At 40.2% G+C, this 119,486-nt stretch overlaps 1 protein-coding gene across 7 annotated transcripts; it reads left to right on the top strand.

Annotated features, from left to right (window-relative positions):
* Positions 1-43,411: 43,411 nt before the first annotated feature.
* On the top strand, positions 43,412-105,979 carry ctif (CBP80/20-dependent translation initiation factor). 7 transcript variants are annotated; one of them, XM_031317425.2, is made up of 17 exons: positions 43,429-43,627; positions 48,339-48,388; positions 58,062-58,296; positions 59,387-59,458; positions 61,426-61,548; positions 62,454-62,524; positions 65,873-65,977; positions 66,137-66,215; positions 80,840-80,860; positions 82,633-82,709; positions 88,566-88,646; positions 93,973-94,370; positions 94,467-94,561; positions 95,848-96,147; positions 98,521-98,676; positions 102,476-102,529; positions 103,123-105,979. In XM_031317425.2, the coding sequence occupies exons 2-17, from the start codon at positions 48,375-48,377 to the stop codon at positions 103,342-103,344; spliced, it is 2,103 nt and encodes a 700-aa protein (XP_031173285.1). In that variant the 5' UTR covers positions 43,429-43,627; positions 48,339-48,374; the 3' UTR covers positions 103,345-105,979. The 7 variants fall into 7 exon arrangements, with proteins under 7 accessions (XP_031173283.1, XP_031173285.1, XP_031173281.1 ...); XM_031317421.2 differs by having other exon boundaries at positions 43,430-43,627; positions 93,973-94,561; XM_031317423.2 differs by lacking the exon at positions 48,339-48,388 and having other exon boundaries at positions 43,412-43,627; positions 93,973-94,561.
* Positions 105,980-119,486: the final 13,507 nt, after the last annotated feature.

Here is a 119,486-nt window from a genome sequence, read left to right as displayed (position 1 = left end):
TTTAGAACAATGCATCAAATGGCAATGTGACAAAGGTAGAAAAGAAAAAGTAACCGCCGTAATTTCGTAGGATATCATACAAATTGTTGTGCATACGTATATATATGAATGAATATGTGTTGCATTTCTCAAAACATTGAAGTTTTTTTCACAATTTCACGTATTTCTTTAGATGACAGCTGTACATTGTAAACTGAGTACCCCAGTAATAATAATTTATAAAATAAGAACGTATACAGGCCTATAGGCCTTAGCACCGGAGGTTTTAATCAGTATAAAGTTCCCACAAACTCCAATCATAAATCTTTGAGATTCTCCTTAACTTCTTCTCATACTGTACCTGCTTAGAACAACATGATGTGGTGGTTCACGGTCATTAGTATAAATCCGTTGGCAAGGTTTACCACCCTGTTAATTACTGGGGCTTCTCAGAAACATAAGCAAGAGGAGACACATCAAGGGCAGTGCAGCTAAACAGAGGCAGACTTTTGAGAATTTTGAATTTCTCGCCAAATTAAAAGTTGATAATCTTGTGCAAATTCTGATTTTGTATAAACAAGTTTTCTCTATGGCAAGCATTAATATTAACTCCAACACTGATTTGACTCATGGTTTTTAATTATGTCTGAGTGTGTTTGCAAACCTAGTGTTTTTGGTTTTTTTACATGACGCTGGACCCCAGCGTCATGTAAAATACCCCCTTTGAATAAAAGATAATAATAAAGAAAAAGGCTTACAGTACACAGAGCAACAACTCTAAGTTACACCCACATGCTTCTGTTGCTTTCATCCTGCCACCTGTGGAGTGGGTGTGACCATCCAATCCACTAAATCTGTCAGATAGACCTGTTTTTGCTTGCGGGCAATGCTTTGGGTGATGGAATCTATTTTATGAATAGCTTTTGTTGTGTTGCATGATTTTGTGTTATGCTGTTATGCTTCTCCTCTCCCCACACAATGATAAAAAAACAGTAAATATAGTTATATGAACAATCATTAAGTGGTGGTCATTTGCTGTGCTCTGACAGAAACATGTTAAAGGTAAGTTCATAATGCTTATAGATTAAAAGCAGATAAAAGCATGTTTTATATGTTATTTTGACTAAGATCGGTGAAGTTCTGTCCTGGTCTTTTTTTATTTCTTAGAATAAAATAGTTCATTCTTCTGGCATCCAACCAAAGGGTTATCATGTTAAATAGCATACATCACAGTTGCTCAGATATCATGAAGAAAAATGTCACAAATAAACGTATAAATATGATGCTAAATATGTCACCAGGAAGTATAGAAACCTTGACCTTGAAATATAAAGTAATTTTAAAACATGTAACACACCAACCACTGTGTCATTGTGTTACTGTTTTTAAACCATATAAATTGCTATAAAGCTGTAAAGCCACTGCTTTTATTTAGGGCTGCAACGAACGATTATTTTGATTATCGATTAATCTGTAGATTCTTTTCTTGATTAATCAGTTCAGTTGTTTTATCTATAAAGGTACAAACAAAGCAACAAATCAACAGAGACATCCTGAACCCCATTACCACAAAACATGATCAATTTGGAATTATGTTTTTTAATTTTATTTATTTTAAAGGTCCCATGGAATGAAATAGTCTATTGTTCTATCTGCTACATGTTAAATATACAGTATGTCCACCCTCCTCCTGTTAGAAGTGAAAATTGATCCATCAAGCTAACTAGAACTAGAGGCAATAGCGTGGGTCAGAGGTGTGTAGGTGTGTGTGTGTGTGTGGGAGATGTCAGTTTGCAACATCTCCAACGTTATCGGCAGCTCTCTTTGCTTTTAAAGGTTCAAACATATGTGGCCTGACGCCTGAGATACAAACATCTACCACCTTTTTGACCTCTTACACCTCCTCTGTGAGTGGGGGTGTACAAAATCAATGATCCAATAGTTGTCAGTGTCCAGTTTTCAGCCTTTGTCTTGCCTGGCGTTACAGTCCGCCATGGCAATGTATTCCATGCAGAAACTTCACCAGACATTTAAGTGACCTACATGGTCATTCCAGGGTCGCCCGTTACCTTCTGGGGGACCCAAGCAAAAAAAATGATTTGGAGTTGCTCTTTCTCTTCATGCGGTTCTCAGATTACCTGGATTTACTTTATTTGGATATTAGATAGGTGTAGGCTTTGGTTGCCCCTTTTGAAGGTGTGCTAAATATCCAAACTAACAATTTGTGGTATCAGCAGATGGTAAACACCCAGGGGTGTGAGTGTTTGGGACGAGGTGGGATTATTTAGGACAGGTATATACGTTGGTTTAGGGGCTAACACACCATTACTCATCACCTATTCAAAACATCTCACCAAGAAACCTTCCTATAGATGCAACCATAAATCGGCCACTATGATAATCATAGAACCAGTTTAACATGCCTTACCGAAACAGAAATGGGGAGGAAGCCAGCATTACTCAAAAGAAAGAGATGAAGACAGAGAAAGGGAAAGGCGAAGATAAAAGAGAGATTTAAAGAGCTCAACTGATAAACACAGTCTACACTGGACTGACTTACTGTGACGAACAGAAAGTTGCAGAAGGTTGCACAGATTCTTCATCTTACATTTTGCCAAAGGAAAAGATCATGGCACATAATTGTGGCAACACAAACAAAAGAAAAAGTGAACATTATGTTTCCAGAGCATAACCAGGCACTCGTCAAATACTGCTTTGTTTTCTATGGTAATATTTACTACTTGCTACTTTGCACTTAAAGCGTAACTCTCGCCAAAATGCAACCTAGGGTCTTTTTGTGAATGTACCCGAGTCAAACTTTCGTTTAAAAGCATATTTAGGACGGAATCGCCACTTTTAAGATTTACCGTATTTTCGTTTTTCGGTCAAATGGCCTTTTGAATGGGAGTGCTAGGAGCACTTTTATGCTAGCCTCAAAATAGCTATTTTTAAAACACTAAGAAGGCTCGACACAACATGAAACTTTGCTTGAAGTATCGCCAGGGGCTCTACACCTTAACGAAAGCATTGACAACATTGTTTGTGTACCCAGAGTTTACTAAAAAGAAAGGTTTTGAGCAACTCACGTTAGCAGTTGTTGTTTACGCTATCCGCCATTTTCCCAGTCAAAAATAGGCGCTCTCCGAATGCGAATGAACGGACTCCATAGGTGGAAATGTCATTCTTATATGAGGCTCCTTTTTCAACTACAAGGTCAATATTGTGTTTCACTAACGACAAAACAACGAATTATCCGTGCATTTATATGGAACTGCCATCTTTACTCTCCTCCCTGTTATGTTGCATTCGGAGATCGACTATTTTTGACTGGCTCGATAGACAGCGACCAGAAGAACAACAGCTACAGTGAGCTGCTCAAAACCTTTCTTTTTAGTAAACTCTGTGTACACAAACAATGTTGTCAATGCTTTCGTTAAGGTGTAGAGACCCTGGTCATACTTCGAGCGAAGTTTCATGTTATGTCGAGCCTTCTTAGTGTTTTAAAAATAGCTATTTTGAGGCTAGCATAAAAGTGCTCCTAGCACTCCCATTCAAAAGGCCATTTGACCGAAAAATTAAAATACGGTAAATCTTAAAAGTGGCGATTCCATCCTAAATATGCTTTTAAACGAAAGTTTGACTCTGGTACATTCACAAAAAGACCCTAGGTTGCATTTTGGCGAGAGTTACGCTTTAATAGTACGGAACACTTCAAAACTTTGAATTTCAAGCCTTCGAATTCCCTGACCTCGAAAGGGGAAAGAAATCCAGCTTTAAAGGTAGTATAGTATTGGAACCTTTTGCTGAATAGGTGGGCTGCTGACTCAACCTCTCGGTGGCCATGGTCACCATGGAGACTGCCTGGACAAGGTATCTGTATTACAATTGGAACAATGTTTGTATCTGATACTAAATCAGATGAGAAGATTGTTACCACTCTCACTATTGAGTGGCATCAGTCTTCTAATCTAACTCTCAACAAGAAAGCGAATAAGTGTATTTCTGAAAAAGGTCAAACTATTATGTTATCAAGTAATCAACAGTACATCAGGCTGTTGTATGTTCTTGTGCTTCTGCCACTAATTATACCCGCTGGCTACATCCAGTGTGGATGACCACTTGGCTCCTGGCAAAGCATTCCTTTATCTGGGACAAGGGTTAGGTATATTTGCATTTGTTGGCATTAAACAGTTTGCATTAAACCTGTTTTATACAGTCTATGCATATAACACACATTCATAGCCAGCTGTAAAGGAGCTGCTACAGATCTCCCATATGATGACTTGGGTATTTAAAAACTGGCTAATATGAAATTGTATAATCAGTCACAACTGGAATGTGTCGTTTATTTAAAGGTGTACACTCCATGTTTTTGTCCCCATTGTCAAAGTATTGCCAAATCGGACTCAGACTACCCTCAGCAAAAGTCAGAGAGGATGTTACTGTCCTTGGGAATTCAGCTCATGGTTGAATATGAACTGGGGTCTCTTCATCAGTATGCACTGGCTGAAAGTAGACAACTTTATTGAACACATCAACTACTGGAACATAGCCTTCCACATTTCCTGCTTTTAATCAATGCCGTTAAGACTAAGTGACGGAGGGAGGTAATGTGCAACCTGATCTTGTTCCAACAAGACTGTGAGTTGCAATTACCTTTTAAACCAGTTGGATAACATTGGAGCCAGCATGAATAAATGGTCAGAACAGGTGCTTCTTCATTTCAATGTTTCGATATGATGATATCTATGATATATCAGGGATTCTCTCTGTCCTGGTTTAACTTGTGCAACAGGAAGAGAAGTATCTTTATGATGTCTAGGTACTACTGTAGCTTTTTTTGTCTCTACATCATTGTCGAGCTAGGTGGAAAATTAGGGCATTTCCATCCATCAGGCTATAATTTTATCAACCCTGGCTAAAGATACTGTTCATGTTCATCTTACAGGGACTGTATCTGCTCTCTTAACATTTATATTCTATATACAGCCCTTATAACAGAGACAAGTCTACAATAAATTAACACAACAAAATAATGGCGGTAAAATGCTGGATTTGTGGCTTCTTTATCCTTCAGCTCATGGACTGAGAGTGGTAGGCTTCCTCTATCTTCGGTGCGGATTACCATTTGCTGTACCAAAGCCTTCATATAAAATCTGACACTGCACTGGCAACTCTCCACACAATGACTGCATATACCCTGCCAAGCACACCAAATGTAGCAAATGCAGATATATTTCACAACAAAATACAGCAGTATTTACTGCAGGCTTACTTTAATAAAGAAGCTTAGACATTTTGTTATGGAAGAATTTGTATCCATTCTCATCTCAGGCAGGATTTATCTCATTTTAGGAATGTCTTTCCCGCTTAATCAAAATATTAGTAGAATATAAACAAGAATAAGGGCCAGATGTACGTACATTTACGAAAGTAGCGTTATTAGCTCCATGGCCAACCCGCAGAAAGCACATGCTGTGATACATCAGCTTACGTCGTATTTACCAAACCTGCAGTTCATCTGGTAATCAGTGCCTTTCTCCGGCCACTATACCATAAATTGTGCGCATTTAAAAGCGCAATTGAATGAGCGATGTCAAAGAAATCCTGCTTGATGCGTGTTATTTCGGCATTAGTGGTGGGGAAATGTATGTATTGACTAGGGCGCTGTAGCAAAGCGTTAAGTACTGGTGCTATGATACGGCTGAGTGGAGACTGCGATATTCCCACTGCTGATGCTATGACTGTTTGAAATGATCCTGATGCCAATATTTGTAATGTAGCGAGGAGTTTAACAACTGCTGGAATGGAATGTGAACACTGAGTCAGAGATTCGATGTCATCTTTGATTTCTTCCAGTAACTGTAATATTGCATGGCTGCTTAATCTGTAACGCTTAATGATTTTGTGTTCCTCAACTGAAAAAGTGTGATCCTTGTGGCAAAATCTTTTCAGCTCGCCTCCTTGGCCTATGTCTCCGTCTTGCTCGGAATACTGCTGCCATTTCACCAGAAGGCATATGCGAGGAAACCCGCTTGCGCCTGGTTTACACCTGCTTTTAAGAGGCAGAGAATTTTCACTGCAAAATAGAGGCGCGCTTTCACGGGCGTTTTTTGTACACATACGCGGAATACATAATTAGGCGCACTTCCCCTCCCATCTCTTATGGGAAACTCCCACTTTCCCCTTCACCCTCCCATGAATGCATATGCATGACACGGAAAAGCGCAATTTGCCATTTTCAGCTCCCGCAACAGGCAGACTGCGCTTTTATCTCAATGCGGCCTGTTTGTACATACCTCGCCATGCTTTTACGCACACGTTGCGAAACAAATACGCCTGAAGAGGGTGCAAAAGCGTTAGTACATCTGGCCCTAAGAGTCTATAGCCATGCTAGCAGCTCTGTGAGGCTGTACACTAAATGCTAACAACAGCATGTTTACATTGTAGGGGTGTAATGATACACAAAAGTCATGGATCGGTTCATACCCCGGTTTAGGAGACATGATAGCCTAAAAATCTAGACGCACCCTAGTGGCAGAAAATGTAATTTGCAGCCAGGGTCGTCTAGCAATTCTCCGTTGGTTTGCGAGCTGGAAAAACCAAACTCTAGTCAGGCCAATCACATCGTGCATAGAGTCGGTGGGCAGGCTTACCATAATGACCGCAGAGTTGCGACGGTTCCGCATGAATTCCCTGCTACTTGAAAACAAAGAAGATGGCTGCTGCTGCTGGCGAACAGCGGTCTTTCGAATCGGTTTTGGCCGCGACTCTGGAAGACTTGGAGTTAAGCTTTTCTTTGAGAAAAGAACAAAGAATTCTTAAAAAAGGAAGATGTGTTCGGAGTTTTGCCAACCGGATACGGCAAAAGTTTAATCTATCAACTAGCATTGCTCTGGCTGGTTGTAGCGCTATTCTGTTGCGTGCAGAGGGAATTTGAAAGACAACCGTTTATTCCACCCCTCGGGTTGAGCCCTGCCAATGGTGAGTTCCCAGACCCAACATCTTGATGTGGGTCTGGCTTGTCAGGCTAGAGTCATGGTTCTCTGTGCGTTTAGTACAACTAAATTCATAAGGATACGTTTCTTTTAATTTATTATTGAACAGACAGTAGTGCAAGTGTCAAAGGGACAAAATCATCTTGCTGAGGGACTGAGGGAGCATTTTGTTCACTGGGAACTTTGGTAAACTATTTTCATTATAAAAAAAAACAGGGAACATTTCAAACACTTCTGTAGTACACTGTTCGAACACAAAAAAAACACTTTCCCAAAAGGCAAAAGTTTCCAGGTGGAACTCAAGCTTTATTTGTGTACTTTGGTTCCACATGTGCATAAATCTACATACTGTGTATTCTGGGTTTAGCTGCGTGCACCTGACCGTGATTGTTTAATACACAAACCATTACAGCCCTATTACATTGTCACTGTGAGCATGAATTTAGCAGGTAATATTTAACAGGTTGATCATCTTAGTTTAGCGTGTTAGCATGCTAACATTTGCGATTTTGCTCTAAACACAAAGTATATCTGAGGCTGATAGGAATATCATTAGTAATACTGGGCTGGATGGTAATCCATATAATAGTTGTCGTAACAATTCACTTAAAACTGCCAATGTTAACCTAATGGTGCTGAATGAAATGAATGTCAGGGGATCACCAGATTTCATTGTATTGTCAGATTTTTCTATCAGTCGAAAATTATCCGACTTATGTTAACTATGAACTATGAAAAACATCAGCATCTAATTAGTGAACAAGTGAGAGAAAGCAAGAGAAAGAGAATGACACAAAGGAAGTTCAAAAAGGCAGAGAAGAGCTCGTGTGAACCAGTCTTGCCACTTAAGGGGCGTAGCGCTGGTGCTGCTTTTGTGTGAACCGTCGGCACTGCCCATCTCTCAACCCCCTCCACCCGTCTTTCACCATATCCATTCCTACTTCCCCCACCTCTCTTCCTTTCCCTCTCTCTTTCTCTCTCCGTCCCTCCATCCCCTCCCTCTCTTCCAGCCAGCTCACCACAAAGCCCCACCCACAGCATGAGAAGACAGGGAGAGGAATATGATCTAACCACACTCCCAGAGATATTACCTCAGCAGCCACCCCCTACACACAAACATACACTCCTACCTTCCCCTCTGTCATACCCATACACTCCACCCCCCCCACCCCCACCTCCCCCACCCCCCTCACCCACCCAGCCTTCCCTTCCCTTGCCTTGCTCCCCCTGATTTCCTCCTCGTCTTCCACTCCCTACAACACTGCTGCCAGGCCGTAATGTTTTTCTTAGCCTCTCCTACACAGTTTTCACACAGCGTCCCTCTCCCTCAACATACAGCAACATCCCACACACCCTGGGCCCAGCTGACCCACTGAGAGAGGAGGTGGGAGAACTTTAGGTGGGCAATAACGCCATCATTGAGGGACAGGCAGTGTGGCTTTTTCACTAAATAGACTACTGACGAAGATTTTTAATCGGCAGGAAATGTGAACAAGATTCCATGCTTGTTCACTTTGCTTTCAATGAATGACAAAAAAAAGTGTCTCTAAGCGTCTTTTCCAGGTTTCGATCCCTCTGGTTGTTTTTGCTCTGCTTATTGCGTGCTGTTTTTGCAGCAGTCTCGTCGAGGCCATGCTGATGTGGAGTTGACAGGATGTGGTGTATTCATTCCTCTCCACAGAGAGACAGACAGCTTTAAAGGTTAAGGTGTCTGTTTTCAGCAGGTCTCGATATCTGCCATCCGTCTGTTGTGGTTTTCTCAGTAGGGTCCTTTAATCGAAACAGCATCCACCCCCCCCCACCTGGTATAGATGTGACAACAACTCTTGAGAATCAGAAGGAAAGCTGATTGCCACAACTCTGCTCTCTTCCCATTATCTCATATAATATAATTAAGTTAGTTAGTTAGTTAATTTGTTAGGATTTTTGGTGTCATGCTAAACATTTCGCTTACCCCACATGTGAGTACGAGACACCATTAGGCTATATTAAATATCAAATATAACAAAACATTTTCTGGTAGCACAGCCATGTTCTACAGCCATGCTAGCAGCTCTGTGGTGCTTTAAGCAAAATGCTTCAATTGCAAACATGTTCACATAGTTAACATGCTGATGTTTAGCAGGTGTGGTGTTTACCAAAATCACCATCTTTTTGCTAATTTGCTAAATTTGCTAATTAGCACAAACACAAAGTACAGCTGAGTCAGTGGACAAAGTGAAACTTTGACCTGATGATTGCGCTATATGAAGTTAAGAGATTACCACAGTTATTACAATATATCAGAACATGAATGTTTTCACCATTTTTCCTGACAATCTATCCAATATTTGTCAAACTACAAAACACCAAATGTGAAAAACACCAAATGTGAACCTCATGGTGCTGCTACAATACATCGTCTGGGAACTCTGAATGTCTGTTTAACAATTGTGCCAATCCATCTAGTTGATGTAGAGATATTTCACAGGAGAAGTAAAAATGTTGACCTACTGGTGGCGCTAAAGTAATAGTCACAATGGATATCTTCTACAAATGTTATGCCTGTCACATTCTGCCTCTCTGTCCCGTTCCTTGCCATTCTCTACCTGTCCACCTGCCCTCAGACTTTTCCACCTGCTCCAGTCTCCTAACTCTCTCACCCACCTGCTCACCTGTTTCTGCTTTTCCTCATCACCCCTGCAGAATATAAAAGACCCAGTTCCACCCTTGCAAGATTGTCATGTTGCGTTCTTGCTTCCTTGTGTTTTTTGCTTTTGAGCTTCTGTTACCTGAACCTTAACCTTCACTTGTCTGCCTGCCTGTAAGTCTATATAACTCAACTTTGGCATTAAATCACTGAACTGATCTTGTCCGCCTGCTTTGTAAATGTACTGCATTTACATAGTGTCTTTCTACCTTACTGGACAAAACGCGTTACAATTTGCTTCTCATTCGCCCCTTTACACAGACATTCATGCAGCTGTCATTCAAAGCAGAGCATCAGGAGCAACGGGGTTCAGTGTCTTGCTTAAGGACACTTCGATATGCTGAGCCGGAGATCGATCCGCCAACCTTTGTCTGTGTTTGGGTCTAATCCTGCATTCCCTGAGTCATGACACTGACAATTCATCCAATTATTGTTGAGATAACTCAGTCTGGACCACCAGGTAGACAAACCAATCAACAAACAGATGGACTTCCATCCATAGCCCCACACTTTAAAAATTGTGCTGGTTCATCAGAGGTCAGCATCCAACTCAGCCGTCTAATTAACCACTGGCCAAAAACTACAGCCAGGAGTGATGTATTAAAATTATTTTTATTCAGACTCCAAAAAATGTGATGTTTGGCTCTCCAAACAAAAGTGCATGGTGTTGACCTTGGATCCACGCAGCAGCCCATTTGAGAGGCTGATTTTATCAACTTAGTATTCTAAAGTGAGAGCATACCCAACAAAAACAAGAGTCATTATTTTTATTTGTTTCAATGTTTTGTCATTATAAATCACCTTTTTTCCTGAATTATATATTCCCCCATTATTTCAATTTGGTTTTGCACGTATATGGTGTTTGTGATAGGTGAGTCACTATAGCCACACATTCTTTACCTAAAATACTCGTGTACTGTAATGTACTGTACATACTGTAGGTAGGGCAACCTCAGGCCCCAGGGGAATGTAACAAAAAGAGAGAGAGAGAGAGAGAAAAAGAGAAGGATACAGCACTCCTTCATGATACCTGTTTACTTTTTTCAAGATTGAGCCAGACATGTGGGACAATATAAAAGTATATACAGTGAATGATAATAATCCCCCTGGTCTATCAATATCCACATAATCATTATAGTCAGCAGAGAGGAGAGGGCGCTGGTCAGTAGAGGATTGTGGGTTTTGCAGTTCAGAGCAGCTAAAATAGCCTTGCGTCTGGTGGAGCATCTGACTACAGGGACCAGGGGAGCTCGAGAAGCGTCCTGGCAGAGATGATGAAACCACACGCTGACACAAATGACTGGCCTCTATGCCTTTCATCTCAACAGGGAATCAGAGGCCCTGGTCAGAAACAAACAGGCCGTTAGAGGCCACAAAAGCACAAGTTACGGGTGTCAAGCCATGCTAGTGAGAAAGAAAAACACACACTGCTGAAAGGACAGGAAATGTTTTATTTAAACATCTTCATGGTAGTTTTATTGGGGAAGATACTTGACTTTTATTGGGCGATACGTTGCCTCGGTTGTCCTCAGTTCATCAAATGGGAGTCCACAAATGAAAATGATTTCATTGTGCATTTCAAATTTTGATTATCTGAATAAGATATGCTAAGAATGAAGGCCGTTATACAAGACATAGTTCAACATTTACACACGTATTTGTTTTCTTGCTCAGTGTTGATGAGAAGATTGATTTGTCTCTAGAATTAAGGTTGAAAACAAAAGTACTCGATGCTGAAACATTGCCACAGTTAGTATAATTTTTTTAAGTTTTAAAGTTATCCCCTTTAAATTTTCCCTGACAGAGTGTGGTTACTGTCACCAACTATGGAAGCCAGTGTTTATTGTATGACTGGTTTAAGCGCAGAGTTAAACAGGACTAACAACTGATAAAGAGGCGATTGTGTGTGTGTGTGTGTGTGTGTGTGTGTGTGTGTGTGTGTGTATGTGTGTATGTATGTATGTGTGTATGTGTGTGTGTGTGTGTGTGTGTGTGTGTGTGTGTGTGTGTGTGTGTGTGTGCAACATGGGAACGGTGTTTGACTTGTGTGCACACCTGCAGGTGTTTGTGCTTCTGGTATGAGCATGTGCTTTTGCATGTGCACGCTGCCTTGTGCTGGAGCCCCCTCACTGGGCAGCAACAGGGCTGAGGTAACATCACACGCTTCTTTCTTTCTTTTTTTCCCTTTTTTTCTGATAAAATATATATAGCTGGAAGTAAAAAGCTCTCATAACTACTGTGGTTTTTAATGTTGCCAGGTCAACGTGCCCACTCTACACTCAACAGCACTGGGATGGGATGGGTTGAGCAGGGGAAGAGGTGAGAGAGGAGAAGTGGTAATGATAAAAACAATATGGGGGAAATGATGGCAGGCAGGTGGTCTAAGGGAAAGGGAGGGAGGGAGTGGGATAGTAAGAGGGAGGAAAGATTGGGGGGAAGAGGGAAGATGTGATGGGTGTGACAACCCCTTATGAAGAGGAGAAATAAAAGGGGGAAAGACACTCAAACAGAGGAAGAGAATCAAAAGAGGAGACAATTGATGCATAGAGGAGAATTATGTTGATGAAGAAGAGACAGAGGATGATAAAGGTTGAGGGGAGATGGATGACGATTAGCTCATTTTGCTCTGTAACCCTAGCACTTCACTCTGCACTGTAACTGTCAGACAGCGCTGTCCTGGCATACCCTCTATCCACTTATTTTACATGAGATAAAATGTGTGTCACTGTGTGTGTGTGTGTGTGTGTGTGTGTGTGTGTGTGTGTGTGTGTCTGTGTGTCTGTGTGTGTGTAGTTGCCCTGGCCTGCCAGCTGCCAGTGTGTAGCACTCAATCCAGCAAAGGCGAAGCCTAATTACAGACGCATGGCTACAGATTTAGCCGGCATGCTAACCATAACGGAGGAGGCAGCAGGGAGGGGATCGCTTGGAAAAGTCACGGCTGGACGGGAGCTTCACAAGAGCGGACCACAGGAACAAGGGAGGGGGGGTACTCTATTTCAGGATCTGCAGCTCTCATTATTTATCATAGTACAAGTCTCTGCAAAAAGGAAGCAACCTACAATTGACTGCACACATCGGCGCAAATGGCAGAAGCTGAGCTAACCCCCAACCCTCCCACACCCTCGTACCCGAGTCATGTATGTTGCTATCTACAAACTGTTCAAAACATCCAGCATTTCCATCATTTTCATGCTCCAACATTGCCATAACTGTAACGCACTTGTCTCCACCAATGTAACAGCTAGTTTGGGCAGGGTGACACAGAAAGCATAATAGGCTACTCATTACAGGGATGGATTCCTCTCGTGTCTAGCATATACTAAGCGAGATGGAAAGTTTTCCAGGTTGTCAAGCTAAAACTCTCCATGCGTGTGTAGTATGTGTGTGTATGTATGTGCAAGTAAGCATGTATGTATGTATGTGACTGACTGTGTGTGTGTGTGTGTGTGTGTGTGTGTGTGTGTGTGTGTGTGTGTGTGTGTGTGTGTGTGTCTGTGTGTGTTTGTGTGACGGACAGTTTGTGAAACCAGGGAGGGTTGGCAGTTAAACTCTGAGCTCACCCACGACTCTACCACTTCCACCCACAGTGTCCTCTATACAGCTGCTCTCACTGAGCCAAACTCACACTTCATCCTCATCCCTCTCTCTTTTTCTCTTTGTGCTTCTCTCTATTGCTCTCTACCTCCCCTCATCCATTTATCCATCCATCAATTCATCCATCTCTTTTTTTTCATTTTACTCCCTTCCCTACATCTAAACTTTCCTTCTCCTTCCCTCCATCTGTCTCTATTTTTCTCCGTTGCTACCCTCTACCCACCTCTTTCAGCATGTTCCTTTTTATGCAATCTCTTACCATTGGCAAGTACTTTGCTTACTATTTCAAACTTTTGGACTTTTGACACAGCCTATCCCTGTACACGGTCTCAGTGTAGGAAGAATTATTTTTTCATATACATCCATTTGAGGGTCTACATGCAGTATGTCTACTTAAACATGCCAGCTTTTACTGAGATGATGTGAAGACTGAGGGGGGGGCTAAAGGGGTAAAGGTTTGGCAGGTGCACATGTGTCTGCAGAGGCACAGTCGCAGTTACATTCAGTCTTAATTAGTGTACAAAGTTACTGTATTTTGAAGACAAGAACTCCATAAAAATCCACTTCAATTACCGTATCAATAGTCCATCAGCCATTTGTACGAAAAGATGATTCAGCGATGAAAAAGTAATCCACAAGAACAGAGGAGTTGACTCACAAACAGCTCATACAGTACTCAAAACCAGCTTGGTGTTTGTGCTCTGTTTATCAGGGATAAGTTAACCAGAAGTCACACAGTGTTACACATTCAGTCTTTCATTGACGAAAAGAGGAACTTGCTCTTAGAGTTGCAAACATTTTCTCTGAGACTCCCCTGAACTCGAACTGCTGACGCAGCTTCAACACTTCCCATCAGCATTATATTAAATTAAGTAACAGCTTGTCCTCCTGAAGCTGCTCAACAAAATTGGCAAAATTGGCTCTTTTTTAGATATGGCAAGGACAATTGTGGTGATAGTGGTGGGTGCCAATTTTGTTGTGTGCCCTTAAAGCAATTTTCGTCATTTAAAAATAGGCTTAGCTCCCCTTCAACCGGCACACACATAAACACATGCAGACACACTGAGGCCGCTTAAAGGTTTACATGGTGTCTAATGGTTTTGTGCTTTGCAGCTAGCAAACTGGAAAATGTTGTCTTACCAAAGTGCAGAAGATTTTGGCACAAGGACAGAACTGCATTAGACTGATAGTTGTTTATTAATAAACAGGATGCAGGTGTGCATCTTATATACTGTAACAACTTCAATGTCAAAGTATGCTTTGTGTTGCATACTCTGTTGTACTACATCACACAGATACTGTAAGATACAGGTTGTTTACTTTACAGTGGTGGAAGTGGTACTCAGATCTTTTAAGTAAAAGTCCAGTAAAGCAATATAAAAAAAATACTCCATTACAAGTTAAAGCACTGCATTCAATAGATTGTTATTATGAATGCAACAATGTGTAAACTCTGCAGAGATGCATATTGGATTTATACTTGAAACACAGTTGAGCCCTTTGGCCTAAACGAAGAGCTGAATTTGTCATGTTACCTTCAAGATAAAAGTGATGGATGCAGTACTTGTACTTTTTGTACTTTTATCATTGTAACTTTAAGAGGTATCCGTGTACTTTCGTTCCTGATGTGATTGTGGTGCATCGGGTGTGGCACTAAGACACGGACTATGGCCACGCCCACCTTTGGATCCACTATCCAATAGATTTGAAATGCTGTTCAACCAATTATCCAATGAGAGTGTACACCTGTTCTAGGTTTTTGTCTTTGTCAATTTTAACTCTGATGAAGACACTGTGGTGTTGAAATTTTCGTCTGTTTGTACAATTACGTAAAGGCTGCAAATCAATCTGTGTGCTGCAGTCTCTTCTTTTCCCTTAGAAATGTCTTTGAGCTGAGAGGCGCCTGATTCTGCTGCATGCTGCAGGAAGATGCACGGAGAACCCTGTTTCAATGTGTAAGCAGCATTTTACTTTTAGCTGGATAAGGTGGAGTAAGTTTTAACTACTTTAATATACAGGTAATTTAGCTAGTAGTTAGTATAGTCCAGTGATCCCAACCTAGGGCTCGGGCCCCTTTAAAGGGTCACAAGACAAATCTAATGTGACGATGATTAGTGTGGTTAGAATGAAGAAAAAAATAATTAAATTAAATTAAAAAAAAAATAAATTTAAAAAATCTTATTCTGAAAAGTAACTACTAACTAATGCTGTCAGATGAATGTAGTGGAGTAAAAACTGCAATATTTCCCTGAAATGTAGTGGAGTAAAAATATAAAGTAGCATGCAGTGGAAATGCTCAAGTGCGTCAACATTTAACATAAGTATAGTACTTTTTTTTAAATCAACTTACTGTAGTTACATTCCACAACTGGTAGAGTACTCCACCTACAAGTGAAGATAGCATGGCAAAAATTGTAATTTTAGGCAAATGAACAATTTAAAACTTTTTTCTCATCACTGTGTATATTTTTATATTCATCAAAGGGCAATACATTCATGTGATGATACTCAGTGGCTCATTCACTGTTTGTCATGTATGCTTTGAAGTAACTTGTAGACCTGACTGTTACTGTACATTGCATGTGTTGATCTCACATTAATTCAGTGAAAGAAACAAGTAAGAGGAACTGCAAGGAGTTGTATGCAACATTTAAATGAGGGGTTTTATTTTTAAATGTATTAGTCCACAAACACACAGCCATATTAGATTTGTCTGCTTTATCTACTTTCTTAGATCACAGGTGGTGCAAATATGAAGCACAGCAACAGCAAAAATATAGTTTAGATATAAAACTGAAACCAATAAGTTGCAGATAATGAAGATAAGTCTTAACCCCAAATCTCACCTTGAAAAGCAACGCCCACCACTGGTTTGAGTTCTACCATGTCAGCAGTGCAGTATGGGAAATGAGGAGTGGGTGGGTGTGTGTGACCCAGCGACCTATCAACAACTCGCTTAGGGCCCAGCCGCACACCATCAACAGCTCCCTGCGCTCAGCTCCAGCTCAATCGATCGCCCTCATTTTCACATATACAGAAGGAAGTTGCAAGACGTGTGTGAACTGGGGGAGGTGGAAAGGAAACTGCATCGCAGATGGTTGTTGTGTTTCTTGAACGCTCAACAGTTTACTCACCTTCTGGGCTTGTTATCAGTTTTACACAATGATTTTATGAGAGAGGACATGTGGTTATGACTCGTTACAGTACATCATATTAAACCTTATGGTTTACATGGTTGATGGTGTCTGAAAAGCACATTTCTGCATTTAAATCATGCAGTGCTTTGTTTTTTTACCTAGTGGTCTTCACATTAGAATTCAGTTTGAACATTCAGCAGCGTATTACTAGAAACATGTTGCCCACACATCTAAATTGGTTTTGATCTAAAAAGGATAGTAATGATAGTCTAGTTTTATAACTATCTGACATCATCAGGTCTTGGTTATCAGGGAGCTCCATCAACACTTCAGAGAACAAGGTAATTACATGAATCCTTTGCTGAAATACGCTGTATCTTCATGTGAAACTTGTACTTACAAACCACAACGTTATAGTTTGCACTGTGATCATATATGATAGATATTACTATGCTGTTTTCTCCGCGGTGTGCAAGTGTCAGCCCAGTTTTACATTTATTAATTCGCTGTTCTTTATTTTTATTTATAGCGGAACATAATAATAATTAGGGCTGTCAAACGATTACATTTTCTTAATCGTTGAATTTCTATAGTTAATCGCGATTAATCGCATGTTTTATCACATGATTCAAATTCTATTATTTTGCATTTCAGAACTGTTTTTAAGTACATATTAACAATGGAAAGCAATTCTTACCAGTGTATCTTGATTGGGAATCAAATGAATGCAAAGAAAATGACTTTATGAACTTGATTTTAAGATTTGTATTTGTTTATTATATATTTAATCTAGTCACACATTTTAATCTAGAGTCAATATTAGGGTTGGGTATTGTTTGGTTTGAATACCGGTGCTAAAGCGGTACTTTTAAAACGGTACCGGTGCCTTAACGGTGCCTGAACCGATACTTGTTAAGAAAGTAAAAAAAAAAAGAAGGGTACTAAACAGTTGGCGACATTAAAGAATGGCTTGTTTATTGCTAAGGCCATATCATCAAAATTAAATGTTTAATAATAATGTAATCACTATAAAAATAACTTATTTCACTAGTAAATAGCTGTTGAATGACAAAAACAACCACCAGATGGGAAAGGGGCATTTAACAACAACTTTGAATGCACCACGAGGCTGTAAATTACCAGTTTCATTGAACACACCGTCTGTGTTTTTCCGACAACGGCAGCTGCAGATTGTTACATCCCGGTGTCGGAATCCTCTACAGGAAAACACAGTCAAACTTTACACCGTTTAGCATTAGCTGTCAGCATTGTAACCGTGTTTAATCCAGCTACTAGCTAGCGGTAGGCTAACGTTAGCTGCTGTCGAGTATAGTGTTAACTAGCGTCGCGTGCAGCAATGTTTCTGTTGCCTGTAACGTCTGTTTCAGAACATCAGAGGGAAGCGCAGGCATATCAGTGGCACCAGAATGAGGCACATAATATACTGTACATAATAACAGGGAATAAATACAGTGAAAAGTAATGCTTGTGCTACGCTAAAGCAGAGTGACGTGAAATCTCAACTGTGCATCACGGTTATGCTGAAACTCCTAAGATGTTTGCAAAATGATCATCTTTCCCTGTTTAAGGTCATGAGGAGCCAGATCCACACCCAGCATGCACTGGACAGGTCAACAGTCCATCGCAGGTCTCAAACAAGCGTGTAATCATCGACTGAGATGCCTGAAGACATGCTGACAGTCAGATGTCTTGGAAGTTCTCACTATCACAAAACTGGCACTCAGCAAGGAGGCTCTGTGTTTCCAGAGATGATCCTTCAACCAGAGCAGCAGAGTTCAAGAAGCCTTTTGTCACTGAGCCTGACCTTTTGATTATACCTGGCTGGAGCAGAGTAAAAAAGCTTCAATACAGTACAGTTAATTACATTGAATTGACTATGCATGAGCTGTACATGTTTGATTTCTGCAAGTTGCGTGATGTTTGACCCAGAGGTGGGTGGGTTCTTGGGCTTGACGCACGTAGATAAGAAATGCTCAGAAATGTCACCCATGAGTCATGAGGGACTGATCAGGCACACACAGGTGCACCTTCTCTCAAGCTTGGGCTCAAGAAATTACTAATTATTTTCCACTTTAGTGTCCATTTTATCAAACAGGAAAGCAGTCTTGTTCTAAAAAGTGTTATTCAATTGCATACAATTAACTGTATTGTTAGAAAATTTATAAAAAACTGAACCATGATCTGTGAACATCTTCACACTTCGTAGAAAATGTAGAATACGTATTTCCCCTATAGAAACTGAGGTTGGACTCACTCATATCAGGTGTCAGCATCTTGAATAACAAACTGAAAGAGAGAGTCGATGCTCTTTTCGTGACTGTGACCTCGGACGACTCTGATAATGTCATTATCACAGCGGGCAGAACATAACGCACTTACAATACATGAGATTGGCGAAGGGTGAATCACTGATCTGTTTTCCTGATGCACTATTTACTGTGATTAGGGTGCAAGATAGAATACTACTGTGACATAGTTTTTTCTTGTGCTCTCTGGTATCAAAATCTTTTTCATTGTACATTTGGCGTATTAGACTGCAATGTTAGTGTTTTGCAAGATGTAGCTAATAAATTGGCAAGTCGGTGTATCATTTCCATAGGAATATTAATATTAATGCACATTTGCACACATAAGTTAAGCACCAGTGAAATGTTTTTTATTAAGAAAATATCTAACATGTAATATCTAACACAAAGGTTTGAGTACGTAACTTTGTGCAATTTCCACATATCGTCCAGTATCTGCAGTGGTAGTGGATTTTCCTACCATTCCTAACAACATTCAGCGTTGGTCTCTTTTATCCATGATCGTTCATGACCTAAACCATGTGTTTATTATTGTAATCATGTCGACGAAGGTCCCCTAGCCTTCACTAGGTATTTGTTTGAACCCAAACCATCCTCTTTCCCTAACCAAGTCGTGTTTCTTCCTAAAAATAACCAAACCTTAACCAGAGTGTTATCAGATCATAAAATCCAATTTCTGTTTTCCAACAGTGATTTGAAGCAGTTTTGGAAGGAACACAGACAAATGATGTTGTTGTCCTATCAGCAGAACAACAGCATAATTTCTCTGTGTTCCTTTCCTTCAGAAAGGGCTTAAATGTGTCATTCTGTAGGGCAGTAATACATGACGTTTAAATTTGAGGACTTGCTAGATCTGGCTATAGGGGCTCGGGTACAATACCGAGAATAGAGATCCTGGTATTTCCCGGCAATTCTTGCAAAAATCCGTCTTGTTTCCGGACACAAACTCCTGCAGGATTGTTAGCTGTGTGTGCTTGTGTGTTCACATACTGAAGAATATCATATGTAATGAAACAAAGACGCCTTCTCTGAACATTACCCCTTGTACACAACTGTCATAACTATTGTCCAACCTAAAACTGACATTACTACAGCAATTTAACCTTTCATCTTCCAATTACTTTCCATGCTAAAATTTGCCATTTACAGTTTAGATGTGTGTCAAAGTTACTTTTTAGATAAAGTGAAAAATGCAAAACCTGAAAACCTAATCTACGCAGATGCAAAACAATTCTCCAACTCCTTAAACTGCTCAAATAACACATCAAAATGGCTGCGATGGATAACACTTCCCTGCCTCTGTACTATAAATGATTACCGCATACTGTAATCAAGCAAATTTAAAAGAATAACATCTGAAAGTTAGTTATTTTATGTTTAATTATCGGAAGTTCTATTTTTAAAATCAAACTTCATTTATGGTGAGAAATCCTGGGAAGCTTGTTAAAACAAATAAATATTATAAATATAGCCATTATTCTCAGGAAGTTATTTAAAAATCACATGAAATCCTTCGGCGAGTGGAAAATAAGCGACAAAAATGGCAGAAATGCAACAAACTAAAAAATAAGCAGGGTGCATAATGTCTTGAGATTGCCTGTAATGGATAGAGATGATGATTGAAGCATAACCTTTGAAAAGCAGTGGTGTATATGGAGGAGTTGGGACTGGATCTGTGTGTGTGTGTGTGTGTGTGTGTGTGTGTGTGTGTGTGTGTGTGTGTGTGTGTGTGTGTGTGTGTGTGTGTGTGTGTGTGCTTGTATGAGAAGAATGAAGAACAGGAAGACAAAGGAAGATAGGAATGGGCATCATGGGAAAGAGCAGTGGCCAGTGTACACAGCTGATGTGCTGCACTTTGTATCTTGGGGTGTAAGGCCAGTGGTGAAAAATTAACTGGAGACAAAGAAAAAAAAATACAAGGGAAAACTGAGGCTGGCATGTACACCTCTGCCATAGTAAAGATGAAAAAAGTGCAGTATTTAAGAGGACAACAGAGGCTGGTTATTTACTGTTGCTACTAGGAAGTGTTGTGGTTTGAATGAGTTGAAATAAGTGGAGGCACCCAAAGGACATTTGCCATGTTTGACAGATAGTTGAGCATGGGAGACAACGAGAAATGCAGCCTGGAGATGGAGTGGTAGTGAGGGCATTAACTACCACACCTGTTTCCAGGTAAGAAGTCACAAGATTAAACATATAATTTGTAAAGTATTACCTTGAAACAAAAGGGAAATGTTTGGAACATAAAGGGAGATGAATTTCAGCATTGTAATATAGTAATTACCAATTTTAAATTCCAAGAAGTTTTATCTAATTTAGAAGGTATTACGCTGATAGTAGCCTATAATACTGTGAAAACATCAACATATATTACCCCATTATTACCATGTTATTACAATATTAATATAACTATATAACTACATTACCATTACCCAGATATACATATGGTTATCATCGAACCCTTTCCTACTTATTACGTTGGTAATTGCATGTTATTACATGTGTTACCTTCTTATCACCTTATTACCCCAGTATTACATCTTATTACTGTGATGTATTACCCAGTTATTACTTTGGTAATTACATGTTATTACCTATATATTACCTCTTTATTATCACACTGTTACCCCACTATTACCATCTTATTACCGTGCCGTAATGTAAAGTGCTACCCAATTGTGAATGCAGAACTTTCATTTCTTTGATATTTATTTATTGACGTTGCTTTTAGAAGTCTTATGTGGAACTGCATATACATTACAAATGGTACATACCATGCATATGTTACTGATACATGTCACTGCTTTCTCTGACAGATGTCACACAATCAGTACAGTTGCTTTAAGAAAAGATTACATTCTCATTCAGCCAGATATATGAGTGGCGAGTGAGAGAGTTTTTCCTCAGCTGGTCTGAAATTAACTTGAAATCAAACAGAACAATGGTGGCATACTGTAAGTCTGTTCTCCTGTGAGTGCCAGATCCTGCTGAGAAACAGAATTTAAAAGAGCGTTGCCTAAAAATAAACATTAGTTTAAGGTAAAAATGATCTACCAGCATTAATGTGTATTTTACATGCTGTATACCAGTTAGTCCATACATTTTTCTGGTACACACATTTCCCCTGTGCCTGCACTGGTCATAGCTGCTGTATTGTGTGGTGCGAAGAAGCTCTAATCAGCTTTTACTTCCTTGGGCATCAGCCTCTGGCCGACGGCACAAAAGGCCACACTGGGACCACCAAAATCCTTCCTGGGCCATTAAATACCACAATACACACACAAACACATGCTCGCACACACTTACAAACACCTTCATACAAACACCTTCATACACACACACACACACACACACACACACATACACACACTTTTTGGGATTGCATACTACTGGATCTAGAGTTTGATGGGTCGGTCATACTATTTGTTAAATACTTAAAATGGAGGGTATAAAGAAACAAAGCTTTATACTTTCATTTTAACCACCAATTTTTATAATTGTTTCTTTACCTCGTAATCATTTGATAAAACATTTTTTTATTTTACTCCTCTGTTCATCTTCCACTGCCTCAATTCATTTTTTTCAGATCCTTGGTTTTCTCTTTTCTTGAGTTTGCTAATTGGTGAGGTTTACTAATGTTTCAGATTATTATTTATTTTAAAAAGTGTATTTTTTAAAGGGATCTAATTTATATTATTTGGGTATTTTATTTTTTTGTAATTTTTTAAATTATATGGGGACAATTTGTTTTTGTATGTTATATCCTGCACAAGCTGATAAAGCTTTCATCAGGAAGTCCAAAAACCACCTGCAGATTTTGATGTTTTCATAAAACTGAGATAGCGTTTCTTCTTTTTCCGAGAAGATCAGTAGAATACCCAATGTGAGTTTTGCTATCTGTTGCGTTTTTGCAGATGGATGTGAAAGGGCTAAAGTTTCTGGGTCAGTACTGCCGATTGGTTGTGTCAGGCCATCATGAGGTGGGCCTTTCCACTTTGTGTCTGAGTCACACACGGATGGCAAAGATGAGAAGAATGTGTATATGATGACCCCTTTAGATAAGAAAAGATGGAGTGTGCATTGTGTGTATGTAAGTGTACTTTCCTTATGCTTTTTTGTGTGTTTTACAATCAAACTGAAGTTCATTTTTGCTGAGAAATCATGGTATGCCATTTATCCTTGTTTTTGACTGTTTGAAAATTGTAATTTCCATAAAATTGGAAAATTTCTTATTTTATACTTTTTTTGTTGCATTGATATGCACAATTTTTGGTTCCAACAAGTGTTGCAATATCTGCTACACAGACAGCATGTCCTACCAACTCTCAACCACTCTGAATAGCATTACAAAGGCCCACTACTTTATTAAGATTTGTCTGATTTGTCAGTAGGACATTTCACTGGTTGCCATGGTGCACATGGAACTAAAATCTGATCGGGGTTATCACCATGGTGACACATGGCGCTTCCCCTTGGTGTACTGTAGGATAAAGCCTCACAGTAGGCAACTGATACGTATGTTTGTGTGTGTGTGTGTGTGTGTGTGTGTGTGTGTGTGTGTGTGTGTGTGTGTGTGTGTGTGTGTGTGTGTGCGCGCGCAGGTGTAGCAGCAACCAGCACTCTCACACAGTCTCACCAGTTTCCCTTTACTCTTTCCATGTCCTCATCCCTCCACCCCTCCCCTTGCGATGCCTTTCCTGCCCGCCTGAGAAGCAGAGACATGGCCTGGTGGCGTTGACCTCACCCTCAGAACCCCAGGAGACACTGACCATTACTGCGCTTCCGGCTGTCTCACAGTCCAGCCAGTTATCCCTGCTCAGACTAAAATAGCATCTGACCCCCACATCCTCTGCCTATTAGCAGTCACATATGCCCTTACCACTGTCTCTGTCATTGTTTTATAGGAAGACTGGTTGTAGAGTGTTAATGGCGCAGCACAGGCTATACAAAAAGTATTCAGTAAAATCAAACAGGAACAGGAAAGACAGATGTGTGATGGCACTGAATTTTGCCATCACACAGCAACAACAAAAAAACAACATTCTCAAACATAAAGCTGTATTTTATTTTATTTATTCTCTAAGCTTTTTTGTAAAATTTTGAATAATTTAATTGTATCTAACTTTTAATCTTTAAATGTTAATATTTAACAGTGTGTTGTATTTTATAAGGTAATACGTTTTTTTATGTAAAATCTGAAAAGTAGCTTTAGCCATGAGATAAATGTGGTTGAGTAGAAGTATAAATTAGCAAAAAATGGAAAGTATATAGTATGACCTAAAAAAATGTACTTCAGTTCAGTACAGTACTCATGTAAATGTACTTAGTTACTTTCCAACACAGTGTTTAAATGATGCACACTGAAATTATTTTTAGCACTGACACAGTGAACACCTCTGTGTTCAGCTGATCTGTTGCCGCTGGACTCTGTTTGACAAATAGAGAGGAGGATGATGTTATGAAGTAATATGGGAAACAAACAGGGAGGCACCAGAAGCAAGTCTGGACAAAATTATTTTATAAAGTGTCTATCAGTGTTGTAGTCGGGACCACCTAAACCAAGACCAGAGTGTATCGAGACCGACAGCCAGAGCTTCTTCTCCTGTCTCCCGCATTCACTTTCACTGTGAGTGTGTGTAAAGGGGGCAGGGAGAGGGGGGTTTACGGTAACACATTTCAAATTAGATATAAGTCAAGTTATTGGTTGCATTTGCAAATTTTAACACATAGGCATAAATCAGACAATGCACAGGAAATTTAGCAAAATCCCTGCAGTCGTGTCCTCTTTATTCGAGATCGAGACAAGACCGAGTAAAAATGTGGTTGATTCCGAGACGAGACCGAAAGGGTACGTTTGTGATCTGCAACAACAATTTTAGCTGGTTATCTCTATATTCTAAGCACAAAGTGACAGAATCCTGTCTGGCTCCGTGAGACTATAGTGTCTGTGAAGAGCTGGTTGTTGTATGGAAGCCACAGGTGGTAAAGATACAACAATATGAGGCTGGCAGGAAGGAGGGGTGTCCAAATTTTCATTATCAAGTCACCTTACAGGGCAGGAGTTATCAGCATATAGGTTCACTTTATAGATGCACCAGAAACTGCTGTGAGAGTTTATTGTGCAAAAAGTTGAATTCTGGCAACCCATTTGCTCTATCACATACTGAGTTATGTTTTCCCTACACATGGAATATATGCAGGAAATGACAGTATTATAAAAACATTTCTAGAGTAACAGCGACTACCACAATAAGTGGTATTTGAAATCATTACATTTTAGGACTGAAAATTAATTAGTAAATTAGTTTTTCTAACCTCTCACTGTTTTGTGATTTTTATGCTTTCAGTAGCAAGACAGCAGTTTATTTTAGAGCAAACAAAATACGAACCTAGTAGTTAGACTGAGCAGAGAGAGAGCACACAAAACAAAGAAAAAACTACAGAAACTTCATTAAAGGAAATTATTGTATCAAAAGTGTCCTCTCACGTTTGCATTTACTTTTACTTGAATAGCTGATGAACTTTTTATTAGCACCTTTAGACATACAAAACAAATTCCACAATGTGTAACAGGTAATATCAGATGGTGCACAGAACAGAGAAACACAAATTGAACAAGAGCAAAAACCCTCTCCCACCCTCTGCGGTCTCGAGGAAAACAAAACAAACAAACAGAAACCACACCTTGCCTAATCACTCTCCTCTAATTCTTAACTTAACTTTTGTTAAACATAATTTTTGCGCGCCACCCCAAAAATGAATTGAACCAAATCTGTTTATGCATTCACTTCATATAGTCTGTGGCACATTATATTCTGCATTGCAAATGGGGGTGCAAGTAATAAAGCTTATGCAGTGTGAAAAGGCCAATTACTCTAGTGTGTGGTGGCTTGGACTAGAGTGAGCTTGGGCTCCCTCCAGGCTAGAGACAGAGCCTAGTAAACACCTCATCAGCTGATGAGACACACACACACTCACACACACACACACACACACACACACACACACACACACACACACACACACAGTGCTGAAGATTCTCATAGTATGATGATTGTGAAACACACAAAAACAGCTCCAATTAACGGTGTACATGTGTGTATAGGCATGCAGAAATGTATAGCCTACGTGTGTATGTAAACATAAATGCACATGAGAGGTATTAAAAACATGCATAGATTAGCAATGAAACACTGTGTATACAAATTATCCAACTATCTGCATATTCACAACAGTAGCTTTGCCAGTGGATGAGTTGGGAGGAGAGGAAAGAAGAGTCGGAGAAAGACATAAGCCGTGTATGCCTCCTTTGTGTTTTCTAATACTTTACATTGTTGCTGCCCGCTTGTCATATCCTGAATAAGGACTTGTTGTGTCTTGTTTCATGTATGCACTCGCTAGAGTAAAGTTTTTTTCATTTTATTCACCAGGGAAATTATGAAATCTGTAGCTGAGAAAAGCAAATAATGTCGGAGATGCGAAAAAAATTGAGGAGACATGAATAGGAGGGCAGACGGGAAAGGAGAAGAACAGGACAGACGTGCAGCAGGAGGCCACTTGTGTCACCAGTTGCAGAGGGTCATGGTGGGGGAGGTGAAAATTAAAGCACACGGGCGGCGTCTTGCACCTTGGTCCAGACTGAACCCCCACCCTTGCCCTTGGTTGTGTGTGTGTGTGTGTGTGTGTGTGTGTGTGTGTGTGTGTGTGTGTGTGGTGGAGGGGTTTCGGGGTGGGAGTAATCTCCGGGGCGTGGACATGCACAGGTGAGTCACTGGTGTAGCTACTGTCAAACACGCTGCATATTTCAGGAGTATCATCATGGGGCGGTGGGGCACTTGAGCATGGGGCACGCCAAGAACCCTGTTCGTCGGACAAATTATTCTGATGTCTCTTTGTGTAGAGCAGGGAGTGTGGACTGCAATTATAGCATAGAAGTGAGACCTGTTGGTTGTGTTCAGAGACAAGTGTGCGAAATAAATTAGTTGTAATCATGCTTGTAAAAATGCTTTAAAAGACAAAAGAGGGCCGGCCTATTTTTCAGCAGCCACGTTCATTTACACAACAAAATTATGCCACCTTTGGAGCTAGGAGGAAACACATTTAAAATGACATACAGTGTGTTTCAGGATGTTGAAGATACTGTACGTGATGCATGCAGGTTTTGTAGATGGATATGCATTAACAAAATTGAGAGTCTATAGCCGTGCTAGCCGCTCTGAGGCTGTACTACTGCGCTAAATGCTAACATCATCACGCTAAGATGCTGTTCGTCACGTTCAATATTTAAGTTTAGCGTGTTAGCATGCCAACATTTGCTAATTAGCACTTAACACAAAGCACAGCTGAGGCTGATGGGATTGTCATTAGTTTTGCAGGTACTTGGTCTTAAACCAAATATTGATATTGGACAAATTGAACATTTTGACCTGATGATAGCGCTAGATGAAAACTCAGGGGATCACACAATTTATTACAAATCATCCTGTGGGAAACATGAATGTCAGTACAACATGTCATGGTAATCCATCCAATTCTACATACATAGTACATGTCATACAAAAAAAACAAACATATACAGTAGTATATTATATGTAGTATAATGTTGAATTATAAGGGGTACGAAGAGGCCCATAATAATGCGTATTTTAGTGAGCAAGTTTCAATTTGTGATAAGCATTTTACAGACAAAAAGAAAAATGTAAATATAATAAATAAATATTTAGCAATAAGGCTAAAGTGTGTGTGTATGTGTGTGTGTGTGTGTGTGTGTGTGTGTGTGTGTGTGTGTGTGTGTGTGTGTGTGTGTGTGTGTGTGTGTGTGTGCGTGTGTGTGTGTGTGTGTGTGTGTGTGTGTGTTTTTGTGTGTGTTTGTTTCACATCCTATCTTGACCTATGTGACTCAGCATGGGTTTTTGTGGTCATTTAATCGGGATGCCCTAGCACATAAACCATAATCATCTCCCTTTCCATGTCTCAACATTAAAGGCCACTCATTTTTTCTACCATGTAATAATAGGGAACTTCCAATTCATGCCTTACAACGGCTTGTAACTTTGTACAAATCACATGCCCATCAAAAAGCTGGCGTTTCTCCGCTGGTGTTTATTTCACTTGCTTTGGAGGCTGCAAAAACTTAAAAAATAAAAAAACAGAATTCTAAAAGATTGTCTATACATTTGGTTTATTTGGTTTGTTAAGTCAGTGAGTTGGCATGGATATCAAAAGGAAGTACAATTGAAATCGAGAGGGAGAAAGGGACAGATAAAAACAGAGACGATGAAGGTCAGTGTTGTAGACAGGAGTGACAGGACACGAATCTCTGAGAAACACTCCAAATAAAGCAGCAGGAGGAGAGGGAGGAGGGAGTAATCTCTCTGCCTCACCAGAGGAGAGGAGGGTGGGGAGAGCTTGGTCCTTACAGCACAAACACACACACGCACGCACACACACATGCACACAGACGCGTTTCCATGCAAACAACTTGGCCATGCCGGGCGGTTAGGTGGGAGGATGTAAGGGAGAGGGCTACACCCTTGGGCGAAGCTTTGTTGTGTGACACATAGACAGCCCACCCTAGCTTTCCCACCCCTATATTTGGCCTTGAATACAATTGCAGGTTTGAGAGTGACAAATCGGATTGCAGGCAGGCAGACTCAGACGCGGACAAGGGCAAAATTACATGAGTGGAAGGGAAATCACTGTAGTGGGGTGGCTGTTTTGCAACAATATTATAGATAAGAAAGTTATTGTTCAGCACACAGTGAAAACTATTTTTAGGTAATTAATTAAGTTTTACAATTATAAGCACTGTGTGTAGTTCGAGGGAACTGGTCACTGTAATCAATAGTGTGTTCATCCAGTGATGGGTTGTTTTTCTGTCCATTCTGTTAAGCTGCTATCCAACCAGTGCATGTTGGGATAGGCTACAGATGCCTGAGACATTAAGAAATATGAATAAACACATTTAGGTTAATGTCATTTATCTCTGTGGTTCCAATACAAATCAGCTTGTTTTATATTTCTTTGTTCATTTCTGGGTCCTTGGTACCCCAGATGTTCATGTTTAAATTTCATTTTGGTGTCTAAATTTGACAAATCCACTATGAGCCACTTGATTATTAGACTTGATTTGCATTTTTAGATTTTGTAGTGGCTTATGAACTCTCCAGAGCCACTTATAATCACATGAATATGATTTCAATGCACAAACAATAAGTTCAGAAAAAAAATCCATTTCTAAAGCAAACTCCGTCCCTACTAGCAGACTAATAGCCAATAGTAAAAATCTTGTGGGTGTCAACAAAAATAACCAGGGGAGTAAACAACTAATGTATATGTAAATAACAATACAATACATAATGTAGGTAGGCCATCTCATACTAATAAAACAAACACATGGTAAACAGAAATGTAAAGAAAACATAAGAAACTCAGTGAGTGGTTCCTACAGATCTGAAAACAATTGATTCAGAGAAACGTTTTATTTTTTTTTGTTTTTATTAATTTATGAAACCGTAAAAAAAAATCAAATAGAATCAAGTTTTTGAAAATGCACAGCTTGAAACAAAAATTTTTAAATAGAATAAAATAAAATAAAACTATATTTCAGTCAGGAACACTCTCGTCATAGATTTAACCATTTATTGCAACAAACGGAAATAGAGTTATGCTTGGCGCTGATGGCTCCGCTCTTGATAATGTTCCCTGGACCAGCCAAGCAGCATGCTAAGCTGAAACAGGGAGCGCTATGCAGAAACCACATTGGGTATAAAAGAGTAAGCTAAAAGAAATACATTGAAAACCATTTCAAACTTTAAGTCTTGTTAGGAACTAGAAAGGTGGAGGCTGGGGTGGTGGAGGCAAAGCGTTGCCAGCAGCAGCAGTGAAAGCAGTGTCAGTTTAGCAGGGACCAGTGAGGAGGGAGTCATATTTAAAAGGGCTGCCTTAAAGTGAGAATGGTTGTGATTGGTGTGTGTCTGCAAGGGATGATAATTCAATCAGCGAGTGTATGACTTCCATGTCCTGCATGAACTAATGCTAAGCTTAATGAATTCAGATAGATGGTTTTCAAAATGAGATATTTCAATGCCATACTTGAATTTGAGGTGGCTACATGTCACAGTTAGTATCCAGCTGCTCTTAAGATTCAGATCCTTACAGCCTTTCTTTGCTTCCATCTTCGATAAGTTATCTCATCCTATTTCCATTTTTCTTTTATTTAAAGGAAAAAAATAGTTTGCATTCTGAATATGAAACTAAATTCCATGTTATTGATTTGTTTTTGCAGCATAGACAGACATACAAAAACATTTTTTCTCTCTAACCAGATTTGAAAATATAAAAGGGCTATAAAAAGCAACAATGATTAAACCCTGTATACAAAATTAGAACAGAAAAAACAACAACACACACACACCAAGGATTTCTGTCCTGCAGCCATGTTTGTCCATGCATTGTTTTTTGCTTATTTATCTAGCCTTGTGTTAAACATATGAAGTGTGTGCTTGTGCTGTGTGACTGTGTGTGTAATTCTGTGTGTGTGTGTGTGTGTGTGTGTGTGTGTGTGTGTGTGTGTGTGTGTGTGTGTGTGTGTGTGTGTTAGGGTAATTATACAGTAGTGGACTGGTGGTGGGACAGTAAATCAACTGTAGGATGACTTGGATTGGTCTGCTTCACCGGCAGCACTCCTTGCCCTAACCGGTCATCAGGGAGGGATACACTCTTAGAATAAATACATTGTGTGTGTGTGTGTGTGTGTGTGTGTGTGTGTGTGTGTGTGTGTGTGTGTGTGTGTGTGTGTGTGTGTGTGTGTGTGTGTGTGTGCACATTTAGTATGGGCGTGTCTGTGCATGAATGTATTCGTATGTTGGTTGTGTGTCAGCAGAGTTCCTCACCCAAACAGGTCATGAAAAAGGGACTCTTGACTGCTGCCTCTCCACCGCAGCGGCCACTCAGCCTGCAGCCGCACAGCTAGCTGCAATTAAAAACACTCGACAAACCCAGAGTAAAAGAAATATTTCAGTGCGTCACTCACAATCTAAAAGCATTTCTCAAATTTTATAAGACGGCCCTACCTACAGAAGTGTAATTTGTTACAGCATTTATTTATTTTTTTAAAGAAGCAATACCACAATGTTAAAATACTCCATTACAAGTAAAACTCCTGCATTTATAATCATACATAAGTAATATCAGAAGTATAACATAAGTATCTGTCAAGTCATTTGAACTACTGTATTTTATACAGTTTGGAGGTTTATTTTATAAAGTGACATATTTTATGGTAAAATCGATTTGTATATACATAATATACATAGTAGTAACAAAAGCTTTGAAATATACTATATGTAGTGGAGAAAAAAGTTTCATATTTCTCTCTGAAATGTAGTGAAGTAGAAGAATAATATATTTGTTTAGTGTTCTGTACATTGAGAAGTATACAGTATATGTGGCCTTATTTATAGCCGATGAATGTGTTTGTATGTGTGTGTATTCGTGAGGATGATGAAACTGCCACTTCTGCCAACACACAAAACGTGACTGACTACAAAACTAAAAAATCTGAAACACAGGCATGTTCCAGCATGAGTCACACACATACACATACACACGCATTCATGCACACACGCAGGCACACACACACACACACACACACACACACACACACTTACACACAGACTGTCGAAATAATTGGAACCAGCGATTATTGGCATTAAACACTAATCAGCTTGCACATTGTGTCAGTGTGTGTTGTTTACCTCTTCCTTTACAAAGAATAAATGTGAAACTTGGATGCATAATGCATATTGCAACATTGTGGGTCTCTTTGTACCATTTGTTCACAATGAAAAGAAACCCACACCCTGTCCCTGCTGCACACACAGCCCATAAAGCACCATGCCTTTCTATATGGGGGTGGTTGACTGAAGCCACCACACACACACTCACACACACACACACACACATACACACACGTATATTAGCACACAAAAACATTGTGATGTGCTCTTGCTCACATCTTTAGCCACAGCTACAGTGCAGCCCCCTCGCCATGACGACCACAGGCCAACCGCAGAAGCACACGTACATGCACACACTTCTTTTTTCTCTCCAGGGCTGTCATTAGGGATCTAATGACTCCTCACAGGTGCTTCAATACTTCAAGCTTTGTCCAGACTTCGATAATAGCAGCCATGTCTCTTGTATGGAACCCCAAAGTGTCAATATGAAATAAATTAATAACAAATGATTACATAAATGTTTGAATACATTGTGTCAAATGTTTTTTGTTAATCAAGTTATATAGGAGTTCATTTTTATTTCGAAATACCCTTTTTTTAAAGTCATAATGGCATAACACTTTTATTTCATGTCACTTTTTATTTCATAATCTAAGCAAGCTTGACAGCTGCTAACAGATTTAATCAGTTCGTGATAGCTAGAGCAACAAAAAATGTTAAAGTGATTCTGAATCAATTATCTAGCTGCTGCTGTAAATAATCTCACGGTTGACAGAAACAAACATGCCCTTGTATTTACTTAGCTTATCAAGGCTGGCAAGGTTGTGTGCTTGGTTATTACTCTGCAGTGTTAACGTCAGCAGCTAACATTAGCTGGTTATTCTGTGAGGTAGCCTACTTCTGTTATATTTTGAATTTGAAGATGACCCTCAGAGAAAGACATAATTATGTGAAGCTCAAAAAGACCTGTGGTCACTCTAGCCAACAGGAGCTAGCTAACACTGCTAACACTGGCTCATGGTGGATTTAACATTGAACACTCCAACTCTTAGGTGTATTTATTTGTTTTTGATAAACCCAGCATACAGTGCTAAGTGTGAAGGATTCCAGGTTGTGTTATTGCACCACTGCGACACAACAGAAATCAGTGCATATAAAAAATAGAAAATAAATTCAATTCTCCTCATTTGTTTTTGTTGAAGAGACATCAAAGCTTGTATTTCTTACATTGACGCAGGGGCAGTTTTAAAAATAACTCTTTAAAAAGAGATATGCAAGTGAATACCATAGCAACTCTCAGTTTTAAGAGCTCACCTGAGTGAGCCATCTGATGATGATGCTTTATCTACAACTTTTATTTGCTTTAGTTAAAAAATTCAGCCCACATTAAACAGTTGATCTACTCTTAAAAATGACAGAGTGAATAAGATAGATTGCAGCATTGTTTAAAGATAAAGTGATGTGCTGTTTCAGCGTTGGCTGACAGGATCCACTGAATTTTGAAAATACAAAATAAATAAAATCTTTTATTGTACATTTAATTTGAGCTTTTCAGCTTTATGTTCAGTTCTGCTAATTGCATGAATTAACTTGGCTATTATGACCACAATAACTGCTGATCAAATAAACACAAAAAAAAAAAAATGTATTATTAAAAATGAAAAGATTTAACTTCATTAGCTACAATACAAATAACATGCATATGTTTGAGAAGTCTAGAAAATAAATGTTTCATCATTTGTGAGAACTACATTAAAATGATTGCAGCCATGACACACACACACACACACACACACACACACACACACACACACACACACACATATACAGAAAAAGTGAGGATTTTTAATAAAAAAAAAGGTCCAAAGGAGCCCACAGTCTCTAAGCCTTGTGTGGGATGTAGTTTGGCTGGGCATGAACGCAGCATAACCAGACACACTCCTTTCATTTTCCCCTCCCGGACACACAGACACACACACACACACACACACACACACACACACACACACACACACACACACACACACACACACATACACACACACAAACAGATGTTATGTTGGATAATTTTAACAATCTGCTCTGACCTGAAGGCACCTCATGCTATCACAGTACAGTTCAGACAAGGTCAGTTAGTGGGATGAGATTTCTGTTTTAACACCCCTAGTTGGAGTCCTCCTGCTCAACACACACACACACACACACACACACACACACACACACAGACAGGGAAAGGAGTCGATGTGAAACCATGTAGCCACATCATGCAAGGTAATATGCATGGGAAAGCAAGTTTCTCACTGTTGTTAAAAGCTACTTTTTATCAAAACAGAAGACAGCATACCAGACCTCATTCATATCAGCAAACAGGGAGCAGGCTACCCAGAAAACGAGCAAACAGTGTATGAGACGTATTTATATCGACTTGACATTTGTAAGATAGACATAGTTTACAAGCTATTGCTGATCAGTTTATACAATGTGAAATTGTGTTAGGTTTTAATTTAAATTTAGGTTTTAGCAAAATGAACAAATATAGCGTGCTTCACAAAGGAGGTCAAATACAAATTTAAATTGGAGCATTGTTACATGGAGCTATAAATAAAAAAAAAAAACTTTCCTTTTGTCTCCAAATGGCTGAAATTACTCTAGCGCTTACTCATGTCCAGACAGCAATAATGCCACTACTACATAGCTCATAAATGAGAAAGACTAGACCAGATTAAACTGCCAAGCCCATTGACACTGGGGAGATGGTATAATGTAAAATCCCTGAAGGCTGACTTAAAATAACAGGAAACATGTCATCGACATCTGTCACGAATGTTCATACCAAAAAGTTAGTGCAATAAATTTAAACAAACACATTACATCGTTTTGGGTCGTGTCTGTTTTTGAAAAGTGGTTACATGAAAATACAGATCTGGAAGGTTTTTATGGTTAAGTACACACTTTTAGTCTTCTTGACATGGAGCATGTAGCAGGGTCACATACTATAAGACGCAAGTTAGCATGTTTTTGTGTGCTTATGTTTATATTATATTAATTATCAATAAGTATCTTATTTGCTAGATATAGTTATAGTGCAAAATGACTTTAGGCTTGTAGTGACCCTGATAGAACATTTATATGACTGAAATGGTCTGTTTCTCTGTGTTGGTTTTCAGTTGCAGCTTTTGTTGTGACATAAACTAACTTAATCCTTTCTCTCCACTGTACAATATTTGGAGGCTCTGGCTTTTTATAATATAGACTTTGATATTTTTTTGTTATTAAAAACAAAATGAACAGATAACTTAAATGATCATTTAGAATGTTAGGTAGGATATCAAGAATAAAAACTGTTAGGTTCAAAGTCAAATTAATCTCTTTTTGAACAGTTTGACAATACTGTACAGTAGGAGTTTTGGGCAGCCTCAAATCAGTAAAGTCCCTACCAAGCCAGAAGCCCTCCAACATAAGTCAGATTAATCATTATATTTTGACATAAGACGAGGACTACAAATAACATCTTTCTTTTGTCTCACATTCAACTATCAAACTATTGTTGAAGGTCACAAAAGTCCCTCCCTCCCGTCCTTCCACCATCCACTCATCCCAGTACCCTCCTGCACCTGATATCATTATCACCCCCCCCTACCTGTCACCCTCCCTCCTACCCCTGCTGCTCATCACTTCTCCCTCTGGTACCTGACACATCTTTCACCTCTCCATCCTTTACTCACCCTCATCCTCTTTACTACCCGCCATCCTCTCTCTGCATATCTGTCCCCTCATTCTCTCAGTTTTGCCTCCTCTACCTATCACTGTCCCTGTGGCTCTCTGTGAACCCCTCCCTCTCCGTCCCTCTCTACTTTCTGACACTCTATGTGTCGCTGTTGAACTTCCTTCTGTGTTCCATCTGCCCTTTTCCCACCTCTCCCACTCCCTTCCAGCAGACCCACCTACTCAACGGGTGCTCACCATACAGGCAGGCGGGCACACACACGGCCCGGAGCTGTCAACGCACTCCTCAGACGGTCCACGCTCTACTGCAGTTCAACAGCAGGGGGAGTGTCAGGCTGCAGGGGAGAGGACAGAGGGGGGTTGAGAGCAGAGCGGCCCTTGGTGCCTGGCGAGGAAAGCTGAAGGACGAAGTAAGTTAAGTTTGATCTGTTTGTTTTGTCTAAGTTATTAGAAATGCACCCCCTCTTTTCTGCACAAACAAGCATGTAAATGACTCCAAATACCCAAAATAGAACGGTTACAGTTCTTGAATCGTTTTTGATTACATTTATGTAAAGCTGCAACAATTAGTTGACTAATTGATCAGAAGAAAAGGAATCTGATAACTTTGATAATCAATTAAACATTTAAATCATTATTCAAGCAAAAATGCCAAACATTTGATGGTTGCATGTTCACAATTGTGAGAATGTACTGCTTTTCTTGATAAACACTTACAACAAATTCATATAATTGGCTTTTGGACTGTTGGTCAGACAAAACAAGACTGTGTTCTAGAATATTATTGCCTTTTTATCTTTTTCCTGACATTTTAGAGGCCGATCAATCATTGATAAATCCCAAAATCACAGATAGACTTGTGAGGCTTTGTGCTTTCATATGATGCATAGTTTGACACGGTTGAGTAAGGATTCATCACAAAGGTAACAAACTCCCCCTCCCAGTATTCAGGCTCCTGGTTGTTGATAAAGTTTGTGGGGGAAATGTGAAATTAACAGACATCTATTTTAATGTTTTATTGTTTTTTACCACAAAATTTAATAAATGTCTGACAGTCTCAACAAAATTATCATATTGTTTTATCACACTACTTGCAGGGATATTGTGTTACAGTAGATTGCATTAGTTGAGTATTTTGTGATTTTCTTTCCACCCCCTGTACTGTATATGTTATATTAGATCTTACAGCACAGTATAATGGCACTGCTTAGTGTACAACAATCCTATGATCTGTCTACTGCCCCCACCTGCTGGTTAGAAATAATGTTTTTGTTACTTAACAATTGAACCTTGGCCAATCTCAGTGTATTTATTTGTCTGGGCGTTACGTGTGTGTGTGTGTGTGTGTGTGTGTGTGTGTGTGTGTGTGTGTGTGTGTGCGTGCGTGCGTGCGTGCGTGCGTGCGTGCGTGCGTGTGTGTGTTTTACACAAAGAGATGTTCAGTCACTTCCGCCCACTTAGTTTCTCTCTATCTAGTTCACAGTGATCTTTCTCCCACATCCCACATGCACCCATTTGACCTAACAATAAAGGAGCAGAACTACTGGGGCCACTGGCCTAATGAACTTCACATACTGAAAAGCACAAATAATCAGCCGCCCTGTTATAAAACCCGCAAGTACAGTAATGACAGTTAGCTGGCCAGTGTTGTTTATATCACACCGTTGCTCTCACAAGCCACAGGAGGGGAGAGTCTGTGACCTTAAGAGCTGTGGGTCCTGCACTGTCTAATTCCATGTTTATGGTTTTGCCTTTTATAACACACACAGACGGTGCTGCCCTGGCCACAAGCACATGGAAATATCATCATGCTCCCTCTCCACTGCTAATTGGTGCCTTGGTACCATCCCTGTGCTGAGGATTCAGCTTTGTGCAGGGCGACCTGAGGAGCAATTTCAGCCTTCGCTTCTCTTCCTCTTTCTTTTGCGCCGCAGAATTTACTTTACTGCCGTCAAACCAACATTGAAATGGATATTAATAAGAGCAAAGTTCACTTTGACAAAACTGACAAAGTTACTTATGTTCATATGTAAGTTCATATAAATCATGTAAATCATCTCCTCTGTGGGTGTCATTAATATCATTAAATACACATGAAGTAAAAATAATGTTCATGGAATAGTTTTTGTGAATAACTTTTCAAAGTATTGTGTGCACTGCAACATTTTTAGAACATTGAATGGTTTCCTTGGTAACAGTGCAAAGTACTTTGACTCTTACCAACTTGTACACCTTAGCTTCACACAAGCCTCAAATCTGCAGTTCAGTACTCTTTAATTTAAAAGACATAACATTTAGAAGACAGAGAGCAAATTGTTTTACTGTATTACTGTATAATTTCTAGTTTTTGGACATTTTTCCTCAGCTCACAAACGGTGAGTGCAAATTTCAGAATTGCTTTTTTTCTTTTGACTCAAAAGAAAAAAAGCTATAGGTGAGCTCGTATGAGAAGAGATGACAGGGAATGGAGCATCTGCACAGAGAAAACGCACAGCAGTATGGGAGGGAAACGGAGGGATGAATGGCTTGCGGTGCTGAGGGTGATGTGGAGAGGACAACAAAGTAATTATGGGACGACTATGGATGGATATAGAACTGGGCGAGGGAGGGAGGAGGAAAGGCAGACTGAGAAAAAGAAGAAGAAGAAGAAGAAGGGGGTGGGGGGTGTAGTAACCTGCTCTCCATCACGCCATGATAGTTAATTAGCCTCTGACTGTGCTGGCAAACATATTTTGTAGCCATCTGGAGAAGGGGGGGGAGGGGTTGTCTACCTTTTCACTTTCAGACGTATCTGCCTGTCTTTACTTCATCTGTCTATATTGTGTGTCATTCTATTTATCTGTTTTCTGTGTGTGTCATGTTTACATGCAGGTCTATCTGTCACTCAATCTGTCTGAGCTTCATCTTCCAGCTTTCTACCATATTGACTAAGGACCCTGCCCTGTGGTATTAAATATGTTCACATCCACAGACTCACACACAAACACTCGAAAACCAAGACAGTGGAGCAGTCTATTCTATAACTGCACTTTTCTCACCATCCACAAGGGGTCATGATTACATTGAAAAGATTCTTCAGCAGGTTTCAACTGTGAGCTGCAGTCATTTGTCATTCATTTCACTTCGTTTGTTGATTCATTTGTTTTTACAATTCTGTGAGAGGCATTAGGCCATGATTTTAGGGTTGAGAAATATGAATGAAACAATTCTATTAACATGTTTCAATATGAACTATTCCCAACATGATTTTTAAAGTGCTTATTTTAAGAAAAGTCAGATGCACATGAAAAGTGCTCAAATTTACATTCACTCTAATATTCTAAAAAAAATCTAAAAAAATAAATCTCTAATATTAGGAACATTAAAACAGCTAACCTTTGAAAGAACCTGAACCAGCAAGCAGTTTACTGTCACATCCGGGACTGCCATCTTGCATATTCTGTTGTTTTATTTGCTTCAATATTTGGGTTGGTCGCGGGTCATACGTATGAATACAGTTTGCATTGTTTTTTGACTTGAATTTCTCTTTTTGGTTTATATTTCATTATTTTCTTATTTTTATTTTATATAGGCCTACTATCATTTTTATTTTTACCTTTCTCTATTTATCTGTACTTATTTCTGTCCTTGTGCTGCTGCAACACCTGAATTTCCCCTCCGTGGATTAATAAAGGCATATCTTATTTTTTTCTCATAATTTCTAATTTTAGAACGTAGACAAATGTTTGCCAAAATATCTATTTTGTTATTTTGTTGGTGTTGATACTCTTGTAATTTATTTCTATTAAAAGTGGTTAGATGTTTGGGTCAACACTTTAGGAGTCTGTGTTCAGTATTGTCAATCTGTCATTTTTTATAACCTCACCATAAATAAGAGGGTCATATCTTTTTGTAACTTACATCACTGTAATAAATAGATTTTTTGGGCTATCCAGTGGTGGAAGAAGTACTCAGAGCTTGTACTTGAGTAAAAGTAGCAAATACAAAGTGTAGATATATTTCATCAATAATATTAAATCATTACTTATTTGTTGATTATATATTATATATTTGTATTAATAATCTGAATCTACAAAGTAACTGAAAACTTAAGTTACCAAATAAATGTAGTGAAATAAAAAGTACACTATTTGCCTGGGTAATGTACAGAGATGGCAAAAGTACTCACTTCCCGTACTCAAGTAGAAGTAATAATAATAATAATAATAATAATAATAATAATAATAATACATTTTATTTAAAGGTGCCTTTCTCGGCACTGAAGGACACCGTACAGGGATACATAAGACATTTAAAAGCAGCAAAAAAAAAAATAAATAAAAATAAAAAAATAAAACAACAATAGAAACAACAGAAAGAGGCAGAGCAATTGACATCAAGTGGAACAGGTAGTTTTAAACATGTGTTTTGAGTTGCAATTTGAAATGGGAGAATGAATCGATGTTTCTGAGTTGGGGTGGTAATGAATTCCAGAGACGAGGAGCAGAGCGGCTGAATGCTCTGCTCCCCATGGTGGTGGAGGGTTCAAAATTAACTTTTTGGTCCACCAGCCGAATGGCTAGTGAATGTTCACATTTGACAGCCACTCAATAGATTACCATTGCTTTTTTTGGCTGGTGAGTGAATCAAATCTACCAGCCACTTGCATACTTTACCAGCATTTGGCTGGTAGATGGTGCTAATTCTGAACCCTGGTGGTGAGACGGGCGGAGGGGACAGACAGGTGTATGGAGGAAGAGGATCTGAGGGAGCGGGAGGGAGTGGGAACCTGGAGGAGATCAGACAAGCATGGGGGGGCGAGGTTGTGGATGGCTTTGAATGTAAACAGGAGGACTTTGAACTGGATACGGAACTGGACTGGGAGCCAGTGGAGCTGTTGGAGGACAGGAGTGATGTAGGGGGTTAGGGTTATGATGCGGGCAGCTGAATTCTGGACCAGTTGAAGTTTATGGAGGGATTTGTGAGGGAGGCCGAAGAGGAGAGAGTTGCAGTAATCCAGACGGGAAGTGACGAGACTGTGGACAAGGATGGCGGCAGTGTGGGGGGTAAGGGAGGGGCGGAGGCGATTGATATTTCGTAGGTGGAAGTAGGTAGACCGGGTAATGTTATTGATGTGGGGTTGAACATGAAGTTGAAGTACAGATACTTGTGTTAAAAAATGTTCTGGAGAAGAACTGATTTCACTTCAAAGTACAGGCTTGGAAATTTACTTAAAGTAGGCTATAAAAGTAAAAGTAGCCTTGTGAATGACAACCATTTTTTATGCAAAGCTACCTGGACCACACAAATGTTACTAGAATGCAAGCTGAGAGACTTCAGTGGACATGGAAAAAGGCTCTTTATATGCCATTGCCTACATTTTAAATGGATGTCTGCCAATAGGCCTAAAACATCACATATATGATTATTGTGAAAGAGACTGGGACTCCAGGTTAATTATTAAGATTCTGACTGAGTAGTAAGATATAAATTCAATTGTGATTCTGTGAGAATTCAAACATGAGTCCTCTAACTTACGTCTGAGAGGTTTGAGACATTAACGTTAACATTAGCCCAAAATAAATTTGAGACAAGACCAAGTAACGTTAACGTTAACTTAAGTGGTCTCGAAAACAAGAACGGCCTTGAGTAGCCTAACGTTAACGTTACTACAGCACTGTTACACTTAATCAAGTTACTGAATTTGTTTTTAATATAAAGCTATACATGCAGATATTGTATCAGCTAGTAGCCTGTTAGATTACTTTCAAATAAACTGAATCCTCGCTAGTCGCTAACCTTAACGTTACTTGGGTTACTAAATGCTATAGCAAGGCATTGTCATTGTTAGCAGGAGAACAAATGTAACTGACCATTAACGTAAACTTAATAAAGTTACTGAGACAATTTTTATTCGTTACAGCAAGGTGGTCTTTCTGCTGGGCTTTAGGCCTGTCGCACCTCCAATGGTGCCTGTGGTGGACTATGCATGGCAGGGGCGTCCTCTTGTTGTCTTGTTGTCTCGATTCGTCGTTTCAGCCAGAGCCAGTGGCATGCTTTCTCAGCTTCCTCAGAGAGCTCTTTGGTGGATCTGCTCAGTGTGGCTCCACGTAGTCCCAGGTCCTTGAGCAGACGCGATGTTGATCTGCCCACAAATCCTCTGGCTCCCACCTCCACCGGGTACAGCCTCACACTCCATCCACTTTCTCTGCAATCCGTGACCAGATCTGTATACTTCTGCCTTCTTTCTCTCGTAGGCGGCTTCCAGTCCCTCCTCCCATGGCACTGTCAGCTCAATCACTATTGCTGACTTCACAGCTGCGGACCACAGCACCACGTCTGGTCTTAAGGTGGTGCTGCATATCTCCTGTGGGAACTGGAGCTGCTTAACCAGGTCCACTTCCATCTTCCACACCGCCCCTGGTGTTAATAGCTGGCGGGTGGTCTCTTGCTGGTATGCCTTGCGGGTTCCGACCTGCCTGAGGAAGTGGATCCTGCATCAGCTCTCTGATGGACTCTGGTTATTTGTTTCCTGCCGACTTTTCTCCAGCACCTCTGCCAGCTTCCTGAGCACTTGGTTGTGCCGCCATCTGAGCCGACCCTGTGTCAGTGCTGTTTTGCAGCCTGACAGAACATGCTGGAGTGAGGCATTGATGGTTCCGCAGAGGTCACGGGATTGCTCAGTTCCAAGCCATTGACGGAGGTTTTTAGGGCTCGGGAGGGTGTCGTATGTTGCCCTAATGAGGAAACTGAGCCGAGCCTGTGGCAGTTTCCAGAACTCTGCCCAGCTGATTGCTCAGCTCGCGACATCCTCCCAAGTTGTCCACCGCCCCTGTACCACAGACCTCACTCTGAGCTCCTCCTGCTCAATCCTGGTGACCTCTGCAACAACAAGGTCCTTCCTCTCCTTCCTGCTTGCCTTGGACCATAGGATTGGTGGGTCGTTCCATCCGAGGCCCGCCCGCCCTGTCTGGACCATGCCCACGACTTGTTGATGTTGCAGTCTTCCTATCAACTTCTGCACCTCCTCCTTGGCCCATTTCCTTCCAGTCTCAACTCTGGCGTTTGCATCAGCCACTGCCCTGTCGGAGGAGTCCCTTAACTCCATCACCAGCCTTGCCTTCTCCTGTCTGTAGCTCAAGGTGATGGATTTCAGGGGTAGCTGGAGTGAGTTCCATCCATACAGGCCAGCAGCTGTGAAGCACCGTGGTAGGCCGAGCCATTTGCGGATGAAGGAGTTGGCTTTTGCCTCCATCCGTATAACACCACACCTTATACTTTCCAGGTAGCTGGCTTGCGTCGATCTCGGACAGGCCTTCTGACAGCTGCCGAAGGATGATTTTCCCCATGTCCTTGTCTGAGAGACCAGATGTATAAAGTCTTCCCAGGCTTCGGATGGGCTGGTCCACGATGCGGGGGCTGTCTTCCCCACTGATGGTAAAGGTGACTCTGTCATTTCTCTCCCCTTTTCGCAATGAGAGGCTCCTTAAACAACAAATAGCTTTTCATAACAACAAAAAGATGCATTTACCTTTATGTGTTTTTCAAATTCGATGGTGAATTCTTGAAAACCAGCAGTTTGTGGTGTTTTGGTTGGCACAATTTGCAGCACATTATAACAACGTATAGCTATATTCCAATTAGATTGAATTCGGTATTGATGACGCGAAAAATAGTAACGGTAATTCCACTGAAATTATTTGAAACTTAAGTAACGAGCCAATTTTGTAAAATGTAAGGAGTAGAAAGTACTGATATTCGTGTTAAAATGTAAGGAGTAAAAGTAAAAAGTCGGCACAAAAATGAATAGTAAAGTAAAAATATCTGAAAAATGTAGGCTACTTGAGTACAGTAACGTACGTTAAGTATTTGTACTTCGTTACTTCCCATCTCTGGTAATTTCACATCCAAATATAGCTTGTACTGTACAAGTAAAGTAGCATAAAATGGAACTAAACTGTAATACCCCATAATCCACCGCTGGGACTACCATCATGGATTTTCATCACAATCATGTGAAGTTTACGTAGGCTATAGTCTTTTTTCTAAATAAAAAGGTGGATTAAGAATGTTGTGGTCATTTTTTATTTAATTTTAGTTTAGTTTTTCACCTGGTGCTGTATCAAAACTGTCACACTGTCTGCCAGGCAGGTAGGGAGAGGGTAGTGTGACACGGTTAAACCAGTTATTAATCAGGTAGCTTCTCAAGCGATACTTAATACTGAACTCCTTTTCCCACAATGCTTCACTCTTGAGTGCACGTGTCAACGCTGCCAGCAAACCGGACTGAGCGTCACATTCCTGCATTCCCTTTTTCCTCAGACGTCGGAGATCTAGCTACCACTAGATAGCTAATCCTCTTCCCCACTTTTCTTTGTGATAAAACACACCCATGACACGGCGGATTTGATCTCAGGAGGTGATCCCGGGTTCACCAGGAGTCAAAATCTCTCTTCGGGTGAGGATTTATCTCATCTTAAGCCGTTGAAGGTGTCTGTGGGTCGGAGTGCTATTATGTTAACCGTTAACAGTTTTATAAGATGCGCTGGATTTGATGCGAGTTGTCGCTGTGAGTGACGTGGTTGTGGTTTGACCTCCACTGGCATACCTGTTGCTATAGCTAGCTCAGTTGGCGGAGGGTGGTTTAAATTCGCAACGTGTTGCCTGTTGTTTACTGTTGTACTTAATAGCTAGCTAATGTTAGCCCCGGCTGGTTAGCCGCAAAGCTTGCGTCACCATTGTTACCAGTGATACGCGGGCAGACACCAGGGCGTGGAGGCGCTTCCAGATGTGTCTGTTACTTTGACAGGGACATTACGGTGCAGTGAGTTGGATAACGTTGTCAATAACGTCCTGTCAAAGTACAGCACTTAGCTAGCTAACGGGTACAAACAGTGTTAGCATCCCACCAAGCATGGGCGTGGTTATAGGAGTACAAAATAGAAGAAAAAACTGTATGTAATGTAATGATGGAATCGTTATGGTCAGTTGTTAAGATCACCTTCATAATCACTTTGGTTTCAGTAACGTTATACTTACAGGAGGACATGATTGTCCATTCAAAATGTTAGATGTCAGTGTGCCCTGCAAATGAGCAGAGCGTGCTGCAGATCAGCAGCCTGTCTCAGCTGTTGACTCTAACAACAAAGAGTGGATCGCAGCTACTGCTGGACTGTGGCAGGACAGAGGGAAATCACTGATATACCTTGAACTTAAATGTAACGTAGGATCTGTCATTTCTTGTGAAAACTGAAGGGGTTAGGAAGATACAAACCGATGTTTAGGTAGTTGGTTTGCATACTGTTTAATTAATAATTAATACTGTTTAATTAATAAGAACCGGATGGGACAAACCATGTTGAATGTGTGCTGTCATTATCTTGTCCTTGCCACCTAACAATCAATACAAATATTTGTCATACTACGTTGTAACTGAAACTAAGTGGTCGTCTATCCTATAGGAATCCTGACTGTTACATGTATATACCTCAGTTTGCTCTTAACATTCCTGAGATTCCTGCGGTTCAGAGACTGAATGGATCAGAGTGACTTTAGTGAGCTAAAGAAATGTTTGCGTGTTTCTACAAGTCACACAATGGAGACCTTACTGACTTTAATGTGACAGGGTTTGACACACTTTGATGCTAAAATTTATCTTTAAACAGAAAGCTTTTTCAGTAGAGAATGGGTTAGGGAATTGCTAATCAAATTTATCCAATCCTGCCCAAGATGCCCACATTACTCTGGTGCCTCAGCTAGAGAGGCATGTGCTAATAAATAAGTCTGCCAAGTTGTAAGTCCGGTTCACCCAGTGTCTGTAGTCATTGTCAAGAGATATTAAACTTGGATTAGTGCTGTCATCCAAAGTCTACCCAGAGTCCCAGACTGTCATTTGTCAAGTTTTTTCTTTTTACCTTTTGTGAACATTGTATAGTCACGTGTAGATGGTTTAAAATATATTTTATGAATTGATTATCATTAGATAGAATGTAATCATAGCCCTATTTAGATCTTCACCAAAGTTCCAATATGGAGACTAATGTTTGTGACTTAAAAAAAACTACCAGTGCTTGAATATAAACCTATGCTTGCAGGACATTTTAGGGTGTGTCTGTGTATGGATATAAGCGCCTCACGGCTGCACAATATATAGAACTTATCCACGTGTGAATTAATCATAGGTTTTATTCTAACTTTGTAATTTCATGTTGGTGGCAGAAATGGCATGTGAAATGGAAGTAGCATTTTGATTAGGGTACTCCTTCCCCCATTAATATAATGATAATCTGTTATCTTAGGCTTTGAAATAGCTGGTGGTTGAATGATAGCTATGCCCTTCCTTTATCATATAGCCTTTTCATTTTTTAGGACGTTATATCGCAGCAACGGTCCAATTTAGCCTACTCTTGATAGTTTACTATTGAACATTGAAATACAAAGACTATGATCGTGCTGACCTAGTGATAGAAAAAATAAATGTATTTATTATTAGTATTGTTGATGTTTAAAGGTGAACTATTATGCTTTTCTTTATTTTTTTGTCATATGTTTAATGTTACAATGTCGGATGTTCATGTTAAACTTGGCCAAAGCTTCAAATAATGAGGTAAATGTAGTTGAAAGAAATCCCTGTGAGCAAAACTTCAGATTCCCACAGTTCTGAATGCTCTGGTTTCAACAGTTTTTTTCTACTCAGCTGGGTTTCTATGATTGGTCATCTGCTCCAGGCAGGTTACTTTTTGTTTTGTTTTACGGCTAACGTTACTGCAGTGTTTACATTGTCAGATGAAGCTACAGGCTGTTTTATGCTTCTGCGTCAACTCCACGTCGTGACTAGAGGGTGGATGGCCGGGTTCGGACAGATATTTAGAAATGATGTTCGGGTTGGGCTCGGTCACATCAGCGCGATAAGGCATTGAACATTTTAAATTTAAAAAAGTTTATTATGTAGGTGCGCTCCTGTGTTAATGTGCGCTTGTTGACCCGTGTGCGCTGATGCGCTCATCTGTTGACATTTCCGAATGCCGAAACTACAGTTGCTTAATAAAAGCGGGCTTTCCACACAAACAAAAAAAAAAAGATTTTATAAGAGATTTTAACTGTGTCGGGCTCCTGTCGGGCTCGGACATAAATATCTTAATGCCTGTCAGGCTCAGGCCGGATTCGGTTACTGCTCTGTCGGACGCGGGCCGGGCTCGGACAGAAAAATGCGGGCCAATCCGCACTCTAGTCGTGACCGTTTCGGAGTTCTGCGTCGGGGTTGCTTTGCATCGCGGTGCATTTCACTGTCTGCCAGCCAGTTTATGTTATGTTAGCAAGCAATCTTTAGCACAACTGCCCACAAAGTACTGGTTGCTGGCGAAGTGCTAATTTCAAAACGACTTACTGACATATAGACACTTTACAAATGGATAACCTCGTGATTGTAACCAAAATATGTCTGAGTTTATTTGCAAAGCTTATGTCAGTGAACTAGCATGTTGCTACTCCCCACATTAGGCTGCTTGAAACACCGACTAGCAACACACAGGACGAGTTGACCAATCACAGTCCTTGCGGTCTGCGTCGCCTCAACGCAAAGTTACAAATTTTTGGAGTTGCGCGTCGAGCTACGGCGGAGGTTTCGATTCGACGCAGAAACATAAAACAGCCTTAAGTCAGGCAAACGCTGTAATCTTGGCTGCCAATGTTGTTAATTTCTCCCCAATTTCGGGTCACATTACTACTGAAACATGTCCGATTGGGTAGTATTTGGTTTAAAAGCCTTTATCTGCAATTTATGATGGTAGAAAGTACTGCTATCTTCTATTACAATCCATTGCTAACTACAAGTAGCTGCTTGCTAACGCCAGGGAAAGCTGTAATCTTAGCTGGAAATGTTAATTTCTCCCCAATTTCAGGTCACATTACTGTCCGGTTGTGTAGTATTTTGTTTAGAAGCCTTTATTGGTGTTTTTACACAGTCAAAAATTGTGCTATATACTCCGTTGCACTGTACAGAGACAGCAACAGCGAAGCATTGATACGGAGACTCGGAGATGCGGAAACGCTGACCAATCAGAGCAGACTGGGCCTTTTCGGGAGGGGGGCTCAAAGAGAAAGAAGCTCCAACAGAGCGTCTCAGACGGAGGGTGAATACAGGTGCAGCAGCTATGGGCAGTATGAAAAAAAATTAAGTGTTTTTTGAACATTAAAGCATGTAAACATGTTCTAGTAGAAACCCAAAATACAAATATAAACATGAAAATGTTATATAATAGGTCTCCATTTAGAGATGGTCCGATACCATTTTTTCTTACGTAGTATCGGATCAGTGCATGAACTCCAGTACTTCCCGATACCAGCGTTTTAGGCAGTATCGGAGACAATACCGATACTGGTATCGGTATCGGAACATCGCTATCTCCTTTAAACTTGGCCTGAAATACAGCTTCATTTAGACCATCTAAGCAGAGTCAGTGCAGTGTCATCACCCCAATGATCTGCAGTCCCAGCACATACAACTGTGATGTGGTGAGTGATTGAGGTGGTGAACTTCCGCCTTCAGAGGTCAAACAGTGTTAGAAAAGGAAAAAAACAAAGTAACAGTAACACATAATGATGCCTGGGCTTCATGTGAGTAGCACCATGCACCTGTATGCATAATGTTAAAGCTAATGCTAAGAAATGGGGTAGTGTTTTAAAATATGTGGAGGAGTAGCACGCACACAGCTGCATGTTATGGAGAGAGTAAGAGTAGCCTGCAGTAAACTGGAACACCCTGACTCAGCCTGCGTAGCTCAAATGTAGCCTCATTTCAGTGGGAGCTGCTGCTTATTACATTCCCTGAAATGTATGGATGAGTGAGTGGGAAAAGACAATGAAGAGAGGGAGATCACGTGGGTCATGATTAAGGGGACTGTAAGAGAGAGATATCAGGTGGTGGCTTAAAGATAAGAGCAGCAGGCCTTTAGCTTAATGCAGGAATGAAGAGTAGTTCTCTAGCAAATTACATAGCCTCTATTTTTTGGAAACAGGACTATTGTCAAAGTCTTTCTACGGCCAACCTTTTTTTTTCTCAGAGTTGCTGGTTTTGTCATTATCTCGTGTTTAACCCTGACCAATAATGGCTGCAGCTCTGTTGCCGACTAACCTTTGTTGCCTCTCTTTTCGCTTTTGTTGTTGTTCAGCTTTGAGGCCTCAGAACTTCTACTTACACTCCATACATGTTGTCAAGCCTGTGAGCTGAATTACACACCCACAGTTGTTTGCCAGGACTCTGTATTTGTGTGTGTGGATCCGGACAGAATAGCATTGTTGGCCTACAGTCCCACAGTACTGCACATCCCTAATGCTCTCCCATTAGGTCACTACAGGGGCATAGGGGGACAATGGGGCTATTGTTTTAGGTGTACACACACATACCCTTAGACCCCCCTCTGTAGCATGTGCAGGCTATCTTCTACTGGTTTGTTCTTCTAGATTCAGGTCATTCAGCTCAAACTGTATGAGTAAACACATTTACTCACAGCAACTTGTTACAGTGAATGGGAGGCAACTGACTCATTTTGAAGGCTACTATTGCTCTCCTAGCTGAGTTTTGCATGTATTATACTGTATGTGTACCGCCTACTCTTGGAGCTGTGCTAAAAAGGCTGGTATTGTGAAAGAGGAGTAAACACCATGGAAAATTGGGCATCTGCTAGGGCTAAACGATTTTTGAAAATAATCTAATTGCGATTTTTTTCAAAAATATTGCGATTGCTATTTAATATGCAATTATTTTTTAAGCTCTTTGTCTTCTGTATTATTCAACAAAGACGAGCAATAAATCATTGTATAGTTTGAACGACACAAGATTAGATAGATTAAACAGACTGTTCTTTCCTGAAGGTCAGACCTGTATGTGATGATGAAATTAGGTGATGCATTAATTTATATGAATGACATCTTTTATTTAACTACTTCAGTCACAGTAGTATATTGAGCACTGACCAAGCCTGGTGTAAACATTCATATGAAAGTCAGAAACAAATCACACAAACTAAAGTGCAGATTGCAGAAATATAAAAACAAATATGTGGCTTTACCACACTTAGTATTTACATTATTTAATTATTATTTACTGTAATAAACATGTGGCACATTGCACTTTTTAAACACTGTCTTTGAACTTTACTAGACAGTTAAATAAGTAAAAATATAGTATATACAATGGTGTATTTCTTTTACAGCGCACACAGAGGAGCCACCTCCAGCCCCTCCCTCCCCTCATGAAGTTGCGTGCCGCGTGCATGACAGCGTCAACGTTGCACTCAGAGACAGAGAGGCTATCGTTACATTAGTAGTAGCATGCTGCTGCTGGTCTTGTTGTGGAATTAACTGTACTAATAAAACCGTTGAAACAACGTGGACACGCTGCTGTGAAAGCACCCCGAACGTCATTTATCAGTCTGGTTGTTAAGCAAGAATTGTACTAGACGCATCCAAGGTGGCGCGCGCCATCGTGACATCAAAATGACGTAATATCCTGTATTATTATATTATATATTATATATAATATTTATGGCGCGCAAGCAGAAGTCTTTTTTTTTTTTCCAGCGGTGCACAACAAAGCGGAAACGGGAGACCTGAACGAGTTCGCCGACAACTGGATGCCAGGACTCTCACAGTGATTGCAAGTGTCTCTTGTAAACTTAATAGGTTAAGATGAGTTATTTTATGGTGAATGAAAGGCTTGATCCGATGAAGTAGATCATCGAATCAAATCGAAGCATTGACGGCAATGCTGCAGCCAGTTCTGCCGTTGTTTACTTTTTTCTTCTTCTTCTAGTCCGTAGAAAGAGCAACGTCTGTAGCCTTTGCTCATTAGCGCCACCTCTGTTCAGGAGAAGACTGCAACTAGTGTCGCGAGCACCAGCGCTGGTATAACGTGCGATCCCATGATGTCACATTTGTACGCGCCAGCTGGGCTGCGTCTAGTGTATAAGACTCTTTACCCCTCTCCACGGCAGTCTCCTCCACTCCATATCTAACCGCTAATCAGAGCTAATTGTTGCTAACCGAGCCTTCAGTTCTGCGTGCCTGTATCCATTAACTGCATGAATGGACTCAAGCCCGAATAAAACCCTTCATTTTATTAAAATGGCTGTAAAAGTTTTAAACTACAACTCAGAATTGTTTGAATGCCAGAAATCTGCTCAAGGTACGGCGTAGCGTTAACGTGCTAAGTTGATGCTTTCTCTGCGGAGTGCAGACTGATTTGCTCTCGTGAGTCACATGACCAAATCGCAGCCTTTGCGATTAGGAAATCACGTTTTAACATATCGCGATATTATTGCAAATGCAATCAATTGTTCAGTCCTAGCATCTGCAGTCACACACCTGCTGAAATTTAAACGAAACTTTGGAAAGGTTCTTTTTTCCACAGTGGCACTTAATTTCTCATACAGCCAACTTTCATGCATCCATATGCACATTATATAAACAAAGTCACAGCAGCTCTTTTTTCTCTCACTTTTTGCAAATGATCACAATCGTGCAGCAAAATCTCTTTGTTTCTCCATCTAACCTCTCAAAAATAGACTATGCGAAATTATATTTAAACCCAAGTGTGAGTTTAAGCCAGCTAGTCGGTAGTAGACTAGATTAGGCGAATTAGCAGCTCTCGCTGCATGTGGTGAGAACATTGACTTGGACTCCCGCTGGGGAGACGTCTCATGTTCCGCTCTGTTTGGGTTGTGTGGATTATGGTTCTTGCTATTTGGTAGTTGTGTAACCATATCAAAGGCTTCAATTCACTGGTAGCTCAGTGCTTGTTTTACTATGCCGTGATACAACCAGTATTATTTGTCAGGAGACTACTGTGGACCCCAGGTGATAATGGTTTACATAATTGTTATGCTTTATGTTGCAGTTTCATGCGGATTAGGTATAAAATTCGGGAATATTCTTCTAATATCGTACTGAAATCAGTACATTTTGAGAAATAAGTGTGACCCCAATTAGGGTTGTGCTTGTTTCAGTGACTCAAAATCCATGAAGAAACACTAGAAGAGAAAGAGGGAAGCATATCCTTTATGGAGCAAAAAGCCAATAATCAGTTAAGTCCAAGAAAAGTACTGGACATTGCTGTACCACTTGGTGATACGTATTCAACACCTCTCATTCAGTGGTCATGGGAATATGTAAATTCACCACCTTACCATGCCTTCTGAACTACACTGTTTAGTTTTAAAAGTAAAGATAACTTCATAATTCCCTTTTACATACATGTATCAGACAAGACAAGATCAGTTGAGCAGGGTGGGAAATTGCACAATATATCATGATCATAATTGTTTCTCTTTGCATGTAATCAATCTACTATCGGTGGTGATTTATCCTATCACCAAGTGTGGATGGTGTAGATTGGCATTTGTCTCTTCCTCTCAAACAAAGAAACAGTGTGCTGTCCAGTGCCATGCTGTGTCTGTCTGGCCAATTCAGTATCAGTTTGGATGGCGCTGGGTTCCGAGCAGTGTTCAGCTTGGTTTTACTGTAGTAGTACATGCTGCTTTGCATTTTACTGTCTGGATCTTTCTCTGCTGGTGTTCTGTAGTGTCACTGGCTGTGACAGGTATCCTAGTTTAGTCCACCATTCATTTGACTCAATTACCTTCTCTGTATTTCCTTTGCCCGGTTTTCTGACCTCTGAGTCCCTGTTCACATCTCTGAATAGTTCAGCAGCTCAAATACACACAGCTGCCAGTTTCTTAAGTACACAGATCTGAAACTAATGCACCAGCCTTGCAATAAATCCTGTCATGAAGTAGGGCTGGGCGATACGGAGACAATCAAATATCACTATATTTTTGACCCAATACCTCGATGTCTACATTGTAGGGTTGACAATTGGTGCTTTCACAAAATATTTTTCCAATTAGATTTTTGATATATAATCATCAGTAATGTGGATTTAATGACTATGTGGGTAAAGGCAAATAATAGAACAGCTAGTACAGTCTGGTAAGTTCACAAAATGACATCATTTTACTGTAATGCAGCTTGTAAAACCAGGAAGAAACAACACTTGTGTCATATTACAATATCCAAAATCTAAGACGATATCTAGTCTCATATCACGATATCGATATAATATGATAATATGATATATTGCTCAGCCCTATCATGAAGTTTATAATGTTTAGTAGTCTTTGTTGAAACAGTTATAGAGAGCTGATGACTCAAATGTATGGTCATTGTGGCTGCTACAATTATAGCACTGTTTAATTATACTGTGTTCAACTTACTAGAACATACATAAGGTTTTTACACAAACAAACTACTCCATTTAATAAGCATGGAGAAGATGACATGGTGTTGCCTGAACAAGAAATTTTAGAAGAATAGAAGTAAACCTTGATGAAGTGTGTTGGATACTGAGATGCCAGTTCTTTTAGCCACAGCAGCACAACAGTGAAGCTAAAAGTGTGGCAGGCAGTTTGTTGGAACAGCTGGTAGAATTGAGGGAGGGAGAGCGAAAGGGTGGAGACAGGAAGGAGCAGGGGGAAGTCAGGATATGTGGGACTGAAAGATGTAGTTTGAGAAGGGGAAGGAGCAGCAATAGAAAGAGGGGGAGGGGTCTACTCTCCCATGTTACTACAAACAGGCCAATGCTACAACCCACAGACAACCCATATTAATTTTTTTCTGTGCAATCAATCAATGCCCACTGCAACAAACTGCTTCATCAGACGCGACCATTGTCAGTCTGACCGACTCTCTTTCTTGGTCAGCACTAAATATTTTTGAGGTTTGGACTGATGATTGGACTAAACAAGGAATTGGGCAATGGGAAATTGTGATGGGCTTTTATCTATTCTCGGACATTTAATTGGCCAAACAATTAATTGATGAATATCACCGATTTAGCATTGCACTTTAAAAAAAAAAAAAGGTATCAAAATCGATGCAGTAGAACCAGGAATGTCACACTCATCCTCCTTGTTAAAAAACCTGGCATCCAAAATACCCACAATGCAACTTGACTGCTGACAGTATGGTCAGAGATTCGGGTGTTTTGCTAGTAGCTACATTATGCATTAAACTGCTAGACTCCAGCAGAGATGAGGAGCGGGCCACAGAGGTCTGGTAACCTCACTTCTTTCTAGCTCCTCACTCCCAGATTGTTTTCATTTTCAAACTTCTGTGCCAATGACGCTGACTTAAGTTATGCAACTTAAAGGTCCCATGACATGGTGCTCTTTGGATGCTTTTATATAGACCTTAGTGGTCCCCTAATACTGTATCTGAAGTCTCTTTCCTGAAATTCAGCCTTGGTGCAGAATTACAGCCACTAGAGCCAGTCCTACAATGAGCTTTCCTTAGGATGGGCCATTTCTGTGTCTGTAGCTATTGAGGAGGAGAGAGGGGGGGGGCAAGGTGGAGGGTGGGGGTGTGTCCTTGACCAACTGCCACATTGCTCGTTTGAAAGCCAGGATGTCTCTCTCTCATGGGCGGGTCAAATTCTCTGGGCGGGCAAAGCAGAGAAAGGGGAGGTAACCTTCCTCCTTATGACGTCATAAGGAGCAAGATTCCAGATCGGCCCATCTGAGCTTTCATTTTCTCAAAGGCAGAGCAGGATACCGAGGGCTCGGTTTACACCTATCGTCATTTCTAGCCACTGGGGGACCATAGGCAGGCTGGGGGAACACATATTAATGTTAAAAAAACCTCATAAAGTGAAATTGTCATGCCATGGGACATTTAAAGGGCTTTATACATATTTTTTCTAGACATGCTGAAGTACCACCAAGACCTGTAAAAAGGCTTTGGTGTGTAAAATTGGCACACAATAATCAAGAGATCAATCAATAATGAAAATAATTGTTTATTTGCAGCCCTAACTCATTCTGTGTGTGAGTATGGAGGGCTAGGCTCAGAATTAATTTGGGCCTACTGCTAAGTTAAAATGCAAACCGTTTTTATGAATGCTTATGCTTCCCATCATCATTTGCATCAGTGCCTTTTGTAATGTGAGAGCCCATATCATTGCTTTGTCTTAAAGTCTTGTGTATGTGAGATGCCATGCGATGCTATTTGTGCTCCTGACCTTGCAGAGCCAGTTTCTCTGTTCAGTCAAAGATCAGTCAAGTCCACCAGCCTGCTATCTTTATGCTATTTTTCTATGCCTGGGTGAGATGAAATCTTTGCTTTAGTCACAACCACAACCTCTGCCTCTCTCTTGCACCCTACAGGGATTAGGTTAGTTTGTGTTGTTGACTCTCAAATGAGCAGATTTGTGCCACCTTAGGAATGTTATAATGTAAAGGCAAAACCTGTTTCTCTTCCACCTGAAGAACATTTATATTATTGTTGTTAAGCTGAAAGATAACCCCACTGTGGAAGCAAAGCAAATGTAACCACCACTTCTTTAAAAGCAGATTTGGAGTGGTGTGTAATAAAACACAGCAGGATAGAGAGAGATTTGAGGCATGTCCAAGATAAAGACACAGAACCAGTGTTTACTTTGGATATTAACACTGATGTTATTCAGGGGTGACTATAATGTTACAGGCCTTGTGATTTGTTGGTCTTGCTACACAGTAAGCACATGAACTACTATGAAAGTAATCACACAGATGCAGAAATACAAATAAATCATAGCTACAAAAAGAAGGAGAACTCGATGAGTTGTATTAACGGATGGGTCAATAGCTATTGGCAGCCGCTTCCCCTCAGGCAGTAATTCTATACTGCATGTCAAGGACAAGAGTAGGACATCTGACTGAGCTGCAACCACTACCAAAATGCATCAAACCTAGTGTTGCAGACACCCAGACTACAATTACTGAATGCCATTCATTTAAACTGTGTAGTAATTAATGGAGCTCTGCTATATTCACAACAGAACAGTTGAAATTATGAACTGAGATGAAAATCCAAGGCCATGCTATCGTAGGAACGTCACACGCGTGTAAATAAAAAAAAAAAAAAAAAAAGGTTGGGTTTAGGGAAAGAACATTGGGAAAGGCTTTAGTAACACTAAATAACGACAAAACCACGACGGTGACCAACGTCACACCCTTAGGAAAACAAACGGTTGGGTTTAGGAAAAGAACATTGGGGAAGGCTTTATTAAAAAAAAAAAAACGGTTGATAAACGCAAAACTAGCTCCCAGCTATCCTGGGTGAAAGTCCTGTGTTTTACCCATTCGCCACCCCAACCAACCTCCCTCCGCGGACCTCCGTCCTGTCGTACTACTCGCTATGGCGATAATTCACATGTAATGTAGGTCAATGGATAACACGCCAAAATGGCATACGAATTGGCGCGTCATACATACGCCACTTAGTGAGATCAGTCTGATTATATCGATATATGAGGCAACAGTAGGAATAAGTAAGTAGTGCAAATGTAAGTGATTATACTTGTATGTGTGTGCCTATACATGTACAGCATGTGCAAGCGCATATACAGTAGCCTATGAGGGTTATGCATCACATGTGCTGTACGGTGTTGTAATTTCCTGGTAAGAAATGTCTGCAAGGCAGCTGGTCCGAGCACTGATGCCTCTTTAGCCTTCTGGCTGCAAATAAATTTCAACTGAAACATCCATGAAGACTCAACTCATTCTCAACATCCTGCTGGAAACTGACGAAGGCACAGAAGTCATCCAGCTCGACGTCCGAAGTCTGCACACTGGCTAGCAGGATGCCCAGCAGAGAAGTCGCATTCGGTGTTCAATTCCTCCATGCTTGCCTCGGTGCCCCCTCTGATGTAGAGATGGAAATGGACGTAGAGATGGTCTTTCTAGTCCACGTAGTCGGGATCATAACCATAGGTCGTAGCTGATAGCCAGCTTCACTTTTTCTTCTGTGTTAACTCTGATGTTTACATTTGAAAACCTTGACAGACCAGGCCAGCAGAGTTAACAGGCGACTGGTGAGTCCCCTTCCCTAATGAGGAACTCGTAGTCATGAGATGGCCGCAGAGATGGTCTCGCTAGCTTAAACTCATCTTCTCCACCTTTTCTTCGTGTTTACATTTGAAAACTTGACCGGCCAGCTGGATAGCTAGCCCAGGTTAGCAGAGTCGGCAGAAGACGCAATTTGATCTCCTGATACTGATGAGTGACTCATAGCCAAATGCCATCACAGTTCAACGTCAACCACATAAAGCACAACTAATGTTTGTAAAAAAATCACCAGGCTAATAAAAGCCTCGGTATCAATGTACGGATGGATCACACTACTGACGTGAGGATTATACTACTGATACTACAGTAGGTCAGATTAGGACATGTTGACACTGCTACATAGTATGCAGAGATTAAAGCATTAGTCCTAATTGTACATAAACAAAAGCAGCAGGTAGTGACGAGTACAGAGGCTCACCACCCTTAAACAAGAGGTTCAGTTTCCAGTTCCAGTCTCTTGCTCAACAGGGGTGCTGTCCTATAGTTGGACCTGAGGTCTAATCCTCTAATTGGGCATTTCCCTCTTGGTAATACTTGTCAATACTAACTCAGTAGCTGTTATTGGTATTCAAAAAAGGTGGAAAAAGATGAATTATTTTGTATGTTGAAATAGTTGGTGTGATCTCAGTCTTTACTTTGTTGTTGTGGTTGTTGTTTGATAAGTTACTACACAGTGCAGCAGCAGGTGAGTTGAGATGTGATGTAAAATAGACTAAAGAGAGTATTTAGGATAAAGCACTCCTCATGGAATTAGATAGCCCAGAACCAAAACAATAGGTTTGAACTTTGTGTGACTGACTGGTCACTGCAAATGCACAGGGTTCCCCAGTGAGTCCCCAGGGCTCAGCAGATACCATTCTGCGTGCCCCAGGGCAATCCTATTTGCATGGCTGGTGATCAAGCCATGATGTAAAGGAGCTTAGTAGCAATAGACAGCCAGGCAGAAAGCTGCTTCCCTGTTGGCCACGGGTCTCACACACACACACACACACACACACACACACACACACACACACACACACACACACACACACACACACACACACACACACACACACACACACACACACACACCACACCACACCACACCACACCACACCACACCACACCACACACAGAAGACAGACAGCAAGGAAGAGGTGGAACAAACAAAGAGGTAAATGGACATGGAGAAGGGAATGAATGCTGATGCCAGAGAGAGTTTGGACAAAGAAATTAGCAGTGATGAATCAGAGGTTTTTCAAAAGGTGGATTTGATGTAATCGGAGTGAAACAACAACCTGGGCCTGCTGTAGAGTCCACACTAGGGCAGTCTTGCTGTTGGACACTGTGGGAACAAGGAGTGCATACATGTAGATGTTTGTTGACAGCCTTTGAGGTCATGTGCCTTCTTTGGGTGTTGGGAAGTTGAGGTGAGAGAAATGCATATCATTATTGCTGGTACTACTTAGTGCTGCAACTAACTGTTACTCTCATTTTGAAATATTCCTGTCATATTTTCCTACACCCGAAGGATATCTTTTCAAATTGTTTTTTTATTCAGCCAACAGTCTGAAAACCCAAAGACATTCAGTTTACTGTCATATATGGTAAACAGAAGTATAAAATCATCACATTTCAGAAGCTGAAACTGGAGAATATTTGGTGTTTTTGCTTTAAAAATGATTAAAACGATTAACCGAGTATTAAAATAGTTGCCAATAAATTGTTGTCAAACAAGAAATGTATTATTCACTTCAGCTGTACTGGCACTATAGTCAGCATGTTGATATTCATGTCGTTGTTTTTATGTTGGTCTTATTGTACACACAAGCCAGCCTTCTAATCACAGGATGTATGAGATTGATTGATTGATTGATTGATTGATTGATTATTAGCCACACAACATGGAAGCTCCTTGTTGAGTTTTTAGCTGACTCCTCTCTCTGTATGTTTCTCTTCCTCTATCCACAGGTCACTTTCCTCCTTCCCTTCCCCTCCTCCCCTTCCAACCGTCACAGCGCTGGTTGTCATGGAGAATTCTTCAGTGGCGTCTGCATCGTCTGAGGCTGGAAGCACACGCTCACAAGAGATAGAAGAGCTGGAGCGTTTCATCGACAGCTATGTGCTGGAGTACCAGGTGCAGGGGCTTCTGGGAGAAAAGGCAGATGGAGACTTGGACTTGGACAACGGTGTCAAGGTGCCACAGGTCAGAGCCTTATTACATGAATGGATGACACTCTCTCAATCATCCCGTATCTGTTAGCAGCAGAGGTGGGACAAAGTCATTGTTATGCAAGTCACAAGTAAGTCTCAAGTCTTTGCCCTCGAGTCCCAAGTCAAGTCGAGTCTAAGATGAGGCAAGTCCCGAGTCGAGTCACAAGTCAAAGCCAACAAGTCTCAAGTCGAGTCCAAAGTCCTACCATTTTAGTTTCGAGTCATTTCAAGTCCTCTTACCACAGAAATAAAATTTATACAAATCATGTATGTCTGTAAGATTTGTATTTATTTAAATCTCTTTTTATACAATGACATTAATCAAATAAGGGCCCGCATGTTTTGCAAATTGCAACTCTTTTTTTGTCGACTACCTCGTAATTTTTATAGCCAAACGAAACTATCTTCGGTATCATTTTGCCAACTGGCGCGTTGTTGCTTGTGCTTCATTGGTTGTCTTGCAATGTCCCTGCTTAGATGCTGTCGAATCAAAACAACGTGGGACTACAGTGATTGGATGTCGTGCAGGCAGCACGCGTGCTCTCTGCATGCATACAGGTGGTGCACATTTTTTTCACAGATGCAGATAAACTGAGAGCGGTGCGGCCGTGTGAACATTTTCTTCCCCAGTTTTCATGGGAAGTAGCAAGTCTTCTCGAGTCAAAAGGCGCAAGTCCAAGTGAAGTCACGAGTCATTGATGTTAAAGTCCAAGTCGAGTTGCAAGTCTTTGTACATTTTGTCGAGTCGAGTCTGAAGTCATCAAATTCATGACTCGAGTCTGACTCGAGTCCAAGTCACATGACTCGAGTCCACACCTCTGGTTAGCAGTAGTGGTTATTTGTAGTAGTGTCTCTGGCTTGCCTCTTCCAAAACGTGCTGGTGGGGTACAGCCTGCATCAAAACAGCTGCCTCTACTGTTGAGATTAATGTAAATGGAGACAAATGTGGAGGTACATCCACCAAACAATGCAGCTGGAAGAAAAACACCAGAAACTTACTGTGTTTGTTACTTTTACTTTACATTTGTGTTTGTTTATGTTTTTTGTTTACATGTAAACAAACTCCCATTTCTCTCCACCAGTGGACAGATGACTGTAACAACAAGAAAGATGGCAGCTGGACGTCTTCACGGGGGAGAGGCTCAACCAAGCCAGTAAGTGTGTGTGTGTGTGTGTGTGTGTGTGTGTATAAGGGTTCTGCTTATTTCACAGCTTTGGAGGTGACCTTAAAGGCAGGGTTGATAATGTTGAAAAGCTAGCAAGATTTGGAAGTAGCATTTTCTCGGGGCTCTGTCTAACCCGCAATTTTACTTCATGTGTCATTCACCGGTAAGCAAACACCTAATATTATCATACCGAATGTTTAAAACAAACATGACTGCTGTTAGCAATGCAGCGACGAAGTACATTGAGCTCAGGCTCGTACACGGGAGGGGTAGAGTACACGCAGCGGGGCAAGGAGGCATTTCATTGGTTCTTTCCAAGCAGACCGCAAGGCAGCGATTGGTGATAGGTGGGCGTTTTTTACAGGAGAACAGCAGCTACAGATGACCGATCTTTTTCACTCCTTTTTCAGAGCCCATTATTTATTGCTGTCTGGGTGTAAAGACCATTTCCAACAATATATATAAAAATAAAGTGTATATTGGAAATATTTACCAACCCTGCCTTTAATTAATGCAGTGAATAATCATTCACAGTCTAGTTTTGTATAGCATATTCATGATTCTACTCAAGGGCTGTAGTGGAATAAAATGTTTGGGTCAGTTGTATCCTACCATCGATCACAAGGGCCGTAATGAATGGAAAGATGGACCCCAGTCTGATATTGGCTTAAAAAAACTTAAAGTTAGAGCTTAACAGGTTCTCTGCCTTCTCAGAATTAGTTCCCTCCATAACCTGACTCCTGGGCCTACTGGGCCTTGTTTTCTCCCATAAACGTGTGCAAAATATGCATTAACACTATTTTAGAATATTAGAGGTGACTAAACAGCGTTTACGTGTGTTGACCCTCCACTACAGCTCTAATTCTATGGCCACTTCTATGTTGATGTTGTCTCCTTCTGTGCTCATATAGACCCTCATGGTCACTGGAGCATCACTTTGATTAAAGCGTAGGTTTGCTCTGCTCTGAGTTCTGTATGTTCAGGTTAGTCTTTCCCTCTCTGTCAGCTGCTCAAGTGTATGATTAGAGGAGACTAACATGAGCCGTAAGCGGTCCACAACTCTTTTGCTTGCTTGTGGTTGCCAGAGACAAAGTATGCTCTTAATGACTAACATGAGATACTGTGAGGCTAGAGCCAGTAATTTAATAATTCTACATTAAGTGTGTGTGTGTGTGTGTGTGTGTTGCTCTGCTCTGACTGTACAGTCTGCAGTGATTTACAGTATTATTGCTCCCCAGAGATTCATTGGTATGATTCACCAGGAAGTGAGTGGTGAAGCAGCATGGGTGAGAGTTCCAAATAGAACAGAGGGATAGAGGTAAAAAAGAGGGACTAGAATTTAATTGTCAGTATATTGATACATCAAATTCCTGTCACTGCATTTTTAGTGCAGCATAAATAGGGAATTGATTTTTCCCATTTAGCTTCTGGAAGTAAAATGTCCAAGACTTGGCAATGAAACTAGAGTGGTATATTCTCCCTCGCAGAATATAACGAAACTCAAAACCAACACTACCAACAATCAGAAACAATTCAGCAATAACAGAAATAAACATGTGGTGACAGAAATAGAAGCTACTCTCTCAGCTCAACAAGCGCAGTGCTGCACTGTTCTCTGTGTTGAATGTTTTGTTAAGCAATATATTACAATACAGGTTGCTGTTACACAAAACAAGTGTAAAAGCAGGTGAAATGGCACACTGGCCTCACGTGACAATTTGTGTTTAAGGAAAATGCACATTAAAGGTATTTCTGTATATGGACACATACCTCTGCCCAGCTGCTATGGACTTTAATTCAGTTTTGCTCAAAGATAAAACTGTTGTGGACTTATTTTGTTGTAGCTGTGGTTTCTTCTGTGTTCCCCACTGTGATTAACTTTGACAGAAAATTAAACATATTTTGAATAAAACAGAATACCTTTTCAAATTTCATTCCCTTTCTCACCTCCGCAGGACGAGTGGGACCATAGCAGTAACGGCAGTACAGGTTCCCGGCCCAGTTCAGGGTCTAGACCAGGCTCTGGCTCACGCTCCGGCAGCAGAGGCAGAAACAACCAGTTCACAGGCCCTGCCAAGGTACAGTGTGTGTGTGTTTGTGTGTTTGTCTGCTGTCTTAGTGCCACCACATTCCAGTGTTCCTAACCAGTGTTACAAACTGGGTATGTGGAGTTTGAACGTCATGGGCAGGCAAGGAGGGTCTAATGACAGACGCTAGGGCTGGGCGATAGGGAGAAAATCAGATATCACGATATTTTTGACCAAATACCTTGATATCGATATTGCGGTGATGTTATAGGGTTGACAATTAGTGCTTTAACAAAATATCTTCACACTTAGATTTTAGATAAATAATCATCAGTAATGTGGACATAATGTCTAAGTAGGGGAAAGGCAAATAATAGAACAGTTACAAATGTCTGGTAAGTTCAGAAAAGTACATCACTTACTGTAATGCAGTCTTTAAAACCAGGAAAAGACAACCCTTATGTCATATCACGATATTACGATATCCAAAACCTAAGACGATATCTAGTCTCATATCACGATATTGATATAATATCGATATATTGCCCAGCCCTAACAGACGCTATGGGAAGTGTAAGATCCAACATTTTTGGGGCTGACCCATACTGGGGACTTAAAGTCAAGATATGTCGGCCTCTAATTTGATCATTCTCTTTTAAGTTTCCTAACTTTCTGGAAGTGCGGTACTAAGTTTGTGGGATACACAGTAAATACACTGAAGGACAACTGTAGGTGCATAGATACCATACATGTATTAATTTATTTCTAAAAAATACTACATGCATTGAATTTAGAGCCTTCTAAATAATCATATTTATTTTTAATAAAAAAATGATGTACCTGTTTGTAAATGTTAAATACAAGCTAAGTGAGCTTGGTATGTGATGGTTTGGCAACAACGTGTTTTGTATCATCAGTCATCCTGAAAATATTTTCCTTGTGTGTTGTCGGGACAGAATGGGAACATGGGCTCCTTTGACATCCTGGGGACAGACATATGGGCTGCCAACACAATGGACTCACGCGGGTAGGTCCCTGTTTAAAAAAATCTAATATGTTGTACTGCCTACTGGGTCTGAATTCCAGCCTTCATTTCTGGAGGCTCATATAACTGATTTAGACACACACTGAGACTATTAGCTTTTGCCTTTTTTGCTCTCATGCTTTGCAACAGTCTTTTCATTGTCTTTGACTTCCTCTCAACCAGACTTTGCTTATCTTACAGCTCTATTTCTTAATTTGAGGTCTGCTGTTTCCTAAATATTGATTGGTTTTCTCCCGGTAAGCCCAAAACGGTAATTTTCCAGCTTTTGTCTTAAAGACACAGATCACCTCTGACATTTGTTGTGGGTATAAAATAATAGATATACACAAGAAATGCAATAAGGGACATCATATTCAAAAAGCTCAGTCAGCTCTGTCACTGCATCCCAAACTAACTAAGCTACACTGCTGAACTGAGTTTGTGCTAAGTATTTTGTTTCAGTGTTCTGTGAGGCTGCAGGCTCGACTGATTCCTCTGAAAACATTATTAATATTATATTAATATTAACTTAGAAAGGAGGAGAAAAAAGGAAATGAGTGAGGCATAAATCAGTTTAACTGGAGGGAGAACTGGTTGCCATGGTAACAGCTGCTCGGCAGCCTCAGCTACCTGAGTTCCGGGCACGTTGGCACATCTGAGCACACAGTGAAGGAGCAGTGGATGATGTAAGCATTTCTCCCTCCATGCAGACAGAGGTGTAGTGTAGTATAGATTGAATATTGGATAAAAACTGACCACCTTCGTTAGGAGTCATTTCTGCTTTTCTTAAAGCTGTGTGAAAGCAACAACCTTACAATGAAAAGTTTTGCTTTTGCTTAGAGTCCTAAAACAGAGAATGTTGTTTGAAGCTTCAGTTTTAACTCCGTTGCTTGGCTCAGCCATGAGTCCTTGAGCAAGACACTGGATCCCAAACTGCTCCAGATGTGCATGCACAGAATGGGTAAAATAATAAGTCTCTTTGGACGTAGGTGTCAGCCAAATGGAACTTATGTTATCTGATAAAATATAATAAACAGTAGCACAGATACATATTTCAAAGCTTTGAATTTGGAGAAAGGTTTAAATGCCTTTTATGCATTTCTTTTTTTAATCTAGTGAATAAAGTGAGTGTCTTGTCAGACAGCCTCACCTAGTGGTGACAAAAGTCTATTGTAGCACCATGTGGTCAGTGATTGATGGAGCCTTCTATTAAATGTAGCTGCACCCCAATAACTCTATACACACTATACACTATACTATAGTTATACTCAACTTCTGTTCCTGCAAGTCTATTTCTGGGCATATAAAACCATCTTTAAACACAATCTGAAATGAGTATCTAAACTAAAGCAGATTAGATCCAACACCGCATTTTGTACAAATATATGAAACTGGAGAATAACCTAGTTCTGACCAGCTATTAACAGAAAAAGCCTGACCTGGCATGTGTTTAATGTAATTCAGAGTATTTATTAGAAAGATAAACCCCTTGAGATGAATCACCTCATTTTCGAAGGGGTCCTTAAGACAAATATACAAAAAATATAAAACACAAAATACATTCACACATACACAGAGTACTTCCAAGCCTAACTACTCTCAACGCCAACTGACTCCCCCCATAAACAATACTAAAAATTAAAAAATAAAATATATAGAAGTAAATACACAATATGTTTGCATACATCTCAATTGCGCTGCTATCTACAGTATATGCACGAACAGCTGCCAACACATTGAGGAGAAAAAAAGGGAAACTAAGAAGAAAAGAATCAACAAGAATCATGTGTCATGTCGAATTAGAATCAAGTGCAGGTTGATTGTAGATAATTACAGATCGATGCCTTTAAAAAAACAAATTAAAAGGGCGCTATGCAGTTTTGGCAATTCCTTCGCTGTTTTCTCGCTTTTTGCTCGCAGGTTTCTCTATAGAGCTCCCCCTACAGCTTCGGAATAGATATTTGGCAACACTGTTGTAAAAACTCGTTGGCGACTCTCCCCCCCTCCCATCTTCTCCCTCTGGTCATGTGCATTTGTTTTTATAGAAGCCGGCGAACGTACGGAGCCGTGTCCACTGAGGTAGACAGCTAGTAAGCTAGCTAGTTAGCCCATAACAGACAGCGTTCATAATAAAAACTTTTACAGACAATAGCAAACATCCTGAGGTCACAATAACAAGAAATACAAAGTAAGATACTTACACGTGCAACAGCAAGAACGCCAGGTCAGCATCGGATTTGCAAGCTTCTGTTTGTCTCAGTTCTCGCCATTCTGAAAACACAGGTCCTTACTCCTCGCTAGGTCAGTCTGCCGTTTCCTCTTTCTCTGTTCCTCCGACAATGCTTTCCTAGCTTTCTGCTTCTTTTTTGCCAGCTCAGCCATGGCGATAGTGTGAAAAACTCCATTGCTACCTTGTTCTTATAGCTAGCCGGTTCCTATATGTGTGCAGTGCCGTGAAGCAATTCGTTACATCGCGAGACCTGATATCACGCGATACTTCCTGATGCTGAGGCCGGTGGCTTGCCGGCTGAAAGTTGCAAGGGTGGTTTTTCCGCTCACAGGCGCTAGGGGGAAGCGAGACGACCACCATTCAGCCCAAAAAAAGTCATATAACCATTCCAATGACTCTGAAGCTGTTCAGTTAAGGTAAATTAAGCTAAAAAAACTGCATAGTTTCCCTTTAAGTAATAGACCTAAGTGAGCTGGGCAAGGTGTTCCAATCAGATGGCACTTTAAATTTAAAGGCAAGTTGCCCAATTTCTTTGGAGATTCTGGGAATGAAGAAAAAGGGGTACTTAGTGTGTCTAATTGAAAGCAAATCGGTAGCAAGAACAAATTCCATGTTAGATAGCTATCTTGTGCTGCTCAGACACTTCATTACCTGTTCAGATAAAGCCAGGTTAATGCAAAAAAGTGGCAGTGTTGAATTGATGATTATGAAAATTTAAAGCCCTTAAAACCTATTTCCGCATTCAGCTTCTTACTATGAATGATGGGATCCTACATCAACACGTACTTTTCTGCCAAAGTTACATCAGTTTGGGTTATTGAGCACGAGACATTTCTGTATTTGTGTTTTGTGTGTGCCCGCACAGTCCGGATGATGCAGATTAGCTGACTGTTAAACTTCTAACATTGTCTTTTTCCCTCCCCTTACATTTGATTAGTTTATGTTATAGAAAAAATGATTCAGATTTGAAACCAGGTTTTCAGGGGCTTTAAGACTTACTTCTTTCCTGTGTAAAATGTAGAAGCAGCTTGCACTCTTGTACATGTCTCCGCTCTTTCCTTGTGCATGTGCATGGATGCTGGCTGTCTCTAACCTTCAATCTTTCTCTTTCCTGGCTGTAGAGGTGCAGGTTGGGACGTGCAGCCAGAGAAGCTGGACTTCAGCCATTTCCACAGGAAACATTTAAGAGGAACGCCAAAGCACCTGCCACACATTGACAGAGAGGGGTAAGTTGGGGTCCTGCTGGTGCTGTCCTGCTCTGTCTCAGTATTGTTTTGATTATTCAATATTGTCTCAGTAATGTTATTTGGATTGTCCTCTGTCACTAATTAAGCACATTTATGTCCCCCTATCATCCCTGATGATGGTTACATCCTTTCTTTCAGGATGAACAAAAACATGTTTGAGGAAGATGACGGTATAGACATGAACGACATAGAGAAGTTTCTACCCCATCTGCGCTCTGTAAGTCAGTTTTTTTCTTTTTTTGTAAAACTAAATACTCTTACCTAGATTTTCTCACTCTGATATGTAAGATTATCTTAATATACACATTTTTGTACTACACAAGCAACATTTTGTACTTTGTCAAACAGTTCTTCTACACTTATGTGACACAGTGAACAGCAGACAGAAAGTCTCTCACCAAGATTACAACCTAACAATCTATTAGTTGTTAGAGAGCGACCCCTGTTGGTAGAATGGAAAAATAACAGGTGTACCAACCAGAGCAATGATGCTGTAGTCAGGTCTATAGTAAAATCACCAGAATATGAAAGATCATTGCAAGAAAGAAGAAAATTCATGTAGGGTCAGTTTTTTCTGTTGAAGAACAATTAATACATGTGGATCAGTCTGTATAGATTAACATTTATGTTATAAATGAGACTGGTTGATTATAAATAAACATTTGGTGACACCTGCTGGTTAGATGCTGAAGTAAGCTGTAACTGACATGAAAAGTGCATCAATATCTTACACTGACACCTGGGGCCTGTTTCACAAAACCAAGATAAGGGATTAAGCTGGGATTTATCAGTTATCCTGGATGATTTAAGCCTTGACTCGGTTTCACGAAAGTGGAGGCACATAAATCACCATGGAGATTTATTCTGTGCAGCTAGCCTGCTCCTGACCAGGCTAACAGTCAGGATTTATTTAATCCTGGAGCCTTTTCTGATCACCCAGCAGTGGTTTTACCCTATTGTTATCAGCCTGGATTAAAATACAACAGGTGCATATTGCTGTTCCTTTAAGTATCATTATTTTTTTTAATAATTATTCATGTGACAGTCATCGTTACTGTTATATTGCTGTATGAAGACTGCTGTTCATATTGTTGTTAGAAGTTTGATGAATATATTATGGCAGTTGTTGAGATAATTAGAAAAGGCTGATAAAATTTCAAATGTGTTTTAAATGAAGTCTGTTACTAAGGGCAATACATACAATGTTTCTATAGTTGACCAATGCACCTTGAATTATTTTAGTTGATTCAATTTTTTTTAATTCTTTAACAATAACGATCATGTTTGTTCCACTTCCATGTGCATTGTATTTGGCATTCTTAGCACACAAATTGTGTTGTCCAGTAAACTGGGACTATAATTTGGGAGGATTTTACAATTTAAAGAACATATCCTAATTGTACAGTCCTCCCAAATTATAGTCTTAGTTCACTGGACCAGTAACTATCTAGTGATGTAGGCTACTGTACATTCATGTTACAACAGGGAGAGGACACCTCAATGGTTTTTGACCTTATATTTAGCTGTGGGGGAAATAACTGATGAATATACTCTGTTCCATTCATGTTTACAGTGTGCATGGAATTTATCACTTAATTATCTTTATAGTTTCTAGATTTTAGAGTCCAATTTCTTCAGTGTCTTTATTTTCTATGTCCACAAGGGAGCAAGGAATATAATATGTAGAGAAGGAAACTCGTCCTCTATAAAAAAAATAAAAAAAACGTGAGAAAAAGCGTGGCAGATAATAGCGGACCGACTGAATGATAGTCTAAAAATATACATGTATGAACTACTGCTCTTAACTGAAACCATTCACTGAGTCCCTGTCATCTGCAAAAACGAACAGTTGTACACTTTGCATTAAAAGCGAGCAGTGGAAGTTAATATGGAAATTTATATTGTAGCCCATGAGAGAGAGGGAGGAACAGAGCGAAAGATATTTATGCATCATATTCGAGCATTGTAGAAAATTGATCTTCGTGGTAAATTTCCTGAGTAACATTATCTTCTGCTTACTTTTAAGGCAAAGAGTACAACTGTTAATTTGTGCAAATGATTAGTAGCCTAATCCTTGAATGGTATGATTATGACGGTTTCAATTCAGAGCAGTGGTCAGTTAATGTATATGTTTAGGCTGCTTACATTTCAGTCATTCAGTCGGTCCGTGATCGTCTGCTACGCTTTCTCTGTTTCATTACAGCGGCCGTGTTTTTTTTCTTTTTATACAAATAATGTGTTTCACGTCATCATACTTCCACAAGAAGCTGCTGCTCACTCTGTATAAAGTATGTACAATGCGTATTCTCCATTTTGGCATCAGTAAATCTGTGATCGACCTCGCGGTTTTTTGAGGAAAGCCGTGGACGCGCATCTATCTGAATTACTTCAGCCTGGCTCAACCTAGTCGCTCCTCCTCAGCCTGGCTTGGCCTTCGTGAAACGCACCAAGCCAGGATGCTCAGATTAGACTAGGTCAAGTCTCGCTTTATCAGTTATCCTGGATTTATATATTCTGCTTTTGTGAAACAGGCCCCTGGTGGTTAAATGTACGTACAACATTTACACATCGAGCCAATAATGTCCACAGAAAAGTGAAGTAGGTTGTTTGTTTCTGAGGCAGGGGCTGTTTATCTGTGGCTTTAAAACCTCTTCAACAGCGTTTAAGCTCAACTTAATTAAAGCCTTATTACAAAAACAATTTCCTAATTTCTTTATAAGGTAACCTTATAAGGTAAGGTTTTTTTAATATGATGTGTCTGGCATTAGCATAAGTCAAGAAAATATGTAGAATTAATTTAGCAGCTGTGTATACCAATTTCAAGGTTGTGTTTTCCAATGTGATTTGTTATTCAGTGGGGTGGCAGAGTTCACTCTCGGTCACCCTCCTCTCTTCCTTCCCTGCTCTCTGAGCCAAAATGTCTTCCATCTTTCATAGAGTTTGAGCTACAGTGTCTTCCTCTTTCCTTCCACTCTTGGCTTCTGTAGCCGAGCTGCGGTTCGCCTCTCATAGTGTTTCAGCCAAGATGGGCCTAGTTGTGTTACCAAAATGGTTTCCTCATTATATAGCTCCCGAGCCAGAATTGCTGTTTCCGTTCATTCAGTTAGGGCCAAAAGAAAGATGGGGTCAACTGCATTTGTCTGGTGAGCTTGGGATCGGATATGTGTGGGCACTGAGACAAAGCAAGGTCATAGACACAGAGCTGGGGGTGATTGCCACATTTTCTCTCCCTCACATTCCTTAGCTGTTTCTGACTTCAACCATCCTCACACAGTCTCTCTTAAACCCTCTGTCTGTGCTGGGAATCATGCCCTGGGATCTTTAAAGTTTATCCCAAAGCTCTACTAGGCGGAGTCATGCAGCGGTGATGCCAGGCCACACAACTCTAGTTTTTTCTCATTCTAATGGGACCATTCACTGACAATACCCTCCTTGGTCTGGGATTGCCCCCAAGACAACTGTAAGGGGAACTTAAGTTTTCATTTTCCACTTCCAGGGCCAGTAGTTTTAGTGAGACTGCACTGTGACGTAAAACACTGAAACCACAATCACTGCAACTTCAGTTGAACCGAAGTCGAGTGGTTTGCAGTCAAGATTATGGAGAAGTTATTATTTTTTGTGTTGTGTCAAATGTCTTAAGTTGTTAACCAGTATTGATATCAAATTGATAAAACAATTTTATTATATGTGCACTGTGCAGCAGTGTAACGTATAGGAAAAAGTTATTATTGAATTGGGACTCTGGTAAATGACTCTGGAATTTTGTGTGTGTGTGTGTGGCGCTATGAGGATCTCTCCTTTCTGCTGCCACTTTCAGTTTTGTTACGCATCTGGGGATTTTTATTGGTTGCTTTTGAAACATGACTGACTGTCATGTCACACTTGTTAGCTCGTAGCTGTGGTGAAATATAACAAAGTCAATTTACTCAAGCACTGTACTTATTAACAAATTTGAGGTACTTTATTTCATTTATTAATTTTTATTACCATTGTATGCTTTCATACAACCTTTATCTCACAGCATTAGTTACTGGTTACTTTACAGAGTAAGATTTTACATAACATTCTAAATAATTTACCACCTCTCAATTAAATACATATAATCAACTAAAGTAGGATGTTTGATTTGTTAGTCTAATAATGTAATATATCATAAATCAGTCACATGGTACATTTAACTGCAATACCACTACTAATAATGTTGATACTTTAAGTACATTTAGCTGTCTATACTTCAGTACTTTTAAACTCAACAATGGAGTATTTTTACATTGTTGTATTTGTACTTCTTCCAACACTGGCTTTTGGTCAAAGCTTTGTACATGTGCACTGTAGATTTTTACAGTTTTTTTCTAAAGAAGATATTTGTTATTCATAAACATTATCATCCGAACAAAAACGGCACGTCTCTTTTCTTTTGTCACCACCTTCAGTTACTGTTTGGCAGGGCTGCATCATCCATAGTCACCATCTACGTTTCACACTTCCTGCCAACATTCACCTCCCCTTTCCAGGAGTCGGAATAGACTTACAAATAGCCCTGGGATGTGGAAAACATCTCGTTTGTGTGTGTGGGCGTGTGAGCAACTGTGAGAAAGGGCTTCCTCCTTTTGCCCTGGGTTTCTGCTGCACCTTTACTGGCCTCTCTGGAATGTCAACCTGCACATACAGTAACTATGCCTTCACGTCCAGCGTCAGGTTGTAATTACTCAAGCATTCAGGGATCAGAGAGCCAGTATTTGATCTGTGGATTCATGCCAGGTATCACATGGATTCTGGATGACATCAAACAGCAATAGTGTACATTTTAAAATTGTATTGAGTAATACAAATTCAGTTTATTTATATAATACTTTGTAAAAACAATGTTCCAAAAATAATTTAACACAAATAACTTTAAACAAATTGTGAAAAATGCCCACCATGATTTACTAAAGCCTAAGGTGACATAATATATATTTTTTTCTCTGACCAACAATCTTAGACTAAATATATTTATTTTTAGTGATATAGAGAAATCAGAAAATCCTAAGCTTGGAGAAGCTGGAAACAACAAATGTTTTGTGTTTTAGCTTGAAATGACAAAATATGTATTGAGTCTTCACCCTTTCAAAAGTACAGCATTAAACTGGCAAATTTAAGCAATACTTTCCCCTGGAGATTTTTTTATATCCCCCACCGTTCACTCCTTCATGACACATACTGTACTGCACTCGATCTCACTCCCATGGTGTTTGGCATCATCAACATGATCACGTCAGCACGATCCTCTGTGTTGTGACAGCCATAACTCATGTGTGTGGGTACATGTGGGTGTTCTTACTGTACCTGAATAATATCAGCAAACATCTGCTTATCCACACATCCACAGCTTTTTGTTGGAGTATGTGTTAAAGGTGATGCACACACCTCTCTCTTGACCCATTTTGATAACATTTTGTATTTGATCATAACACTCTCACCTGTGGGAGTTTTCTCATCTGAAATAGAGTGGGTGCTTCTGTTTCTGTACAACTGGTATGACTGTTTTGACCTGATGTTCTTTCCCGTGAGGTAATTTATTGGCTGCCAAGATATGTCAGCTCGGTGTTACCAGGAGTCCAGGCAGTATCCATGAGGGACAGCCTCAGCTTGGTTATAGCTGAAAGCAATGTTGTTTACAGCATATGGTGTGTTGAAGGAATAGTTTGACATTTTGGTAAAATACACTTATTCACTTTCTTGCCAAGTGTTAGATTGAAAATGAATACCTCTCTCATATCTGTCTACTAAATATAACGCTTCAGCCAGCAGCTTGTTAGCTGAGCTTAGCATAAAGACTGGAAGTAGGGGGAAACAGCTAGCCTGGCTCTGTCCAAGGGTAGAAATAGCTGTTTTCGTACAGAGAAACTAACAAGAAATAACGTGTTTATTAGTGAGCTGGTAAGTGAATTTTTTTAAGCTTTGGATAGAGTTAGGCTAGCTGTTTCCCCCAGCGTCCAGCTTTATGCTAAACTAAGCTAGCCATAGTTTGGCTGTAGCATCATATTTACTGTACAGACTCTCATCTTAAAGGTCCAATATGTAATATATTTACTGTAATAAATCCAAAAATGACCCAAATGCATCATCAGATATTAAGGAAACATGCTAAGTTGAAATACTATCTTTTCTGACAACAATGCTAATGCCAGTATTTTCTCCTTTTGAAATTTCCGTTCCGTGACGGGATTTCTGTTTGTGTTTTGGCCTGTTTGTTGTTATCAGCTGCCCAGTTTGTCAGCCAGGCCGGGTTGCCAGATATACCTGTAAAAACGTAAACCCAGCGCGCTACAGCTGTAACGTCAGTACAGCGATGAAAGCAGCAAACAAACAAACAGGATCAACGGAGATTAATTTTACCCGACAAAAAAAACGGCATGTTTCTAATAGTTGCGTGACCAGAGACGTAACAAACCCATCTGGGTAAATATTGGAGATGTATTTGAAAGATGGAGACAGCTTAGAGCCCAAAAGGACGCAGAGTTGGCTAATTTTCTCCTGAACAGGTAAGCATTAGCTTCAAGCTAATTTATCAGAGCTACTATGGATGGGCATTTTATGTCATTTCAACATTTGTGTAGCTACTCACATTGAATTATATAGCTAGAGTACCCGAGTTGGTTACTCGCAAAAACAATTGAGACACAACCAGTGAAGTGATCCCGACTGGTCCTGGCTAACGCCGCCATGCTAACCCTGCTAACTGCTAACGTTACCGGAAGCAAGCGGGCCACGACTGTTTACAACGTGTAGCCTGTTCAGCGGCTGTAGCCGACAACGGTGAGTTATTTGAAGCCAAGAGAGGGGGGCTGTAAATCGGAAAGAGAGGACCTTGAGTTTGCAGTGTGTTTAGCGATTGTTGCCGTAATTCTAAGCCAATAAAGTGTGTTCAGTCGGGTGGAAAAGGACGGCAAGGTAGTGGTATTTATTAGCGGTTCCTATCGTAATTCTAAGCCGAGGAAGTGTGTCTGTCTGTCTGGCATGTGGGGAGGATGGCGAGGTTGTGGGATTTTTAGCAGTTCCTACGGTAATTCTAAGCCGAAAAAGTGTGTCTGTCAGTTGGGTACAGAGCTCCACGTGAGCATGGGCTTTTATGACTGTCAATATAGCCAGCATCTAACGTTAGCTACTCCGCTGTGAAGTAATGTCTGGCTATGTGAGACAAGCGGCTGGCAACATTGTTGTGGATGCTGCAGTCTCAGCCTGGCAACCAACGTGAACTTTGAGTCTGGGAAGGAGGGGGCGGGGGAGACCACTCTCTCCAGTATTTTGAATTTGTACTGCAGTAACTATTTTAAACACTAGCTGTCAGTATTACATATTGCACCTTTAACTCTCAGTAAGAAAGCGAAAAAGCGTATTTCACAAAATGTTAAACCATCCCTTTTACACTGCAATGCTAAACCAGTTTTCCAGGTATGTAATTTGAGTTGTAGCAGAATACAAGTATAAACTATACTACATTTTAAATTGTGTGTTGCTTCCACATTGTCAATGACAAAATTCCAAATATCTTTAAAAATGGAGGGCACCTGAGGAGGAACAGAAGGTTAAGGGTAGACCAAGCAGAGAGGGAGAAAGCGGCTAGTCATTTAGGAGACATCCGGTCTCTGGTCCGGGAACAAAGCCGTTCAGCAGGGGAACAAAGCAGGAGTCTGGAGCTGAGATATCACAGACTGGTTGGCCCCTCCGCCTGGAAGTGTACGTGCCGCAGAGCAGGACTCCAGTTGAGAAGGGACATTGGGGGCGGGTGGGCGTTTTGGGCGGTCTGTCTCTCAGCTGTCAGTTTGTCTGAGGCCTGTATTCCGCTCATAGTATTTACTCACACACATTTACTGTTCCTGTATGCTTCTGTTCATCTCAAACACACTCATTTGTCTTCTGCACGTCTCTTCTATCATCTTTTACCTTGTCTCCCTTTGGTTCTTCCTATTTGCTGTTTCCTTTTTCCTGTTCTCTTCTGACCACCATCATTATGCTCCATCCCCCCTCCCTCCTCTTCTCATTTTCGTCCATCACTCCTCCCCTCCATCCTTCAAAATGTTGGTGGGCAGCAGAACAATATCCATGGGGTCATGATGGCCGGCAGCCCCCTCCCTGTGGTCTCTTCCTGCTATTGTTCCTGGTCCTACTGCTGCTTGGCTCTTACACTCTATTAACTGCACACATACTGGCTTAATCACCACTGTACACTGTAATGTTCTGCTCTGGCCCTCAATCATGGGAGAAACACTTGAGAATATACATAAGCTTTTATGTAAGGGTACCTTGGGAATTTGTAATTCATTCCACAGAGGTTTTCAATAATAGTGCACGAGTGACTTCCTCTGTGTATCACATCTGAATGACATGCATATGTACACATGATTAATAAGATTAACCAAAGTTTTCTATTACAAGTGCATAGTAATGAAATGCACATTGTAAAACAGTTGGGGAATAACAAGGCCGAAAAGAAGGATAACTGAATTTCATTCCCATTTGGTCTCCACCCTCCCCTCTTTGAACTGATGTATATACTTTGCATATTACTGCTGTGCTAAATCCCAAGAAACAGGGTAACCTCCAGCCTGTGCCATAATTAAATTAATTTTCTATCCCTAGTATGTGTTCATGATAGGCTCAGTGCTGCCCACAGTGTCAATTTATGGTGATAATATAGTTGTAAAATCCCTGTATGGAGCAGCCAAAATGTCCTCACAAGAATAGGGGTCATAAATAGTTGATCTTCACAAATGTAATGCAAACCCAACCGCACACACAAAAGCATCAGGTTTGATCCTGTAGAGAAGATGAGGTGACTGTCAACGTAATGTTAAACAGAGAGCACATATGATTGAATTTTTTTTTGTCTGTGTCTATAACAGAGCTATAAGCATGTGAAAACTGCTGCTGCACATGATTATACACATGATTATATTTCTATAGGGTCACTTAATCCCACAGTGGCTTTATCTCCTCCTGTTGCTCAACCCCCAAGTTCTTTGATGTGCCTGTCTATCTGTCTGTGGTCTGCTGTTGCTCCGGCCTCAGATCACTTATTAAATAAGACACGGATGTCAGGACCTCACATCTTTTCCTCTTATCACCGATCACCCACCATACCTGACTGTGGCAGCTTCAAACCTATTCTTTTGGCACATTTGGCAGGCATCAGCTGCAGAGTAAGTTACATGAAAGGCCTAAAGTAGGGATCATGAAACATGGAGCGAATCTTTAACTACAGGAAAAACAATTCTAAATCCTAAATGTTAACTTGATTTCTGACATTAGAGAGCTAGACTCTCACAGGATCACAGCAGACGTGTGTCAGTGCCAATATCTATGGTGTAGCACGTCCTGTCCCTTAATTCTCATTGTAGGAATCCACATTTCTTTCATTAGTTAATGTTAATTATTAGATAGATAGATAGATAGATAGATAGATACTTTATTCATCCCTGCTGGGAAATTATTATTATGAATAAAAAGAAAGTGATCACCAAAAAATATTAACAAAATGTATTACAGCCCCCCGTACTGCTGATGAATGCTAAAATGTCACTTTTAATGATTTTAAATTCAACACAAATCAGATTTGAGTCGTTAATGGGCACAAAATCAGAGTGTCACTTTAAGGTAAATTCTGCTTTAGCACACTAAAATGCAAGTAAAGCATGGTGGCAGTATTTAATAAAGAATCTGTTTTGACCTGCACTCAAAATTGCAGCAATTACATATTTTGTAGCACACCTATTTGCCAGTTTTTGGGATATACTTTTCAAAAAATTTGGACTGACAAGATCATCTACACAATTTATAGAATTGAAAACGTTTTCACTTGGTGCAGCTTTAAATTGCCTTTTAAAGTGGCCATATTATGCTCATTTTCAGGTTCATAATTGTAATTTGAGATTGTATCAGAATAGGTTTACATGGTTTCAAAAAACACCATATTTTTGTTGTACTGTACATTGCTGCAGCTCCTCTTTTCACCCTGTGTCAGGTCTCTGTTTTAGCTACAGAGTGAGACCTCTCAACTTCTGTAACATCTTTGTTGTCTGTCGCACATGCGCAGTAGCTAGTTAGGATTACATGAGCTAGCTAGCTGTTTCTCCAACTTCGGCCTGTACAAGGCAGGATTAGCTGGGAGACTTCTAAATGAGGGCACACTTCCAACTTTGCATGGAATACCTGCAGAACAGGGACATGTAAGTAGTTCTATACAATTTATTTTGTAGATTAGGGTGAATTTAGATTCACCCTAATCTACAAAAAAAAAGTTTGTATGCGTGTGGAAGCACCAGAGACACAAAATAACACCCCAAATCCCAGAAAAAGTGATTGTTTTTCATAATATGGGCACTTTAAAAACACTTATAGTTATTGATATATGCAGCTCTGTCTAATAATACATGAAAGACATTTTATCACAGTTACAAACATATAAAGAAAACAGAATAGCTAATGCAAATTTTCATATGGACACAGAAAATAGAAAAACAAATCTGAGGTCGCATAAATGCCACTTTATTCCTTCAGCCTTGGAAATTGGGCAAAATGTTCAAATTAGTTGAGCCCTGAGTATTTCTGCTTCCCTCTCAGTATTTTATGTGCTTGCTATCTTGTATTTACAGTCTTTCTTGTTTTCATACTTGCAGTCTCTCTCCTCTGCTCTCAACAAGCTGTCCTGTAATGCCACCCCTGGGGCAGTTTCAAATGTATTGCTTTTGGCCCTCGCAACATAAATAAACTGAGAGAAACAATGGATGGGCTGAATGAGCATCATACCAGAATTGTCGCACACTAGAAGGGGCAGGAAGACGTGCACTTCATTTTCTATGCTATTGCAGAGAAAGTTCTATAATCGTTATTCAACATTTCTATTCTTCACATTTCCATCACTGTTCGCTTTTCTCATTTCCTTACTTTCCTTCCTTGTTACTTATCCCCCTTTCACGCTAAAGCAACGTCATTGTTATGAATGGATCGACAATGGTATCTGACCCAGGTCAATGACCCTTCTGGCAAAACCCTCGGAAAAACATTAAAACTTTTTAAATACTACCGGGGTAAGTCATAAAACTTTAAAAGCTAAATCATGCATTGCTTTCAAAGAAGATATGTTGTTGCTTAGGGGCGACGTGGACTGACTGTAAAAAGGACACATCTTCTCTGTTAGCAGCCCAGGTAGCCTCTCCCAGTGATTTGATCCCTGGAATGCTATGCAGTGTGTCAACTTCCTCTCAAGGAAGACGCACACCCAAGCACATAACACAGTGCACACACAAAACACACACCCCAATCAAGGTTGTAAAATTTGTGTACAATTTGTGTTGTAGTTTTGTTGAGCTGTGGGCTGTTATCACACTGTGTGACTGAAGGCTTGCTGTTGAGACTTGCTCTTGATGCTCATTTCTTTACAGAAACTCAAGGCTCCACCTGTTTGCCGAATAGACACACAAATACATTTCCAGACAGACACTATTGCAGTACACCTTGTTTAGTTATTTTTAGTTATGTTTAGTTATTCAAACGCTTTTGCTGTTGTGGTCCATGTCTAAAACCTCTATTTAATACTAAATAGTTGTACTATAACTAAAATTGCCACCTTTTAGGATGGGCTTGGTTAGAAGAAATCACTTTTTAGCCCTGCCTTCAAAATTAGAAAGAATCTTCTAACTAACTCTTATGATAACTAATACCACCAGCTCCTTCATCCCCAACTATCTCAAGGATATAATAGACCTGGATGAAAAAATTAAATGTATTCAACTGTCAGGAATCTGAAGTCAATCATCACTAGTTGTAAATCCCTCAACAAGCACATGCAAAGCTTCTCCCTCTGTGTTGACAGCTCCAGTCATTTTCTTCTTGCATTTTTATTCTGTTCTTTTCTTAAAGCTTTTCATGAATCACACTGTCAAAACTGTCTTTTTTTCCAACAAAAAACATCCACATCCATCCCCTTTCATCTACTCTTTAATCTCCTCTATGGCCTTTCCTTTCAGACTCTTCCAGGATCCTGCTTGGCAATGGCCATTGAAATACGTGCAAACACACATTGATGGTAGATTACTTTGTAGCGCTAACATCGTAATTCCATTGTTTACCTTGTAATTGTTGAGATTGAGAGTAAAATGATAGTGGTGTGACAACTTTCTAGCTTTATAAAATACTGATGGATTGCCTCAAACCCGACTACCTTCCCTAGTGCACCTAATAGCACCCAGATGGATTCTTTGTTTTCTGTGGATCCTTTGTCTAGGGGGATGATATTGTATATCTATAACTATATTTCCAATCAGTTTGATACATCTCTAAATTTTCTGAAATCTGCTTGGGAGGACAATTTGAGCATTGGCTTAACGGAGGAACAGTGGATGGGGGCACAGAGGGGTGTGCACTCGGCGTCTATATGTGCCAGGCATTGTCTGATACAGTTCAGGGTGTTGCATCGTCTCCATCTTTCGAAGGTCAAGCTATCTAAAATGTACCCTAATATAAATCCTCTATGCGACCGGTTTGGGATATTTCCTGACTCGTCTGGGCACTTCTTCTGGTTGTGCCCAAAGTTATCCAGTTTCTGGGACTCAAAATGTAAAACTTTGTCTAATATTCTGGGACATGCAGTTAAACCCGACCAAGTGTTGGCTGTATTCGGAGTACCTGGAGAGGGCAGTCCTCTTAAGGCCCGGACACACAGAGCCGATAATCGGCCGTTGGACAGTCTGGCGAGGTCAGTGACTCGAGTCTGTTCGGTGTGTTCCGGGCCGTCATCCTTCATTTTGGCCGATTTGACATGTATAATCGGCGGGACGGGCACTGCCGGCAGTCGGACTCAAATGACCCATGTGATTGGTAGAGTGCTAACCTGGAAACGGGGAGCGGAATGAGCGTGACTAGAGTCTCTCAAAATCTGACGAAAATCTTTTAAACTGACCTTTGTTGATCTGAAATAAAGACATGCATGGTCTATTTCTCGCTTAAAATGTTTTCAGAAACAAAAAAAAAAAAGTTTTGGTGAACTATTTTAGTACAATATGAGATCGTATTCTGAACAAGCCGCCATGACAGTCTGTCTTTGAATTTCCGGAGAAATAAGACCCACGTGACGCGTGCCCATTTTTGGGCGACAATACAGATTAGCGCCGCCTGCTGTTATGGAGACGTATTATGTCTCGTCTCTTCAGTTTGTCCTGAGGCATTTGTTTGACCAACTCGGGGAGAATGATCAGTCCAACTGCCTTTTCTGCTGATGGTTGGTGTGTAAGCAGCTTTACACAACACACTCTTTCGGTAGCAAGATTCATAACCCTTCTAGCGTGCAAATTAATTCTATTGAACTGAAAACAGGCACAACCTCTCACTTTCACTCATTGATCAAAGACATGCAGCACCTAAAACTGGAAAAACTCAGATTTATATTGAGTTGAAACATTTTGTAAGCCTTGGCAACCCTTCATTGATATTGTAGAAGCTAGGCAATAAATATCCCCTTGGCTCTTACTTTAACTCTTAGCTATAATAACTACCTGAGGTGTGATGTCAATAAGTATGTGGAGCAGCTTTGTACTTTGATTATTATCTAATCTGATTATCTATCATACAGGACCTATTGTGTTTGTGTCTGTGCATGTACATGTGTTTGCTAAACTATTTTTGTAATATTTTATAGAATTTGTATGCAATATGTTTGCTCTCTAAAATACCAATAAACAGACGTTTAAAAAACGTTTTAAAAATCCTGATTGACATCCACATTAGCAACTCAAATGTTCTGACCTTGTTTAAGAATGTACTCAAAATACACCTTTAATGGTCTCTTAATCTTTATAGTCTTTATTCTTACAAACATAAACAACCATTGACAAAATCTCTTCCTCAGTTGGTTTCTATCTGCTCTGTCTTTCACACTTACACAGCCAGCCCCCCCTCGCAGTCCTTGTCACGTCCACAGGGTCTGCCTGCCGCGAGGTGAGGGGGTCGTCTGGCTGGGGACCAGGACAGCACACGCCTCTCTTTGATCTTCCCCGCACTGGCTGCTACCTGCAGATAGCATGCGCACACACACACACACACACACACACACACACACACAGCGCTCTCCCTTTCAGCCACAGAGGCAACTCTACATCTCTTGCTTCTCTGTTCCTGTTGGATGCATTACAAACTGTGCACACAGCTGTGGGTCTGTGGATTTTTTGGATGTAGATTTGAACAGTTGAAAAGAAGCCATTTTTCTTATTTACAGCAAAGATCTAAGAAATTGTGATGGGAAAATACTACGTGTGTGTGTGTGTGTGTGTGTGTGTGTGTGTGTGTGTGTGTGTTCACTGTCATCTGGTTACCATTTGAAGGCAGAATTACAGCTAATGATATCCTAGAGGAAAACTACAGTAGCTAAACATGCAACAGTTCTGCTGTTTCTTTTTCTTTCTCCACCTACTTTTCCTCCCTGTCAGATCGTTCTAGCAGAAAGTCGTTGAAGTCTGGAAAAAAGAAATGCAGAATTTCATAGATATTAATACTTTGGGGTTTATACGTAAAGTCTCTGGTCAAAGTAAAGCTTTGTACTACTAGACAGTTTTAGTGTGTGTTTGTCTGCCTTTTTTTTTGATATTATTGTGCCCCCCCCCCCCGCACACACTTTCTGCCTCACATCTGGATTCAATCAGAATCCAACAATCCCCCAGCAGCCTCTCTGAGAGAGAAGTAGGTTAGAGCAGCAGTGTCAAATATCAAGCAAACTCATTAGAATATCTGCAACATCTATGTGTTTCTGGAAATGTTAGTTAAATTTAATGTTAATTTTTACTCTGCGTGTTTGTGTTCATGCAGAACTGTGACGATGCTGTACAGGTATGATCTATATGTACACATGAATGCTGTCCTTGTGGATAAATAAAAGACTGCCTTAAGCCATTACAGCACCACAGAACAGTTTACAACCATTTTATATAACTCTCCTCTTATTTTTTTCTCTTTCTTTCCTTCCTATATGTAACTGTAAGCCTCAGTGAAAACAAATCTGACTTTTTCTTGCTTCGACTGTACAAAATCCGCCACAATCTGTTGTTACTAGATACAAATAGTGTGCTGTGGGGGTAAAAAAAGATTTTAATCTAATCTAAATATGCATTATGACTGCTTTTAGATCCAATGAAAAAATGATTAGATAATTATGTCATTGAAATGGGCTCAACATTGTACTGGTCATGAGACAAATTCAAATCAGATAAAATTCTTTGGTTCATTTTTTGTTACACTTTTAGCAAGAATACAAAAAAGAAGAAGTGAACTGTAACAAGAGCAAAAACTGTTCACAGAGCCCCGCCTCCTTACCGACTTTAGTCACCTTCTTGCACAATGCATTGGGTTGAGAGTTTGGGGAAATTTGGGGCTTTTTGTTTTGCATCAGCCTGCAACTATTTGCTACACTCATCTCTGACTGACACTGATGCTAAATGGCACAAACTCTAGCATCCACTACTTATGCAGTATACAGTATCTGCTGATGTCTCGGAGTCCCTATGCATAGCAGTTAGACAACACACATACATAGTCACACACATGTATGCACCATCACAACAGCGCTGGTCCTAGGCCACCTGTAACCATGGTAACAGCTGCACATAGTGATGCTGAGCAAAGGGAGCAAGTGTGCCGTTCTGTTTATTTATCTGAATAACAAATTTTGATCTAACTTTTCTAGTTTTAATATCATTAAATATAGTTCCTATACCTAAGAATTCCTGTCGCTTGCGTTGCTTGACAACATCTAGTTTTAAACAGAAAGCAGTACGTTTTCCAAGGCTGTGCTATGAGTTTTTAAATGCTGAGAAATGTTTAAATCAGGAGAGAAAGGAATTTCACTGATTACTTTAAGCCTTGAATAAAGAACAGCGCTGCATCCTGCCACAGTTTGTCCAGCAGAGATGAGATAATGTTACGCAGCTTTCTCTTACACACAACGCTGCCTCTCTTTCTTCCTTCCTCTATCTGTCATAGACACACACAGACACGTTTGCTCTTTATTAAATAATGGATTAATCGTTAAAGTAATTTATAAAGAAAAAAGGACCACAATTAAATGTGCTGGTTGCAGCTCCTAAAAATTGAGAATTTGCTGCTTTTCCATGTTTTATATAATTGTGAACTGAATATCTTAAAATTTTGGTCGGTTGGTCAAACAAAGCAAGACATTTGAAGATAATACATACAGATAATACATAACTTCACCTCTTGGAAATTATGATTTTTTTTAAAACTTGTTTCTGAAATTTAAAAATGATGAATTAAACAAATCAACAAAAGAATTGAAAATTAAAAGTATCATTAGTTGCAGCCCTAATTACTATCTCTGTCTCTGTCCCTCTCACATTCTTACATGCAACTTCTCTTAACTTTCTGTGCAGTAAATAAGACACAATTTTGTACAAACAAACATTTTCTTAAGAGGTCTGGCATTGACAAACGGCTTCCATTTAAAAAAAAAAAAAAAAAAAAACCTAGCACTTTATGTACTTTTGCATGTACAGTGGTGAGGAATTCGGTAAATACTTTCCACAAAGTGATCTGTATTGCTGGTTTTGACAGGAGCCTTCTCTTATTCTATGATTTGTCCCTAACAGGTCTTCCCACCCCTTCCTAATGAGGCTGAGATTGCACACACCAAAAAGCTCTTCCGACGCAGGAGGAATGACCGACGGTAATGACGCATGCAAGCTCACACACACACACACACACACACACACACACACACACACACGTATTTCAGTGAGAGGGAATGTTTTTTCTGTTGATGTCAGATGTCGGTGCACAGCCAGTGTATAGCCTTAACATCTCTCCCCAGCCAAAGCAATGTCAAGACAGGAATACAGGCTCCACACTTCACTGCAGACAGGAAAAGAAAAAGAAAAAACACTGAGGAGACATTCAAGGTTTTTTTCATGTTTACTAGGACACTCACCAAAAATTAAGCCAATTATTCAGTCTCCTGTGTTTGCCTACAATACTCGGGCCATGGATTTACTCATCATGCTTTGCAACATTTAACCTATGGTCCTGTCCCCAAATTCTTAATTTTGTATTGGCACATCTGCTCTAATTGTATACACTCTGAAATCAAATTTCACCCGAGTCTGACTTCAATGAAACCACGTCCTTAAGAGAAGAAAAAAAACATCTCGTTCTTTCGCTCCCTGCCCTGATGTCACTGGAAAACTGTTCTTCAGTTGCTAAGAGACAGGCAAAGAGAAAATATTTGGGTTGTATTTGTGGTTAAAAAAAGAGGAAATTTTAGCTATACCAAATAGATAAAAGCACTTTCATCCTTGTTTTTAAGTACAGAGAGTAATTGGTTCTGTCCAGAGCTATTGTGTTTATGTGCAATGGCCGCAGTGCAGGCCTGGCAATAAGAAAAGAACAAACATATAAACTTGGGCCAACAGCAGTTTGTTTAGGTTTCAGTCTATTTGTTTTGTGAACTGCAACTATTAACAAGTGGCCATCCTGTTTTCTTGTACGCTTCTAAGCACACTTTGTCAGTGCTTTACAGTTTGTATTTGAGGGGAAGTTTCACACAAGTATGTGTTTTTGTCTGTTGTATGCATATGTGTGTGCACCCTTTAGCAACTAGACAGAACCTGAACTTAAGAGTGTGGCCCGAAAGTCTGAGGCTGCTGTTTGTTTTGATTATGTTATATGAACTGAAACTTTGACGTTTCACCAAACAGACAAACAGGCTGGTGGAAATATTCATGTGGATGCTTCACTTATGTCACAGCTGATGACTTGGACCACTCTGTTACACAGAGGCATGGCTTGCATTAAAGCATACTGCTTTCCCGCCACAGACCCCCCCACCCCCCCACCCCCCCCCCCCGGGCCTAACCCAAGACACTGCCTAGGATGCTCAAATAGTGCTGGAAAACACTTCAAAAGTTTTAGAACTAATGTCTAACTAATGAACCTGTGATTAACTTAAACTTGCTTCAGTGGTGAATTTTGATATGGATGTCCCATCAGACCATAATGTGAACCCAGCATTAGCATTTCATTAGCATTCATCTCTTATGTAGGGCTGCACGATATGAGATTATTTTGACTGATATTGCGATTGTCATATGATTCACGATATTGGAGGGAATAATCATTTTTGTATTATTATTCTCATTTTCATTGAAAATTACTAAAAACATTTTTTTTTTTAAATGATTATAGTGAGATTTTTGCGAGGATCTGTACCAAAGAGGATACGATCTGTAGGCCGGGACGTCTCTGCAGCACCACAATACTTGATTCAGAATGGTTGAGAAAGCAGGGTGCATGATGCTGAAGACTGAACAGACATGAAAAGGGGATCAGTACAACTTTATTAGCAGACTGAATAGAAGAGAAATTAAGCTTTGCCTGTTCTCACAATGCTAGCTAAATGATTCATCAAAGAGTTCTGCTTAACAGGATCTCTGCGGGAATCTTGGATTTATTTTACAATAAGCAACAATTAGAAAGAGAGACAGGGGAATGACAAGTGAGGAGAGTTGAATAGAATACAACTTTATTGTCCACGTAGTACTAAAATACAATATACACAATATAAGAAAAACACCTTTTTAGGGAAAAAAGATTAACATGTAATCTTTAAGCATTGAGCAAATTGCCTGTGGAATGAATTACTTCTTATTGTGTTATTTGTAGCCAGAGGCATCCTGTAGCGCCTACCAGAGTCAATGTGGAAAGGTTAGTAAGATAAGGTCAGATGTCATCATACATGGTAGTTAGGAATGCATTTACACACATTTACAATGACCCAGGAAAAAATATAATGTGAAAGGCTAATCACGAAGGGACCCTGCTTCAGAGCAGAGTGAAAAAGATAGTAAGTGTGGAAACTGGTTATTGTAGTAGAGAATTGCCAGTTTACGATTGACTGTCCTTTATGAAGCTTAGCATGTTTGCGCATCAAATACATTAACTGCATGTTTGTCTATGAAACATGCTAATCCTCTTAAGTCGACACTGTCTTGTGTTTACGTTACCCGACAGAATACAACAAATGGCCTGTGGCAATGAATATTCATTGTAATGAGAAGCCACACGGATAATGTTATATTTGCGTTATATTTTGTTTGTAAAATAAAGAGAAACAGAGTGAGACTGTGAGATTGAGTAAAGGAAAAGTGTAGGCTGGCTGTGGTAGCAAAGAAAAGAACGGGGAGGTAGTGCATGTGTTTCTACTTTAGTATGCACGTCAAGCAGGGCTGAAATTAGTTGTGATTTACTGGAATGTGCTGCTTACCGCTCTCTCATCCAAAACAGAAATGGGGCAAAGAAGAAACTAATATGCTCCTTCTTTTCTTTTAACTCTGTTTAGATGATCTGTTTATTTTACACATTGAGAATTTATGCTTGAACAGACTTACAATTAAAGACAATTTTATAAAGTGATAAGCTGAATAAACAAGAACTTAAGTGGGAGCTGTTCTTTAAAGAGTCTGTGTGGCACTAAACGTCAGCACATTCAGTGCGTTTACATGCAGTTTAAAAAAACGATTATTTTCAGGTTAAGGCAATACCCCGTTTTCTCAAACGCCATGTAAACACCTTACCCCGGTTATAATCAGAGTTCTCATAACCCGGTTAACAGAGGTAGATAACTCCTTCAGTAACTGGGGGATTCCTGCATGTATACACCTTAACCGGGCTATGATCAGTTTAAGCATCTACGCATGCTTCAACTGCATCTCCTCACTCCCCTGCAGTGGTTTTTGAACCGGATATACTCGGTCAGCGCGCTGTGAATCATAGTCGTTGCTGTTTCATAGTGCTGTGCGATACTGCAAAATTTGGTATCGATCCAATACCAAGTAAATACAGGGCCAGTATCACTGATACCGATACTTTTTAATAATTAAGGTGGATGCATCATCAAAGTGCTAAATCTGAATTGAATTTTCATGACCTTTGTGTTTTTTGTGATTTTTCCTTTGGATTATTAATGGGTTAAAACCCAGGACAGAATTTTCATATGCTTGTATACATTTGTTGTGTTAACACTGTATCTTACAGCCTTTATACAAATTATACAGCTTGCCGTTGTTTCATTTTTGGCCAGAAATTATAGCCACGCTCCGTCTCTGTCCTGTGTGTGTGTGTGTGTGTGTGTGTGTGTGTGTGTGTGTGTGTGTGTGTGTGTGTGTGTGTGTGTGTGTGTGTGTGTGTGTGTGTGTGTGTGTGTGTGTGTGTGTGTGTGTGCGCGCGCGCGCGCGCTGCTGGCCGCGGTCGAGCCTGGCAGCTTGTTTGCTTATTTGCCTGGCGCCGTTGAGTCACGTGACGGTACAACATCAAATCACAAGAGGCGGGAGGAGGAGCAAAGTGTGCCTGCTCTGCGCTGTGACAGGAGCGGCACTTGAAAGCAGCGGCACTTACACAAACAGACAACCAGGTTGATGAAACCGCAGCGGTGCATACTGGAGAGAAACTGAAACTAAAGTATTGATTACACTGGTATTGATCAATATTGATACCAACGTTGGTATCAATATTATCGATATTTGGACCGATCCGCCCACCACTACTGTTTTACTAACGAAGTTAGCTTGCTAATTCCACCCGACACTGGTTACAGATAACATTATAATTAGAGATGTTCCGATACCATTTTTTCCCCTCCCGATACCGATTCCAATACTCGTGCTGTGGGTATCGGCCGATACCGAGTACCGATACCGATACCAGTGTGTTTAAAAAAAACAAAAAGGAAAAAGAAAATACTACGCCTGCATGACTGTGATATGATTATCATTGTGGTAAGGCCTGAATCATATTAAACCCTTTGTAAAACATGAATGAATACAGCAAATGGAAGCCATTTCTTTTTAAATTTATTTTTAAATAGAACAGTATAAAACAGTTGTGCAACTTAAATTAATTATTAATTAATTATTATTAATTAATATGGGTAGCGCAGTATCGGAGATGTATTTACGACCTGGCAAACAGTACCTTGGCTCCAAATGCTCCATTAAACGGCGAAATCCCACATTTTCGACGACAGACAGGGGTTGGTCATCCAGGACAATAAACTCCAAAATTTTGTCGGTTATCTTTGTTGCTTTTTGGCTGTCTTTGGGGAATTTATCTCGTTGCTGGAAGGCAGTTTCCAGAGTTTGCTGCTGCAGTTCGTCCTTCTTTTTTCCCTTAGCTTTGGTAAATTCGTCGTGCTCTTTAGCATGACGCGTCTTCAAATGTTTGATTAAGTTGCTGGTGTTGAAATTTGCAACACTCGTGCCACCGCTCGAAATTGCTTCTTTGCATATGTTGCATCTTACTGGTGGGAACATCCACTGTAAAGTACTGCCAAACCGCCGACATGATGCGCTAACGTTAGCTTCTTTTAAGGAGGCGTCAGGTGATCAATTCTTCTTCGCCCCTCTAAAACAGCAGAACACAGCGCAACTGTTTTAAGAGCAGCGAAGAAGAACTGTGTCAGAGCTAACGGAGCTATCCAGTAAATAGATTCCTATTTCTAATAAATTAAGTGGTATCGGATCGGTGCCTGGACTCCAGTACTCGCCGATACCGATGCCAGCATTTTCAGCAGTATCGGAGGCATTTCCGATACTGGTATCGGAATCGGAACAACTCTAATTATAATGAGCCAAATAAGTTGTCAGTCATCTGGCGGAAACACTGTGTTGTCCTACGCTGTGACAAGAGAGTGTAAATGAAACATTAAGTTGTTACATTTTACTAATTTAGTGATCGGTCTGTGTAATGTTGACATAGGTCAACCGGAAGAAAAAGCGTTGTGCGTTGGCAGAGCGCCACCTACTGAAGTACCAATTCTGATCTGTTTTATGATCAAACATGCATTTAGTAAAAGTACACAGCAGGTCTGCTTGTTTTTTCTGAGCCTGCTATGAACCGCCTGCTATTCTGCTTCTGGCCACGATGACTCAAAAGTTATTTACTGCAATCTCCAATTTATGCATACATGTATGGGCACACATTCCTTATATTCCTGAGATTTTGAATCTTAAAACTTGTTCAAAACAGAGTAAATGTTCAGTCAGGCAGCCAAAACCTGTCTTCTCACAGTCCATTAAATCAGTGTGTTTTGTGGCCCGTATGAAGCTTTGGCTGTGTTATTGACTGTCTGGCCTGCAGGCTTTTCTTCCCCCCGGGCCAATCGATTTGCTCGTCTGGGTCGACCAATGGGTTCACGAGTTCTCCACTCACATACATCGACGACAACAGCCATGATCGATCATCAGTATCCTACCTCCTCCCATGATTATATCTGCCAATTCATTTTCACCTTTTTAGTTACCACTTCCTGTAGTTCTATGCATGTTCTACATAGTTATCAACTTGTAGTTTTTTTTGTTTCCCTGCTTCCCTGCCTTTTTTTTCCCCTCCCCTCTGTTTTCTATAATCTCCTGTCTTCTCTTTTTACACTATCTTCAAAAATTCCCCGCCGTTATCTCCAACTTTTTCTGCCACTTTACTCCACTCCTTTCACCCGCCTGCATTGTGGCACACCCTCTTCTCCTGCTTTTAGAGCGGTTGATCAGTTCACCCGAGACCAGTTAACCATTCTTCTGCCTTCGGGCCCCGGGGGAAAGCGCCAAGTCTCAGCCAGGTTAGTGACAACATTAGCCAGATCCTGCGCACAAAATGGGACCTGGATACATTTCCACATTTGACACATGTATTCTACTCGACAAAGTCTCAGCATCCAAATGTAATGGAATTTGTAATGGAATTTTATTTAAATGGGGACAATGCACAATTAAACATTAACCTTGTATAAGAACAAGGAGAGATGCATTGCACCACAGTGTAGCACAAGTGCTATTTTCCACCCGTAGTCCCTGGGCAGGTAGGTAAAACAAATATTCAAGGGGCAGCTGATAATGATAATGGATGAGACAAGTATAAGGTGCTTGCAAAAGTATTCATACCCCTTGAACTTTTTCACATTTTGTCACGTTACAACCACAAACGTAAATGTATTTTATTGGGCGTATGAAAGTGGCGCATAATTGTGAAGTGGAAGGAAAATGATACATGGTTTTCAAATTTTCAAATTTGCCTCCATCCATCTTCCCATCAACTCTGACCAGCTTCCCTGTCCCTGCTGAAGAAAAGCATCCCCACAGCATGATGCTGCCACCACCATGTTTCACGGTGGGGATGGCGTGTTCAGAATGATGTGCAGTGTTAGTTTTCCGCCACACATAGCATTTAGGCCAAAAACTTCAATTTTGGTCTCATCTGACCAGAGCACCTTCCTCCCAACATGACGACATGACTTTGTGTAAACATACCCGCCTACTTTCTTAAGCCAAGTGGCGTGTTATCCGTATGCATTTTACCTATCCGCGTGTATGTCTACACTGTATACAGCGGACGTAAACATACACGCCACTGGGCGTGTTATCGCGTAATCATACACACCACTTTCTATTTTTTATCTGTATGCATTTTGAGCGCCGTATACAGCGGATGGGTTGGGTTTAGGAAAAGAAGAACCGGTTGGGTTTAGGAAAAGAAGAACGGGGTTGGGTTTAGTAAAAGAAGAAAGCGATGGTTGAGTTTAGGAAACGTGACACGCTGGACACGAAAGAAACGTGACACGCGGTACACAATCCCCAGTCTACTGGGTGAAAGTCCCATCCTCCACCCCGACCAACCTCCCTACGCGGATTTTCGCCCTTTCATATTACTTGCTACAGCGTAAATTCACATGCAAGGTAATGTAAGTCAATGGAGGCCAAACGGTGTTGATAAACACGCTAAAAAGCAAGTATGCGTCTTGATAACACGCCAAAAATGGCATAGAAATTGCCGTGTCATACATACGCCACTTCATAAGATCAGTCTGTTCCTCCACATGTTTGCTGTGTTCCCCACATGACTTGTGGCAAACTGCAAACGGGACTTCTTATGGCTTTGTTTCAACAGTGCCTTTCTTCTTGCCACTCTTCCATAAAGGCCCGATTTGTGGAGTGCACGACTAATAGTTGTCCTGTGGACAGATTCTCCCACCTGAGCTCTGGATCTCTGCAGCTCCTCCAGAGTTACCATGAGGCTCTTGGCTGCTTCTCTGATCAATGCTCTCCTTGCCCGGTCAGTTTAGGTGGACGGATGTTTGCAGTTGTGCCATACTCTTTCCATTTTCGAATGATGGATTGAACAGTGCTCCGTGAGATGTTCAAAGCTTGGGATATTTTTTTATAACCTAACCCTGCTTTAAACTTCTCCACAACGTTATCCCTGACCTGTCTGGTATGTTCCTTGGGCTTCATGATGCTGTTTGTTCACTAATGTTCACTCTAACAAACCTCTGAGTCCTTCACAGAACAGCTGTATTTATACTGAGATTAGATTACACACAGGTGGACTCTATTTACTAATTGGTTGCACTGGATTTTATTTAGGGCTATCAGAGTAAAGAGGGCTGAATACTTTTGCACGCCACACTTTTCAGTTATTTATTTGTTAAAAAAAATTGAAAACCAAGTTATCATTTTCCTTCCACTTCACAATTGTGCGCCGCTTCATGTTGATTTATCACATAAAATCCCAATGAAATACATTTACATTTGTGGTTGTAACGTGAAAAAATGTGGAAAAGTTCAAGGGGTATGAATACTTTTGCAAGCCTCTGTATTTGAATAGCTGAGAAGATGGGATAAAAATAGAGGGATTTCAAAAAGGGGACCCAGCCAGGCAACCTCAACCACTAATTTAAATCTGATTAATACCATAATGTGACAGACTCATCACCTCAACCAAAAAAAAAAAAAAGTACTTTCTCATTTGATTAGATGATTGATTGGGCCAGAGAAGACATGTTTCTAAGTAACAAGAAATTGCGAGATGAAATTTCATCAGTGGCCCCATCATTTATCCTTAATGCAAACATCTCCCTGGATGGCCGTTCCAACACTCAAGCTGCTGCAGAGCTCAGAGTCATTAAAAATGATTAACATTTTATTACTGTCTCACTTTCACCTCTCCGCATCACCAGTAGATCAGGAGAAGGGCTTATTAGAGCTGAGCCTAAACTAACAGCTAGCGTAAAGATCAAATTGATCGTCAGATGAGTGAATGTGTGTGTTAGAGAGAGAGACTCATGTCTCTGAGAAGTCTACGGCTTTGCAAAAGATTATAAAATCTCACCCTTTGCAGTCATTAAATGAGATTTCAAGATTTCTGTCAATGTTAAGCTAGTATACTTTAGTTTATGATTAGGTAGAGTGTTATTTAGTAGAAAAGAAAAATACAGACGAGGATGCTGATGTGCGTGCCTGACAAGAGGGTGTTCCCTGATCATTGTGTGCTGAAGAGCTCAGTTTTTGTGTTGGGCTGATGAACATGCGACTAAGAAAGGCGCTGAGGATATTTGCATAGATTTGGAGGCAGGCTGTTGGGTAGAGTAGAGAGTCAGAAGATGAACTGTCTGTCAACTCCCTGAGAGAGTGGAGCAGAGGGGCCAGGCGAGACATAGACCAAATGAACCACACACAAAAAAGACTATAAATACCCTTGGACACATTTACTTTCTCACACACATTCATATATACAGACAGATGACAATTTAAAGAAAAAAGAACCAGGGCTTCAGCTAACTAACTTACTATCTTCTGATTATTTTCTCAATCGATTCATCATTTAGTCTATGAAATGTCAAATTATTGGGAAAAGAATGCTCATAACAATTTCTTAAATATATTATTTTGCACAGCCAAGCCAACAGTCCAAAACCCTTAACCCCTCTTTTTTTTTGCCCAAACCAATCAGTAGGGAGTGTCATTTTGATCAAACCAACATCATTTTTAGTTGACACAGAAGCTGCAGTAGCGGTTGCTAGGATTAGTTAACCTTTTTTCACAACGATATCAAAGAAACATGTAGGATTTCACAATTATTTTCATTATCGATTGATCTGCCAGTTATTTTCAAAAATGCCCAAATTCTTAGAGTCCAAGTTGACTTGATCATCAAATATCCTGTTTTGTCAGACCAACAGTCCAAACCCTAAAGAGATTAAATTTATTAGACAAAGTAAAGCTGCAAATTTTCACATTTGAGAGCCTGAAACCATCAATCGTTTGGCATTTTTTGCTTTAAAAATTATTACTAATACTAATTTAATTCTATTATTAAGAAGTGGTTGCAGATTCCATTATTGTTGATCAGGCCTCAACGACTGAAATGTTTGAGCAGAGTCCTTTTCCATTTTCTACCACTTTTTAAAAATCCTTTCATTTTCTGCAAAGGTCAGTTCACTTAAATTTTGCGGGCACAATAAAATCCATTATCTCTGGCATGTATCAGTGCTGTAATCTTTCTGCTAAAATTTGTTTGACTTGCGCATAGGAATATAACTTCTTTTAAGCTCAAAGAAAATTTCCAAGGTTGTTGTTACATTAATATATTTGGGGTGGAAAGAACATTTTTACAAAGGAGGTTTAACTATTAAGTGTAATAGTAAACAGTTATTTCTTTACAAGGTAGAATAGTAGAATAATGTGTTTTTGTAATGCAGTCTCAAAAATGTCTGGGCTGTTGATTCATTTCCCATGTTTTGGTCTAAAAATCAAGCTATTGAAAAGTTTGCTGAATTTAAAAAGTGGGAGGAAAGGCTTTTGTGAGAATTGATGAAAACCCACATTGCAGTATTGGCATTGATGAACTAGTATGTTTAATAACGTTGCCTTTCTTTGCTCTTCAAACCAGCCTCCACACGGCTTAGACAGCCTGGTGGATGGCACAGATCTTTGCTTTGTGTACCTTTTTTGTACTCTCTCTTTATTAAAGAAACCTTGTCCCTAGTATGTCAAGAAGGAGAAAAGCTTGACTGCAAGGAACTCTTGTGCATTTGTTTAAACTTACCAGTGACCTTGTCATATGCAAGCAGAACAAACTTTTTATTTTTCAGGACTCAAAGGCATGTATGACACTCAAATCATTTTTAAAGCTATATGCTAATCTAATATGATTTCACTGCTTGAGGCTATGCTTTTAGACTGTAGTTGTGGCTGGTTTGTGTGTGTTTATGTACACATTCACTAATGTCCTGTTTAAAAAAAACAAACAAAAAACATTAAGTCAAGCAAAGACAGGATATGCTTTCTATGAGATTTTGGCAACTACTACATTCCACCTGCTGTCTCTAGTTGGTAAAATGAAGTGAATGAAACTCCTGAAACAGGCTCATTGACAGACAAGTTTGGCTAATCCGGTCTTTCAGTCACTTACCTTTCATCTTTTGACTGTCTTAACATAAAATTGATTGTTTCATTAACCTTGATTGACAACCTGTTAATTATATACATTCTTATGGCCAAAAGATGCAAATTCCCTTCATCTGCCTGCACAATTTCACCGTGTAAAAAGCACTTATAGAGTTGAGTGTATCTGAGCAAAGGTGTGCTGGTTGAGTTTGTGCTGGTTCATAGGCTGAGGCAGATAATAGGTTTCCTCCACGATGCCAGGGTGACTAATCCCCTGGACCATATGTCAGCGGCTTGTCAGCCCAGAGCCAGTACGGCAAAAGGACAGAGCTATGCAGGACAGGAAAACAGACATACTGTGCATCCACATGTAAGCAGTCATTGGGCTTTTGCATTTTTTGTTCTTTAAAGATCGTAACAGTAGATAACAGGTCACGGTTTGTGTCTGGTTGTGAATTGTCATAGTACTTATAGAAGAGCACTGGTTAGTCACTGTGACTAGATAAGGAGTTGAAGATAGGAGTAGAAGATAAAACAGAAAATGGAATCTTTTCACAAAACTAACGACAAGTTTTAAGGGGGGACAGAGGGGCAGGAAGGAGGCGTAGACCACGGTTCCAGTGTGAAACGGTGGGGTGGTCTGAGTGTAGCAGAGCAGTTTCAGGTACAAGCCAGCTGCTGCTACATCACAATGAAGCTAACTGGAACCTGCTTTCATTCCAGGAGACAGCAGCGGCCTGAGGGAGGAGGAGGAGGCGGCGGAGGAGGGAAGAACCAACCTCAGTTGATACAACAACAATCACCACAGCACCAGAGGGATCAAACACAACAACTGTCTCCAAACCAACAGCAGCAGAATTTAACAGAACTGGGAGATAACAGAAACAGTAGTGCTGGTCGGCCACCTCGCCAGTATCAAGGAGGACATGGGCAGCGCCAAGGAGGACCCCCGCACCACGGATACAGCCAGAACCGGCGTTGGCACCACAATCAGAAAGGTCCGGGGCATGGACAGACAAACGCTGCAGGTGATAGAGTTCCCCCAAGAACAACCAAAGACAAAGAGACTGAGAATGTAAAACCGGGTGATGAGCAGATCAGACCACCTCAAGACTACAACAGTAAGAGTCCCAATGAATCACCCAGACCTGAGTCAACACCCAATACAAATGCTTTCCCACATCTGACAGTTAAAAAGGAATCTCCCCACCCACCAGGAAGTGGAAAGGCAAGCGAGGGCCAGTCGGAGCAGCCCAAAATCAGCTTGCTGCAGTCGTCAAAGGAGAGGCTGAGGAGGAGACTAAAGGACAAGGTACCGAAAAGCTGCTTAGTGCCTGTCCATCAGTATTAAGGCAATCAGGACTAATGTTTATGTGTACACACACACGCTACCATTTAGTCGTATAATTACTTTCATTATGTTCATGCGCACACATGCACTGTCATTAATATATAGACACTTAGACACAGTTTTCTTACACTGCCTTGCTTTAGTCATTCGCCTACTTAGTTATTAAGCATTCGGGTTGTCACATTCAGGCTGGCAGGGAGGGGAGAACATGTTCTCACTAAGCAGGTAAAGAAACTAAAGTGGCATTAACGTAACCGTTTTTGATGTTTTCCACTGTGTGAACTAAACTGGCGAGTCAGCTGCTGCTCTCAGCTTCCTCTTCCTCCTCTAACTCATTACCACCAGTGGTGGTTTGATTTGACAGCACGGGACTCCCCAGCAGGCAGCAAGGCAGGAATTAATAAACGGCGACGTCAGTGAATCAATAAATCCAGTCTTAAAGCCAGCTTTTGCTTGATTAGGGTGTACTGAACTCCAGCAAATAATATATTTATTTTGCAACTTACTATTTTGCATCAATTTTTTTTTTCATAGTTTACCGTTGGCACATAACTTTCCAGATATATTTAACCCCTGAGGTCATGTAAATTTGGTCAATATGTTATATGACATGCTTTCTTAGTAACATGGTAATATTCATACAGATCACTAAACCAAAATAAACCTAGCATATAGCACATCATAAACCATCTATTGGGTTTGGGAACTCATGTTGATAATGTTATGTGCTATTTGTCATGCAGGTGCATACATTAGTACAGTGATTCCCAACCAGGGGTACTTGTACTCAATTCATTTGAAGAAAAAAAACCAACAGGAATTATGATTTTTATTTTGAAAAATATCTGCATATAGTGGAGTCAGCTATAACACCAGAACACATTTTAGCAGTGAAGCAGAGAAGTGGAGGTAGAAGCAAAAAGATTAATTAATTAATTAAAAGCAATGATTGAAATAGTAAGCTAAAAGTAACTGAATAAATAGATAAAGGTTTTGGATAAATGGTTAAGATCCCCCCCCCCTTCTCTTCTGCTACTCTAAAGGATAGTAGCACAAATGCAAACTTGACCAAACCGACCTAAACGTTGACAGTTCAGTTAATGTTAATCTGTCACTGTCTATACCCATGCTTTTTTAACTTGTACAATCACTGAATAAAACCTCCTATGTTGTAGTCAAACCTACAGTATGTTGAAATTGAATATCGTCACCCACCACTCATGTTCTTTTTCCATCTCCCACCTCAGGAAGAGGCACGTTTGGAGGCGGCAGGCTCCGGATCACAGAGCATGGATCGGCTGGTGGACCTTCTCAACAGCATGAGGAGCAACAGCAGCGGTGTGGAGCAGCGGCTGGCCTCCTTCATGGAGGAGGCGCAGTGCTCGGCGCGGTCCGAGGAAACCCTGGCTCAGGTGGTCAGCACCATCTACTTCAAGGCCGTGTCGGACCGGAGCTTCGCCGCCACAGCTGCCAAGCTCTGCGACAAGATGGCGCTGTTCATGGTTGAGGGGACCAAGTTCAGATCGCTGCTCCTCAACATGCTGCAGGTGAGAGCGCTGTTATCTTGTTAATGAGCTAACAGTGCAGCTACACTATGGTTAAAAAATGAACACTGTTATATGACTGTCTCTACTCCCATCTGTGCAGCACCACTGTTATGAATTTCAGTGGATCATGTTAACTTCAGTTTTGAATTAGAAAAAAGGGTTTGTCTGTAAATACTTTATGCACTTAGATATGGGATCTTCCAAGGGACTAATACCAGTCTGAAACAGTTGATTTACAATAAAGTCACATTAAGTTCTGAAATGCAAAGTTGATCAACAGAAAATTATTCAGTTTTGATATTGAATCGTTCGTCTTTTATCAAGCAAAAAGATTAAACATGCTCTTGTTCCAGCTTCTTGAGGATTTGCTGCTTTTCTCTGTTTGTATGTATGTGTTACTGTAAACTAGATCTCAAATTGCCCTTTTAAAGATTCTTCTAAACTAGCTACCAGCGCTTGCTAATAGAGTAGATGTTATTTTGGCAAACCAGTCATTTTTTATACTGTATGTTTTAACAAAATCCTCCTTGTAATTTAATTAGCTTCATTCACCCTTAGTTTTATGAGGAAGCCCTTTCAGGTGGAAACCAACTGTGTGTGTGATGTTGTAAATGTCAGTGGGCAAAGTAGCTAATCTAAACACCCAGGGGAGAGAAGCCTGTCCCCTCCTTCACCCTCCATCCCTTCACTTAACTGCACAGTTCCAGTCTTGCACTCATGATGAAAACATGCTCTCAGCCTCTCTCCCCCTCCTCGTCTCTCATGAGCTCTCTATTACATTGCTACCCCGTCTTATCGCCTCCCCTCACCCAGAACGACACGGGCCAGTGCCTCGCTACTTCTCCCTGCACACTTCCCCTCTCTCTCTTTCTAACCATGCTCCTCCCTTTCACCCCTTCCTCCATCCTGAGAGTCAGACAAACCTCGCCAGAGCGGCAGTCTAGAAGGCAAACGAGACATACATGCTGTCTTCAAAAGAGATTCACTGTCTAAATGTTAGCCCACCTGCTGCCTTTTTTCCCTTCCCTTCACTCCTATTCCTGTTTCCTTCTCCTGCAGAAGCTCTTTTTGACTGCACTCCTACACTTTTCATTTTTTCTCTCCTTCCTTCTGTTTTTGTGTTTTTCCATTAAAACACCTCTTTCTTTAGATGTTGAGATTTTGTATCGCTGACCCAGCAGTAAGAATCTCACCTTAATCCTTTTACCCCCTTTTTTTATTAATTCCCCCCTTTTTCACAGCTGTGTGGTCACCTGCTCCTCTTTTATTTCTCACTTTAATTCCCACTTCCCAGCCAGCATGGACCCCCTCCTCATCTTTGACATTTTGGCTTTTTGCTTTAAAACATTTTAAATGTCACAAGTGGGCTTATGAAGGTCGTCATTAATGATGTTGCTTCCAGACCCCTGGATCTCAATATGGGGGCAATTAGTCTGTAACCGCTCTGTGTATAAAGAGAGAGGCATCAGGGTCTGTTGTTGCTTTCATTAAATGTAGTCAGACGGTTACTTATGAAAGATTCTACCTATTTACAGCTGAGAGGAGCATGTGGCCTTTTGTTTAACTAGCTAATGTTGTTGGCACCAGCCTCTTCTTTTCTTAAATAAGCTTCTGTTGCTAACGCTTCAGTCATCTGTTTTTGTCTGCGTTGTAATGTGTCTGTCCTGCCTTTGCTGGCTTGTTTGTGCGAGTGTCAAATACTGTGGCGAAGCACTTGGAGGTGTATGAGAGGTTTGTGTAGTTGTTTTTGAGTTTGTGTGTGGTATGTTTGTTTTTGACTGTGTGAGTGAGTTTTATTTTTTGGATCCATTCAAGGCTGCGTATTCTGTGTATGTCTGTGTACAAGCAGGCCTTCAGTGCAGTTGTACGAGTCGGTGAGAATATATTTTAAGCCGCTCATGTTTCTAGTGCACTTCAGTAACAGGCAGTACACTCTGGAAAAGCAGAGTGAGTTGCTCTTAATAAAGTTTCAGTTTAACCTGCTGTATAACATCTTCACAAGTGCGTATTACGCATTAACTCATATTAACCCCAACACTTTTACAGCACTGACACATACTTCTGGCAGATAAAAGAAATTCATGAATTTGTTAAATGTGTTTTTCAACTGCTTTTTGGCTTTAAGTACTTTAAGCTGCAAGGTTAATACTTGTGCCACCTACAAAAACTCCCATCTGGGAGATCGCAAAGATGTTAATGGTAATTACCACCACTGCTGATGAATTTATGAAACACTTAACTATCCACCTACCTACTGCCTACTTAGAACTTGTATTACACATTTACAAAAGCTGGATAGCGTGTTTCAGTGTATTTTCGAAACTTAATATGCATCTGTATTTGTTTTTCTTCCCTATCTTCACCTCCCCACAGAGGGACTTTGCCTGTCGAGAGGAGCTCCAGCAGTCCGATGTGGAGAGGTGGTTAGGTTTCATCACCTTCTTGTGTGAGGTGTTTGGCACCATGAGGAGCAGCTCCGCGGAGCCATTCAGGGTGCTGGTGTGTCCAATCTACACCTGCCTACGAGAGGTCTGTATCCAGATCTACAGCTTCTTTATCAATAAGTATGTCAGTTACCAATTGATTAGTCTGGCTCAACAATGTAAACTGCTGGGATAAAGCCTGACGCGCCGGATGTTCCTCTCCTCTCGCTGTCTCTGCTATCTGGGCTTAGCGCCATCCAGGACGGTTGTAATTGGTTTAAAGAAACACAAACAAGCCAGAGCATTTTTCCCCCCTATCCCAGAATAAGTAGGTGGTGTAGCCAGACCATTTTGCAGCGGGATAGATCTAGCAATGCATCAACCCTATCCACGTGTTCCAGTTAGCGGGAAGCATCCGGCTGCGTCTGTACATCTTGTCCATTCAGATTGATACGTGCACCAAGTTCCCTGTTTTTGGCCAGACCTAGTCTAGACTCCAGACACCACAGCAGGGTTTGGTTAGTGGTGTAAACAGTTAGGACACCCTCAGTTCCAGGAAAATGCGTGACCCAAGGTTCATTTCTCATCAGCTGGTCATGCTCTCTTACACACACTCCCTTGGTCACTATGGAAACCATATAGGGTAGCCACAGCCGACTCGCCGCGATACAGAAGTGGTTAACGACAGATGGAATATTGAAAGGGGAAGCGAGTGAGGGTGGAAGCGAGAAAGAGAGAAGAGGTGAGAGGAAGCAGAGGAGACTGTGGTCAGGTTGACAGTTACTGCAGTTTACTGATGGCACAACAGGTAGAAGAGAAAGGAGAGGAGAGATGACAGAATCTGGGAGTGAAAAACAGTAGTTTGAGAGGTAAAGAAGAAATAATGGCAGGTTTGATGCACGTGTCAGGTAGTTTCACCGCCCACGTCCACACCTCTGCCGCTCTGGCACTCAACACGCGTCTCGCAAACAAACACAACAATTAACACACAACTAATGCCATCCACACCCTTTCTGAGTTATGCCCAGGGCATTATCTCAGCTTGTTAAGAGGGCTCCGCAACGTGACCGAGGGTGTGTAACACACCTCCATATTCCAGCATCAGCAGTGTCACATTTAGCCTGATGGTGCTTGAGGTCATAAAACACCTGAACAATGTCAAAATACTTGTATAATTGTGTGTTTGTGTAATACTTGTGCAAGTGTGTGCGTGCGTGCGATACTTGTATCTCAATTTCCAAGAGCCATTGTTTCTGGTTTCTATCCATCTGCTGTTTTGTCTACCCTGTCGTAACATGTAGTTGTCGATTCCAGCTACAAGCCTTGTGCCATTATGTGCGCTCACCTGTATGTGTTTGCATAGGAAAGTATATGGGCCTACACGTTTGTGTGGCAGTGCATTTTGCAGCGGCTGTCTTCTGTAGTTGTAGCCTGCAGAACAGGATTAGGTAACAACTGAGGTGTGTTAGGAAGTGTGTTTGAGTATACATGACAGCTGTACATATAGACAGAGCAAGTCAGTGAGCGGTGATCTCATCCATTCATGACTCACAAGCCAATAGTGTTTTTTTAAATGCCACAATCCACATAGATACACTAAGTTAGATAAGCCTTGACTATGTGTGCACTGGAGCACACCTTAAAATAAATTATAACTTATTAATTTACCATGCCCACTTAACAAAAGACAACTATCAAACTTTTTTTATTAAGGAGGATCAGTCCTGCACAGCCAAACAGTCATGGAAAATCAGAAGGCTGGTAGCAGGGCACTCGCATTAACATATAAAACCATCTTTTACTGAAGCCAAGACCTGCATGTGGCCCACAGATGCCTTCAACAGGGTATTGGTTTGCAATTGCACACTGCAGAAGCCATGCACATACACTATGTCTGGTGGTGACCTCAGGAGCTATTTATATTGTGCCTTGGTATCCTTCTTTGAAAGTCAGCATGGGCCCTCTTAATCTTAGACAATCAACTCAGAAATTACAGTATATTAGTACAGTGATTATGTACATTAATTTAAAAAAAACTATTATATATTATATTACATATATTCTATAATATTTTTTAGCATCAAGCAATTGTAAGTGTTTTATATTTTACTTTTTGTTTTGTTTGTAGGCCTTTTTGTTAAGCAGTTAGTAAAGTACAGAAATAGGGTAATATTATGTAATGTAACTAAGGGAAGTTCTGTTCCTGACGCTAGACCTGCTGTTGCTATGCAACTATTGGGAACCCAGTTAAAGTTGAAGTAGTTATAAAAAAAAAATGTGAGCACTCTGCGTGTCATTAGTACCCAGATGAAACATGTTCTTCTCTCAGCACTCATACATCGTTTACTTTTTTTTAGCCAGCAGTATGATGACAGGTTTCAAAATATACAAATATACATGCGTTTGAGTAATGAAGTCAAATTGACGGACAGATGAAGCCTCATCAGAATAGACTTCACTGAGTCATTCAAGGAGTTGTCATGTTGAATGCATTTCTTCCATTCAGTGCTACAAGACGATTAAAGCTGTCCTAGTTTTTCTTGCTTTTTATGTTCCTGATCAGATGTCTTTTGAAAGTGTATACTGTAAATGGAAATCACACAGAATCCCAAGGTTTCCCTGTGCAGAGAGCTTTGTTTCTTGATGAAGTAACTAACCAGAGTTCTGGCTGTTTTCAGCTTCAGCAGAGAGACTTTGTGTGTATTAAGTAGTCCACAGAAACTGTTTTTTTCTGAAGCGGTTCTGGTAATATGAAGCGATTTAATGTATGTTATGGTGTAAGAGTGACAAAGGACAGACAGGGAAAAGAAAGCTATCGCAGTGTATAGGAGAGCTGATTATAAATGAGTATAGATCAGACTATTTTAAACGTATTGGGCAAAAACTTCACCCTGCCCTCCCCAGAGAACTCATTATGAGCTAATCCTGCTTGTCACATAGCTCTCCTACCCTGGGAACGACAAGACTTTAGTTCTCACATCAAACAGCCACACTGTCACCACACCCGTCTAAGCATACTGAGGAGCTGACGTCTGCGCAACTGCTGGGCCTGAATGATAGGTGGAATACCATTAAGCTTACGGCGTGGAAATAACAGGCCAGCTCGCATTGAGTGTGCATCGCAGCATCAGATGGAGGTGATCCTTCCCTCCATGATCTCACTTATTTTTTTCATAACTACTGTGCTTATACCCTGCAGGTCTTATTTTGCTCATTGTGCAGCAGGTCTACGCTCCCAAAGTTTAATTAGACATCACTCCAGCAAAAACACTCTCACCCCTTCCTCCCTGTTACTTCCTTTCCCTCCTTCAGGTTAATCAAAGTAGCACTTTGGAAACAGACTTGTGAGAAGTAAAAAAAAAAAAATATATTTCACAAATTCCTTTCTGCTGTAATCTGACACTAGATCTTCACAGTCTAGTATGTGAGGCTCACCGTCGTTAGACCTTCCTCTGTCGCCGTTGCTCTCTGCATTGTTTGAAAACGCCAGTTATATGCCCATCTGTGCATGGGGCCGGGGGTGGAAAGCCAGCTAGTATGTTTACCAGCTATAAGATTTGTTTTTGGCCACATAGAGTGTGCACAAAGCCAGCCTTGATGTCTGATGGTTAGCTAGCTTGCCAGGATGAAAGCCTGGTGTGTTGTCTTCCAAGATTTAAAATGTTAATGTAGAAAATATTTACACTCTGGATTAGGTCTTTTTTCTTTTTTCCTTCTCTTGTGAACTGATTAACACACACAAACACTTGCATTTGCTTAATCTCCCCATGTGGTCTACATCCAAATACATATATTTATATCTCTGCCAGGTCTTGTAAGGGTTTGCTCACTCACTTTTTTTGTGCAGCTCTTCGCTTTGCAGTGTCCCAGTATATTCACATAGTGTCTGTTCTTGTCCCTTTTAGCTCTTGGAGTCCACAGATGTTAAGGAAGATGCAGTCCTTTGCTGTTCCATGGAGGTATGGTACCCCCACGCACTCACGCACAGTTAATACTTGTCTCTGTTTGAAGCAAAAGGCTGTTTTTGAAATTTTAAAGCCAGGCAACAAAATTACATGCAGTAGAACATCTGAACAAATGTATGTCCGAAACAAATTCTAACAACAGACCTGAAGCCCATAAAGCCCATGTTTTATTTGAATGCACAGTACAGTCTCAAGTATGTACAATCTCAAACATGTATCTTTGATATTCTATGGCAGTCTCCTGAGGGTTATGAATAATAAAGTAGTGCACGTGAATTTAGGTAGAACTATGGATTTAATCAGATTTGGGTCTTTGTAGAAGAGCAGAACAGAAAGAGCAAAGACAGGTGATCTTTGGTTGGCAAACAGTTCCCATGCTCACAAACACATCCTTTGCAGCCTTGATTGCTTACCAGCAGGCTCGAGGTCTCTCTCTCGCTTATTCACACACACATGCACGCACGCACGCACGCACGCACACTGCTGTCTGACTGCATCCACAGTAACAAGGTGCCAGACGGTGTCTTGCAGGGACACACACACACTTTCTCTGACCTCCTGCCTCCTCACTTCCTCCCTCTTATCAGTTGCAGAGCATGGGGCGTCTCCTGGAGGAGCAGCTCCCAGAGATGATGACAGAGCTTCTAGCAGCCGTCAGGGACAAGATGCTTAGTCCGGTCGAATCTCAGCTGACCCGCTCTCTCCTCATGGAGGTCATCGAGCTGCATGCACACCGCTGGAGCCCCTTGGAGGCCCTCACCACCCAATACTACAACCGTACCATCCAGAAGCTCACCACCAATGCCTAGGGGCCAGCTCCCTCATGAGGAAAGGAGACAAGCCCCCCCTGACGCCCCGAGGAAAGTGGTAGTTTTACCAAAACACAGGAATTGAATAACCTCACTCGCTAATCTAAATAAATACATGCTTGACGTGGATATTGAATTTAATTGTGCAATTTGCTAATTTGTACCACAAACAAACCGTACACTACCCACCAAACCGATAGCCCTGAGCCATCAAGGCAACACTACATATGGTGTTCAAACAATGAAAAGCAGATTTGACAGACATTTGAGAAAGCAGCAACGTATGTATGGCCAGTAGGGGCGTGCTCGGCTACACAGAGTCCAGGAGCTCGTCAGGCTGTGGCTGCTGAGCGATTAAAGAGGGAACAGACGAGAGAGGGGTCACACAGGGGAGAGGAGCAGCCCGCCCGTAGGGAATAGAGAGATATGTACCCAAAGATGAATGGGAGGGGGAGGTCAGGTTAGTCCATGTCAGTCTCTTCATTGTGTTCATTTGCCCACCACCCTCCCCTACTCTGTCTCTTTCTCCACCCCCTCCTCGGTCTCTCAGTCAGCCCCTGGGGTCTGTGTGGCTGATAAAAGAGAGAGGAGGAGGCAGGGAGTAGACACGATGCTGTCTGTCTGGGCCGTCTGCCCCGCCGGGCCAGGGACCAGGTCAAAGGGCCTCGCTCCCCAGCTCCCACAGCTCCTCCTCGCCTTTGTCTCCCCTACTCCACACCCCCCAGCTGGAAGCCTTTTTGTGGGGATGAGACAGCGGGCCTGCTGGGCCAGACTGGGCTGATGATAAGGATCAGGATGGCTAGAGTAGGGTGGCAGATGGCTGCTTGAGCCCATATGAGACGACACACCCCTCTGGCACCCTAGCTCCCTGCTCCCCGAGCTCGGGCCGCTGTCATCAATAGAAGCAGTAGGAATATTGCAGTTAGGGGGGTTGGAGCATTAGAAAAGCATTAAAACAAACACTGCTGTCTGATAATTCTTTTGTTTTTGTCCTACAGGGGAAGGTCTCTTCTCCTCTGTTAAGCCGTGCATGTACATGCTTTGTCATCTTTGATATGTTATTATATTATTTTTTTAATCATTTAGTGTTTTTATTGTTGGTTCATTTTGAAGTCTTGTTTTTATGATAAAATGTATGTATGAGGTATTAGTGGTAGGCCTTATTGCACAGGTTTGATTTGTTTTGCACTGTTTTGCTTTAAAATTCAAAAAAAGCAAACGTTTGAATTTGAATCAGTGCTTGTGGATTAATATTAAAAATCTCAGTAGTGAGACAAATGGTTGAGCATAGTAAGGGATTTTAGGACGTTTTAATGGACTAGTGGCCTTGTCATTTATCCATCTTTATAAGAGCTCTCTTGTTTCGAGGCCTTCAGGGCCTGTGGCAGCAGAGGGCATGCTGGGGACTAAACAGTTGGACTTATTCACATCATTCTGTTGCTGGAGAAAAAACCCATTTGAAGAGGAAAATAGTGATGTGATAACAAAAAAAAGAGCATGGCACACAGAGAAACAGAAGTGAAATACTTCTTAAAGATTTCTCCTACTCAAGCCTATCTTTGCAGTGGACATTTTGCAAGTGTTTAATATAACCTGTGTATTTGAAGATGACAGTGACGAAAAGAAGAAATCCTATTGTATGACCTCATTAGCTTCATGTGACCCTTATTCCAGCTAACGTGTGTATTATGATTTTGACGTACCAAGCCAATCATGTACTATTTGTAAATGGGCTCTATATATAATCTGCATACAATATATTTACGAGTATTTAAAATCATTGGAATATAGGTTGATCGTGCAACATAGATGTTACACACAGAAAGACTGTGGTTGTGTGGCTAGAGTTTGGCCTTCCCATGCATTGCTATCAGGAAGTAGCTCTTTGTTTGGGAGTAGTCACACACAAAAATACATGCACATATGCACATGCATACACATACTTAGTTTCCCATCGAATCTCTGTGGGCAGTTTTGTTTTTATATTATTTTCTCTGTCTTGCATCAAGAATTAAAAACCCTGTGTGGTAGAAACACACCTCAGAAGATTACTTAGAGGAGAAGGGTGATTTAAAGCTCACAAATGTTTTTGGAGGTGCAGCCTAATCGTCTATTAAGTGTGTGTCTGCTTAAGAAGTGATGTTTTATTGTTTTTTTTTCTGTCTTTTGTTGCAATTTTGTTTCTAGGTTCCTGTTTAAATTATATTTAGCTCATTTATATATACTTTCCCATCTGGTGGGTTTTCAAGACATCTGAAACATTTGTGATACTTAGCTTGCTGTGTAAGTGTGGTATTACCATGTTTTAGTTAATGAAAAGAAAAATACCCATCGGTGCGTTTCCATTATGCAAAGAGCGACTCGCTCTCACAGCAGATGGGGGCAGGTGGGGGCTTCCCCACCTTGCGTGCCCTTAGACCCCTCTGCTCAGGTCACATGATTCACTCGACAATTGAATGAGACACCCCATTAATTTGCATATTCTCATGAATATTGAAAAACAAGGCTCTGGTCAGCAAAACAGACAAGCTGTAGATGTGGCAATAGTGGATCATCTTGTGAGCTCTTGTTTGTTTTGTTTTTCTAAGCAACTGAAAAATAAACTAATATGGAAAAACTGATGTGATGGAACAAACTGGTGTGTTTGTATGTCTGCTCACTTCACATTACAGTTAGTGTGGTACCATGAAGATAATCAGACATTACAAAGGAAACAATGGTGCACACACTGTTTCCTCTGCCATTACCAGAGAGACTGCGTAACTAATCTTTGCACCACAGTAGGTCATTATATACTAACAATTCATACACGCGCAAACTGGAACTCCTCTTTTACATGTCTTCGCCTTTACATGGTCACACATTAAAGAGACCACACTTCAGAATTCTGTGTGTGTTGCAGCACGTCCTTGGCCAGTGATTTGCATTTGGTTAGCCCTGACACTTGCCTGGGGCTCCCCGACTCTGGGCATCCCAACGGGAGCTCTCGGTGCAAGGTTTCCTCCCCACTGAGGGCCCCGTCTCTAGAACCTATAGGACAACCTTCAGCACTCGTCCACATCAATCAACAAAATCCCATGCACACTTTAAATTTGCCATCAACACCATGAGAAGCTTTGTTTTCTTATTCTCCGTTTTGTCCTTGACAGAGATGGATTTATGACGATGGTTTTGCTTCACAAACAAATAACAGGAGTAACCGTCTTTTAAACACAATACAAACTGAGACAATAGGGAAGATAAACCACTACAGTAATAGACCAACTCATGCAGCAAAAGCAGCGTAAAGAAAAAGAAAGCTTCAGCTGCTGTAGTGGAAGAATAGAAGGAGAAAATTAGTAAGTGGGAAGAAATGGTGACAGACGAAGTGAAATAAATGTAGGAGGAGATGAAGTGAGAAAACGTATAGATATATATAGAAATGACTGGATCTTGGGACAGTATGGGGGAGCCTATTGAGGAATACATGCAAATAGTGGAAGAAAGACTGGCTGACAATTAGCATCACAGTTAATTTGGCGCTGTGCAGTTAAAACAGTTGAACAGGCATGCTAGCCCTGAGGGATAATGTTTTGCTGGCTGGCTGTGGTGCTGGAGACTAAACTGGTAAGATACAGTAGCTGTGTCTCCAATTTAGAATCAGATCACTTTACAACAAGATGGTGTTATTTGTCTGTGAGCTAAGTGACACAATGAGCGAAAAAAAAATTTGAGGCTACATGGATTGATGTGGGCTGTTTATTATTAAGTTTCGGATTTAGGGTGGACTGAAATAATTCATCAAATCAAAAGAAAATTAACTATATGGACAATCAATCATTTCAAATAAAATGTAATAATGATAAAATGATATTTACTGGTTTCAGCATCTCAAATGTGAGAATTTTTGCTCGTCTGTTACATAATGACCGTAACTGGTCTAAATACTACAATACCCATGAGTCTTGGCTGCTGTTGCTATGGAGAAGACGCCAATCAGAGGCGTGAATCAAAGCTTTTCGCCCTTGAATTTGTGAATAAAACTCAGTCCAAAATTATCCAAAATCCAAAAAGGGAATTGATATAAAGCTGAAGATTGTATTATGTGTTTTCCCAACACTTTGATCTTTAGCTTCAGCTTGCCGTTAGCGGCGCACATAACAGTATTTTACATTCTGTGATTGGATACTTCTTGCCAAAATGAAGCTTGGGAGTCGTTAACTAAACTGATTTCTTAAGAATTCAGGCTTGAACCTTCAACTTTTTATCAAAGAATCAGATATTATGTAACACAGTTGTTCATCATTGACGTTTTAATATTATTTTGACATTTCATTGACTAAACAATGAATCGCTTCATCGAGAAAATTATAAGCGGATTAATTGAACAATTAACAGGGGGTCAATTTGATCATGTGTGGCTCATGGTGCCGTATCATGACAGGAGGTTGGCCTACTTTCTCTGTTGTCATGGATGGATGAATGGATTTGTGTGCATATGTGTGTGCAGGGTGAGTCACACCACTACCATCCATTGTTTGAGCCAGACAAAAGCAGGCTGCATCTCAGCTGGCCTTCGTGACGAACCAAAGACGAGGAGACACCACACACTCTACCACAAGCTTGAACAACACAAGTGCCAGCAGATCCTGTGTTGAAGTAGTCTCCTTGTGGATGTGTCTCATATCTTCATTTGTCTGATGGCTCACACATTGTTTTTTAGACCTTTATTTTTTTTTGTTTTTGCCCTCCCGTCTGCACAGTGTGAGTCTCTCTGTGTTTGATTAGCACACAAACAAACTAGAAGAGAGTACTGCAGAATCTATTCTGTTTGGTCCGAGGGTTACAGAGACCAGATATTGTGTAAAACAAAGTGGAGTTAAAACACACAGAAGCATCCCCAGATGTTTTCGTACAGTACGTTTGCTGTGGGAGAAATCAATAACTGTGGGCTACGAAGTGGTTTTAGCTCACTCTCTTGACCTTTCCATCTCAGCAGCAGCTACTGCGCGATAGTTTATTCTACTGCCCAAAAAACTGAATCTATTACAACTATATTTGGATTCAGACATTTTAGATGTATTAAGCACAATTTCTTTATGGATGCTTCTAAATTAAAACTGTGTCATTTCCACTTATATACCTTCACATGTTGCCATGTACTCTGTATGGAATGCCACGTTTCATTGTTTTCATTGTTAATAAAATATATTTACAGTGTCAAACTGAGCCTGACATTATCTGTTGTCCTGGCTAAAGTAAGCCACAATGTTTCAAGGATTTATTATCTCTCAGAATGTTTTTTTTGTATTTGTCTTCTCTGTAGGTTGTGTCTATGCAGTAGTGTTGTTAGTGTTGCTAACTTTACGTGTTGTTTATTGCCCCCAACCTCGGACATGAAGTGAAAAGTTTAAAAAAAGAGCTACTTTTCTCCAAATAAGAGACTGACAGGAAGCAGGATGTAACATAACGTCGTTATTGATGTTGCTCAATAAAACATCAGAATATAAAGAAATGGTACAAAGTTAATGACCAGCACAAATGAACATAAACACAAACTCTTTCAAAATTGAGTTTTTTCAATGAAAAGTAAAACGTGATCTCAACCAGAGCGGAAACTGGAAAGTTGAATTCCTGCTTCCTGGACTGGCAGTGGAGGAAATGATGTCATGACCTGCTGACTTCCTGAATTAACTGTTTCAGTGCCCCTTTTGGTGGAGCACCTGCTGAGTCAGTAAATCAACCAAATTATTGGTTTCTGGGGCTGTGAACGGATCACATCATCATTAATTCACTCGTACGATCACAGATCTATTTAACTTGGAAAAGATCCATGAGCAAATACAGACACCCATCATTCTACACCTCCATCCAACAATATAACCAAAATATAACCAACATTAAGACCAACTATTCACCGATTGCTTGATATGGCAAATCTATCAAAATGTCATAAAGAAGTCGTAGTATAGTATGTTGAAAAAAGTCATAAAAAAGTCATAGTATAGTGTGTTGAAAAAAAGTTTTAGTATGGTATGTCAAAAAAAGTACTTCAATAGTATGTTGAAAATTCATTAAAAAGTCATAGTATAGTATGTCGAAAAAAAGTCATAATATAGTATGCCGAAAACAGTAACAAAAAATCATAGTATAGTATGAATAAAAAAGTCATAAAAAAGACAGTAGAGTATGTCGAAAAAATGTCATAGTATGTAATAAATTCATTAAAAAGTCATAGTATAGTATGTCGAAAAGAAGTCATAAAAAGGTCATAGTATAGTATATAATGAATTCATTAAAAAGTCATAGCATAGTATGTCGAAAAAAAGTCATAGTATGTCGAAAAAATGTCATAGTATATTATGTCGAAACAAATCATAAAAAAGGTCATAGTATTATAGTATGTCGATGTGTCAAAAAAATGTCATAAACGTCATAGTATGTCAAAAATTCATTAAAATGTCATGGTAGAGTATATTGAAAAAAAAGGTCATAAAATGGTAATGTCGAAAAAAGTCATAAAAAGGTCATAGTTTAGTATGTCAAAAATTCATTAAAAAGTCATAGCATAGTATGTCGAAAAAAAGTAATAGTATAGTATGTTTAAAAAAGTAATAAAAAGGTTATAATATAGCATGTCACGAATTCATTAAAAAGAAAAGGTACAGTATGTCGAAAAAAAGTCATAAAAAGGTCATAGTACAGTATGTCAAAAATTCATTAAAAAGTCATAGTATAGTATTTCAAAAAAAGTCATAAAAAGGTCATTAAAATGTCACAGTAGAGTATATTGAAAAAAAGTAATAGTATAGTATGTTTAAAAAAGTAATAGTATAGTATGTCGAAAAAAATAGTATAGTATGTTTAAAAAGGTAATAAAAAGGTCATAGTATAGTATGTCAAAAATTCATTAAAAAGTCATAGTATAGTATGTCAAAAATTCATTAAAAAGTCATAGTATTATAGTATGTCAAAAAAAAGTCATAAAAAGGTCGTAGTATAGTATGTCAAAAATTCATTAAAAAGTCATAGTATAGTATGTCAAAAAAAGTCATAAAAAGGTCATAGTACAGTATGTCAAAAAATCATTAAAAAGTCATAGTATAGTACGTCGGAAAAAGTCATAAAAAGGTCATTGTGATGGTTGGGACATTTTTGTTACCTGTTTCTGTTGCCTGTATTATTTATTTCTATATGTTCCTTGTTGTTGTATATTTTATTCTCTATATTTCTGCCCCTATTTTGTATATGTTCTCTGGTTTTGTATATTCCTGTTATTTCTGTTCCTTATTCCCCTGTTCATTGTGTTTCTGTTTATTCCGCTTTAGCTGTGTTCTTTGTATTGTGCATTCCTGATCTGTTTCCTGTTTTATTTTGATAGTCTGTTTTCTGTCTTGTCATGTCTAGTTTTACTTTCTGTGTTTCCCGCCTCTGTTGATTACCCTGCCCCGCCCTGATGTGTTTCACCTGTCGTATCACCTGTCCCTCATTTCTTCATTACCTCGTGTATTTAACCTCTGTGTTCCCTTTACCTTTTGTCAGATTGTTTTCTGTCCATGTGCCGTCAGTTTGTGTCCTCTAGCGTCAGTTTGTGTTTTCACCATGTCTATTTTGTGCCCTTGTGTTTGGATTCTTCCCTGCGCTGTTTTGTAAGTTTTTCCTTATCAGTTTTTTCCTGTGGTTTTTCCAGCCTCCGTGCTGCCATTTTTTTTGTTCAATCAATAAATCCTCGAGCTCAACCCTTTCTCCTGCCTGCCTGCCTCTCACTCTAACAGTCATAAAATGGTCACGTTGAAAAAAAGTCATAAAAAGGTCAGTATAGTATGTCGAAAAAAAGTAATCAAAAGGTCATAGTACAGTATGTCAAAAAATCATTAAAAAGTCATAGTATAGTATGTTGAAAAAAGTCATAAAAAAGTCATCCAGCATAGTATGTCGAAAAAAAGTCATAGTATAGTACGCCAAAAATTCATTAAAAAGTCATAGTATAGTATGTCGAAAAAAAAGTCATAGTACAGTGTGTCAAAAATTCATTAAAATGTCATAGTAGAGTATATTGAAAAAAATGTCATAGTATAGTATGTCGAAAAAAAGTAATCAAAAGGTCATAGTATAGTATGTCAAAAAATCATTAAAAAGTCATAGCATAGTATGTCGAAAAAAAGTCATAGTACAGTATGTCAAAAAATGTCATAAAAGGTCATAGTATAGTATGTCAAAAATGTATTAAAATGTCATTAAAAGAACTCATAGTATAGTATGAAATTAAGTCATAAAAAGGCCATAGTATAGTATGTCGAAAAAAAGTCATAGTACAGTATGTCAAAAAATGTGGATGAAATGAAATGAAATGATCTGGATTATTATATGGATATTCTCATGCTCATGCCTGAGGCAAGCGTGGCTGGTCGTCATAGCAACACCACAGGAAACTGCCGTGACCTAACGCAACACACACACAGAACTTCGAATGTGTGTTGTTTTTGATTCTCGGCATGTAGCTGTTGCCACAGCCAGAAGACAAGATTTTGTTTCAAAAGAAGCTGGAGGCAGCAAAAAAACGCCGCTGGCTAAACTATTTAAAAATGGCGGGTTTGTTCAGGACACCCCCATCAGTCACTAGCAATGATGACGCAGTGATTAGTGACGATTCTCTCTGACCAATCAGTAGTCTGCAGGTTTTCACGTCACCTTTTGGCTCAAAGTACCTGTTGGCAGGTACCAGGGACTTTTTTTCGTAATGGAAAACCAAAAAAGGCGAGTAGAGTCGAGGCGAGTCGAGCAGGTACCATGTAATGGAAAAACACCAACAGTATAGTATGTCGAAAAGTCATAAAATGTCATAGTATAGTTTGTCGAAAAAAAAGTCAAAGTATAGTATGTCGAAAAAAAATCATAAAAAGATCATAGTATAGTATGTTGAAAAAAGTAATAAAAAAGCCATAGTATACTATATCGAAAAAGAATGGTATAGTATGTCGAAAATTAGTTTAAAATTCAGAGTATAATAGTATGTCGAAAAAAGTCAATAAAAAAGTCACAGTATAGTATGTTGGAAAAGTAATAAAAAAGCCATAGTATACTATGTCGAAAAAGAATAGTATAGTATGACGAAAAGTCATAAAAAGTCATAGTATAGTAAGTCAAAATAAGTCATAAAAAGTCATAGTAAAGTATGTCATAAAAAGGTCATAGTATAGTATGTTGAAAAAAAAGTCAAAAAAAGTCACGGTATAGTATGTCTAGGGTTGAGTACCGAAACATAATACTTAATAATAATAAACATAATAATAGGGCACTTGTTCCGACATAAACGGTAGTAACGAGACCAAATAAGAACGAAAATTTCTGTGCCTCATTTCAGTGCCTGACTTTTTTTTTTACCGCCCCCGGGTGTTCCGGCTTCAACTTTAGTAACATCAGTGCCGCTACTCAGCACACTTGTTGATCAGAACTGATAGTGAGAGGATCAATGAAGATGCCAAAGGCAAAACGCTCCAAGGTTTGGCTGCATTTCACGTCTAAGGATGCAGACTCTGCGACATGCAACAGATGCCTTAAACCAATGTCATGCAAGGGAGGTAACACGTCGAATTTGATGAAACATCTGGGGACACATGGAGTTTATTTAAAAGCTGAACAATGCACCGTGTTTGATAACCTACGTGACGCAAGGCCAAGCATTTCAACAGCAGCAGCCAGCGTCGGCCTCGCCGGACAAATTGAAGAGAGTCCCAGCCCTGCCAGTGTGGTGGTGGACATCACAGATGATGATGATGATGATGATGATGATGATGATGACAGCAGCCGTTCCTCTTCGGGTAAGTCTAGTAATTTAATGCCAACTGCAAATCTTGCATATTAAGTAGGCTAGCAAACACCGTTGCCATTCATTTAGTTTTTTTAAAGTACCGGTTCGTGAACCGTTTAAGCACCGGAACCGTTTAAAAAATACAGAGTAGGCACCGGTATCGGATAAAACCCAACCGATACCCAACCCTAAGTATGTCGAAAAAAATCAAAAAAGTCATAGTATAGTATGATGAAAAATGTCATAAAAAATGTCATAATATAATATGTCGAAAAAACTCATAGTATGTCAAGAAAACTCAAAGTATGTCGAAAAAAGTCAAATTGTATGTCATAAAAAGTCATAAAAAAGCCATAGTATAGTACAGTATGTCGAAAAAAGGTCAGTATAGTATGTTGAAAAAAAAAGTCATAAAAAAGTATATATAGTATGTCAGAAAGTCATAAAAAAGCAATAGGTATATCAGAAAAAGTCATAGTATAGTATGTCATAAAAATGTAAAAAAAAAAAAGTCATTAAAAATGAATAGCCTATAGTATGTCATAAAAAAGTCATAGTATAGTGTGTCATAAAAAATGTCATAAAAAGTCATAGTATAGTATGTCATAAAAAAAGTCATAGTATAGTATGTCATAAAAATGTGTATTTATACAGTATGGACAGAGAAAATGGCCATTTATTAGTGTACTAAAATACAAACAGGAACCAAGTGACTCAGGGATATGTTCTAATTAAAAATTCTGCAATATAATATACATACAGTTTATCAACAATAATGTATCTGAGTAATGCACCAGCCGTTTCATCCAAATGTATGCATAACACAAAACATTTTCTTTTTCTTTCTGCAGAAATGTGAATTGCACACTTTTATGTATGCCAGTGACAGGTCTTGAAACAGCTTGCTTTTAGGTGTGGAAACATGACGTCTTTGTTGTTCAGGAGCATGTGTGCCCCACTGCAGTGGCCTGGCTGAGAAGTGTGCTGCAGTAGGCTTTTCTCACTTTGTTGCTGCCAGCAGCAACACACACACGCTGCCAACTTCAACAGACGGATATTCATACAGGGAGAGAAGAACTAAGGTGTGTGTGTGTGTGTGTGTGTGTGTGTGTGTGTGTGTGTGTGTGTGTGTGTGTGTGTGTGTGTGTGTCAGTCAAAGAAGAAAGTTAAGAAACTTGAGATAAGAGGGGACATAAGTAGTTTATGTACAGATAAAATAAACTTGTGTGTCCCTTTGTGGCTGACAAGCCAGCGTGAGCAAAGCTTCCGTTGCGAGCTGCACTCAGTGGCTGATTACTCATGCAGAAATTAATATTGCATAAAGACATGCATGCTAGGTAACTCCGGCCGTTGCCCTTGACGTAGGCACTGGCATTACAACTGGAGTTGGTCCCCGGACTATGGCTGCCAACAGTTTCTAATTAGTTAGGATGGGTTACAGAAGATACACTCTTCGTACGTATGTGTAAATGTACTTGACAAATGTAGGAAATATATAATATATTACTAGGGCTGTCAATCGATTAAAAAAATGTAATCTAATTAATTACATACTCTGTGATTAATTAATCGAAATTAATCGCATACATAATTAACAGTGCCTGAACCGATACTTTTTAAGAAAGTAAAAAAAGAAAAGAAAAAAAGAAGGGCACTAAACAACAGTTGGTGACATTAAAGAACAGCTTGTTTATTGCTAAGGCCATATGGTCAAAATTAAATGATTTAATAATAATGTATAACAATAACTTATTTCACTAGTAAATTGCTGTTGAACGACAAAAACAACCACCAGATGGGAAAAGGACATTTACAATAACTTCAAATGCACCACGAGGCTGTAGTTTACCAGTTTCATTGAACGCACCGTCTGTGTTGTTTTTCCGAAGGCAGCTGCAGATTGTTACATACCGGTGTTGAATCCTCTACAGTAAAACACAGTCAAACTTTACACCGTTCAGAGTTAGCTGTCAGCATTGTAACCGTGTTTAATCCAGCTACTAGCTAGCGGTAGGCTAACGTTAGCTGCTGTCGAGTATAGTGTTAACTAGCTAGCGGTAGGCTAACGTTAGCTGCTGTCCAGTATAGTGTTAACTAGCTAGCGGTAGGCTAACGTTAGCTGCTGTCCAGTATAGTGTTAACTAGCTAGCGGTAGGCTAACGTTAGCTGCTGTCCAGTATAGTGTTTGTCGGTACACGATCCGTTCTGCCTGCACGATCCGTTCTGCACATGCGCAAGATAATACTGTTTTACGTATCCATACGACCTGCACGATCTGTTCCACGCTAGCCTATGGCTAGCCTCCACCTGGAAGCTAACGTTAGTTTAGCTAACAGCTAATTCGGCTAACCGCTAGCTGACAGCTAGATTCAGTCTAAAATAACGTTAACTCAAACGTAATGGGAAAAGCAGGCTACAGCTAAAAGACTTCACAGTAATAACAATAAAGACAAGTATTGAGTGATTGTATTTTAAATGAGCACAAGTAAAGTAGAACTGACGTAACAGCTGTTATATATGTCAACGTTTATTTTCAAGTTTTATTTTGAGGGTCTTTTAAAGTTATTACATGCTGTCTCAGCTAGCAGTTAGCCGAATTAGCTGTTAGCTAAACTAACGTTAGCTTGGCTGTCGACCGGAAGCGTGGAACAGATCGTGCAGTGTCGTAAATCCTCGTACAACCGCGCATGCGCGAACATTTTGCGCATGTGCAGAACGGATCGTGCAGGCAGAACGGATCGTGTACCGACAGTGTTAACTAGCGTCACGTGCAGCGGTGTTTGTGTTGCCTGTATCATCTGTTTCAGAGCATCAGAGAGAAGCGCAGACATATCAGTGGCACCAGATTTCGGTAGCCAGGGTTGGCAGGAAGAAGATTTTTACAAGTAAATGTTCCAATTAATGATCCAGGCAGCACATTCTCGTCTCCCTCCTTCATTTTACAATCGAATGGTGGCTAGAACGGCTCCGGGTCAAACATCAATATGGAATGGATTAATCTGCGTTATTTTTTCTCAGATTAATTCGAAATTAACGAGTTATTTTGACAGCCCTATATATTACATAATATAACATGTGTGTGTGCTCCCCATAATTAGAGAAGATAAAAAGACTTGAGTGGCACACACAGGGCAGCCATTGGAGGTCGATGGAAGTGTCTGCAGACAAACAATGGGAAGTAACACCTGATGTCTTTGTTGCCAGGATCTCGCCTAGTGACTGTCATTGTGGCAACCCATTGCGACATGCACGACCCTGTTGCTAGGCAACCTGAACTTCTGTGACAAATAGTCGGAAAGTTCTGTGGTGAGAGAGAAACAAAGACAGAAAATGAGAGTACAGAGAACTTAAAAAAAGGAATAAAAACACTTAGAGGTATTTTAAGGTATTTGGAGAGTTCATCAAATAAAGCAGTAAAGCACAAAAACAGCAAGAATTTAAGTGTGTCTTCACCAAAACTACTGCATCTGTCTTCCCTCTCCTGCTTTTACAGACCCACTAACCTGCGTGCCAGCAGTCCTTTGATTTGTGAGGTGGCATGCTGTGTAAGGCATATTCCCAGTATACTGGGTGTATACAAACATAAAAGAGCTCAGCGCACAGCCAGTGGATCACATGAACTGTACAAGGTACTGCTTTGTCTGTGTCCATGCAGACTCTCCATACACTAAACACATTCGCAACAAACAAACAAACACTTTAACTGAATACACCTCATCTGCACAACCTGCTTCTCACAACCCCCTCCATGTACATGTACATAAACAAGTCTTAATAACAAAATCTGGGTTTTACTGATCAATTTATTAACAAATAATTTCAGCAGAACTGTATTATAATATCATTCATATTTTATATAATAAACAATGTTGATAATGAAGCCCAGAGTTTGGAAATGGACTTGATTTATCTAGCACCTTTCTACCGTACCGGACAAAGCAACTTACAAACAGATACACATTCATACACCGATGGTGGTAGAGCCACTATGCAAGTCGCTGGCCTGCACATGAGGAGCAACTTCGGGTTCACTGTCTTGCTCAAGACAGGAGGAATCAAACTGCCAACCTTGTGAGTGATTAAAGGACGACCAGCTCTACCTCCTGAGCCATAGCCACCCTGTAGGCCTGAAGCTGCATTAAGACATATCAATTGACAAAGGCAGAGCCATGTTTATAGTGCCAAGTGTGAAGATCAAGATCAAGTGTGAAGTCACTGACATTTCTGGAGCTACAACAAGGTGTAAAAATAAGTCAGTATAACCTGACGTGCCTAGTAATGGCCAAGGATGATTCAGAGGGTTAGGCAGTGGCAGTGCTACACCACAAAATATAACTGTTAGTGTTCAAACTCTATTAGTATTGGCATTGTATGAATACTTGTGATGTGTGAGTCAGAGTGATTTTGACTGGTGAGTGTCATACGCCCACAAGTTTCAGGCATCACTGCAGTCTCTCTGTCTAAATGATGTTGCGTTACAGGATGTTGTACTACACAATCCACTAAAAGTAAGGATGTAATTACTTGAATTTGTGTATTTGTCATCATATGTAATCTTATATGATCAATTCTAAAAAAAAAGGGTTGCAGTGAATCTGTGCAACCTTTGCTTGGACGCAGGAAACAACTTCTAGTGAGGTGTACTATTTTCTTATTTTACCCTTGTTACAATATAATTGAAATATTTATTGGTGACAGGCTAAAATGTAGCCTAGCAAAGACATTACAGTAATAAAGCAATATCGACAGCTTTAGCGGCAAATCCTTATTTGTGTATTGAACTGAAGGGCATATTTTATTGCCTATGAATTCATTTAGTTGTATAAAAAGCCTGGTAACATCAGAATGTAGCACAGTGAACTTTATCCACACATCCTTTAAAAAAATATGTGGTACTAAAAGCTTGCTGACTCAAGACTACCCACGGGCTACTTGGTGAACTTGGTAGCTGGCGAGCTAACCACTAACATTCTAGCCAGCCTGAAACATGCTATTGCTAGTCACAATAATTCTCCAAACTTGCGCTGTCATTTAGCATGCTAGCTAGCTTGGTGGATAACAGGACAATACATTTACAGTTTGTTCAAAAGATGTACAGTATCTGCAAAATCAACTCCTATCTCATAACTGTCTATAAACCATGTTTCTTTTGTGAAGCTGTTTACATTCCCGACAAATGAGGTTAACTAAAAGTGGAAGTAAAAAAGGGGTTTTAAATGCTGCTTTGATTCAACCTTAAGAAAGAATACGCCATTTCTTCATTAAAATTTCACATAAGCTTTCTTTACATTGCAACGAGAGATGTGAAGATTACATTTTTCTTACTGTGCTGCATACAAATAAATAAATATTAAACTCTAGCCACAGGGCTGTAGTCAAGTCCAACTTTGTCGAGTTAAGACCGAGTCCAAATAGGTTCAACTCCAAGTCAAGACTGAGTCCAAAGAGGTTTGAGTCCAAGTCAAGACAGAGTCCAAATGGGAGACAGTCACATTGGACTGCCAATGGAAAATGTAACAAATAAGCAACACAGGTGTCACTAAAAAGTGATATGTTCCTATTCTTGGACTTTTTACTTGTCTTGAAGAATCCATAGTACAAAGTGGTCGCTGACATTGTGTCTGTGGCCTAAATGAAAATGATTGATGCCTGATGATTGAGGTATATGACGCAGCCAGCCAGGCATATACCAGGCGACCAATGCCAGTGGCCGTTCTAGTTCGATTTAGAATTAAACCAATACCTGTTTTCTGATCAAGCTCGCTTCATCAATGGTTTTGTTTTGAGGGAGGAAGTCACTTTAGAAAAAAAAGCATTTAGAGCTGGACTCGGTCGAGACCAACTAGAATATTCGGCGAGTCCAATGGCAAAGTCTGACACAAGTCCGATTGCAAATACCAACGAGTATAAGTCCGAGACAATAGAAAAATGTCTTGAGTAGAACTCGAGTACTGCAGCACTGACTAGCCATAAAATTTGGTGGAAAATGTGTTGAACTCATTTATCTGCCTGCTCCAGGTCCAGCTTGCAGGAGGTGGTAGATTATCACAGCAACATCTCAAGGCAACAACCTGGACAGGTAGCCGGTCCATCACAGGGTTAATACAGATAAACATAAAACCACTGGCTGCCACTGCCACCTCTATCAGTAATCCAGAGTCCCCAATCTACTTGATTTGGGTCTCTGTGGGAAGAAGATTCGATTGATTTATGCCATCAGCCTGAGACTTTGTAAAACATGAAAGTAATATCCAACAACGCAGAGACTGTGGGTCGTTGTGTGGCTGAAGGCCATTAGAAAATAGTGTAGGTAGCATTATTACACTGAGCTGAGAGCTCAGTTAATTCATCT

This window comes from Sander lucioperca, chromosome 14, assembly GCF_008315115.2.
Source record: "Sander lucioperca isolate FBNREF2018 chromosome 14, SLUC_FBN_1.2, whole genome shotgun sequence".
Taxonomy (NCBI): Eukaryota; Metazoa; Chordata; class Actinopteri; order Perciformes; family Percidae; genus Sander; species Sander lucioperca.
The sequence above is the reverse complement of the archived record's forward strand: the minus strand, read 5'-3'. Positions and strand labels throughout refer to the sequence as shown.

What these genes read in the sequence shown, in the direction of transcription:
- ctif (XM_031317421.2), top strand. An exon ending in AACACAATGGACTCACGCGG is followed by an intron (nt 62,525 to 65,872) that starts GTAGGTCCCTGT and finishes TCCTGGCTGTAG; the next exon opens with AGGTGCAGGTTGGGACGTGC. An exon ending in CCACACATTGACAGAGAGGG is followed by an intron (nt 65,978 to 66,136) that starts GTAAGTTGGGGT and finishes CCTTTCTTTCAG; the next exon opens with GATGAACAAAAACATGTTTG.